The 139,801-nt window shown below is 56.6% G+C and overlaps 1 protein-coding gene, 1 long non-coding RNA gene and 1 pseudogene across 9 annotated transcripts in view; 2 read left to right on the forward strand and 1 right to left on the reverse strand.

The window, feature by feature from the left end:
* Positions 1-20,034: 20,034 nt before the first annotated feature.
* Positions 20,035-87,910, reverse strand: PAX7 (paired box 7). Its single transcript, XM_077896513.1, has 8 exons — positions 87,713-87,910; positions 84,876-85,111; positions 84,167-84,296; positions 83,141-83,269; positions 35,002-35,201; positions 28,746-28,911; positions 27,174-27,376; positions 20,035-20,175 (listed from the first exon to the last, which is right to left on the reverse strand). The coding sequence occupies exons 1-8, from the start codon at positions 87,795-87,797 to the stop codon at positions 20,035-20,037; spliced, it is 1,290 nt and encodes a 429-aa protein (XP_077752639.1). The 5' UTR covers positions 87,798-87,910.
* On the forward strand, positions 56,863-56,932 carry LOC144314990 (U6 spliceosomal RNA; annotated as a pseudogene).
* A 37,915-nt stretch (positions 87,911-125,825) lies between the features above and the next one.
* LOC144314834 (uncharacterized) overlaps positions 125,826-139,801 on the forward strand; it is a 21,795-nt gene continuing 7,819 nt past the window's right edge. For all 8 annotated transcript variants that reach the window (XR_013380684.1, XR_013380687.1, XR_013380691.1 and 5 more), the window contains exons 1-3: positions 125,826-125,912; positions 134,086-134,177; positions 134,914-134,947. This is a non-coding gene — a long non-coding RNA (uncharacterized LOC144314834). The remainder of the gene's footprint in view (positions 125,913-134,085; positions 134,178-134,913; positions 134,948-139,801) is intronic.

Raw genomic sequence — 139,801 nt, forward strand, 5'->3', positions numbered from 1 at the left:
GCCTGGACAGTCGCTGGCCGGGGTGAGTGAGGCTGGGGCCCCTTGTGGCTGGAGCATGGGCACAGCCCCTCCCACAGCCCCTCCCAGCCCCTTCCCTGGATGCTCCCAACACAATCCCCTCACCTTGGGGTCACCCTCCTGGGTCCTTTCACTCCCCCTCCCCCAGAGCCAGAATCAAGGGCACTAGGCCTGGGGCTGGGGGTGGGGAGGCTGGTCTTTGCCTCCACTGCAGCTGACAGGGCTTAGGAAGGACTTAATGGTGTGTCAGCCCCATGGACATGGCAAAGCCACAAGGGGATGAGTGTGTGAGAAGGGGAGAGTCTGGGCAGGCCTGACCCATGGGATCTACCAACCCACCCTCTTTCACGGGAGGGTCCATGTAGAGGTCCGAGTGGGGGTGGCAAGAGGGACCCCAGCAAGGGGGTGGTCTGTGAGGACGCCTGCCACTGTTGGGCCCCGTGTGTTGCTTTCTGGCTGTGCAGATGGGTTCTCCTGGGCCTAGGGAATTTGGTGTGTGTAGGTCTGTGGTCTGGGGAGGAGGGCAGGGGGAACTCAGGGCAAATTCAGGAATCTAGCACTTGCCAGGGGGTTAGGGGACTTGATTCTCTTCCCAATTGCCTCTCAGTTTCCCCATCTAGACTCCACTTTCCATCTAAATTAAGAAAATCATCACCCATCCCATATCCCCCACCCCAATCCCATAAACATTAACCTAAACATTAACCCTGGTCTCCCCTCGAAGGAGGTCTGGACCCCAAGATCAGACTCAGAGGCTCAGGGAAAATCCACAGGCCCGGTCCCCCTTCCTTCAGGAGGCTAATTGTCGGGGTGGGGAGACTCTCGGGAGGGTCGGTCCGCTCTGGAGAGACCCTGGTCTCATCCTTCCCTCCTGTGCACAGGCCAAGAGGCCGAGCTGCAAGAGACAAGGGAATGGGAGGGGAGGGAGGGGAAGGGGCTAGGAGGAGGAGGAGCACATTCGGGGATGGCCTGGGAGCTCTGCACAGAACACACTCACCCTGCAGGGCACAGACCCACCGAGAACTGCCACAAATCTGACCCCAGCTCTCAGGAATTATGGGTGGCGGGTGCCCGGGTGGCTCAGTCGGTTAAGCGTCTGCCTTTGGCTCAGGTGAAGCCTCACATGGGGCTCCCTGCTTAGTGGGGAGCCTGCTTCTCCCTGGGCCTCTTGTGCTCAGACCACTACCTACCTACCTACCTGTCCCAACTCCTCCCCCACTCCCCGCCTTACGCTTTGGGTCCCAGCTCCACCGAGTGAGCGATACAGTGTCTCCCGAAGACACCTGTCATTCATTCATTTCCGCACTCAACACATTTCACAGCCTGCAGCCATGTGCCAGGCTGCAGACAGGGCTGGACTGTGAGCCCTTCGAGGGCAGGAGGGCAACTGCGGCTCACCCAGCTTTGGCCGCCCCAGCACCGACACCGCGCCTGTTGCATACCACGAGCCCAGGAAAACCCGGTTGGATTCACGGACCTCACTTAACAAATCTTTAGTGAGCACCTGTTATGTGCCGACACTGAGCGGGGCACTGAGGGTGCAGCAGCGAGCACCAGCAACTCCGTGCCCGCCTGGAGCCAGCCCCTCGTGAAGGAGGCTGATGACAAACAAATACACAATATAATTTCAGATACCGAGAAGTGTTTGTAGCGGCGGATACACAAAGGGAATACGTCCCCAAGAGGTGACATCCAGCAAGAGCAAAAAGAGCCGGCGATGGGAGGATATCGCGGAAGAGCTTTGCAGGCAGAGGAGCCAGCCAGTGCAAAGGGCCTGGGGTGGGAACACACCCAGCAGGTTTAGGAAACAGCAAGAAGGTCAGTGTTGAGAGTGAAAATCCTGAGAGCTGCAAGACCTCCCGGAGTTCGTCAGAAGGGGCTCGTGTGGTGCCCGGTGGCTCGAGAGGCCTCAGATACAGCTCAGGCCCGGGGAGATTTTTCAGTAATGGGATTTGTTCAATGGGATTTGCCCTGGAACATCAAATCAAATCCACATCTGGGATAGGTGTGAATGGGGACGTGAGGAGGCTGCTTACTCTCTCCCGGAGTCCCTGGCGGCCTGCGGATCAAAGAGCTTCCATTTCATCCCACCCCGGCTCCAGGCACAGCAGTTTCCAAGCAAGTGGGATGGGACCCCGCTGAAGAGGGAGGTGGGCGCGCTCCCTCCTAGGGCCCATGGGTGATGATCACCCCTCTTATGCAGACAAGGAAACCGAGACACAGAGACATGGAAAGGCACAGTCGAGGTCACACAGCCAGGACGCGGCGGGGTTGGGATTCGAACCCACGTCTCCCTGACCCCAGCAGCCTGTGCTGGAGAGATGCTGGGGAGAGGGGCCAGGGGCAGCCCCGCGGCGGGGAGTCCCGCGGACCCAAGTGGCCCTCCATGGCCTCCGGTTGGCCCCTGCACCCCCGGGAGCCCCCTCCTCCGGCCGCAGAGGCAGGAAGCCTTGCCCAGGGTTAGGGGCCCAGCCCAAGAGTGTGGGGCCTGCAAACTTTTGAACTTGAGGAAGTCCCAGTCTGATGCGGTAATTCCCCGCCCCCCTCAAGAATGCTAAGGCCTCTCCCCCGGTGGGTTTTACTTTCTTCCCGGTGACCTTGCTTTGGCTAATGTATTACTTCTTGGTACGTTACCGTTACTAACTCAAAATCAATACCGACCTCCACATCTGTAAGGTTTTATCTGAAGGCAAATCTCCGGGCTGTCCGTCAGGCTGAGTGACAGCCGTCCCTTCCTCGGGCCCCCGCCCGCCCCCAGCCCCTTCCTCTCCCTGGGCTCTAAATCAGTCCCAGCCTCCACCAGACTAAATCAATAAGGGGCGGCCTCATCCCCCCTTCCGCCGCTGGGGGAGAGGCTGGCAGGTTTGGGGGGCGGGGGGCCGCGGGAGCCCCCGTGCCAGCCCTCCTTCCACATCCTCCGCTCGCCACCCCCTCCCCGGGACGCGGTGGCGCGCTCCCCTCCCTGAAAAGGAGGGGATGGGAAAAATGTAATTAATTCCCTCCGCTCCTGAGCTGGCCCCAGGGCCTGGGACCGAGGAGGCTGAGCGGTGGGATCTGCACCCTCTGTGATAACCGAGCGCGCTTCGGGAGCAAGGCTGCAATTAGGAGGGGATCGCCATCACCGGGGCTCCGTGGCGGGGTGGGGGGCGGCAGGCGGGGGCCGCGGAGGGACGGAGAGGAGACGAGGCAGGGCAGGGATCAAGCCCGGAGGGCCCCGGGGATGGGACCAGGGCTGGAAGGAGGCCCAGGACCACCTGGACCAGTGGACAGGTCAGGGAGCCCCAGCTCGCATGTCAGCAGGGGACCCCGAGGCCCCCGGAGGGACAGCACTTCCACCCCCGAGACTCACCCATTCAGGGCTTCCAGGGGCTTCTCTGCGGCGCCTCGCCTCGAGCCAGAGAATCAGCCCCTGCATCCAGGCTCCCCCCGGGGAGCTGTGACCCTGGGCCATCTCTTTAACCTTCTCTGCCTCAGCTTTCTCGTCTGTATAACGGGCCTGGCAACAACCGTAGCTCCCTATGGGGTCACTGTAAGAAATAAAGGAGTCGGAGCACGGTGAACGCGCCCACGGCCTGTTCTCAGCACATGCTCGCTGTCGCCCCTCCGCTCTCACCTGGAGGAGAAGGGACCTGGCCTGAGCTCGAAACCATCACCTGCGGGCAGACTGGAGGCCTGACTGTGCCTTTGTCCTCTCTTCTTCCCCGGGAGCCTGGCACACAGTGGGAGCTTTCTGAAGGGAGACTCCCTACCCCCACGCAGAAGCTGGGGCCCTGATGGCGAGTCTGTGACGCCTCCAGCGGAAACGGAGACCCCAAGGATGGCAGTGACTTGCACTCCGGGAGAGAGTCACCACCAGCTACCAGCAGGGTCGCCCATCCCTGGGCTTACTGTCGCTCCCTCCTGCCTTCAGCCTCGGGTTGGTGGCCTCCTAAAGGACAGGCTGGAATGGCGCACTGAGCACTTCTATCTCCCCGCCTCCAGCCGGGTTCCCCACCTCACTAGCTCATTCTCCTACTTCCTCAACAGGTGATGGGGGGCAGGATCGGAGACCAGCCTGTGCCCGCTGTCAGGGCGGAAGGCCAGGGCACAGATCGCCGGGGATGGGACACAATGCTGGGACTCCATGATCTACGTCTCTGTGGGCTGGGGATTACCTGGGGCAGCCTAGCTCACGGGGACGACGTGCCCTGGCCCCTCAAGGTCTGGGGCTGGGACCCCCTCGCTGTGTGCAGATGGAGCTCCCGGGGGCAGGCTGAGGGCAGGGGAGGAGAGACCTGGCTGCTCCACTGGGCTCTGCTCAGGCACCGCCTCCCCATTGGCATCCCCTGGGGAGTCATTCAAAATGCAGATGCCTGGGGCACCCGGGTGGCTCAGTTGGTTGAGCATCTGCCTTTGGCTCAGGGCATGATCAGGGGTTGGGGGATCAAGCCCTGCGTCGAGCACCCCAAAGGGAGTCTGCTTCTCCCTCTATCTATGTTCCTGCCTCTCTGTCTGTGTCTCTCAGGAATAAATAAATTAAATAACAATTTTTAAAAATTTAAAAATTTGGGGCAGCCCCGATGGCTTAGTAGTTTACCACTGCCTTCAGCCCAGAGCATGATCCTGGAGTCCCAGGATCGAGTCCCACATCAGGCTCCCTGCGTGGAGCCTGCTTCTCCCTCTGCCTGTGTCCCTGCCTCTCTCTCTGTGTGTCTCTCATGAATAAATAAATAAACTCTTAAAAAAAAATTTAAACATTTAAAAAATAAAATAAAATCCCAATGCCTGGGGCACCTGAGTGGCTCAGTCAGTTGAGCCACCTTCGGCTCAGGTCATGATCTTGGGGTCTTGGGATGGAGCCTCACGTTGTGCTTCGTGCTCAGCGGGGAGTCCGCTTCTCCCTCTGCCTCTGCTCCTCCCCCTGCTTGTGCTCACTTGCTCTCTCTCTCTCAAATACATAAATACAATCTTAAAAAATAAATAAATAAAATGCCAATGCCAGGGCCTCACACCCTGGGCCTCACACCCTGTGGATTCTGAGGGTCTGGGCATCAGGAGTGTTTGTAAAGCCTGCTCCCCCGAGGTGGTTCTAATGTGCAGCTGAGTTTGCAAGCCACGGCTTTCAAATCATCGTTGTTATTGCTCCACACTCATGCTAACGACCCCAAGTCCTCACCCACATGGATGAAGACGCGGGCGCGCACACACAAAACACACGGACACTCGTAGCGGCGGCACACAGCATTAGGGAGACGGGCCGACACGAGCACACAAAGACTGATACACACGATAAAGTGCGCGTACCCACACAGCTAGGCCACAGGCCATCGCGTGCCTCACAGACGCGCACACCCCGGTGAGCACACACACATGTTCACACGCACTGCAACCTCACAACCCCACAATCGCCAGCTCACTGATGGGAGCCCATGAGCCCCTGTTCACCCAGCTCCAGCCCCTAACGGACACCCAGACGCACATCACACAGACACACACCCCCGCCTGTCCCACTGCCTGTCCCCAGCTCCACACTGGGATTAGTGCAAGCGAGAAATCACCCACCCAGGCAGCCATGCACCACCCCCGCTCCCCCTCTCTCCTGCTCCTGCCGACTTGCTAAGAGGATCGGCCCCCTCCCCTCTCCCTGCCCCCTGTGGACAGCAGTAATGGGCTTCGGGTGCTGACTTTGAGCTTCCAAACAAGATTTCCTGCAGGTCTCCCCGGCCTCGCCCCCCTTCGCCTTCCATCCCTCTGCTTATGGCCCTCCTCCTCCCTCCCCTGTCCACATCTCAACCAGGAGAGCAAGCTCCCCTTCCTCCTCCACCCACCCCCTGACCCCAGCCTCTCTCAGACGCCACCACCAGCCTTCCGAGAATGCTCTCCTAAGCCTGGCTACTGCCATTTTCTTGCCCAGCACAGTGCCTTACAGTTTCCAAAGCATTTCCCCTCAAGCCTCAAACCTTTGCAGATGACGGACAGACTAAGGGGCTCCCCCAGAGTCACCTAAGGAATGAGCAGCATCAGTGGGGCAAGAACCCTCGACCCCTGGCTTCTAGTCCAATGTTCTTGGTCCTGCACCTGCCTGTGGTCTTCATTTACCATAGACAGCTCTGGGTCATTCTTAGGTTCATGCATGTGTGCATGTGTGTGTGTGCGTGTGTGTGTGTGTGCGTGCTGTGTGGGTGCACGTGGGAGTATCACAGGTGGGACTATTGCATGTGTGTGAGAGCACTATGTGTGCACACATGCATGTGCACATGAGAGTATCACGTGACAATATATGAACTTTGTGTGTGAGTCTTAGCATGTGTGTGCATGCAAGGACTGCACATGTGTATGGGTACGTGCCCTGTCTGCCCCTTTTGCTGGTCTCCCCATGGGTACCCCCTGGAACCGGGGGCCAGATGGTCACAGACTGCTATCGCTGACTGGGGGGACTCCCCAGCCCCAAACTCCTTCAGGCTATTGTTCCCTTCCACCAGGGGGTCCTACACAGCTGACCTGAAAAGACTCAGGACACAGGCTTTGCCTAAATACAGAGGGAGGCGGGGCGGGGAGGGGGCATCGAGGGCGGTAATCTCTGCGGAGAAAGGCTTCAGGTAAGAACTCCCAGCATGTGGACGAATACCCAGGAAGCCTAAGCTGCAAAACGCTGTTTATTCTTGGGCTTGGGCCTCACCCAGAGGATGCTATCAGCCCTGCTGTGGCTCTACCCACTGACCCTGACCCTGACCCTGACCCGGGGCTTGGCCAGGAGCTGCTAGGGGGCAGACTTCCCATCCTAGTCCCAGTGCCTGGAGATAGTAGGTGTGCAACTAATATTGGTTGAGTGAGTGAAGGAAGGAAGGAAGGAAGGAAGGAAGGAAGGAAGGAAGGAAGGAAGGAAGGAATTTATCTGTCATCCCCAGCACAGGGCCTGGCATAGAGTTGGGTGAATGAAAAGAAAAAATGGAGGGGTCTTGCGGCACACTCACACAGGGCCCTCAACTCACGGATTTCAGAGCCCCCTCCCCTTCCTGGGAGTCCTTGAGGCCTAGCTAAAGACTGTCTGAAAGTGGGGGGTGGGGGGGTTGGTGGACAAAATGACTCCCACTCATCGTGTAAGAAGTTATTTCTCTCTCTCCCTCTCACACACACACATATGCAAACACACACATGCACATTTCCAGTGTTTGCTCTGTGAGATGTCAATCTCCCAAATCTGGAACCATCTAGAATTATCTGGAAGCACTAGAGAGGGGCTGGCTTTGGCATCCCCTCCCTGGGCTCCCGGGTTAGATGTCCGCGCCAGGACGAGTCCAAGGACTCCCGGGCCCTGGCAGGGGCTGGCACTAGTGGGGTGCAGTGGGATTTGGGGACCATCTCCGATGGCGCGATAATGGATGGCGGAGGGGGATGAGAGCGACCGCTCTGAGCGGCGGCGGCGGGGCTGGAGAAGGAAGGGGCCGATCGCCGGGAAAGATATGACTATTTAAAGATAATGATTGCATAAATTTAATTAGCACACTTTCACGCGGCAAATGGCCGTTTTGTAATTAATGTATCTGGCCTTACTAAGCATGAAAGATCCCATCTCCTCCCCCTCCCCTCCTGCTCCCCCTCCTCTGAGGCCCCTAATGAAAGACAGAGAGCAAGTGACAGAAACAGTTTGTCAGTGGCTCCAGGTGTCAGGGGCCTAATTGGCTGAGCCGAGGGGAGGGAGGTGGTGGGAGGGCTGGGGAGGGGGGCGAGGGGCGCTTCCTGGACTCTTGGCCCAGGTTGGGAAAGGAGGAGGAGGGGAGGCCCCCCCACGTGGGGGGGATGCTCCCCGTTAGTAATTGCCGGAGACGAGGACGCAGATTGGCCGTGGCAGGGACTGAGTGGTGGCAGGGAGGCCTCGTTAGTACCTGGGCAGACAAGCTGGCACATATCACAATGCGTTAAGGGCTCCCAGCCGTGATAGCTCAGGCTCCGCTCCCCTCTCCACGGGGCCGAGTCCCTTGAGCAGAATGCATGAGTGGCCCCCCGGTTACTCTGAGAGGCTCAAAAGGAAAACTGATCACAGGTAAGCGCCCACTGTGTGCCAAGCACCTACTATGGGCAGGCAGCGCTGCCATTCGCCCCTCCCGGCCGCGGGCACAAGGATGCGTGTCTGCATCTTCCCGGGGGTGGCATGCACTTTGCCACCCGTAATGCCCGGCTGCAGCTGCGTGGCCACCGGGTAGATCCGTGTCTCGTAGCAGTGACGGCAGAGCCGCACGCAAGGCGTTTCTTGACAGCTTCTGATGAGATCAAGGACGGACCGGCAGCCAGTCGTCTCAGGTTCAGGGAAATAGGGGTATTGACTGTTCCGTGTCACTGGTCAGGAAACTGAGGCTCGGGGAAGCTAAATAATCCGCCCCAGTCTATACAGTCAGTAAGTGCTGGGCTGGGATCTGAACTCAGAAGGTATAATTCCGCAGGCCATTCTCCCCCTAGCACCTACCTAAGGGACCCCCGGCAGGGCCAGCGCGCTGCCTTTCCCGCCCCCGTGGTGCCTTCCCCTGCAGGCGGGCTCAGATGCTGGCCTGACTCCCTCGGAAAGCCTCTCTGTTGGGTGCGTCCAGCTGTCAACCGCTCCTGCACGGCCAGAGCTGCCCGGTTGTCCCAGAGGAGGCCCGGGTCTCAGAGTCGAGGGTGGTTCCTGCGGCCGGGCCCCTTACCTTGGCGCCGGGCCGCCCCGGGGCTGGGCGCGCACCCACCACTCTGACAGTGACCCTCCACCATCTCCGGCGGCCACCCTCTGCCAGCCTCAGCCTCAGCCACCAGCCCCGGCCCCGGCCCCTTTCCTCCGGGGAGGGCGGGGCACGGAGGCTTGGAGCCAGCCCAGGCCGGGTGGAGCAGGGCCCAGCCAGCCCTCTCCTGGACCAAATTCAATTTCAAAGCTTAATGAGTTTGCAGAGGAGCCGGGTGAGCTCGCTGACGCCGCTCCTTGCCGGCTGGGTGGTTCCCGGCCGGGCCACCGAGCGCGCAGCGGCCCGAGCCGAGAGAGCCCTGGGCTCCATCGACAGTGGCGGGGGCACTGAACGAGTGAAAAATGTCAGAGCAAATTGCTCTTGACAGCGTTAATATCTGCACCTCATAGCAATAATTACATGTAAATAAATAGCAAAATCACACTCAGCTGGAGGCAGCTTGGGGAGGACAGACCAGCTGGGGACCCGAATGCTCTGCTCCAGCCTTTTCTTTCCCTCTTAGAGTCTCTGCTCCCCCCTCACCCTCAGCCAGAGTCTTGCCGCAGCCCAGAACGGGGACCTCAAGCTGCCCGGCCGCTCATATTAAAAACGGAAGGGGAAAAAGAAAACATTTGGGTGCCCCCCGCCTTGTCCCCGCTTCTCATCCAGCTGTAGGGGAACGGCTGGAACGTGCAGCCTCCCTGCCTCTTCCTCTCCTCCCTCCCTAAGCATGTTGTTCCACCTGCGGGGCCTTTAGAGACGCTTGCCTCTGAAATCCACGTCTCTGCCCTGACCTCTATCCCGGGCACCCTGCTGGCCGCCTCCTGGCCTTGGCCTCCACGCGGCTGCCCCCATCCAGGTCCTCCTCCTGCCCTCTCTGCTCCTGTGAGCCTGTCACCCTCTCAGCCTCCCAGACCCCACACAGCCCCGTCATCTTCACCTCCCCGGCCGGTCCCGACACCCGCGCCGCCGCACCACATTGCACGCCCTGCAAAGTCACCAGCTGAACGGGGTGCAACTTCCCCAGTGGGTCAACCTGACGCGGTGCGGCCTGACGTCACCTGATGGTCAAACACGGCAGCACGGTGGTAAGAACACCAAGCGAGCGTGCGTGTCTGGGTTCCACGTCTGTGTCCCCACGGCCCCAAGGGAACACACTCGACCAGCAGCAGGGGTGCTTTGGAGAGAAGTTGAGAAGCCCGGTGGACAACCAGAGTCTCGCCTCTTGCTACACCACGTTTGGGGGCCTCCTGGTTTGCTGCTGGGCCTTTGTCTGCAAAAGTGAGGACCAGGTCCTCCCCGTGCGTGCATTCACAGTACTTAGCCACAGGCCTCTGGACGTGTTTGAGGGACCAGGAAGAGAAACACAAAGAAAGTGGAAGGGCTAGGAGGATGGGGAGGAAGGAAGGGAAGGGCGCAGGGCGGTGGGAGATGAGAGGTGGGAGGACGAAGCTGCTGCCCAGGCAGGTGATGCTCTTCAGATGAGCCCAGGTGTACTGCGGTGGCTGGATGTAATCCAAGGTTGCATTCCCACCCCCACCCCTCCTCCAGAGGGACCAGGGGCCTGTCCTCCAGGGACCCAGCCTCCGTCTCACTTCCTGTCTGCACCGCACCGAGTTCCCACGAGCTGCCCCAGGAGGAGGAGGGGGGGGGGTGGCCTCCAGCTACGTGGCTGCCCGGCCTGCCTTGCCTGCACAGGGCACGGAACGCAGGCTCCATTCTTCGCAAAACAAATACCTTCTCCAGAGCAGCCCCCCCCCCCGTCCCACACCGTCTTATTTAGTTCATCGACTAATCCACTTATCGAGGATAAAGCGCCTGTGAATCCCCATTTGATAAAAGCAGTCACAAAATTAGCAAAAATGTGCCCACGGCTCCGACGTACCAAACAAACAAGAGGCTGGGGACGGCTGCGGAGAGATGTTGTCTCTCCTGGGTCCCCGGGGCCCCGAGAGATGCGGGAAGAGATAGCAGCTCTTTCACTGGCGCCGCAGGCTGCGCAGGCGATGCCAGGGGTTATTCGGGGAAGGGGGCCGGGCAAGGTGGGGAAGGAGCTGGGATGGGGTCCTGGCTCCACCCGACACTGCGCGCGCCCCGCCGCCAGCCCGGGGCCCCAGCTCCCAGGACAGCCCGACTCCCTGCCCGCGTGCCTCGCACACCTCCAGACCTGACCACCCGGCATCCCGGCTACCGGGGTTCTCCAGGGCCCGCTCCGTGCCGGGCGGCGTTCCTAGCCTTGCGTGCGTAACTGCTTCGCTCCTCGCTACAGCCCTGTGACATCGGTCCCCCTGCCATCCCTGCTGTATAGATCACAAAACGGAGGCACAGAGAGGTCAAGGCACTTGCTCAGGGTCACACAGCGCGTAGCCCCTGCCCCCAGCTGGAGAGTTAATTATCGAAAACGCTCCCATTCGACCCTGGCCAATCCCAACTCAACCTGCGTCTCCAGCCATGGTCCCCAACCCCGGCTGACTGCAGTCCCCCTACCACCTGGCCCTGCCCCCCAACGGTTCACGGCCCCTTCCCTCCCACTGCACAGTCTTCAGGTTGCTGAAAGCCATACACCCGCTCGGCTCAGCCAGGTGGGGAACCTGGTGGCTCAGTCGGTTGGGCGTCTGCCTTCGGCTCAGGTGGTGATCCCGGGGTCCTGGGATCGAGGAGCCTGCTTTTCCCTCTCCCTCTGCCTGCTACCCCCCTTGCTTGTGCTCTCTCTCCGTCAAATAAATAAATAAAAGCCAACCAAACAAAAACCCCCAACCACCCAGCCAGGGTCAGCCTGCCCATCTGAGGGTGGCTTTGAGGAGGGGGTCTTTTCTCTGCTCTTAGGGGCTGGAGAAGGTCCAGGAACAGGGAGGAACTGGAGGGGATTCCGGAAGGCTCGGTCCCTGTGCTGCCCACCCGGCCACCAGCTCGGCCTGGGGGGGAGGGGCTGGTCTCAGGCCCAGGGGACATTAATCACAGGGAGCACCTGTCAGGGTGGCATCTGGAACTAAAGGGAAACACTCGTTAGAAGGGCAGGACTTCTCACCCCAGGCTCCCGGGGCTCTGAGACCAGCCACTGCCCCGCCAGGAGGCCAGGGCTGGGAGTGGGGCATCTGGGGTTCAGCCCAGGAAGCCCCCTTTGCTTGGGAAAAGGCCGTGCCACGGACACCTGGACCGCAGGAGGCGGGGGGAGGCACAGAGCGGCAGGCTCCGGCGGCCGGGGCTGAAGGCACCTTCCTGCACCAGGAGGAAGCCACGGGCACTGGGCATGCAGCTGGGAGGCGGCGGGCTGGATTCACGCTGTGGGGCTGCTGCGTCTCCCTCCAGCTTTGGGGGCGCCCTCCCATCCCAGCTCCCTATCCCCACCCCACCCCCTCCTGTAAGTTCGTGTCCCTGAGTCCCCATCACGCCTTGCTCCCTGGCCTCCTGTGTTTGCTCTTTGTCCCCCGTCCTTGTCCCTGTCCCTGCCTGCGCACCCCTCTGTGTGGCTCTGTCTCTCTTTCCTTCTCTCTCCTCCCGTTTGTCTCTCCCACTCTCTGGGTGTCTCTCTCTTGCTGTTTCTATCCCTCCATGCACTTCTCCCCCAGGCTCTCTCTACCTCCCCTACTTGTCTCCCTCTCTCCCCAGCCCCTGCTGCTCCCTTTCCCCGGGGTTGTCTACACCAGCATCTTAGAGAGGCTCTCTCAGCCTGTCCATGCACCTCCCTGCCTCTCTGCCCATCATCCCTGCATACCTCCAGCAGGAGGCGCCTCCCGAATCAACCCTGGAGTTTCTTGCGGGCCTGAGCCCTCCACGCCCCCCGGGTGCCAGGCTCACACCCTGGTCCAGCTGGCTGTCACCATAGCTCAGGACTGCCCCTGGCCAGAGGAACCCTCAGCCCACCTCCGCTGGCTCCCTGCTTCTCCTCTGGGCCTTTCCCCCAAGACCCCTCCCGTAGGCCTCCCTCTGCTGACCAGGGAGTCCACTGAGTCACTGCCGGGAGCTCGCGGGGATTCTGAGAGCTGGGCAGTCGGGGAGGGCCCTTCAGCCAGTGCCTCTCAAACGTTCCTGCACACGTGAATCCCCTGGGAATCTCAAGTCCAGACCAGACCCAGAGCAGCCAGCCAGGGTCTCGTCCCGCCTCTGCCTGTCCTGGCAGCCCGGCACGGAGGACAGTTTAATCCCTGCCGCCCGGCAGACCTGGGTTTCGGTTGGATGCCAACACCATCCCCTGCCGCTGCTCTTGAGCTTTGCCTTTCTGAGTTTGCAAGACGGCCATGGCGATTCCACACCCTCAGGACTCGGCGAAGATCAAATCATGGAACAGGGCAAAAGTGCCTCGTGGAACCCCAGGCTCTAAACAAATGGACGACGTCATTGCCACGCTTACGGACAGTATCTGTGCCGCTGAAAGCGCAACCCTGGTCCTGCTCCTTCTGGGGCCAAAGCAGGGCAGGACCCCAGTTGGGACAGCTGCTTCCTCCCTTGAGAGGGAGTGTGGGATCAGCTGGGGTCCAGGTCGGCACCGGGGGGGGGGGGTCAGGAAGGACAGGGGGGTTAGGGGAGCTCAGGGAGGAGCATAATCTGCGGTGGGGAAGGGAAGGCAGGCCCTGAGGGAGGCTCGGGGCATCACTTCTCAATTTCAGCCTGGATGTGCCCCTTTGTCTAAGACACTTGACAGGGGCCCTTCCAGGACCTTAATCCTCCGAGCCCGGAGGTCAGACCCACTGTCTGGAGAGAGGGTCGCGTGCGTGCTGAGCCCTCACGCTCTGCTGGTCCCCAAGAGGCCAGCAGGATGGAGGGACGGAGCTGGGCAGGGGTGGGTCTTCCTCACGCATCCCACCCGGGTCTCTTTTTCTGGTGCTCGATGCTTGAGAAGAGGTCCCAGGGCTCTGTGTCAAAGCAGGCATTGCCCCTGCCGTGGGAGCAGAGGCAGAGATGAAGGTAGAGGCCGTCCATCCGGCCACCGCCACACCCGCTCGTGCCCTGGGAAAAGCGCTGTTAATCCCTGAGCCCTTCTAGGCAGTGAAAAGTGTGCCATTGCGGGTGTCCTTCCTAGTAAAAGGAGACGCTGGGTTAACTCTTTCTAGGATGCCTCCTGCCTGGAACATTGCTGGAGAAGGGATCTCAGTTCAGGTCAAACAGACCCTACCCAAAAAATAATTAAAAAAAAAAAAAAAAAAAAAAAAACAGGCCCTGAGATCCCTTCCCAAAGAAAGGGGAGATCAGGGGGCTCTTGTGAGGCTGACGAGGTGAAAGCTCGCTAATCCAGTGCTTTGATAATCCAGGCTGCCTCGGACGGGGTCTTCTTTAAAATATGGATTCTCCTGGTCCCCCTGCAGACCCACAGCATCAGCCAGTCAGGGTGGAGCCTGCGAGTTAGATTTTTAACAGGCATTCCAGATCATTCAGATGCACAGGCTTAGGAATCACGGTCTCTACCAAATCGCCTGCACCGTGGAGAGAACCGGCTCTCCAACAGTCCCGGCAAACCCGGATTCTGCTGCTGCCCCCCCAGAAGCGGGGTGCTCCGTGCTTCACAAGACCACCCCTTCCATGCCAGCCTGGATGTGGACGTCCTGAGCTGAGTTCGGTCTCCCCACGACCACCCCCCTGCCACCAACAGGAATGTGCTGGCTCTCTCCGCCCCCAGGAGACAGCTCTGTGGAGGTTTCCGGTGGGACGGCGGAGGTTCCCTTTGGGCCTACTGTACAAAATCCGACCCCCTGAGCTCCCAAGTCGGACTGCAACTTGCCAGGGAACGTGGTTGGAAAGCACGGCTGGAGCAGGTGGTCGGTCCAGCTCAGCCAGGCCAGCCCTGAGAAAGGGGTTTCCCTTGGAGGAGGGTTCTGGGCTGGGGGGTCGTCACTGATACCCTCACACCCCATCCCTCTCCTTGTCAGGGGCACCCCCTCTTCTCTGGAGGCTTTTGGCTCCTGGTTTGCTTGCTTGCCTCTTGCAGAACTACCTGGGAGGAAGGTCCCTGAACGCAGGGAAGGGATGCTCGCGGTGTCCAAACGTGTCCATATTGGATCCCTACTATGGGCTAGGTTTGGTGGCAGAGACTACAGGCCACAGCATAACCTGGTCCTGGCTTTAGGGGGTGAGAGCAATATTCAGAAAGTTAGAATTCAGAGCCCAAACTGCTATGCTGGGAGGGGGTGTGGCCACCCAGCCGGTCAGGAAGGCTTCTTGGAGAAAGTGGCCTTCTGGGCGGAGACCAGAGAGATGGATGGGCTTGGCTGGGCCAAGAGAGGGTGGGTGAGCGAGTCCTAGGCGGAGGGACGGGCAAGGGCATTGGTGGAAGGGGACGGGATGGACAGAATGGATGCAAGGGGAGTGGGGGAGGAGCCCTGGCCCCTCCGAGGAAGGGAGGTCCTGCCTGGGCCTCTGTGTCCCCACCTTGTGCCCCTGAGTCACCGCCTCGCCTCCGTGTTCACCTGGACTGTCGGGTCGGGGCCGGGCGGGCGGCTGCGTTCGGGGGGCGACCAGGCTCGCGCTGCTCCCCGTCCTGGTCCCGGGCAGCGGGAATTAAGCAGGCCGCCGAGCCCAAGCGTCCTTATCTCGGGGAGACAGTTGTTGGGAATCACTTTGACTGAGTGGTTTTGTCTCCCCGCATTTTCCACTGTCAGGCGGCCTCGGGCCATGGATCAAAGGCGCGGCAGCGGCGTCAGCGGCGGCGGTGGCAGCGGAGCGGGGAGGGCCCCGCGCAGGATCGGCCAGCGATCCCCCCACCACTCCCCCACCCCCACCCCCACCCCAAGCCCCGGAACCGCGCCCAGCCCCCCACCCCTCCCGGAGCCCCTGGTCAGAGAGGGGGCGAGACATCAGGAAATGAGAGGAAGAGTGGAGAAGGATGAGAGATTAGGGGAAGGGAATGGGGCGCAGGGTTGGATTTGCAGAGAGAAGGAAGGAAAGGGGTCTGAGAACAGCCTTGGTACCTGTGGGGTGACAGATAAGGGGTGGGGAGACATGGGGTGCGGAGGGAGGAGCACAGGAAGGCAGAGAATTAGGAAGCTGAGGGAGGTGCCCAGAAGACATCCCAGGTTAATTTCCCATCAGTTGGGACCAAGGGAAAGTTCTGGGCTGAGTAGCAAGACACGGAGACAAGACTGGCTGGAGGATGAGGGAAGTGGGGGGCTTGGCTGGCTGGGCTGGGGTGCCAGGGAGTCTGTCCTCCCTCTAAAGAAAGCGCTGGGCTTCATCACTCACAAGGTAACAGGTGCCGAGTGGAAGTGACTGGCCCAGGCTGCATAGGAATGGGGGTGGCACTGAGGCCTGACCTTCCAAAGGTCACCCACAGTGCTTGGGGGGACGCTGGTCAAGATCTCAGATGCTCCCAGGAGCCCCAGGGGAGGAACGTCCTCCACTTGTTTCCTCCCCCATCAGCCAGTATCCTGCAGCCCAACTCCCTGGGGTGGCTCAGAGCACCTGTCCCCATTCCCAAAGGTGCTGGAGAAAAGTTCACAGCTGGGGAGAGGGCCAGGAGGGAGGAGGGGAATGCAAGGGTGGGGGGGGATCATTAATTCTGCAACAGGAGATCTGAGGTCTGGCCCTGCCTCAACTCACCACGTGGCCTTGGAGCTCCCATCTGCAAATAGCTACCCCGAAGTGTGCCAGATGCCAACATGCTTTACGTATCTCAACGCGCTCATTCCTCAGACCACTCTGTGAGATGGGAACCCTTGCTAGCTCCACTTGACGGCGGGGGAAGCTGAGGCAGAGCAGAACCTCTTTGGAATCACACAGATAGGAAGTGACGGTGCTAGAGATTGGGACCAGGTGCAGGGACCCCAGAGCCCACGTCCTGACACCCCCCCCCTGGCCTCTTAGGGCACTGGGATTAGCTGAGATCAAAGAGTCACATTGAGGGCCGTCAAAATCTCACCAGCAAGGGGAAAACAGGCCACTCTTCATGCCACGGGCTGGGTGAGAGCATGGTCTCTGGGGCCAGGCAGGCTGGGTTCAAGTCCGGGGCCTGCCACATGTTAGTGATTTATCTCAGGCAAACGATTTAAACTGCTTGGTCCCTCTGTCCCCCCCCATTTGTGAAGCCCTCCCCTCCCAAAGGAGACGGTGCAAAGATTAAATGAGCTGGTTCACATGACGGGCTTAGCATGGCATCTGGCCTGTGGTTAAGTGCTCCGAAAAAGAGAGCAATTATATTTTATGTAGTATTTGTCTAGTAACACAAGCACTTCTAATACACCGATCAAATGTGATAAATGCCCAGAGAAAGCACAACTAACCCACCATGCGTGAGCAAAGGCATCCCGGAAGGTGGCCAAGTCTTAAGGAATAAGCAGGAGTGGTTTTGAGAAGACGAGGTGCTGGAGAAGGAGTCCCGGCAGAGGGAGCAGCGGGCAAGACATCCCAGGGGCAGGGGAGAGCGTGACTCTCGGGGGACCCTCAAAGTCACCCTGCCTGTCCTGGTTGGGGTGCTATCCGGCCTCCCAGGTCCCGTCGCTGGCCATACCGGCGGCCTCCCTCCCGCTGGGGACCCCAGGGACTGGCCTGAGCTGCTCGGCACGTCTGCCCACTGTATTAATTGCTAATCTCCCTCATTTTCTTCCCCTCTCTCTGCCGGGACTATCTCATTCCAAGCCCCCGTGCTAATCAGAAAGAAGGACAAATCCGCTATCTGCATTCTTTCCCACCGAACCAGGCTGCTCTGGGAGGCTAAAGCCCTGGCCTGCTGGGAAGCCCAGAAGGCCCAGGCTGGGGCCCCATGAGGATGAGGAGGAGGTGCAGGACACAGAGGAGGGCCAGCCCCTGCCCTCAGATCTAGAGGCTGGGACTCACATGCCCGTACAAAGAATCCACAGAAATCACAGACTCTGAGCAGGACGGTTCCTTACTAACAAGTGGTCCATGTCTTTCGTGGCACAGATAGGGATACTGAGGCCCAGAGGGGAGGCATCTACCAAGGTCACACAGTGGGTGAGAAGCAGAGCCCGCAGGGAGCTCGGATCTCCTGAATTCCCCAATTGGCTAAGCCAGACCTCCAGTCCCAGAAAGGAAATGGCCAACGCAGAGGATGGACATCTCTCATTCAGTTTCTAAGGAGGGCAGGGAGGAGCAGAGAGGAGAAAGCTGTCACTTACTAAGCTCTTACTATATGCCCGGCATGGGGCTAGGTGTTTCCCACGAGCAAGGTCTCATTATTGCGCATACACACGGCCCCGTGTTCCTACAACCCACTAAGCCGGAGAAATGAATTCTGATCCCTCCCTGCAAGGTGAGTAGTAGCGGCCCCATCTTCTAGCTGAGGAAACCGAGGCTCAGAGAGCTCGTGTAACTTGCCTGTGGTCACACAGCAAGCAAGTAGAGAACCTGGTATCTGAACCCCGGGCTGTATGATCCTTCCCCTTGCCCACGCTGCATCTGCATCAGACACTGGGTTAGGACTCGCGGCAGGATTTGCTGCTGTCCGGTCAGCACCAGCTCCTACCCCTTCCCCGAGGGGTACTGTCTCCCCTGAAATGGACTTAGTTAGAGAGAGACAGCCGTGGACATGTCTTTTTTGAGCCTCCCTGTATGCTGCGTTAATCACAGGAGCTAGGGAAACAAACTTGAAGGGAGTCGTAGGTAATGACATCCAAGTACCAACCGAAAGGATCAGCTGCCTCAAAAGCCTTTTGGAAAGAAAGCGCAGCTGCGTGTAATCAGGGTGCACACGGCTGGGGGCTCACCAGCGGCGGCTGGAGGCCTACTACGTGCCAGACGCCGAGTTCTGACACCAAAATGAATCACCAGGCACTGGACACTGCTGCCTCGCCTGAGGCCCTACTGAAGAGCGTGGTCCCTGCCATCAGGTCGGTCCATGGGAGCATCCAGGCTCCCCTTCGCCACTTGGTAGTGCCAGGCCTCACTCTGCCCGTGGGAGGCTTGCACCCATACCTTCTCAAGGTGTAAAGCCCAGGTTGCTGTGCATGTTCCCATGGTGGGCAAAAAAGAGGCCCATAGCAGCTCTGAGAGTGGCCCCCGATGCACATCTCGTGTCCAGACTCAGAGACATGGACCTAAGATGCTATCTTTCCAGAATCCCACCTGGTCCTCTAAGAAAGGGCCAGGGTTACCCTCCTACATCGCCCTCGATGATTTAAAAAAAAAAAGACCCTACAGTCACCCTGGGGGGGGGCAGTTCATTGCTTATTACAGAAGCACTACACCCCCCCAAGTTCTTGGCAGTTCCATAGGGATGACCTGCCTCCCTCAACCACAGTCTAGAAAGTTCCTGATCCTAGCTCGCCTCCCCTGCCCCCATCCCCTCCACCCAGGAAAAAGGGGCGCGAAAGGCAGAGAAATAAACAGGGGTCTGTTTTCACAGGAGATGAGGCTCTGTCCAGGCCTCTCCCTGTGGACTGGAGCTGAGCCTCTGATTGACGTGAGCAGGTGGTTTTGTTTGGCGAGGAGCTGCCAGGGGGGAAATAACTCAGCTTTTCCCACTGAGGTAGGTTAACATGGACAAAGGCAGAGCTGGATGTGAGAGCAGGATCTTGGCAGGGTCTGTCCCTCCGGGGGCTGGCAGGGCTCAATGATGCCCAGGGCCCCACGGCCGGTTCTCTGAGCTTTATGGCTCATCCCTGTTCCAGGGCCGTTCTGGCTGGGAGTCAAGGGGAAAGGGCACTTGGGGTGTGAGGTCGCCTGATGAGCCGAGTGGACACCATCGGGGCTCCAAGGAGAGGCTTGTGGCACAGGGGTCTCTGGGAGAAACTGGGTATGGTGAAAACCAGTTGGGGAGGCCAGATGCTGCCAAATGGCATTTGGCTTCCAGGCCAAGAGAATGTGGCCAAAGACTCTGGCCCTTCTCACCCCTGAGCCCTGACCCCACGCCGTCACCATCGTTCATGGTGAGAAGTGGGTATGTGGGTGGGTGGGGTGAGTCAGCTCTTCCCTGATCCTGGGGAAAACCACTCGGGCTCAGAGCCACGTCCGTCCAATCTGAGCCAGTCACTCCTTCCACCCTTGCTCATCTTCCCCGGGGGCCCGAGGGAGGGGAGAGCGGAGACAGCCTTTCCTGTCTTTTCTGCAGAAAAGGGGGCTCCCTGCACCCAGCATCCTCTCTTCCCAGGACTGGGGTCAGGGGGACATACTGCACTGTCCTGGACTAGAAACCAGCTCAGACATTTTCCAACGAATGGAAGGGAGGGTAGGAGAGGGAGGAGGGAAGCGATGGAAGAGACGGGAAGGGAGTCAGGTAGAGTTGGAGGCCAGGGCCCAGATGTGGGGTTGGGGGGATGGGGTAAGGATAAGCGTTTATTAAGCATCTACTATGGACCAGGCACTTTAGTCAAATTCTCCCTTTGTCCTCACAGCACCCCCTGAGACGTAGGGACTATCACTCCCGTTTTTCAGATGACAAAGATGAGGCCCAGAGAGGTTAAGCAAGCTGCCCCAGAGCCACACAGCAACTCAGGAAACGGGAGAACCAGAGCTCCACCCCGGAGCTGCTTGTTGGCGATGGGCCGGCCGTGTAGTTTCTCTTGCCCTCCCCGCTTTCCTCCTGCTTGGGGGTGGGGGGCTGCAGGAGAGACCCCCGGGGAGAGAGCAAGCCTGGAAGGGATCCTGAGAAGGACGGGGGAAGGAAGCCGGAGGCAGAAGCGGCGCCCAGAAGGGAGGAGAAGGAAGGGCTGGGCGGGGCGCAGAGTCTTGCTCACTCGGCTGGGGGCTGGGGTTAAAGCCCCGTGTTCCTACAACCCACTAAGCCGGAGAAATGAATTCTGATCCCTCCAAAACCCAACCTTGGAAAATGTGCGAGAGAAGGGTCTCCTTTCAGGGGAGCAGGAAATCCTCCACACCTCCTCCCGATGCCCCGGTAATGCCAGGATGTCCCCAATCTGCTTTGAGGAATGGAGAGATTAAGAATAATAAAAAAATTGCAATAAAATACGTGTGAAGGAGGGGGTAATTGTGGACAAACGCAGCATTCAAATTCATTTTTCAGCTCTTTTACACACCATTTCAATCTTATTTTCTGCTTGTTAATGAGATCTTGTTGCCTGGGCTAGGCAAAACCTTCCAATATCGGGACGTAATTGCACATAATTTTCTCTCCTACCAGTGATTTGCATCAGTTTTTTAAAAATTCTGGGCTATTTAACACCCCACCATCCCCCTCCCCGTCTTCCTGCCTACAAATCTCCCACTCCCTCCTCCTTCCTCGTCCCTGGTCCAGCAAGACTCATTTTAAATGCTTATTATAAACGCAGTGTCGCCAATAAAGAGAAAAAAAAAAAAACACAAGAGGAAGTGAGAGGGGAGAGAAACACAGGCAGCTTCCAGGGCCCACCGCATGAGGGGCACAGCTCGGGTCCCCAGAGCCAGCGGACGCATCCCGCTGAGGGTCAGCGCGGGGCCGTGTTAGAGTCCTGCCTTTGCCGCTCAGCCTCTCCGTGGCCCGCAGCAGGTTACTGACCCTCTCTGAGCCCGCATCCCCAGGCCGAGGGGGTCTGCGGAGCTTGAGGGACTTCGTAGAGCCCACGTGCTCCCATGGGATGCGGCGCCCTGGAGGTATTCAGCTGGTGGAGGGTCTCCCCTTGCTGGCTTGGCTCCCCCGGGGCCCTCCAAGGATGCCGGGGGGGCAATCTGCTGTGGCGAAGCGATCGGGACACCCCGCTCGTAAAGAAATTGAAATAAAGCCTCGAGCTTTACTCCTGCCCGTTTTAGGAAGAAGGGAAAGCTGAGCATGTGATGATTCGGATCCTGACCCTGCCTATGCCCCGTGGCTGCAGACCTGAGCGTCACCAGCAAGGAGCACAGGACCCACCTGGGGGGGGGGGGGGCAGGGGGCAGATATGATGGAGCAGCGAGCACAGCGGGCTCTGGAGGCAGACCCTTCTAATCCTGGCTCTGCCACTTTCCAGAACCTACCACCGAGCCTGGCACAGGGTAGGCACATGGATGGGTGGATGGATGGATGAGCCTGGACAAGTCGGTCTCATCTGTAAAGTGAAGGTCACAATATATGACCAAGCCTCCGGGAGTGAAAGTGGCTACAGCACGTAGCTCCGCCCAGGCCCGCCTGCCAGAAGCATCTATTCCACATTAACTGTCACCGTAGTGCGGGCAGAAGAGGGAAAGGAGGAAAAAGCGTCAAGGAGCCCAAAAGGACAAAGAGGCTTGTTTCACTGTGTTCGCAGCCGTGTGAGTCGCCCCACACTTAGGGAGGACCCTTCGTTAGTTCAGCGTGGGGGGAAATCGTCACGATCCCTCTTCCAGGTTCCTCCCAGACAGGAGCACGGGACGCGATGAACATGGGACGTTACAAAGGAGTGACAGGAGCGGAGGTGGCGAGAAAGGAACACCCCCTTTCTGAGAGGCAGTGGCAGGAGCCCTTGGCTGGGGGTTTGGGGCTCTGGGGCCTGGTCCCGGCCCTGCCGCTAACCCGACTATGATTTAGGGCCGTATTCTCTCCCCCCGCCCCCCGCCACCCATCTGGGCCTCAGTTTCCACTTCCAACTCTGAGAGAATCTGCCTCTAAAAGGCCTGGGGGAAGAAGGAAGCTCAGGCCAAGGGCTGCCCACCCCGCCCCCCCATACCCATGAGGACCCTGAAGAAGCCCTGGCACAGGGCACCCTGCCCGAAACGACACAACCACCCTCCTCTCCTGGGTCTTTGCTGGGACTTTGGAGGGTGAGCAGCTGTGAGTGACTTTCTGAGCCTGTCTCCCCTCAAACTGGGAGCTCTCCAGCACAGCACTGGCTGCTATGGTCACCCCAGGGCATCTAAGGACAGTTTTTTCCGCTTCTGACTGTGAGCTCCCGAGGATGGGAGTGCACGGAGTCCTTCTTCTCTCGGACCAGGGGTCCCTCAGGGCAGGAGCTGTGTCTCCCCCATCAGACTGGGCAATGCCTAAGGGCAGGCATCCCAAGGGACCTGTGCATAGGTGTCCCCTCTGTAGCCCACTACCCTACCGGTGTGCCAGCATCATGTTACTCACTGCCATTCGGGCCACAGAAGCTTCCTGTTGCCCTAAGCTGTCCTGAGCTGTCTTCTAGAAGTGGTTTCCAAGGACCTCAGCCTAGGGGGTCTGCGGATCCTGGTTCCCAACATCTCGAGGGCAGTAACCGACCCTCGAACAACTTGGGTTTGGACTTCATGGATCCATTTAATATACTCTGCCCTGGATCCTGGCTCTCACACGACACATAGCTAGGGAGGGAGGGCCCACCCCACCCGGTGCCGGGCGCTCTAATGAACAAATACGGGACGGCGCGGGAAATGTATTTTCTCTTCCTTTTGCTTCTCTTGGTAACATTTTCTCTAGTTTGCTTCCATGTAAGAAGACAGGATAAAAGGAACAGAGCCTATAAACTAGGGACGCCTGGGTGGCTCAGGGGTTGAGCGTCTGCCTCTGGCCCAGGGCGTGATCCTGGAGTCCTGGGATCGAGTCCCGCATCGGGCTCCCTGAGGGACCCTGCTTCTCCCTCTGCCTGTGTCTCTGCCTCTCTGTGTCTCTCATGAATAAATAAATAAATCTTAAAAAAAAAAAAAAAGAACCTACAAAATAGGTGTCAGTGCGCTGTGTGTCTCCTCAGTAAGGCTTCAGGGCAACAGCAGGTTATTTGTGAAGTTTTTTCGTGGGGGTCAAAAATTATACATGGATTTTCAACAGTGGGGGGGGGGGAGTCGACACCCCTCATCCCCCCGTTGTCCAAGGGTCAACTGCACTGGTTTCCTTGCAGCTCTTCAGGAGGACCCCGTACACAAAGCTGGGGACGTCCGCGTGCTGAGAGCCTAGTCCCGGATCGCGGGCTTTGCAGGTGGTTGCAGGGCTGGGCTACGAGGAAACCAAGCCTCCTCGGTGTCTGAACCTCTCAGAAGGCCTCTGCGCGTGGGACTCAACTCTGCCCGTTGCCCACTAGCCTGAGGTCCTGGCCTCGGTCTTCTCATCCAAGACATGGGTTGAATGAGCTTCCCCCTCCGCCAAGCCAGAGGGGAGAGGATTTCTTCTCGCTGCCAGCCAGCCTCCCAAAAAGAGGGGGAGCGTGCACGATCCTGAGGCAGGAGGGCAGTGCCAGTTACGATCTCAGGCTCTAGCAAGGGGGGAGCCGAATCCTGGCTTTTGCTGCCCAAGTAGTGAGTGTACAGGAAACCCTCGGAACAGGGTCCGAGTCACGGGGGCTCGAAAGTCTAGCTGTCCTTGTCAAAGCGGTATTAGACACGTTGCACGAACTTGCTGGTTTTTCGTGTATTGCCTGTCTGTCCTGCTCCACGCCAGCTCCGCTAGGGCAGGGGCTTCATCCCTTGCGTTCACTGTGCCTAGCCCAGTGCCTGGCACACAGCAGGCACTCCATACATAACTGTTATGCCAGAGCCAGGGTCCAGGGCAGAGCTGAATAAATGGCTTTTCCGTGGGATTCTGCTAGGCATTCTCTCCGTGGAGTCTCTGAGGCTTGACAGCTCCCACTTCCCAGGCTGGGTCTGAGACCAGGACCTGGGTCAGGCCCTGGGAAGGGGCACTTCTCCAGGCAGCAGCAAACTGGCCAGTGTGATGAGCAGGTGCTCAGCAGAGCCCCAACTTCAGCCCCCAACAGAATCCTCCTGGGCTTTTGTAAGAACAAGGGCCAAGGCCAAGGCCAAGGGTGGCAGGGGTGGGGACCAGCAGTCCCGGGTGAGGGGATACGTGCCAGCCCCACAGGCCAGGTGGAAGCCCCATCCCAGACAGAGCCCACCCCATCCCTCTTGCCCAGGTGGGCTCTGGAGAACCTCCCTGCTGTCGGGGGGACAGGCCCTAGGAAGAGGATCTGTCCTGGTGGAGAAGGCCTCTCCCCACCCTTCCCGAGCCCACAGAGACGTGCCGAAGATGTGCAGTGGGGCTGCTCCGAGGGAGGACAGAGCATCCCGGGACTCACAAGCAGCAGGAACTTTTGTACAGACCCAGAAACGCCCCCTTGCTGCCTCCTTCCTCGGGGAAGCGTCAGAAGCTTAACCCCGGCAGTTCACATGGACAGAAGCACACCCAGCCTGCCCTCCGGTCCGCCCCGCGTGCAGCCCCCTCTCCCTGCCAGCAGCTGTTCACCTCCTGGTCCCCTCTGCCCCTGTCAGACCCTCCATCTGTCTTCGCACCTTTGGTGGGAACCTCTGGGCAAGTCTCCGGAGTTGGCCCAATCCATCATGTCCTCATAACCTCCCCGCCTGGAGCGTGGGGAGGAAGCCTCCCCAGGGCCTCAGGGAGGAGAGGTGAGGGTCCAGCTCCGGCAGGGAGAAGGTCGGGCTACTGGCCGCTCACAGCAAGGACTGGGTTCTTTCCTCCGCCCTCCCTCCCTGAGGCTTGTTCTGGGCCCAAACAGTGCATGGGGCATCCTCACTCTATCCCATCGCTGAGCCACGCTCCAGAAGCCGGGGGCCCCTTATTTGCTTGCCTCTCCTCTGCCCTGTGACAAAACTGCCCCTCTGTGGGGGAGGAACCTCAGCCCACGCTGAGTCAGTGGGCTGCGAGGAACCGTAGTCAGCGAGCCAGGTGCCGGCACTCTCGGCTCTGGTTCGGCCAATGTGTCCCGGGCCCCCATCCATGGAGCGAGAAGGCGGGCCCACACGATCTCGGCATCCCGCTTCAGATTTCCAAGTGCTGCTCCTCCAACCTGTTTCGTACCGTGAGGCCAGGCCTGGACCACATCCCCACGGCCACGGTCGTGGTCACCCAGCTCTGAGTTCCTGTCCTGTCTGTCTCCAGACTCTGGAAGGTTGGCTCAGCCAGTTTGTCCTCAGTACCAACGACATGGAAGCCGCGGCTTTGAACCCCAAAGAGGCTAACTAGGTTCCAGCGGGTCAACATTCTGCTCGGCAGGCTGCGTCACCCCTGCCCCATAACACGGGGCCCGAGAGGACTTGGAGCATCGCCGTTAGGAGCTCTGCGCTCAGCAGCTCCTGTTCCCTGGCCCTCAGCTCTGCCCCGGACCTGGCCTAAGTGCTTTATGCTCGTCCGCTCGTACCATCCTCAACAGCCCCATGAGATAGAAGCTGGTGTCATCCCCGTTTCACGGATGGGAAAAATCGAGGCAGAGAGACGGAAAGGGATCTTCCCCATAAATAAATGACGACACTAACATGCAGTTGGCTCTCAACCACGCTCCCTAACAGAGGTGAACAGCGATGAACCCAAACCACGCAGAGAACTGACATTCCTGGGAAGGTTTTAGAACAGGGTTTGGTGATTTTTTTTCTGTCAGGGCCAGACAGCAAATATTATTTGCCTCATGGGCCATGAGGTCTGTTTAGAAATCCCTCAGCTCTGGTGTTGTACCCCCCAGAGCTGCCATAAATATGTAAATAAATGGGCATGGCTGTGCATCAATAAAGCTTTATTGACAAAAACAGGAAGCTAAATGGATACGGGCCGGGGGTGGGGTGCTGTAGCTGACCTTCCCTTTAACTCTCTTTTTCCTTCAAGTAACAGGTTTCTCATACGAATTGTATTATCCTGGCAATGGAGGGGGGTGGTTGGCAAGAGGACCGATGTCTGTTTGGCCCCTATTTCGTGCCGGGCTCGGTGCTAAGGCTTCGGCCTGTCAGCGTGCTGAATTCAGAGAACACCCTTCCTAGGAGGTTAGCAACACCTAGTTTAATGGCTCTTTAGTTCGGCGATGGATAAACAGAGGCTCAGAGATGCTAACTTCCCAACGCCCTGTGCAGTGGAGCTGGGATTTGAACCCCCCACCCCACCCCCCAAGCCTCCACGTTTCCTGCTGAGCTACAGCTGTTCCGAGGAGCTTGCACCACGCATGTTCCCTCAGAAGGTGGGAGGCAGGGTGAAACCAGCTTTGGATTTAATTCTTTCCTCCCTGGATATTTAGAGTCTGCTGAAGCCATAGAAAGGAACCCTCAAAGTCACGAGGATCACCGAGCCCTGCTCCCCAAGCCCACCAGTCCCCACCAGTGGCCTCGGCTCTGTCTTTCTGAGTTGATCTAAGTGGGCGGGAGGGGCTCATGACTTCTAACAGCAGGGGCAGGAGGCGAGGGACCCCACCAGCAACCAATGGTGCAGGAGTCAAGGAGCTCCAAGACCCACGGGGAGCAGAGTTCCCAGCCTGGAACCTCAGCTGTGTTTCCCTCCGCCGGCGGGATGCGGTCCTGCCTTGCACTCAGAGGTCAGTCCCGGGGGAAAGGCAAGAGATGGAGCCCAGGATGGAACCCAGGCAGGAAGGACTCCCGGTTCTAGAACAAAGCCCGAACCACAGTCCGGATCCCGTGGGAAAGGGAACAAGGCTTCCCCCAACGCGCTGTCTGAAAATGCCTGGCTCTCCCGGCCCAAACAGCCCCGAGGTGGGTGGGGGGCCAGGTTCAGAAGCTCTGAGGGGGCACGTCTATAATGCAGTACGTGTTTCCAGAACAAACCCTTTCTCCATATCTGCCTGCTGGGTCACCCAGGCCCGCAGCCTGCTGAAGATAAACCCAGGGCATAGGACCCCAGATACTGACCAGCGAGGGTGGAAGGAGCACCCCCCTTCCCACTATAACTCTCTCAAGGTACCCGAGAGCCCGTGGCTTGCCGGACACCAGTCTGGTGAGGCCACCTACCTGGGGGGACAGGCCGTTGCTGACGGGGTTCATGTGGTTGGAGGACGCCGCCGGGTTCATGAAGCTGTCCGAGTAGCTGGAGAAGCTGTGGCGGGCTCCGTAGGCCGAGCTGGTGTCCGCGGCTGCGGCGGCCGCCGCCAGCCCCCCCTGGTGCATGGTGGACGGCGGGAGGGGCTGGGGCCGGTGCACCGTGCTGCCCCCGTCTGCGGAGAGACGCGGGAGAGGGCCTGAGCGGGTGGCCCCAGCCCAGATGGTGGGCATCAAGGGGCAGGGAAAGAGCCACCTGCTTGGAGAACGAGCCACGAGCCTCCTCCTCCCAGTTTCCATCCAGTGGAGGGAAGGGGGGCGACCAGCTACTCCCACTGCTCAGGACGGGACAAGCTGGCTTCTGGGCAGGACAGGCACTAGGGACCAGCCGAGTCTTGGCCAACAGCTAACCAACGTTCCACATAAGCTCGAGGCAACTGGGCACCAGTCATGTTGCTCTGCGTCTGGCACATAGTAGGTGCTCGATAAACGTCACCTGGACTCGAAGTCAGACCTTGCTGGGGACTCTCTTAATCTACCCAGGCCTGTCCCTGTGCCCAGCGTTTTGTGGCCACCAACCATTTGCCAGGGGCCTTTGCAAGTATAAGGGTATGAAGCAAGAATACGAGTCCCATTTTACAGACGAAGAAACCGAGGCTTGGTGGGGTCGGGGCACTGGTGCAAGGTGACAAGGCCAGTGAGTGGTGGGGCCAGCGTCTGAGCTGCTCTTCTGTTTCCAGCTGGGGGGCCGCTGTTCTGCTCTGTTAGGGTTCCTCCTCGCAGCCTTCTAGGCCATGCGACAATCATCCTCTATTTTTCATCAGAAATCATAGGGAGGGGGAAAAATCCTAGGGAGGGTCCCCTGGCTCTCTCCTCGGCTTCCAGAACTCCAGCCTGCCGGCCCTTATGGAGGAAGCAGGTGGAGGGGGACTTCATGAGTCAGATGTTAAGTAGTGGGACTGCTAATGTGTGCCGGGGGGTGGGGGCGGGAAGACAGAGGGAGGGAGGGAGGGCAGGATGGAGGGAAGGTCCAGCGAGGGAGGGGGGAAGCCTCGAATGTCACTTCTGCATGTGACTTTACAGCTTGAGAAGCCCCATCCAAAGGGCTGCTGTGCATCCTCAGGCTCCACGGCTCCCTTGACAGAAGCAAGAAATTCAAGGGCAGGACCTCATTTTTTTTTTTGTCTTAATGGTCCATCCATATGCAAAGAGACGAAGGGTCATTTAAAAAAAAAAAAAAGCCCTGGGACACCTGGGTTGGCTCAGTTGGTTGAGGTCTGACTTCAGCTCAGGTCACGATCTCCGGGTCCTGGGATCGAGTCCCGTGTTAAGCCCCACTTCAAACCCTACATAGGGTTTGGCGCTCTTCAGGGGAGTCTGGCCCTCCCTGTAGCCCCCCCACCCCCGTGCTCTCTCTCTCTCTCTTTCATATTAATAAATAAAACCTGTAAAAAATAGCCCTTATGATTCCTTCTTGGTGAAGGGAGGAATTGGGGTGGGGGAGACAGGGCGTGGCGAGGCGCCAGGACACGCCTGCGTACTCACCTTGGGAGATGGTGGTGGTGGGGTAGGTGGAGTCCGGCAGCTGGTAGGGGGGCAGCGTGGGCATGCCGGTGGGCGGGAAGCCCCCGGGCAGGAGGTGGTTGAAGGCCGCCAGCTGGTTGGCTCCTGCCTGCTTACGCCAACGGGCGCGGCGGTTGCTGAACCAGACCTGGGGGCGGGAGAGTGGAGAGGCTCAGCCGGGCCCGGGGCGGGGAGCTGAGGCACAGCGAGGACGGTCCCCGAGCCATCCCTCACCCTCCGACCAGCGGGCAGGGCACGTCCACGGGCGTGATCGCATCCTGTCCTCTCCACCGCCCCATCGGGGGGTTATTATTGTTGTCCCCATTTTACGGATGAGCAAACGGAGACGCGGAGACAGGGGCCGACTTGCCCAAGAGACAGGGTGAGTCCGGGTGCCTCTCGGTGCGGCGTCCTCTCCACGGCCGCTGCTCCTGCCCCCACGGGCGTCCTTGTTCTAACACACACTCGCCCTCACCTCCTCCAGGAAGCCCCGTGTCTGGAACCCGCCTGAGCGAGACCTACCCGCCAGACTCAGATGTGCCGGCTAGTTCACCGTGGGGCCAGAGGCCTGCCTCGCTCACCCGCCGGGGCCTTGATCAGAAAACCCACCTCACACGGACACAACAGGCATTGATTAAGCATCCGTGGAAAAAGAACCTAACACGTTCGAGTCTTCCTCTGCTCCAGGCCCTGTGCTAGTGCCCCACGTCTGTCCATAGGGAGACCCATGAGACCTGCCCTCCTCTTCCCATTTTACAGAAGGGGAAACCGAGACTCCCAGAGGTCAAATAATTTGCCCAAGGCTGCGCAGCTCGCTGTGACGAAGCTGAGGTTCAATCTTAAATCAGTCCGAGTTTCTAAAACCAGCTTGTCTGGATTTGCGATGAGTTCTGGGCCAGAAAAGGACCATGAGTGTGGGACCCTGGGGCTGCTTCAGGGGGGCCCTTTCCTACCTCTGGGCTTTGCACATGCTGTTCCTTCCAACCCACACACTCTTCCCGCAGCCAATTCCTCAACCAGCGGGCTCAGCTGCAATGCCTCCTCCTCTCTGATTCCCTAATCACTGCATCTAAGGCAAGTTCAGGCAGGTGGGGCCTCCTCTCCGGGGGCCTCCGGCTTCCCCATGAGCCTCCACACACATGCAATTAATTTATGCATTTGTTTCTTGGCGATGCTTTTGTCTCCCCCTCAGGCTCCAGGCCCCTTGGGTGGAGGCCATGCGTTCCTTGCTCTCTGCTTATGGCTCCCTAGGTGCTCACAGAATGCTTGTTGAATGAATGAATGAATGAATGAATGAATGAATGAATGAATGAACAAGGGAATGCAGAGATGCCTCTGGGGGGTCTTCCCCAGAGCTGGTGCTACTCGGCTCAGCTGGGAGCCCCCCACCGCGGTGGGATGAAGACCTCGACCTCTCCTGGCGCGGGATCCCCGGACATCCCCCCTCCCAACCTGTAGCCCATGCCTGCAGACCCGGGGAGAGCAGTCTCAGCTGGGTGGTGGTGGGGGGTGCTCATGTGCCCCTTTTGTTTTCCAGATCCTTCTGCAGGAGGGAAGCTATGTTTAGCTCTCCGAGCCAGATGACCACAGCAGCTGGCTCAGATGCGTTCAGGACGCGCAGAGAAAGGAGATGAGGCCAATCAGGAGTGAAACTGGCTCTGGATAGAAATGAAGGTCTCGGCTTCTCCGCACTCCCCGGGGCACTGAGGGCCTCCCCCGGGGGGTCCTGGTGGGGTGGATGCCCCCATCAGACCGAGGGTCTTCTGAACTGGTGAGGAGTGGGCAGTGTTTCCTCGCTCTCTGCTCCTGGGGGACAGTGAGGGGGTGGGGGGCTCATGCGTGTTTCTGTTCAGTGTTTCCCAGATGGTGGGCCTCCTACCAGCCCACGCCAGAGGGACATCCCGGGCGGCAGTGACGCAGACACGAAAGAGCCCTGACCCACTTTACCTGTCCCCAGGCCTCTGGGTGTGTGGAGGACAAGGTCGGGGCTTGGTGCTAACGCATCCTGGGTGCTGGCTAACACCTGCTAAGCTCCCTTCTAGCACAGAGAGGAGTCCTGTGGGGGGTGTTCTCCCGCCGGACTTCGGTCCTCCCCGGCGGGTGTGCGTGTTTCCAGCTGCCTTCCTTACGTGACTTATGTTAAAACATACTGATTTTATTTTAAAAGAAAATAACACCGGGACGCCTGGGTGGCTCAGTGGTTGAGCATCTGCCTTTAGCTCAGGTTGTGATCCCGGGGCCCCGGCATCGGGTCCCGCATCAGGCTAACCGCAGGGAGCCTGCTTCTCCCTCTGTGTCTCTGCCTCTCTCTCTCTCTTTGTGTCTCTCATGAATAAATAAATAAAATCTTAAAAAAAATAGTAAATAATGCTACGGGTAATAGGCATATGCAGCAATGATCTTGAAGTGGGTGTGGGACCCCCGCTCCCACGCGGCACCCTGCGCCTCGCTGTTCTTTATGCGTGGGTCACCCTTCCCTCGAATCAAGAATACTAAAGGCAGGTGAAAAGGGTCCTCCCCTGCCATCCTTCCTCGTCTTTTCCTTCTCCTTCCCTCCTTCCTTATGTCCCGCCTTCTCATCTCACGCCTCTGCCGGGACTCTGCTCGGTGCCAAGCCAGATGCTAAGGATAAGAGAGCTGGACAGAATAGTCGTAGCCCGCAAGCTGCCCCCTGCTTGGGCACACGGCCGGCAAGGCCAGGGACCGCCGCTTCCCTGTGTGGTAAGCTCAGGGGACATACAGGTTCCAGGAGGAGGTCCGAGGACGGGCTTCCACTTCACCTCTCAGAATCCGGGAGGACTTCCTGGAGGACAGGACATGCCCTTTGTGCTGTCAATCCTCTTGCCTCCTCCTCCTTTCTTGTCCTGCTTGCCCAGGGAAGTCTCCATCGCATCCCAGCAGGCACCTCCCTCCTCCCCTGGCTAAGAGGGGGGATGCTGGAGCCGGACAGCCTGGGCTTGAATCCTGCCTCTAACTCCTAGCTGAGATGGGCAAATTCCGTCATCCCCTCCATGTGTTTATTTCTTTGTTGCCTGATAACGGCTTCCCCCTCCTGCAGTCCCAGATCTCAAATGAGTTAATGCCGGCAACATCTACGCGTGTCATTCCGCTGGAAAGCAGCTGATGGCTGCGCTGAAAGAGCTCTTAGCCAGCATCCGGCACAAGCTGCCCATTCCCAGGTAGGGGATGGGGGCTCCGGGGCGGGGGGTCGGGACAGGGGTAGCCCCAGCACCCACCCAGAAGCCCTGATCGGGGCTGCATCCTTTGAGAGCAGAGGGGGAGCACCCTGGGAGCTGGGTAGGAGCACTACACTCATCATCTCCTGTTATGGAAAGATTCGGTCTCGGGTGTTAATCAGTGAGTCCTGCTGGTGCTTCCTAAATGGGGTCCCAGGCAGGGTGGCTTCTGCTTCTGGAGGAGAACACAGAGGCTCGGAGATCCTGGCACTTGGGACACAGTGGATTCGTTTACCTCCAAGGAAGATGTACGGTTGGCCCCTAATTGTTTAACAGGGAAGATGCTTCCAGAGAAAGTTCTCGGTCCCCAGGCATGTGTCCTCCTGCCTGACCCCCATCCCCATGTTTCCTGGTGGCTTGCTGCCAGCTGAGACAGGGGTGTCTCCCCCCACCCCCAGACATCAGCGATGCCAAGTAACACCCCGTGGGCTTCAAAAGCGGGGCTGGAGCAGAGCCAGAGGGAGGTAACGCGTTTGAGTTAGCAGAGCCTCGCCTGGCATGTTTACCTGTTTGCCTCGTTCTCTGGGCTGCCAGCTCTGTGGCAGCGGGGATTTCTGTCCCCCGAGTCCCCAGCACCTAGAACAGCACCTGGCACCCAGCAGGTGCTCCTAAGTGAGTGCCGGGTGGATGAACTGGGCGTTTCCAGGGCAGCCAGAGAGGCCACCCGTCAAGAACGGGTGGAGTTCAACATGAATGTACCCCACTGACGGCGCTTCTGTGTGCCGGGCTCTTCCTGACTTGGAGGGTGTGTGTTTTCACATGTAAGCATTCAGCCCCTAGAACAGGAAGGGCTATTGCCGTCACCTCTGCTCTGCAGACGCGAGAACTAAGGCCAGGAACTGAGCCGAGCCCGCTTGGAAACGCTCCACTTTTCCCACCATCTCGCGGGGCCACTGAGGTGACACGTCCCAGGACTGCAAAATCCATAATCCAAACACCACAGACCCTTAGAAACAGATCCAAGACCCCCAAACCATAGAATCTGGGCAGCACTCGGGAGGCTCTGAGTTCCCGGCCCTACTCTCCACAGCAGGAGCCCCCTCACCAGGGTTTCTGATCGCCTGGACAGTGTACTTTGGCTTGAATGCTGCTGGTAACGGGGATCTCATCACCTCAAAAGGCAGTTCTGATTGTTAATAGATAAGGATCCTAGAACTTTAAGGAGCCTTAGGGATCATTTAGATCCTTGTCTTTACTTATAGATGGGAAATGAGGTCTCGGGGGGGAAACTGATCTGTGGAAGGTGATACAGCTGATCAGAGACCAATGGACACCCCAGCCTGTGGCTCCCAGTCCCACCTTCTGGAGCCTCTTAGCTGCATCCTCCAAAATCTCTTCTCCAGGCCAAATGTTCTATCATTCCTGTCTTGATTGGTTGTTGTTGGTGGGGTTTTTTTGGTCAACCTTTGTTCATTCTTTAAAAATTCAACATATCCCGGCCCCTCCTCTACTGGGATCAAGCTAAGTTCTCAGGCTAAGGTTGGGAAGACTCACTGCCCACAGGATGATAGAGGAGTCAGCATGTGCAAGAGCTCTGCCCCGGCCCCCTCGCTATGGGTTTCCCCAGGCTCTAGCTGCGCCCCCTGTTCCCAGCCCCCCTCCCTCCTTGGACCTTGAGTGACACCTGTTTCTGGGTCCCCTGGGCCAGTAAAAGCACTGCCCTGACAGCCAGGAAATTTTACAAGGAGCGGTCAGGCTTCAAGGTGGTGGGAAGCAGCCGCGGCCGCCAGACGTGGGAATGAGAAAGCACCCAGGAATGTGCCCAGGAGAACAGCTGCAGGAGGATCAGAGCCGGGGGAGGGAGGCCCGGAGCCCAGGGCAGGCTCAGATGTCAGCCTGGAGAGGAGGGGAGGGAATGAGATGAGCTGGCTGCTGCCGCCTGCCCCCGTCCCCTGGGGTCTCCCTCAAAGGCAGCCAAGGACCCCCCACTCCAGGGGTTGGGGGTGGGGAGGGTGGAGGGAGGTGCCCCGGCTCCTGGAGCACTTACGCGCCAACTTGCTTCTAGAACTTTCCCTACTGCTTTCAGATCCCAGGCTCTGAGTCAACTTCTTCCTTCCCCACGGGAAGAACTTGGGCTTTGGCATCGGCCAGGCCGAGTTCCGGGCCCAGTTCAGCCCCAGCTGAGCTCTGTGCCCCTGGACTTGTCGCTCCCCTGAGGCTGTTCCTGCACCTGTGGCCCACCTGTGGGCGCCTTCCTCACGGTCTGAGGTTCCACTAGGTCACGTGTGAGGTGGGAACAAAGCGGGCGCCCAGCAAAGGCTGGTTCCCCTCATCTGGGAGGCCTCAGGGAGCAGTTTAGGGCGGCCCCTCCTACAGACCCGCCTCGCTCGCTTACGGAGACGACAGGCCAGGAATGGGTTCCCACAGGAGCTATGCGTCACGACCCTGGGCCTCCCTCCTGCACCTGGCATGGGAGGCTGCTGGCCAGGGTGCAGGTGAGGGGCAGGCCATGCCCAGGCAGGCTCTGCTCCCTCTCCACCCTCTCTTCCCCCAGCCCCGCCGATGGGGACCCACACAGTTGAGGGCGTGGGGAGGGGTTCGGGTCTGCACACCCTCCCTCTGATGCTCCTAACCCCCCCGGGACGTGCCGGCTCCGTGTGCTCGCATGCTGCCTGCAACGGGAAACTCTTTACCCGTCTTAAGAAGCTGGGCCCTTCAGCAATCTTCCTCCTAATCACTTCCTCCCCTCATCAGAGAGTCAGAGACGTTCACGCTTCCTGAACCCTGTCTTCTGGAGGAGGGATGAGTGCGATCCAGCAGGCCCCACTGCACATCCTGGCTTCCCTGGGCCGTCCGCCACTTGCTCAGCCCCTCAACCCACGCTTGCCGCCCACTTACTCTGCATCAAGTGTCAGTGGCATTACTGCCTCCAAGGTCCCTGGACCACCTGCCGCAGAACCCGCTGGGGGCCCGCTGAGCCCTGGGATGCCGGCCACCCCCACCTCCTCGGTTCCCCCCTCTTCACCATGCCCGCGGTGCAAACCCCCAGGAGGCCGCCTCACCTGGACCCGCGCCTCGGTCAGCTTGGTTCTCTGAGCCAGCTCCTCGCGGGTGTAGATGTCCGGGTAGTGAGTCCTCTCGAAGGCCTTCTCCAGCTCTTCCAGCTGCTCGGCCGTGAAGGTGGTCCGGCTACGGCGCTGCTTGCGCTTCAGAGGGAGGTCGGGTTCCGACTCCACGTCCGAGCCCTCGTCCAGCCGGTTCCCTGCAGCCAGCGAGAGGGAAGGACAGGGTGGGGGGGCTAGTGAGACGGAGAGGTGCTTGGCGCCCACCTTCTGACCCACCGCTGCGTTGACAATCAGATCCCTCTTGAACACAAGGAGACAGTGTGCTTCCCACAGCACTGTTTACCAGACTGACGGGTGGGAAGCAACCTCCATGCCCAGCCTTAGGGGATTGGTCAAATACTTTCCAGCATGACCTTTTTTTTTTTTCAATCCCCTATAGGTGGGTATTTAGATTAGCTCCACTGGCACGGAAGAATGTCCAGGACATAGGACTCAGAGTAGTTTCATGATGAAATCCATTCGCTGAAATTTTCTAGGACTATATTCTCCAAAATCAGAGAGTTCTGCTGTGCATGAACTCCTCCACACACCTAACTTTAAGAAAAAGGCAAGGTTTGAACCAGTGCGCAAAGATCAATCCCACTTTTGGGGAAAGCATGCATGACACACTATGGAACACTATACTCGAAAGATTAACCAACATTAACCTTCGCGGTGACAGAGCTTTCGTTTTTTTTTTTTTTCTTTATGTTTGTTTGTACTTAGTAGTTTTTTTTTTTAATTTTTATTTATTTATTGATAGTCACACAGAGAGAGAGAGAGAGGCAGAGACATAGGCAGAGGGAGAAGCAGGCTCCATGTACCGGGAACCCGACGTGGGATTCGATTCCGGGTCTCCAGGATCGCGCCCCGGGCCAAAGGCAGGCGCTAAACCACTGCGCCACCCAGGGATCCCTACTTAGTAGTTTTTAAATGACCATTTAGACAGCAATGCTATAGCATTCGGGGAAAATATCGCAAAAACTAAATAAATCAGGAAGGCCGGAAGAAAGGGAGAGAGGGAAAAGCGGGTATGTGCCTGTGCTCAGGGCTGGCAGTCAGGAAGCTTCCATTCCAGACCGGGCTCCACCCCTAAATGCCCCAGACCCATGACGCTAGGAAGGCTACCTTCCCTCCTTGGGCCTCAGTTTCCTTGTTTATAACATGAAAGTTTTGGACTATGTGACTTCTACACACAGGGCCTTGCTGGGATGTTTCGGGATCTCTGAGGAACCTTCCAGGCTGGAAGAGGAGACTTTACCTGACTACCTTGGTTGTGGCCATGGTCTCTACGTGATGGTCCTTACTAATTTCCACTCTGGAGTCTGGGGGTGGATGAAGGCCACTGCTTCCTGTGTGGAAAGGGCCCAGTTGTCTGGAGCCAGCTTACTTCTCAGCCCGGGATGGGGCTAGCAGGCCAGGTCCAGGCCAGGGGGGTCTGCAGGAAGGGCTTGCTCAAGCTCCTTGGCATCAGAGATGAAGACACCCTGGGGACTGAACTGGCTTCCTGGCCCCACTGATTCTGTGCCTCTTACCCGTCTTGGTCCAGCAGAGGGAATGCTAGCAAGGAGTGGCCTAGCCAGGACTCTGGAGCTGCACCCTCCGTGGCCCCTGGGGGACTGTGGGTAGCTCAGAGGAGGGCCAAGGAAGGGGAAGGGAAAGAAGAAGCAGGCCGTCAGAGATTATCTTCCACTCCTGCTTCCTTCCTCTTTCCTCTTTGCCTTCAAGCTCTCTCCCCCTCCCCTCCCACCTCCATCTTTGCAATTCCTGGAAGCACTTCTATGTTTTGTCATTCATTGGTCCACCAGAGCATCAAGAGAGCACCTGCTGGGTGCTGCCCCCCTCCTGCCCTGCCCGGGCTGGGTACACTGTGCTCACAACACGGTCCGAGTCAAGCTGGAAGGGCCTCAGACATCATGTGATCACACTACAGCCGGGAGAAACTGAGTCACACAGAAGCAATGTGAACTGCCCAAAGTCTCCCAGAAGTACCCACATCTGCAGCCTGTCCCCACCCCTGTTCTTCAACTGCTTTAAGTGTCTGTTATACAAATAGGTCTAGGCCTCTGCCACAAGGGACAACCTCCTCCTCCCTCCCTAAAATACCTAATACGGACTCTTAGGTGTTACGTGTTCTGGGCCGGGGGCAGAGCACGTGCCGAGGCCTGGCACAGCAAAGGGCATGATGGGCAACGTGGTCATGGGGCCGTGTCCACAGCGGGACGTCATCCGGTCTGGAGGAACGCCCCTCTGCCCCGGTCCCCTTCCCTCCATCCCATCTCGGCCTTTGGGTGGTCATCCCTGCTATTTCCTGGCCATGGCCAGGTCGTCCCTGGTTGTGACGCCGCATGACAAGGGAACCAATGGCAAGCGAACGTTCCCTTCATTGTCTACACCGTTCCCTAAAGGCAGAGACCTGAGGTCAGATCCGACCCCCTCCTCTCCCGTTTCCCGGCTGCCCAGCTTCCTGTCATTGAGGGGAGGCCAGGCTGGCACAGCTGGCGCCCTTGGGGCACCTTCCCCAGCACATCTGGGGCTCAAAGCCAAAAACGACTAGCCCCAAGGATTCAATCCTGAAATTCACTGCGGTCCGCAGAGGAGCCTGGGGGGGGGGGGTCACGTGGGCAGAGTGGACACGGAGCACGCTCATTAGACAGAGGATTTGGGGTGGGTGCTGGGAGAGCAGCCACTTTGCCCCCATGCAGCTGTGAGATGGAAAGGTCCCAAAAAGGGGTGGGACAGGGCCAGTGCAGGGGTGCGGTGGCCCCAACACAGAGGGATAGGGCGAGGGACCCTCTCTCTGGGTTCCTGGGTCCTGTCTCTGCTCAGGGATGTGGGGAGTCCAATACAGAGCAAGGATAAAACAGCCCCCCCTCCAACCGTATGAGGGGAAAACAGCCTCTGTCTTAGGAAGCTCCCAATCTGATGGAGGAGGTATCGCGCCTCTTCTGGGAATTTCCCGGTCTGATGGAGGAAACCTCGCTTCCGGAGGAGTTGGGGCCGGGTCAGAACACCGACAGCTGCAGGACTCACAGCGCCTCAGAGCGCCCTGAACACAGAACAGGATGAGGGACAGCAAGGGGGACGGGAGCTGCCGGGTTTGTCGAAGCTTAAGAGTGGGCAGGATGGAGGTGTGCGCAGGCCGAGTCCAGCCCAGGCCGGGTTGACGGAAGTGGATAGATTATCACCGGGGAGCCTCTTTTCCAGCCTCTACCTCAGCCTCCACCCCTCCTTCCCAGCCTGCGGGTTCTCACAGCCGCTGACCCCGGAAGCCTTGGCTACGCGGTGAGGCCCCAACACCGTCAGCCCTGCCCGTGTGCGCAGACTCACCCCGTCACCCCCCAGGTTCCCTGGCCAGCTCTTGGCATCATCCTTAAATGACCAAGCCAGGCTGCCTCGCACCGCCGTGCCTTTGACCGTGAGCTTCCTCTGCTCGGAGCACCGCACCCCCTTCGCTGGGCTCCCTCTGCTCATCCAGCAGAACCCAGTTCATGGGGGGGCCTCCCCTCCCCAGCAAGGCTTCCTGAGCACACCCACACTGGTCTCCGTGCCCCTATTTGGGCCCTCAGAGCTCCTCAGGGGAACCCAACCTGCCTATTTCTGGGTCTCTTGGTCCCCATTGGGCTGGGAGATCCCTGGATGGAACAGGCACTGTGCCCAGCACACAGCAGGTGCTCAGCAAAGGCTTCTTGGATGCATAGGGCTTGACAGAACAATTACAAAGTTCCTCCTGAACCCCGACACGCAGCAACAGTCATCACCCTATGCACGTGCACCGCACCCTACAGTTTGCAAGCTCTGTCCCCAGTCTACCACAGTCTCTCCCAATAACGCTGACGGGCGAGCAGGCAATATCAGCCCCATTTTACAGATGATCGGTGGAGTCCCGGGGGCAGCGAGGCTGGGAAGCAAACCCAGGACTCAGGACTCACAGCCCAGGGAGAGTCACCTTTGCCCCGGAGTAGTTCCAGATGGTGAAGCATTCCATTTCCGAGCATGAAAACCGAGGTGGCTCGTTCTCCATCCCCGCCCCCCAACCTTCCCAGCTCTCCTTTTGGCCAGAGGAAGACCCTGGAAATGGGATGGGCCTACCAACTTCTCAGAAGGCAGGAGGCAGCTGGCCAGCTGCAGATCCCTGTCATCCTGGATCTGAGGAAGCCAGCGGTGGCCTTGAGGTTTGGGGTCGGTCTCCCAGCTGCCCGACCACCCAGCGACACCCTCCCACCCCACCCCAGCCCCACGCTCCCCTCCCTGCTGCCTCCTAACCCAGTCTTTATTACAGTTTAACATAGGCCCCGCGCGAGCTGCGGCAGAGAAACGAATCACATAATAGTTGATATGCGTTTTAATCAAGTAATTCGGGCAGAGCCGAGAGCTGGCGAGTGTGGACCTGGCGTCCCTGAATACCAAACAGGCCTGGGCGCAGGGCTCGGAAAATGGAAAAGTCATTTACAGCTCAGCTGGGGGCCGGGCGGGCTGGGGCCCAGGCGGGAGCCCCTCCCGGCCCCTCCGCAGAACCGCTCAGCTGTAACCAGCGCGCGGTGCGCAAGGCTGGGGATGCCCGTGGGAGCCCGGCCCCACACAAGGGCTGGCAACCCGGGTCCCAGGCTCAGGCCCGGCTGGGGCTGGGGGTGGCGGAGAGGTGGGGTTCGGATGGACCCATGTGAAAGCTCCCTGGAAGCCAGCTCCTCCTGTCCACCTCCTCTGCCTGCCCTCCTCTTGGGTGCCCATCTCAGCACGGCCTGGCGCTCAGCCCTTACAGCCTCGTCCTCTCTCTTCATGCCCCCTCCATGCCACCAGGCCAGCACCAGAGCCGGGAGATTCAGAATCCCCATTGGCTCTGAACCCACCCTATAGCCCAACCCCCTCTCAACTCATCCTGCCTCAGTTTGCCCTCTCCTCTCTCCCTGGACTCCAGCAACCATCTCCTGCTCCAGCAACCACCGGCCTTTGCATAGGCTGTGCCCTCGGCCTGGAGCACCCTCCCCGTGCCCGCCTTGGCCTGAGTTTGCAGCTGTCCAGGCCAAAGTCGAACAGGGCGTCTACAGGCACAGGCCTCTGATGCAGTTTGCCTGGATTCTGTGGATTCCATGCATGTAAAACATGGACAATATTAGGCATCCCCCCACCCCACCCCCACCGCCCATCTTCCTTGCTTTCCCTTTTTTTCCCACACCACGTATCACAATCAGATGGGTTAACTATTCTGCTTTATTGCCCCCTCCCCCCAGCCAACCATCATCCTGGCCATCTGCGGCGCTCCACGACGATGGGTGGTTTCATCTTTTTTGTTCACTGATAAATCTCCAATGTTTGGCACAGAGTGGATGCCCGAATATCTGTCGAATGAACGAATGAGTGAACGAATGAGTAAACAAGAGGCTAGACTAAGGCACACGTATCAGCGTCACAGACAGTGCTCGGTAAACGTGAGCTTCCACGGGTCCTCGCCCTTCCTGATCAGCTTGGGATCACTCCTCCAGGAGGCCTCCCGAGGCTGCCGCCCTCGCTCCAGCTCTGGGGTGCCCACCTCTGTGCTCTCAGAGGGCTGGGGCTCAGCCACACCGTCCACACCTGGTTCACGTCAGTCCTGCTTTCTGGGAGGCCTCCCACTCCACACCCCAGGCGATTTCTCAGCCACTGAGTCAACAGGCCCAACTTCATTCTCCCGAATCAAGGATGGGAAGGAGCAAGGAGGGTGTCTTTAGAAAATGGGGCGGGATCTCACTTTATCACAACCTAAACCCGACAAAACTCTCCTTTCTCCAGGAAGTCCCCCCTCCATCCCCACCAGGTGGCCTTTTTTTTTTGTAACCTTGAAACTGCAGGTACATAATGTGCGTTACAAAATGTGGGCCCCCCTCCACCCAGTGGGGTGTTCTCAGATCCCAGCTTCTCTGCTAATGGCCTAGTACCGTCCTCAGGGGCTAGAGGGCACTCTGCATACACCCTGCTAGGAAGGGGCACCCTGGGAAGGAGGAGGTAGTACTGTCTGGGCCGGTACTGTGTAGTTGCACCGGAATTCAGAGCCACGCTGTCTCGCGACGGAACCGGAGCTGTTCTGCACGGATCTGTGTGAACCTAAGCACGAGCCCCACGTGGGAGAGAAGGGAGGGTTCGCAGAGGGCTGGGACCGTCCGGGTGCAGGGAATCCCAGACTAAGGTTTCCCTGCCTGAGCAAGAGCTGGAAACTGAAGACGTCAAGAGGGTCATTCCAACTTGGTCTCTTTAACCCGCTGGCCTCATACACAGAAAACCCGGAGTTCCGGAAGAGGGGACCGCAGCTGCAGGTGGGGGGGAGGGGAGGTGGCTTGGGGGCAGGAGGAGCTCGGCTCACCAGCCCCTTTCACACCCTTCCTGCGGCTTTAAGACAATCCTGAAAATAATCATCAGTTTTTTTTGTTTTTTTTTTTTACTTCTTCGTTGGACGATTTCAGCCACTTACTCATCGACCTCGTGTAAGGACAGGAAGAGCGATGCTTGGTGCTGGGGCGACAGCAGAGCTTGCTACGTCAGCGCCCGAAGGAAGCCTGCCACCGTCGGGTCCCATCTTATGGCACGTGGCCCAGGTGGCCAGGGGCAGGTGCGGGGAGGGAAGCCGTGGGGTCAGATGGACCTGGGCTTCGAGTCTGCATTTGCTCCCAATAAGCTATAGATGCTGCGTGGCGTGGTTCAACATTTGAGCCTCATTCCCGTCATTTCTAAAATGGGATTTGGAGGTGGGGGTGGGCGGAGGGGGTCTGGGGTCCCCGGCTCAGCGGCTCTCCTCCAGACCCAGTCTCTCCTCTCATTCATACAGCCTGGCAGGGGGAGGAGCTGGCCCTCCAGGCTCACGCCCTGAGCTGCCATGTGACCCTGAGCATGTCACCTGCCCTCCTGGGCTCCCCATTCCCCCACCCCCCCCTGGGAATAAGAGCTCCGGGCGCCTCCTCAGGGCGCCGCGTGGCTGCAGGATGGGAACCTCAAGAAACATCAGATGGTGCCTCTGATGCAGTGATCACAGCCTGCTCCCCACACTCTCTCGGGAAATTTACTCCCCTCCTCTGGGTCGCAGAGTCTACATCTGCAAAACGAGGAAAGGAATAATAGAGCCATTACGGACGAAGATTAAATGAATTGCTACAAGACAAGGGTTTCTAACAGTGCCAGGCATACAGTAAGTGCTCAATATACGCGAGCTATTATCATTATTGCTGCTGGGGTTTTTAAAATTAATTTATTTTTTTAAAGATTTTATTTATTTATTCATGAGAGACACACAGAGAAGAGGCAGAAACACAGGCAGAGGGAGGAGCAGGTTCCCTCTGGGGAGGCCAACATGGGACTCGATCCCGGGACACCAGGATCACGCCCTGGGCTGAAGGCAGGTGCTAAACCACTGAGCCACCCAGGCGTCCCACTGCTGGGGTTTTTTAAGAATTTTATTTTGAAGTCATCTCTGTCCCCGACTGGGGCCCGAACTCACAACCCCAAGATCAAGAGTCGCACGCTCTACCGCCTGAGCCAGCCAGGCGCCCCTCCTTCTGCAGTTAATATTGGGGGTGGCATACGGCGAGAACTCATCCTTCCTCTGCACCCCTCCTCCAGAGGCAAGCACAAAGGAATGAATGCTTGTGTGAATGAATGATTCAATGAATGGTGACCGCTTTGGCATCCTTAATTATTTATCCCAGGGCCAGTGCTTGGCACAGACCTGGGCGGGCCCCCACCCTCCTGCTCCCAGGGCTGGGGGGTGGCGGGGGACACGACATCCCAGAGCTCAGGTAAGGCACCTGCTGGCGCACAAGAGCTCACCAGCCCCAAGGACCAAAGAGGGAGCCAGGCCCTCAGGAAGCGGGGCCTGGGAAGGCCTGGCTCGAGGCCTCGAGGTCAGCGAAGGGGAACCAGCAGCTGGGGCGCCAGCGGCCAGATGAAGCTGCCCTGCGTGGCGGCGAGGAAGCAGCAGGCTGGCCACCCGTCGGCGCCCCACAAAGCCACTGTGAAAGGGCCAGACGCCTGAGAAGCCAAGCCTGCCCGACCGACCGACCGACCGACCGGCTGTCCCCGCCACCGCCTCACGCCTCCTCCCTGCTGGAACTCGGGGAGCCACAGGGGTTCAGCCAGTTGCAAAGTCATCCAAGGAGGCAGAGGCGGAAAAGGGCTCAGCCCCCCGGGCTGCTGCTTCCATCCGTCCTGCCTCCGTCCGTCCATCAAACCCCCTGCCTCTGGACTCGGCCCCGAGGAAGGGCCGCAGCCTGGGGCTCGCTGGACCCTCGGACCCTGAACACGGGGCTCTGTGGCCTCACCAAGTCTCCTACGGCAGGACTGGGCATGAAGGCGGCAGGGGAATAAACCTCAAGGTGGCTGATGTGTCCTGGCCGCACCCCGTGCCTTTCCTGCAGTGACTCAGAGTCCCACAGCAGCCCCGTCCTACAGGCACACGGGGGACACTAACTCCACGGTCCAATGACAGGTAAAGCCGGGCAGCTGGCCCTGGAGGCCTACAGGAGCCTGGCGTCCGAGGTCCCTGCGCTGGCCCAGGACCTCGCTGCAGCCTGGGGTGACGGCCTCCCTCACCTGGTTCCTAGTTCGCCATCCTGCAGAGCTGCACCCAGAGCCCAGTGCCACCACGAGGCCCTCCCTGAATCCCGGGGCATCCGCCACCCGCGCCACCCGGCCAGCACTTGGCATCGACCGACTCCTGCTGGGGACCGACGGTTAACGTTTAATCCATATGCTCTGTTTGCCAAATACACCCGATCCTCCGGCTTGTAAGAGCTTTCTCTGAACTTCTTGTGTGTGAGGACTGGGTGTCCCCTCCATCGAACTGAGGACACCCTGGCAGAGACAGAGGTTGTGCCTTCCTGATAAGACTGGACAATCTTGAGGGTGGAAACTCATTTCTCTATTACAGCTGGGTATCACCCTGCCCTGGTAATGGCGCTGTGGTTCCTATCATTCTAGAATGTTCTTTTTTTTTAAAGATTTTATTTATTTATTCATGAGAGACACAGAGAGAGAGAGAGGCAGAGACATAGGCAGAGGGAGAAGCAGGCTCCATGTGGGGAGCCCGATGCAGGACTCGATCCCAGGACCCCCGGGATCATGCCCTGAGCTGAAGGCAGATGCTCAACCGCTGAGCCATCCGGGTGCTCCCACTCTAGAATGTTCTTAATGACAGTCGTTGGTAGGAATTGCAGCCATCGGTTTAACAAAGAAACCCTGCACTTTGTCATCACAGACACAGTAAGAATGACTCAGGCTTCCCCAGAGCCACAGATTCTGTCTCAGGACTCTGTGCTGAGTCATTTCTATCCATCCAACTTCCAACCATCCCCACCTCCACTTTCTTTAAATAGGGCCTCCCAGAAAGCTCCAACACCCAATGTCACGTTCCACGTCAGGGAGCACAGAGGAGCGTGTGCCCAACAGGTATTCATTAAACACCTACTGGATGCCCCACAGCCCCACACTGAGCAAAGCTCCCGCAACGAATGCCCACCACTAGGGAAACCAGCAGGTATCTCAGAATCCTGCCTTTAGACCGAGGACCACTCCCTTAAAAGTGGGCAGAGGTGCAGGCTGAGCCCACAACATGAATGTGAAGGTCGAGCAGGATCGCTGGAAAGGCAAGCCAGGCCTCCCCCGACACCGGGGCGAGTGGCGTTAATGGAGGCCAGCCTCCCTCCTTGGAAGCTAAAAGCTCGGGACGCCCGGATAGTTCAGAGGTTGAGTGTCTGCCTTTGGCTCAGGTCCTGATCCCAGAATCCGGAATCGAGTCCCACATCAGGCTCCCTGCATGGAGCCTGCTTCTCCCTCTGCCTATGTCTCTGCCTCTGTCTCTGTGTCTCCCATGAATAAATAAATAAATAAAATGTTTTTTAAAAAAAAAAAGAATCTAAAAGCTCTACCTGGGAAGCCCACCTAATGGAACAGGCTTCCCCTCTGTAGACCAACACCAAAGCCATCAACTGGAGTGACTTCCCCACCTACTGCTGCCTCCAGAACTCCAGATTAAAATGCAAATACTCACTGCAGAAGTGCCCCCTACACTGGCTACAGACACCCATTCCCCAGACCCCCCACCCCGCCAGATGAGGCAACTGTCACCTCGCCCAGAGGCGGGTCCCCAGGGGGGCTGGCTGGAACGACCAGGGGCTCTGGACGACAACCCTGAAGCTTGCTCCTGACTTTGCCTCCAACTTGCTGTATGACCTTTGGCACACGTCTTAATTCCTTCCTGAGCATCATTTTCTCTATCCTCCTGGATCTTTAGGAACAACCCTGAGAAGGCGGCCTGGGCTATATCTGATTTATTCACCACTTCACACTCCCAGAGTTTAGTACCATTCCTGGCACACAATAGGGCTTTCAATAAATGCCTGTTGCTGGATAAATAGTGATCGATTGATGAAGCCAAGGAGGAGCTCCAGAAGGGACTGGGGTTCTAAGTTGGGGGTGCAGGGCGGGCTTCAAGACCCCCTGAAATCATCTGATTCTCGTAGGGACAGGGAAGGACAGATTTCACGACCATCATCCGCTTCTCAGTGGTCCCCAGGCCCTTCTTCTTCTCTTAGGGGACAGGGGTAGGGAAGAAGGCTTATGTCTCCCCACCCCTCCCCGCCTCTCCCTAGGCCAGTCCTGGGCCCCTCGTGTCTCGGGCTGGGCTGGTCGCTGGGCAGCCGGAGGCCTTTCATGGTGCATTCTCGGCCGCCCCTCCCCGCCCTCTCTCCCCAGCAACCCCACCCTGTCATGCTCCCATCAATCTGCCGCAACCGGGCCTCTCCAGCTGGCCTGGCCGGGCTGTTCCCAGGCAGAGCAGGTCCACAGTGGAAGGTGGTGGAAAAATGTGGACAAATTTCTGATTTGCAACACTCTGGGAAAGAGTTTATTGCCATTGTTTGAGGACGAATGTATAAATAAAGCAAGGCGAAGATTGCAGGGGGAGGCCGATGAAAGGCAGAAAACGAGAAATTTTATGGCCATAAGGAGCGTACTCTAATGGTGATTTTTGAGGCACTGGACCATGGTAGTTACTTAGCCAAATGATCGCTGTGAAGCTGGGCAAGGCGGCTTATTTCTTAATTACTGTTACGTATTATGTCAGGCAGATGCCCCAACCCTGGAAAACTTGGTCCTGAAGCAGCCACCGGCTCCGAGTCAGGTCCCCGGGGCCAGGATGCTGGCCAGCCGGTGGGAGGGCCATCACCTGCACCCACTGATTGCAGGGGGCCCCCCGGGGCCTGCCGCCCTCCCTCCTGGCCCGGGCTCCTGCCCCCCAGGTGTGAATCCAATCACCCCACACACAGGTGTTGGGCTTGTGCAGGTTCTGAGCTACCCACGGCTGAGACTGCACAGAACAAAACAGACGCGATGTCTGGCTTCCAAAGATATTCATGGAAAGCAGCTAGGGGCTCATCTGGGCCTCCTCACTGTGGGTCTCTGTGCAGGATGACTCGGGTCAGGACGGGGTGGGGGGAGGCAGGCTGGGTGGTCAGAAGAGCACCGGTGTGGGGAGGATGGGGTGGCTGTGACCCGCTGTGCCCCCTGCTACCCAGCCTCTGTTTCTTCACCTGTAAGAAAAGGGGGCGGGACTACATCATCCCCCTTTGGGTCGGGATTCCAAGATGCTGGGACTCTCTTGCTCTCACAGCCAGCGAGGTTGATTTGACAGGCACCTGCCCTGTGGAACACTTTTCTCTTATGGGTTCACCGCTGCCAAGTAAGGCAGTAACAGAAGGAAGAAGGGGGTTACGGCTTACTGAGGGCGTCCTGTGCGCCAGGAGGAGCTCAGCGTGCATGATGTCCTCTCATGGAATCCCTCCCAGTCACCTCAGGGGCCAGTGCTCCTCGGGAGACGCTCAGAAAGGAGGGGAGACTTTCTCAGATGCTGAGCGGTGAAGCTTCCATTCAACCCAGGTAGGTCCCAAAAGTCACCAAATACATTTCAGGTAAATCGAGCCACGTCCCTAGCACCTTCTGGACCAGCGTCAGGGCATCAGAATCCCCTGGAGGGCACCTTGAAACACAGGTCCCGGGGTGGGGGGTAGGGGAGCTTCTGATTGGGGAGATGGAGCCAAGAGGGTGCATTTCCAGGTCGGCAGGTGGTGCTGATGCTGCGGGAGGGCCGGGAGCGGGACGGGAGGCGCCACACTTTGAGAACCACAGTTCTGCCGAAATTCGGAGAAAAACAGCGACAGCAGCCACAAAGAGCATGCTGCTCTGGGGAAAGGGAGAACCATACAGGGCTTCTTACCTCTCCTCGGAACGGAGGGACTGAAAGACAGTGGCAAGCCCTCAGCTCCCACCCGCGGACCCCAAACCGGACCTGTGCTTCCCCCTGGGGTTGGCGGGGAGGAGACTCAGCCCAAAGTGGCCCCAGCCAGGGAGCAAGCTTGGCAGGTGAACTTCCTTCTCTGTAGCCCTGTTTCTGCCACTTGCCACGGTGTCTGGGTCATCAGATCCTTTTTCTTTTTTTATTCTTTTTCTAAAGATTATTTATTTATGTATTTAAAAGGAGAGAGCGCGAGCATGAGTGGGCAGAGAGGCAGCAGGAGAGGGAGAAGCAGACGCCCCTCTGAGCAGGGAGCCCACGTGGGGTTCGATCCCAGGACCCTGAGATCACAACCTGAGCTGAAGGCAGATGCTTAACTGACTGAGCCACCCGGGCACCCCTGGGTCATCGGATTCTTGGCAGACCACAGCCCAGGATGCCTGAAGCCCTCACCAGGACCCAGCCTGTCCCACCCCACCCCAGCCTCCAGACCTACCTCTCTCCACCCCTTCTCTCCACCCTGGCTCCCTACCTAGGTCCTCTTTCCCTTCCTCCATCGTCCTTCCCTCCACGCTCACCAATCAGACTCTGTTACCCCATATTAACAAAGAGTTGTCACCGTATCAGGAGGCTGACCTTTCCAAGGCTGACGTCAGGGACCGCACCTGACACCTGCTTCCTCTGTGACCCATCTTCCCGTCTCCTAGCTTGAATTATTTGGAGGGGCAATGTTTCTGTTGCAGGAGAATGATGACTTTTTTTTTCTTCTTTTATCTGGTTTGTTCATCATTTTTATTCCCAATGCCCAGAAGAGGGCTTGGCTCACGGGAAGAGCTCAACACATGTTTGTCCAATGAATGAATGAATGAATGAATGAGTGGCCTCTTTCTATATGCCCAGATCAGTGCAAGAACTTGGAACGTTTCCGCAGACGCCTGGGACAGTTTGCTCTTCAAGCCAACGTGACTGTTGGTGAGGATGTTAGGATCATCCCGCACAACCACCTCATTACAGATGTATTTATGCGACGCCAGACACCTGGCCCCACGCTGAGAGCCCCAGCTAACCAGCTGAACGGCTCCAAGAGGTCCGGGGGATTGACGCTCTGTAAACCAACACACAGGGACTCCGCTGAATTCTCCCTTCTGCATCCAGATGTTTGGTCCACTCAGAGGTGGCCCAGAAGCAAATGTGGGGTCTTAATGAAAGCTTCGGAATCGCCTCCACTGGGGTGATCCCTCAGCCCGCCCGGACTGCCAGGATCTCACCGCTAACAGTCAGACGGCTTTGGAAGTGGGTTGCTCAGAGGGAGCCCGTTTTTAAGGGAGTTAAAATCCAATTTGATCCTGCTGCTTACGCCTTTTCTAGTTTGATGTGTTTTTGATAAAAAAAAATTTTTTTTTTGATCAATAAAAATAAAATCTGTTACTCGCACCCTGGGGCAAATTATTGCTCCGGGCCCCGTTTGCTGAATCTTGATAGAATAAATAATGTTATTTTTCCAAAATGTGGCCAGCCATAGGTTAGTTACGTTAAACCAGCGTAGAGGGTGGGTGCGGGGGGATCTGAAAACACACTGGTTCTCAGAGGGCAAAAATCAGGCCTCGAGGGGGAGAGGGATTGGGCTCCCCAGTCCTAAAGAACAAGCGGTCCTCCCCTCAGAGATGAAACAGTGATGCTCTTACCTGCTGCCAGGTACTGTGCGTGGCATGCGTAACAGGCGTCACCCCGCAACACTCAGACCTGGCGGGGGCACGGATATTGGAGCAGTTCCAAGGAGAAGACCCCGGGAAAGGCAGTGGTTTACCCAAGGTCACACAGTTGCCCGTGGCCGTGCCAGGACTGGGACTCAGGTCTGTCGGGACGCTGAGCCTGAGTGCAGACCCCCTGCCACCCTCCCTCTCGCCCTTCCCTTCCACCCGGGTGCCATACTGTGCTGACTCCAAATAGCCCCGATCCAGGCAGCTGGAAAGGCCACCACCCTCTGGCCTGGGGCTGCAGGTGGTGGGAGACGACGTGGCATCTGAGATCCGGAGAAATATCATGGGAAGCTGCTGGGTCCTGCGTTTTGGGGAATTAACGTGGAAGGACACACATCCCACTGTTCTAGCCATGGTCCTATTGTGTGCGTGCATGTGCTTATGATTCCGGGCAATTTTGCTTTCTGTTATGTATTTCCAACACCAGCATCGACAACAAAATATGACCTTTTAGTAAAAGAAGCTTATGTGTCCCGCAAGAGGACGGAGAAGAGGGGGACCGCTTGGCGGCCTCACAGGCTGCATGCCAGTCCTGTGTGATACCAGCCGGGGGGACCCAGGGATTAGATTCAGAGGCTCATGGGGATCCCTGGGTGGCTCAGCGGTTTAGCGTCTGCCTTCAGCCGACGGTGTCATCCTGGAGACCTGGGATCGAGTCCCGCATCGGGCTCCCTGCATGGAGCCTGCTTCTTCCTCTGCCTGTGTCTCTGCCTCTCTCTCTCTGTGTCTCTCATGGATAAATAAATAAAATCTTAAAAAAAAAAAAAAAAGATTCAGAGGCTCAGAAATTCTGAGTCAGGGGAATTCTCAAGCGCGCCTGGGAATGAGGAGGTGGGGAGGCTGGTAACCTCCCTGGCTGCCGAAGGAGAGAAATAAGCCAACCCTGAGCACCCAGGGTCTGCGGAGGCCAGCTCATATGTCCCCTCGTTCCACCCCGATGACTCGACCCTTAAGGACTTGTATCCTGCTCGTTCTAACAGAAGCTCACGTTAAGCCACCAACTCAAAGACATAAAGCGGAGCCGAGCTGCAGGATTCGAATCCACGCCAGCGGAGCCTCCCGCAATTCGGGGAGGGGCAACGCCTCCCCGGAGCCCGGTGTTTACCCTCCCAGCCCCCTTGCACGCAGCCACAGGGGCCCCCCAGCCCAACCTCCAGCTTCCATCGCTCTCAGGCTCGGCCGCCTGCCCGCTAATTAGATTCCCCTGGAAATAAGAGTGCATTGTACAGTCCCGCTAAAGGCAAACTGATTTCACAATTTCTTTTCTTTCCTTCTCTTAATAACTCGCAATGTCTCAAGGAGGTTTTACTTACAGCCTGCACACTGGAAAATTATTCTGTCTCTCATGCACTCATTTTTCTCTTAAGGAAAATTGAAAACTGGATTTCTCCTCCATCACCAGCCCCTCTCTCTTAGCCTATCTTGTGCCCAGACTATTCTAGTCCTTGGCCCCTCTATACCTTGCAAGCAAGCCCCCCCGCCCCCCACCGCCTTCCTGCCCCACAGCCTGGAAAGGCTGGCAGCCCCCACTGATCTTGGGAACAGTGAGGCGTCTTTCAAAAGTTTAGAGAGGGGCCGGAGGGAGGGAGGGAGGCGTGCGGTGGGGGGCAAAGCGGGCAAAGCGGTCCGCTCCGCTGTGGGATGCATTTGCCTCCGGAGAACTGGACTGGGTCCAGCACTTTTGAGGTAGGCGCTGGGTGAGTGAGGGGCCTTTATTGGTCCCATCGGGTTCCCGTTAAGTGTCAGGGAGTAAATTACAAACAAATGGGTCCCATTTCCATTTCTGAAGGCATCTCCCGCCCTGCCTTCACCCTCCACCTTTGTGGGTACATCCCCTACAGCGGTGCCTGATGGGAAGGGGAGCCAGGTGGATGGTGGCACACAGGTGTGGGTTGGGGTCCGCACAGCCTGCAGTCCCGGCCGGCCGGCTGGCACCCGCTCCCCACAACCCCGGGGGCCAGACTGGCAAGTGACGTGTGATAGATGGACAGATGCACGGAGAGACGGACACCCCGGGCGACTGCGGATCTGGGCTACACATCAGCAGGTTTCATGAATTAGGGTTTGAGAGCCCCCCCCCTCAAGGGGAAGCAAGGGGGGGAGGGGGTGCTTGCTGGAGAATGAGGCCTGGGTGGGGGCTGGGCACAGGGTGCTACCAGAAAGGCCACAGCCGTGGGCTGGAGCCAGGGAGGGATGCCGAAGGTCCCTGAGCCTGGCACCCGGGACGTGGGGGGCAGAACGGGACCACGAGCAGGGTCCACCGCCAGCCTCTGCCCACTTCCTGGCATCTGCTGCCCCTGCTCCCACAATGGGAGCTGGAAGCAGGAGAAGGATCCAGCCACACCCATGCAAACAACTGATCTCATGGTAACTGGGACCTTTCGCGGGGCACCAAGGCCTGCGCGGTTATGGTCTCATGGATCCCGGCCTTAGCGCCACCACTTCATGGAAAAGGGCCCTGGAAGGCAGAGAAGCCATCACCGGTGGTCACTACAGGTCACAGGAAGCGCTCGCCACCGTGCAGGGCACCGCAGAGGGTTTTGTGCAGATTAGTGTCCTCAAGGGCTGCAACAACGTCACACTATTATTCCCCTTACAGGTAAAGAAACCAAGGCTCAGAGAGGCAGAGAGTGTGGGGCGCATCTCCGGTCTGGGGCAGGCACTGGCTTCCCCAGCCAGGATGGCTTCTCTGGATGGACTGGGTCTCTAACGTTTGAGACCTCCTCTCTGTGTCAGGGGAGTCCAGAGGTTCAAGCTAGAAGCAGCCTAGGGGGTAACTCAGTCCCCTCTCATTGTCGTACAGATGAGCCCAAAGAGGGTGTGTACTTGCCAGAGGCCACACAGCAGGTCAGTGGAAGGGCTCATCCTGCTGTGGCTCAGAAACCCGCAGACACTCTCAGGGTATGTCCGCAAAGGGTGCAGGGGTGGCCCACAGCAGGCCTCCCCAGGCAGGAACGCCCTGATTGCCGCCGGTAACTTGGTGCTAAAGCCTGGGGCCACTGAGTCAGGACAGGCCCTGGAGCCCTAAGGATGCTCTGGCTTCCCCCAGGCCTGCCCTGTCAGGCTGGAAGCAATGCCAGGGGCTGCCACCCCCGGGCTGAGGGTGCTCCAGACCCGGGAGGAGGACCAAGGAGAAGGCACAGTAAAGCCAAGTGCTGGGAAAGGAGTCGTATCCTGCCAGGCTGAGGATCCAGAAACATCATTCCCTTGTTGCTGGAGCGCTGGGGACCTAGAAGCCCTGGGGATCTGAATCCTGGGCAGCCTCGAGCTGGTCACTCAGGCTCTCTGCGCCCTAGCTTCTAGGAGGCAGGTGGGTGCTCAGGCAAAGCCAGCGTCTGAGGAAGGGCAGGCAAAAGAGACACCCCTGTCCTTCGGCCCCTGCTCCCTCCCAAGGGCCCCAAGGAAAACCCGACACAACTGTATCCCGTGGGCCCTGACATGTCGCAGGAAGAAACCTGAGGACGACGGGCCTGGCCTGGGAAGGGACCCCACTAAGGCTGAGTCACTGTTTGCTGAAGGTTACCTAACATGCGCCCAGACAAGAACCAGCCAGGGTCCTCCTGCGGGGCCTCCCGACACACCAGCCTGCCCAAAACCAGGACAAAGGCAACCCTCCTTCTGGGGGAAAGACGTGCCAATCCAGGAATCAGCCAGGTCCGGGGGAGAGCCTATGTAAATGCATGCAAAATACCTGGCTCGGAGCACGGGCCGTGAATGGAAACCATTATTACTTTAACAAGCATTTAATGAGCACCTACTAGGTACCAGGTGCTTTCTCACTCACGGTCGCCCTTCTGTCTGCCTTCCTGCTCTGTGAGGGGGTTCGGGTGGCCCCAGGTGCCCGCAGGTGAGGACAGGGGAGCCAGGAGGGTGTGGCTCAGGCATCCCCAGGGCTGGAACCCCCACGGCTCTGACTCTGGACGAGGGGTTCCCAGCCTGGGCTGCTCACTGGAATCACGGAATATGGTCTGGGGTGCAGCCCGAGCAGCGGGATCTTTAAAAGCTCCCGCGTGCGAGTCTCACGTGCGAGGAGGCTGAGAGCCACCGCTCTGGGCCCCTGGATTTTGCTCTGGATTTGCCCATCTGCTGTTCAGCTCCAGAGGCAGCGCGGCTCAGAGAGGGTGTGGGAGGAAGAATCATGGAGATCTTGGGGCTGGGGGGGCGAGAAGTAGGACCTGGGGAGGCGGCCAGTGTCCCATTGGCCCTGGCTGGGGCAAAGAGAAAAGACTGGAGCCTCCCCCAAACCCTGATGCTTCTTGGGCCGGTGCAAGGGCAGGACAGGGGTCCCAGACAGAGCTGACAGGTGGGTGGCAGCTCCTGGGAAAGTGCTGGGGGCTCGGGAGGGGGCTCCTTCCACCATTCCACTGCCTCTGCCAGCCACATTCTCAGAGCAAATGCCAACACCCCCCCACCCCGCCACCCCCGACTAATCTCCCTCCTCACCCCGAGGACCTCACGACTTGTGGAGCCTACAGGTGTGCATTTCCTTAAATCTAAACTCAAACCCCTCCGACTGCAGCCTCCGGAAGCCATCTGCTCGAGCTTGTCTGTCTTGTGCTCCCTTGTCGTGCGAGGCTCTGGCTTCTTGGGACGAGGTCTCCCTTTGAGGGGCTGCTGCAATGTCAGGGCTGTGTGCAGCGCAGACGGAAGCATCCTTCCTTGCCTGCGGCTCCCTCAAGGATGTAGGCAAAGCCCAGCCACGGCACAGACTGGCTGACCCCAAAGAACCCCTGCCCCCTTGAGCGTAGCACTGGAGTCAAGCTCCCAGATGCCCCCACCCTAGTACCACCACCACCACCACCACCACCACCACCAAGCAATCTGAATTTTTCCCCAGGTGAGTTGGAGGGGAAATTCAATCCTGTTTCCTTTTCTCCAAACGTGCCAAAAGCTTGTTTGCTCTGAGAGGCCCTTGAGGCCTTGGCTTCCCTGGTTTCAAATAATTGACTTTCAAAGCCTGTCTTCAGGTGGCACGCTGCCATGTAGCACCTGGGCGAGGGGCTGAACCCCCGAGGACTTTGCCAGGGAATGAATGGGGAGGTGCCTGGGCTCTGTGATTGGCCAGCCGCCGTCCACGGTCACCTCTAGGCCCACCAACCCCTTCCCCCACCCCGAAGCCTATCCCCTAGTCGCTGGCTGGCATCGCATCAGGGGCTGAGATGGGGAAGGCAGGCCCCCGGTGCCCCCTCCCCCCGGCAGCTATTAGAGAGGATGAGGTACATGCAGGTGTGTTCACCTGTGCCACTAGCCCTTGTGGGGCTTGAGGCGGAGAATGTGCCAGCTCCTACCCAACAGCTTCTTCTCTGGAGAGCCCAGGAGGTTCCCACAGGCCAGAGCACCCAGGGTCTCCCCTAGACCACAACTGGGCCACTCTGCACGGGCAGGGGCAGGGAGAGGCTTGAGGTGCAGAGTTGGGATGAGTTTAAGGGGCACAGTCTTGTTCCTCTGTGTTGGCCAGAGGCAATGAAGGCCACATGCTAGAGTGTTGTCAAGGCTACTGTGGTTGAGAGTCGGGTCATTGTCAACCTCTCTAGGACTGCTCTGACAAAAAAACCCAAAAAGCTGCCCACATTTCTTTTTTTTTTTTAATTTTTATGTATTTATGATAGTCACAGAGAGAGAGAGAGAGGCAGAGACACAGGCAGAGGGAGAAGCAGGCTCCATGCACCGGGAGCCCGACGTGGGATTCGATCCTGGGTCTCCAGGATTGCGCCCTGGGCCAAAGGCAGGCGCCAAACCGCTGCGCCACCCAGGGATCCCAGCTGCCCACATTTCTTAAGCACTTAAGGTAACTGGCTGTATGCTAAGCTGTGTGGACGTGCGTTATGTCATCCCAAGGGCATGGCCACTCTATATGGATCCCCTGCACCTGAGGAAGCTGAGGCCCAGGACACAGAGCAGAGTCAGGATGGGCGTTGGGGTCTAGTTGCCTCTGGGACCTGGGAGCTGCCTCTGGGACCTGGGAGCTGACCTGAGGACCTGGGAGTGGACTCTGGGACCTGAGAGCTGATTTGAGGACCCGGGAGGTGACTCTGGGACCTGGGAGCAGACTCTGGGACCTGCAAACTGACCCTGGGACCTGCGAACTGACCCTGGGACCTGGGAGCTGACTCTGGGACCTGGGAGTAGACTCTGGGACCTGGGAGCAGACTCTGGGAACTTTGAGCTGACTCTGGGACCTCCAAGCTGACTCTAGGACCTGAGAGCTTAGCTCCCATCCCATGCTGCCATATTTAGAATCACTAGGAGCTCTAGAGGGTGGTGTCTCTGTCTGGGCCTTATTAGATGTTCCCTGTGAAAGGGAATGCATTGTCCTATTTCCACTCAGGATCTGGGGTTCACCTATCGTGTGTCCAGGGGACAGCCTGTGTCGGGGAAAGGAGTGTCACCCAGAGGTGTCACCTTCCGCATCTGTAAAATGGGGGCATCAAACCAGATAGTCCCAAGCTCTCCCCTCCTCCACGTGTGACACTCATCACTTACTGCGTGACTCTGAGCTGCTGGTGTCACCCTTTGGGCCTCAACTTCCCCATGTATAGACCAGGGGCGACAAGGCTACTGCAGAGAGGGTTGTAAGGATCGAAGTCTTGGGAGAGCTCTGTGAGCTGTGGAGCGCTGGCCAAACAGGAGGGCTGTGCTAACTCCGTAAATGGACTTCCAGCAGGGCCTCCTCGCCCTGGCCCCTGGGAGCAGCTCCTCCCTCCAGCCCTCACCGCCCCACCCCCAGGCCACCAGCTCCCCATGTGTTATGCCTCCTGGTCTCCTCCAGGTTCAGAAGACAACAGTCGGGAAGGAAAAACCCAGATGTGGCTACAGGCAGCGCGGGGGCCACAGGAGAGGTCACCACTGCCTCAGAGGAATAAGATCGTCTTTCCAGCAAGAGGGAATCTGTCCAGGCCCTGCCACTAATTAGCTGTGTGACCTTGAGCAAGTCACTTAACCTTTCTGGGGCCTCTGCCCCTCCATCTGTGAAAGTGAGAGGGTCAGACTAGATGCTTCCAGAGCTGACATATGAGGAGGCTCTGATGTAGGAGAAGCTTTTTTTTTTTTTTTCTACTCCAAATCCTAAGCTTAGTACAGCGATCTGGGGGCGACTGTGAGTTTCAAGATCCCACATCAGGAAAGAGAACTAGAGCCCTGACACCTTCCTTCCTTCCTTCCTTCCTTCCTTCCTTCCTTCCTTCCTTCCTTCCTTCCAAGATTTTATTTATTTAATTGAGAGAGAGAGAGAGAGCTCACAAGCAGGAGGAGGGGCAGAGGGAGAAGGAGAAGCAGGCTCCCTGCTCAGCCTGGATGCCGGGCTCAATCCGGGGACCCCAGGATCCTAACCCAAGCCCAAGGCAGACGCCTCACCGACTGAGCCCCCCATGTGCCCTGGCCACCCCACATTCTTAATGCCAGCAGGTGCAGTGTGGGCTTACTAAGCCTCCCTGTCTCTCTGTTCTCTCTCCAGGGTTGGGGGGAGGGAAGGAGGGTAGTAAGGACCCATCCTGGACGAACTGGTCACAGCTGACCTTTGCTTCCAGCTCATGTCAAAGCCACCTCCTTGCTCCCATCAGGAGAGCTATGTCAGGGCAACGTCAGTGCTGCTAATTTTTCGCCTCGGAGCCCGGCTGCTGTTCTTAATCTGGAGTCTGTCCGTTGAACGTGGCAGCGGCGGCAGCAGCGCTTGTATTTTAGGATGGGGCCAACCCCTCCACACACACCAGAATATTCCAGAGGACTTAGACTCAGAAAACTCCAATTCAAAGTCCAGCTCAGCAACTTAGCGAGAGGCCTGAAGGGACCATTCCAACCCTCGGAGACGTGCTCGCTTCGGCAGCACATATACTAAAATTGGAACGATACAGAGAAGATTAGCATGGCCCCTGCCCAACCCTCGGAGACTCAGTCTCACCCCCTATACAACAGGGGCGGCAGCAGCTCCCAGGGGTAACAGGTGAAGGGGGCAGGCACCTCTGCCCTCCCCCGTCAGGTCGACAGCGACTAGAGCAGTCGGCCAAAGTCCTCCCAAAGTCCTCGTGGGTGAGGCAGCAGGAAGAGGCGGCCCCTTGCACCAGCCTCAGGAGACGATGCCCCCGATGTGTTGTTAACCACTGACGTCCAGCACGGTGCGTGTTGCAAAGCCCATTTTGCCAAGACAAACACATGTGGGCCTGCGCACATTTCCCCGCGGAGAAATATCTAGGCGATCAGATTCCCAAATTATTCACAATATTTAACTCTGGGCTCGGGGGGGTCGGGGCGCGGGGGGAGCGTGGAAGGGGGAGGATGACAAACTTTTCACTTTCTACATCCTTCTAGCACTTGACACTTTTTTTTCTCCCCCCACACCAAGCGTGCCGTCCTCAAATAATAAAGAACCAATAAAACATTTTTGAGCGTTGGAAAGCAGCTTTTTTTTTTTTTTTTCCTAATTCCAAGCAGAAGCCTGACCTGAAGCTGCAGCTGCTCTCACGGGGCAAGAGCGTGAACGACGGCGCGAAGGAAGGAACGAGTGAAGGAAAGAGGGAACAAAGGAGCGGAGGCCAGGCCTTGACAAAGGTTACCTAGCGTTATCACACCACTGAGCCTCGCTCGGCGCGTCTCCCGAGGTGGCGGGGCAGGGGTCAGCATCCTCGGGCCCCTCTCGAAGACAAGATCACCGAAGCTCAGAGAGGAGGCGAGGCGTGACTTGGCCAGGGCCCCGGCCACATGCTGCACAAGGGCTCGCTTTGGCCTTTGGGAAGGGAGGCCCCCGTCTCCCACAGCCCCCCCACCCCCACCCCTCCAGTTCGGGGTCCTCCCCAGCCTGCTAGAAGCTCGTGGAAGAGAGGCTGCTGCTCCCCGGGCCCCTGAGTGCCCGGCCCCGTCCCTGGCCCCAAGCGCCAACCCCCGCGGTCCGGCCCCGGAGCAGACCTCGGAGGGCCAGGCCGTGCTCAACCCAGGACCAAAAAATAAATAAGGCTGTTCCCCGGGCTCTAGGAAGGCTGGCTTCCACCCCCTCCTTGGAAACGTTCTTTGATTTCAAAACAGGCTGGAGTGTAAAACCAATAAAGCTTCCTGGGCCCATAAACAAACAGGCAGCCGCTTCACCTCCCTCCTCCCGGTGCCCTCCGCCCACCCCCTGCCACTCGGAGGCGCGGGCAGAGGGCAGGGCTGAGAGCCATTGTCCCGGGTAATTAATTGCGGTAATAAGGAGCCGCACAAAGCTTCAAAGGCCAGGCCGGGCCACGGGAGCCGGAGCCCGGGGTCCTGTGCTGCAGCCAGCAGCCAGCCTGGGCTCCTCCTCGGCTCCCCCGGGCTCCCCCTGGCACCCGCACCCAACCTCTGAGGACCTACTGTGTGCGGATGCAGCACCGGCCGCTTGGCCTCTTCCCCCTCTGAGAGTTGGGGGTCGTTTGCTGCGCCCCCCCCCCCCCCCCCGCCAGACGAGGAGACCGAGGCTCAGAGAGGGTGTCTCTTGCCTGAGGGTACAGAGCAGGGAAAGAGCCACGGTGACCCGGGATCCAGCCGACGTGGGCTCCCAGAAGTTCTGGAAGGAGAGCCGCCGGGACAGTTACCCTTCTTGGGTCTCTGGGCAGGTGTGGGGGGCGGGGCGGGGGGCAAGGGGGGCAGGTGGGAGCAGAGATCAGAAAGTTTCTAGAAAGACACGGGAAATGTGAATTTGAAGAAATGAAGGCAAATGCATCTGGATCTCGTGAACCCCGAAGTGGGGATCTCCCACAGCGCCTGGGTCCCTCCCCGAGGACCTCTCACACAGTACAGGGGACTGTGTGTCTCCCGGTCTGTCTCCCCCAGGAAACAACAGGGGGGTCCCCGAGGGCAGGCACGTTCCCGAACTGCTGTCCACCTCTGTCCAGCGCCTGGCGTTTACTCGGTGCCCAAAACAGACAGGATGATCCTCTGACAACAGGGTCCATCCTTGATCGACCCCTAGTCTGGGCCCCCAGGCGATCACATTTTTCCTGTCATCCTTCCCCTCTGGCTCTGCTGAGCCCCTACGATGCCCCAGGCCCCCAGAGAGCCGCTCCTGCTCCCGGGGAGTCACCCACATTTGTCACCAGAGCCTTACAAAAACCCTATAGGGACGGTAGTTCTGGCTCCATTTTACAGGTGAGTAAACAAGGCCAGAGGGAGGAAAGGCATTCTTATGGGGGGGGGGGGGTCGGCTACCCCTTCTCCCCCACCCCTTCCACCTCCCGATGGTCCTCCTGCCCGACCCTCTCCTCGCCCATGTGCTCACAGGCCCCACCTCGGGCCCCCTTCTGGTTTTTCGTTCAGGATTCCTGAGCCTAAGGAGCCCGGCTTGTTTATAGCCCTGCCTGCCCGGTTGCCTTGGTCCCAGCTCAGGTCAACTCTCTGGGGCTAGTAGGGGCTTTTGAACGTGCTAAATGCGGGTTACAGGGGTCAGGGGTCACAGCCCTTCCTTGGGGGAAGTTCGACTTGAATCATCCATGAAATGGCAACTCTTATCTGCGGGGAGGGAGGAGAGGCAGATTTCTTACATAAGGATGATTCTTAACCTCCCCGCCTCCCCTCGCCGAGCCTCACGCACCCCTGCCCCACTGCTCCCCCCACCCCATGCTCCACACTCACCACCACCCCCCCCACCCCTGCCCCAAACAACCTCCCTGCCCCGCGGGGCCTCCCTCCCTCCCCGCCCCCCTTCAGTCTCTCTGGATAGATTCCGCATCTGGATTTCCCGTTTCCTTCCCTCTAATTCTGTCCTTAAGCCAGAAGAAAATAAGGGGGTCTGGGGGATGAGCAGAGTAAAAACGAAGGGAGGAATGTAGCACGTGCTGGAGGCACATGTTGTTGCGAGCAGATCTGGATTTGGATGGTGTCACTTCCGTGTCCCAGGCCCGAGATTTGGACCATGTCACTTCTGTGTCCCAGGCCCGAGGATGAGTCTGCAGACACCAGCCGGCCAGCAAGTGGCAGATGCAGGCCCGGAACTCGGTTAGTCCAAAGCAAAGGGCCAAGCTCCTTCCCCTGACAGACTCCCCCAAGCTCCAGCCACAGAGGACACCCCCCCTAACCCAGCACAAAGTACAGATGCCCAACAGGCTTCTCCGAGGGAATGCCTCCTAGCACCGGGCACCCCGTGCTCTTCAAGGTCCTTCTGCGGCCCTCTCCCTGCCCACCCACCCCATCACAGAGCTGGCATGAGGCTGAGATGCCCCCTGGGTGGTGAAAGAGCTGAGCCTACAGGGCCCGTCCCTGCATGCCGGAGAACAGGATGACCAACCACCCAGTTTGCCCAGGACCGAGGGTCTCCGGGGACATGGGACTGTAAGCGCTAAAACCAGGACAGGCCCAGGCAGGCTGGGACAGTAGGTCGCCCCACAGGGGAAGGATGTTGATAGGGGGACCGATACCAGGCCACCAGAAACTGCCTAAGCCCCCTTCCCTTTCTCTCCATCCCTGTCCCCAGGGAAAAACCACGGCGGAGGATGGGTGCATGCACCTTCCCGGGCTCTGCTAGGAGGCGAGCTGTTCAGGAGGTGAAGGTACATGGTGCCCCGACTCTAACCATGATCACTAGGGATGCTCCCTTGGAACCCAAATTAAGACAGGTGTGATGTCGGGGGAGAAGGAGGAGAGGCAGGGGAAAGGGAGGTGAGGGAGAGGGTAGACCTCAACCCTCACAGAGGCCTGGCTGTCCTTCCTCCCTCCAACAGCTCATGTGTCTCAGGAAAGTTCTAGATTTAGGGAGCACTTAGCGGGCACCAGGTCCTGGCCTTCCCCATGGTGCAGGCACTGGGTAGAGAGCCCTCCAAGGACATTCGAATCTGGCACGCGCATAGGAGCAGAGAGCCAGCCTCACTAGGACAGCGAATCTCAGTGCACACACGTGCATATTCACACGTGCACGTGTACATGCACACACGCATGTTCACACGTGCTCACACGCACTCCCCATCCCAGTTAGAGGGACCAGGGCTTATTGGAGCCGCAGAGTCTTCTCCTTCGGCCGTGATGGACAGGAAAGGACTCTCCCAGGGACACTTCATGTCCCAGCATCCCTCAGATGGCTCTCAGCCTCGCCCGCCTGGCACGCTGGGGTCCCGGCCTCTCTGGGACAACCTCTGTCTGGGGGACCCAGATCTCCCCTGAGCCCCCTGGGCTCCGGCCAGTCGGTCCTTGAGCCACGAGATGGATAACTGGGGCTGATGTAGGGTTTTGGTTTCAACCTGTTCTGAATATGGGGCGGCGGGGGGCTCAAGAGTCAGTAGGCTCGTGGTCCCCCCCAACTCATCCTGAGAAAGACCAGCCCGTCCCACCCACTGCTCTATTGTAACTTGGGAAAAAACAGCTACGTTGCTGTAAAAGCCCACGTGAGCCAGGACACACGTAAAGTCAAGTCCTCCTCCAGGGGCGCCTGGGGGGCTCAGTGGTTGAGCATCTGCTTTTGGTTCAGGGCGTGATCCCTGGGTCCTGGGATCGAGTCCTGCAACAGGCTCCCCACGGGGAACCTGCTTCTCCCTCTGCCTGCTCTGCCTCTCTCTCAGTGTCTCTCATGAATAAATAAATAAAATCTTAAAAAGAGAAAAAAAAGGTCATGCTCTAGCCAGGGGGGGACATGGCGAGTATCCGGGAAGGGTGCTTCTTACCACAAGACAGACGGCCAGAGCCGATGAAGGTGGAGGGGGGGCTTGAGAACCCCATTCTCTGCTCTTCTCCAGAAATACCCACCCCGGGGTCCCTCAAAGACACAGCAGGCTGCGCTCACAACATATGGCTGGAGGGCCGCTGGGCCAGGGGGCGGGGCAGGGCTGGGGGGGAGGGGGCAAGGAGGAGGAGGAGGAGGAGGAGGAGGAAGGGTGTATTTAGGGAAAAAAAGAAAAACCCACACAAAACCACAGAATTCCAGCCGATTATTCTGGCTGCAGATGTACATTAATGCAGGAGGAGTGGGGGACGGAGCTCGGGCTGGGGACAGAGAAACAGCTCGAAGTCCCTTTTTAACAAGCCCTTGTCTGGCTTGATCTTGTCACTCTAAAGAGGGCCATTGAGAGGTATTCATGCGTCGGCCCTGGAGGGACAAAAGGACCAGTATATATACTGACTGCTCAGTTGCCTGCGGGCCTTGGGGCTTTTGTCTAACTCTCCCTTAATAAAACTTTTGGGAAGAGTTCATCAATCCACTTCAATAGCTGATGTTCTCATTTTCAGGGAGAGAAGAAAAGTAGCAGAAGGCCGGCGTGTTTTTTTTTTTTTTCTTCTTTTTTTTCCCTTTTTTTTTTTTTTTTAAGGAGGCATTCTCAATAAGAAGGTGAATGGAGGAGAGAAACAGAGAAAGCCTGGAGACACCCCACTTTAAAGCAAAAAGAACACATCGCAACTGCAGCCACAAATCCTAAATGGGAGCCCAGACAAAACCGCTATTCATCGGGGGGCCCCCCGGAGCCGGCCTCCGGCCGTCGAGGGTCTCTGGGCCCGCCCGAGCCGGGTCCCCTTGGCAGAGGTGCGGAAGGCTCAGTTCACAGCTGTAGGGAGCCGCGGAGAAGGAATTTCTTAGAAGCAAAGTGTGTCTTATGAGCGGCCGCAGGGAGCCCGCCCTCCAGCTTCTGTTTTAGATCTGGGGTCACTGGTTGCATTCCCATTGCGTGTTTTTTTTTTTTATATAAAGTGGGACTTTTTTTTTTTTAATTGAGGGCAGGGGTGGGTGCGGTTTTTCCTTCTGCCTCTGAGGCCATGGGGACCTCACCCTCAGGTGTAAGGGCAGAGGGGGGGTGGCGGCTGGCATCCTCTCCTGGAAGCTGACCTGCCCCCCAGCTTTGCTTGGGGTTGTAAGAAAGTACTCGCATGGTCCTCACCAAAGGAGTGAGCTCTAGACATGCCCCCCGCATCCCATGCTGCTTGAAACTGGGGGGGGGCGGACAAGGAAGGCAGGGTATAGGGTATCTGCTCACATTCCTACAGTGCTGGACGCCTCTCAGGCTCTGGTTCCCTACGTGTGACGTCCGTTCTCAGCCCAAGCCCATGTCCTGACACACGTTTTACTCATCTTCCTTTTATTTATTTATTTATTTATTTATTCATGAGAGACACAGAGAGAGAGAGAGAGAGAGAGAGAGAGAGAGGCAGAGACACAGGCAGACGGAGAAGCAGGCTCCATGCAGGGAGCCCGACGCAGGACTCGATCCCGGGTCCAGGATCAGGCCCTGGGCCGAAGGCGACGCTAAACCGCTGAGCCACCCGGGCTGCCCTTTACTCCTCTTCCTTGGGGGAGACTGAGCCTCAGAGAAATGAACCCTGACCCAGAGTCCCAAAGCGGGAAGCTGAGGTCCAGACCCGAATCTTAGCAACTCCAAATGTCAGAGTTCCCAACCGAGCTGCCTCTCACATCGGAAGGTATTATTAATAGTAATCGCTAAAAATATTACCAACGCCGCCAACAGGAACCGCTAGCAGTGGCCGTGGCTCTTAAGAATGTGCCAGGCATCGGTACCGGCGCTTTACACACATTATTTTCCCAGCTGCCCAGAGAGGCGGGTCCAATTAAAGATCCCCATGTTACGGGACGGGGAGACTGAGGCACAGGGGACACGGGACCGGCCCACGTCAGAGGGGCAGGAGGGAAAGGGCAGATTCCACCTGGAGGCTGACTCTGGAAGTGTCCCTCCACCCCCACCCTGTTCCACCTCCGATGAAAGGCAGATGCCGGAGGAAGGAAGTAGATGAATGAAGGAATCGGGACTTCTGCCCCGGCCAAGCCTCAGAGGTGGGTCTCCCAGGGCCTGGTTCAGCTTTGCAGTGCATGCTCCCAGACACACACACACACACACACACACACACACCCTCTGCAAGAATCCCCAGTGGCTCTAGTTCAATGTTTTACAGGCCTAATGAGTGTTGACAAGTTTAATGAGTTTGTTTTAAAGAGGGGAGGGGGAACCTGGTCAATTTGAGATTTCCGAGTCAAATGAATTAGTGGAGACCGCCAGACTTCAGCTGACAGGTCTGGAAACCCTCCCGCCGACAGCAGCCTTGGGCCACGGACCCTGGCTCCCCTCAATGGGAGCCGGGCCCCACGCCAGACACTGGGGGGCTCCGGGGGCCTCTGAGCGGCCCTCGGGTGCCTGGGTCCCAGCCGAAGCCCATCTCTCATCCTGCAGCCCCCTTCCCTGCCAGCCCACCCCTGCCGGCCCCCCCTTCTGCTGGACTCTCCTCCCCCACTGGGTCCCCAATGAGAAATTTGATTCAAACCCAGTTTGGCACTTGTTTGCATATTGATTGCGTGGTAATTAAGTGGCTTCATCTGCGGAGGGGACGCGCCACCTGCATTTCTAAGCTTCCCAGGCCTGGGCTGGGACCGGCCGCAGCCCTTGTTTCTGACCGTGGAAACTGGAATCCAGGGAGACCAGCTTCTGGCCGCAGGAAGGGAGTAGGTCGTCTTTGTTTAAAAGAGTATTTATTTTTTTGCCGAGAGATGAACTGGAAAGGAGCTTGCAGAAACCCGAGCAGAAACCCGAGCAGCTCCGGAGGAAATAACAGTCAAAATTAAATAATAAAAATTCTGCCAAAAATAAAGGGAGACACATAGGCACTTCTGGCCTAGGAGCTCGGGGCTCGGTAGGGATGTTCAAAGCAAGATGAGCCCTCCCCCTTGACCGGCCCCTCCTGAGCCACCCAGGAGGGGTGACCTGAGTCCTGGACCCAGAGCAGGAGAGGCCCAGCTCAAACTCCTTCCGCCTCTTTCTCTGGTCCTGATCTTGGGAACTCTGGGCCCAAGAGTCGCCTGCTCTATAAAATGGGATTAGCAAGACCTGTGGTATTGGCGGGACTCCAGGGCTTACGGGGGGGGGGGGGGGGGGGGGGAATGTGCCCCTCACACGGCGCATCGTCCATGGTCCCGAGGGGGCTTCCCAGAGCTGCAGCCCCAGCTGACCGGGAGCGTGATCTCTTCATCTCTAGTTATTGCAGCTTTGCAAGCAGCCCACCCAAGGCCGTCTGGTAGCCGGGGAACAGGGCAACCCATTTCTCCCTTGCCGCTCCCCCGGAGGACGTGGGTGAAGGAAAAAGCCACCGCATCCCTGTGCAATGTTGGTTTTCCTTGTTTTGTTTTGTTGTCTGCGTTCAGCATGGAGTTGGAGGCGACCCATCTCGGGCTGGGTCACAGTGTCTGGGTGCAATTCCAGCCAGTCCCCCTTCCTGCTCCATTCTCTCTCTCTCTCTCTCTCTCTCTCTCTCTCTACTACTTGTGGGCTATTTCTCCCGGGGAGGGGGCACCGCCTCCCTCTGTTTCCCCCACCCTCTGGTCCAGCGCAGTGCACTTTTGTGAGAAGTGTTGTCTCCGGGGAGAGTTTCTTTGCAGACTCTGTCTTCCCTTTCCAGCTGGGAGCACGGAGCTGGGGTGGGCCGGGGGGTCACTCCGAGTCAAGTGGCCAGACCCTGTGAACCGCCTCTCTGGACGGGGCTGTCGTGCCTCTCTGGCTACTTCTTCACTTCCTAGATCTCACCATTGTTCAGGGCTGCAGCCAGCTGCAGTGTTAATCTTTGACGTATTTGCAATCCCAAGAAAGAAAGGCCCCGGAGCAACAGGGCTGGGCTGGGGGCCCTGGGGAAGAGGCAGAGGCTGAGACACCAGAACGAGGAGGGGGACGCGCATGTGACCAGCAGGGTCTGTCCGTCTGCAGGCTCACCCTGGCGTTTGAAACCTTTTGTTGTCACTTAAACCTTTCCTGGGGAGCAGGGGAAAGAGGCTGGACTCGGAAGGCAGACCCCGCCCTGGGTTCCCTTCCTGGCTCAGCCACTTACTGGCTGGTGACTTCTGGCAGACTCGACTCGACTCCCCTGGGCCTCAGTGGTTTCATATCAGCAAAGCGGGGGCAGATGCATTTAGAGCGCAGGCAAGCACGCTGACCCGCACCGGTGCATGGCCCACCGGAGGCAGCCCCACGAGCACACATACTCCTGACTCTCCAGTGACAGCCCCGGGGGCCATCCACCCCACGGCACCAAGGGACACATGCCCCACACACCCCTGAGCATGTTCACACCCAGCTGTCACACTTCACGTCACAGGAACATACCCACATGCATCAACAAGTGACAACAAAGCCCCCCACCCAATCTAACCAGGACCCACTCTCTTCCTTCCTGACTTCCAATCTATGGTCCATCAGCAGCCACGCGTACCCAGTACAGGGGCAAGGACAAAATACACGCAAGAACACTCCCTCAACAGAGCCCCAAGGTCTACCTTCCAACACACTCCCAAGGCAGGCCAACTGGGATTCCTCAGCTCATAATCCCCACCGCAAGTCATGAAAGAAAACACACCAGCAAGCCCTCCTGCTGAATCTTTGGTTAATGACAAGCCCTTTGCTCCAGACGTAGGGAGGCCACTTCCCAGGAACACGAGACCCTGTGAATCTGAGCAGGGCATCCCAGAGTCAGAGGCCTGCCAAAGAGCTGCTGTGTCCTGGCAGGAAGAGTTTGCGGTGCCTGGATTCAGTGCCTGGTTGTGCTACTTGACGGTGTGACTCTGGGGGGACTGAGCAAACCTCTCTGAATTCTGCTTTCATCTGCAAAATTGGGATACTAGATCCCTGTGGGGCAGGGCTGGGGTGGGGGTGGAGAGTCTGGTGACAGGAAGTGGATAGAGCACCTGGCACTGCTCCTGGACCCGTAGCAGGAGGTGGGCAGGTTGAGAACACAGGCTTCCAATGAGACATACCCGCCCGTCTGTGCTCAGAGGGCCTAGGCACTTCCTTGTGCCTCAGTTTCTGTATCTGTAAATCCAGCCCTTGGGAGGAGTTCATGGATTCGTGAAAATGCTTAACCCAATGCTTGGCACTCAGTCAGCTGTCACGGGGCTATGCTCCTGAGCAGTAGATGTTAGTGAATGGCTGCCACTGCCCTACCACCCAGATCTCAGCTCATATATCACCTCCTTGGGGCGGGGCTCCGTGATAACCCATCACTTCCCCAGGGGGCCACTTTCTATGGTGACTCCGGGTTACAAATCCTTGTCCAGCCTCTGTATTCCCTGATCCCTGTACCTGCTCACTGTCTCCCTGCCCACCCCTCACCCCCGGCCGGGGCATCAGCTCCACGAGCCCAGGGCCTTGTGCATTTCCAGGCTGCACTTCTGGCCCCTAGAACAGTGCCTGGCACACAGTAGGTGCTCAGGACGTTGTTGCTATGAGAATAAAATGATAGGCCTAGCCCCGCCTTCCTGGGGCACTAGGGAGGGAGGGGAGGAAGAATGATGGTGGAGGCTGCAGCTGGAAGGGGCCTCTTCTCCTCCCATCCCTGCACCAAGGGTCACACACCCACCTTGGGAATGTGATTCCCAGCTGTTGGCCCAGCCTTTCTCCACTTCGGGGCCTGGGATTCTCTGTCTGCCTCCCGCCAAGGGGCCCGTGAGCCTTGATGGGTTTACCTGGGTGTTAATCCCCCAACAATCCCCCTGGCCTGACCAGACAGCCAGCCTCTATTCTTGTCCTGGGTCTAATTAAGTGCCTGAAATGCCACTTCCCCTTTGGAGGTGAGGCAGGTAAAGCCCAGCCTGCTGCTTTGAAGCAGAGGAGGCCGGAAGCCCAGGCAGGTGCACAAGGGGAAGGAGGAGGGGCCGTGGGGGGGAGTGGGGGGATTGGGAGCTTCTGCTGCCCCTCCTCAAAGAGGCCAAACACCTGCAAATCTCCTACTTCGAGATGCTTAACCTTTTGGGGGCCCTGAGCCCTGGAGACCCAAGAAAGTTAAGGATCCCCCCACGGAGGGAAATGCACGTGTACCTACACATAGCTGCAACCGGGATTTAACTCTAGGGTCTCACCGCTACCCCGGAAGCCTCTACAGTCCCAGCGGCAGTCGCTACGATGCCACTTTAATTTTAACTGTCCCCGCCTATACCTAGATGCACGGCGGGATGCATAGCTACAGATACAGATCTAGATACATGAAGCCAGACCAACTCTACATGCTCATCTCTGGGGAAGGAGAAAGAGTCTCCTTTTTTTTATTTTTTAATCTACTTTTTTTTTTATAATTTGAAATTTCACAAGTACAAATGGCTTCTATGATAAATCTTTATGAGAAAATACGCTTATTTTAGAGCCCCTGATAAAACAATCTGCATTTGACTTGTTTTTTGTTTTTTTTTTTTTTTGATAAAGATTTTATGTATTTACTTGTGAGAGAGTGAGCAAGAGAGAACACGAGCAGGGTCAGAGGGAGAGGGAGAAGCAGACTCCCGACCTGCGGCCCGATCCCAGGACCCGAGCTAAAGGCTTAACTGACTGAGCCACCCAGGTGCCTGTGACTTGGGAAATTCTGATCTTAGAAACCTCTACGGGTCCTCTGTTCCATACAGACCGCTTTTAGGCCCTTCATCTCCTTTAGATCACGCGTTCCCTAGGTGCCAGCCACCTTTCCTGTGTTTCAACTCCTGTGCTCTTCTTGTGGTTTGTATCTGCAGTGGATGGGTGAAAACACACGCCAAGGCTCAGAGAGGTGAGCAGTGTGCCCAGGGGACCCGCAGCGGGGACTGATCATGAGTCCGGTGCTGTTTGTGTTGCCACGGCTGCCTTTGGATGTAGGGGCTGGGGCCCAGAGCCCAGATGAAAGGGAGTGTCTGCGAGGCTGTGCCCATGGTGATGTTGTGGGCAGGAGTCTGGCACAGCAGGACAGGCAAGGGTCTTGCCCTGACAGCCCCCTTGATCCTGCCCTTGCCGGTCAGACCTTCAGCAGGGGTAGGTGACAATAATAAAAGGCGAGGGACCCAGAGACTTGGGAAGAATGGTCCCTTCATGGCGCCTGCTTTAACACTCTGGAGACCCGCTCCCTGTTCTGACTGTTCCCACTTTCTGTGCAACGAGGAGCAAGTTTCTTCCTCTCTCTGGGCCTCAGTTTCTCCATCTGTAAAACAGGGTGTTGCAGTGGACCAGTGACTCTCAACTGGGGTGGCCATCAGAAGGACCAGGACCGCTCACCCAAAAAGCTGCTCCCTTCCCATGTCCCACATCAAGAAAGTGCCCACGTGTGCACGCTTTGCAGAAGCACCAGGATGACTCTGGGGCACACCCTTCGGCCACCCTGGCTCATGGATCTTTCCGTCTATGGAAGGATCTGCATTGAATCCTCCTTCCAGGACCATGCCAGGATGGCACTGCAATCCAGCTGCACCACCAGTACCCCCTGGTGAAGCACAGAGAGGGTAACTGCCCTCCCCCCCACCTCAGTTACACAGCAAGCTGGGTAAGGACTCGAAAGGTAGACCCCAGTGTCTGGAGACCAGCTATGCCTGTTCTCCCAAAGAGACCTCCTAGCCAGGAGAGAAAGTTCCCTAATGAAGGGAATAGAGGAGGAGGGGAATCATTTGTCACCAGATAAGCAATATCAGCTTATCTCTGAAGACCAATAACCACAGCCCCGGGCTCTGATTCCAGGCGTAACAGAGCTCCTCTTGCCCTCCCCCTCCTCCAGAGGAGCCTCCGCTGGACTAGTCCCTGCTCCTCCCTGGGACAAAGCCCTGCCTCACCAGAGTTCCCTCCGTCAATGGGGAACAGGCTGGGTTTTGACTTCCTCCCCTTCCAGAGAGGATCAGAGCCCCAAGGATCCTCTCCTGCTACATCAGCCCAGAAGCTCCTGCTCGGAAACCCAAGGCTCCGTGGAACTCACTTTGAAAACCACTAGACGGATCGGGCCTTGCCACTGTTCAGAGGGGCAAGGACTAGAGAAATTCAGTGGCTCGTTCAGGGGTACGCAGCAGTTAGCACCAAAGCCCGGTCTCTCCATGGGGACCATCCACACGGGGTCTGAAGCTCACCCCTAACCCCATCCAGCCCTTTCTTTCCCTCTGGCCTTGATCTTTCCTTGCTTGCTCCCAGGACTCTCCCTAGAAGATGGCCAAGTCTGTGACATCTGTCAAGTCTCAAGATCCCAGCAGGTGCTCCTGGTGCTGGGAGTGTGGGTGGTAGCAGCGGGTGTTGGCTGGAGCCACAGTCCCTCCCAGCCCGTCCCCACCCGTCCAGGTTGTGGATCTAGGGTTCCTGAAGGATGGGGGCAGCGGGGAGGGGGGGTGCGCGGAGGCAGACGGCACATGAAGAGCAGCTGGACTTGTGCCCTTCAGGCCTCTGAGGGCAAAGGTCTCAGGGTCTTAGAGAAGCTACTAAGAGAAAATCTCCTTCTCCCTACTTCCTTGAGTGAATGTCTCTGAGCCTCAGTTTCCCCCCTCTGTGAAATGGAACTTAAAAAAGAAAAAGGAGCATGCCTCACGAGAAGAAGGGTGACAGAGCGCAGGGATGGATAAAAGTGCCAGATTTCCCATGCCCTCACCCCGCGCCTTCTGAGCTCCTGGAAGCTAGACTTCAACCAGCTTATTGTGCTTTTCTTCTTCTTTTTAAAATTTTATTTATTTGAAAGTGAGAGAGCGAGCTCCAGGGAGTGCATAAGCATGGGGAGCGGCAGGCAGAGGGAGAGGGAGAAGCTGAGCAAGGAGCCCGATGTAGGTCCCTGGGATCCTGACCTGAGCTGAAGGCAGACCCTTAACCTACTGAGCCACCCAGGCGCCCCTTATTTTGCTCTTCTATAGGTGCAGCAAACCAGAGTTACTCCCCTCCCCCTTGGGCTCACTCATACCACACTGTCTGGACCTCAGCTTTTCCATCTGTAAAATGACAAGATGAGCTCTAAGGCCTCGCCCATCGGGAGCTCGGCCTGGAGTCTGCTAATGCCAAGGTGACTCCAAGTGTCCTAGGAGCCGGCCACAGGCTCAGCAACCCATGACATCTGGTCAGGGGGTCTTGGAACAGTGCCCCCTTCCAGCTCCTCCCTCTCCTCCAACCTCTCCCAAACATCCTCTGCCCTCCCCTTCCCCTGTACCTCTCTCCTGCTCCCCTCACAACACTAACTCCTAGTTGCCCTCCCCACAGCCTCCATCCATCCAGGACCTTCTCTGGGCACTGTCCATCACTGAAGTCCCTTCCTTAGCTCCCCGACCGTGCTTGGAACAAGTCCTAACTTCTTAACTCAGCCTGGAGGAGCCCACCACCTGGGCCCCAGGAGTAGGACCCCCCAGGGCCGCTGCCTGCAGGAAGCAGGGCTTGAGCGACAACTGTGGGATGAATGCATGAAGAGCCAACGTGCCTCCAAAGCACTTCCAAGTCTTTCTAGTTAGTGCCTAGATCGAACCCTATTTCAAGGGAATGGGGGAATGGAGGAATGGGGTGGGGTGTGCAGCTACATTTGGGGAGGGGATGTGACTGGGGGACTGTGTCTCATACCCTGTCCTGCCTCCTCTACACCTGGAGGAAGTCTCTGTCACCTCCTGCAGTCGCCAGATAGGGCTCACCCTGACTGTCCCCACCCTGCCCAGCAAAGCCAGGGGGGACAGAGCTCCCCAGGGGAGGAATGACCCTCCACACATCCAACCGTGGCTGCTGGGTCCCAAGAACTGGCTCTGTTTTGTTTCTGCCTTCCTCCACTGGCCTTCTGTTGAATGAGGTGCCGCCCCGCAGGGCCCACTCCTTTCTCTTGGATCCGAGGGATGCCATTCACAGGCGCCTGGCTCAGCACCTGCCTCCAGCCCAGCCCAGCCCAGCCCAAATGTGGTGATTACTTATAGATTTATAGCCCTTATTATTTCTCAAGTACAGAGGAGCAGCCTTGGCGGAGAGGACAAGGTGGAAGGGACCAGAGAGTACCCTTTACCCAGCCTCCTAATTTCCCCTCCAGTTTATGTAATTACATCACCCGCTCTTCCCAAGGCACTTTGCGGGGCGGGAGCATCCGGGCACCTGTTTTTGTAGCCGGAGGCACTTTACTGAAAGTCACCCAGGTCTTTCAGGCTATGCAGAGGGCTTGTCTTTCTCCTTCATCCCCCTCCTCCCCGCAGCAGCCCCAACTCAGGCACCTCTTCCAGAGCATCCCTGGGCAGTGGCCTCTGCCCACTAGACGTCCCTGCTCGGGGACCCACCTGCTCCCCAGGTTCACAGAGGAGGAAGGGGCTGCCTGGGAGCCAGAGCCTGGTGCCCAGGCCACCGCCAGGTGCCCAGCGACCCAGACCCCGCACATGCCCCCACTCCACCCCAAGAAGGCCACCGACGCCCTCTCAGCCCCGCACCCGGAGCCCTCTGCCGCCAGCTTCCCTCGCCCTGCAGCCCGGGTTTTGTTGTGGGTTTTTGTGGGTTTTGTTGTGGGGTTTTGTGCGTCCTGTTTTGTTCCGTCTCCCCGCCCCTTCCAGCACAGGGCGCCCCTCCACGCCCCTCCCCCTGCCGCTCCCCACCCCCCACCCCTCCCTCTCCTCCCCCTGCCTGTCACCTCCCCTCCCTCCCTCCCCATCCCCTCTCGTCCTCCCCATCCCCTCCACCCCCCTCCTCCTCCTCCCCATCCCCTCCCCTCCCCATCCCCACCCCTCCCCTCCCCCCGGAGCCCCCAGCGTGCCCGCTCTTGACTTCATCCACTAAGTCAATAGCCCGGGCGCGGGCGGCCCGCTCCCCCCGACCCCCCCCTGCGCCCCGCGCCGCCCCCGGTTTTCTTCTTGGGATAATGGGGGCTCTTTGTGGCCTAATCAGCCTCCTGAGGGGCCGGGAGGCCGGGAGCGCTTCCCCCGCGGCCGTCGGTGAAAATGAAAGCGGGATTAGGCCGGGCCTCGGCCCACACCATAGTAAAGCGCCACCAGGCATTCGCCCCTTCAAAGCCCCTTTCGGGGGTTTGGTTACTTTATTTCTAAAGTTGTTTGTATTTCTAAAGTGGCCATTGAGGCGCGAGCCGGGACTGCGCCCAGGGAGGGGGGTGCAGCCCGGGGAGGGGAAACTCCGGGAGACTCCCTCCCCGCCTCCTCCGACCCGCTGACCAGTTTCCAAGGAAGCTTTCCCGGCCCCTGTTTCCTCCTGCCCCAGGAGGTGGCCGCGGCGGGGCTGTCACCCCACTGATCAGATGGGGAAACTGAGGCCCGGGCCCCGGGAGCCACCGAGGTGCGGCTCTGGGGCAGAAGATGCGCTCCCTGCATTGCACGCCTACCTACCACGCAGCCCGGAGGAGAAAAGGTGTTTTTGTTTGTTTGTTTTTAGCAGGAGGAGGCGAACGTGCAAAGGCAGCTCTGAGCCACCAGCACGGGCCACAGGTCTAGGTGTCACCTGTACCCACCGTCCAAGGGGGAATCCTACCCTGAGCACCATTCGACTCCCCAGGGAGGAAAGTTCCCCCTCCCCCTATTTATTAAAGGAAGTTCCAGAGCCTCTTTGCGTAGGGTTCACTCCCAGCACCTCCAATAAATCTCAGAAATGCGAGCGCGATAATTCAGAATCTTCCCCCATTACCAACGATGGGAGAGGGCGGGCGCGTGCAGGCAGCCAGAGGGACCATGACAGAGGAAGGGGTCTAGACCCGGCCACAGGGGGCAAAAAGCAGTAGATGAAAGCAGAGGGGCATCTCCTAGCTGCGCCCTTTCTCGCACACACATACATTGGAATTTCTTTTTTCCTACCGGACTTTTGATTCTCTGAGGAGTGCATCTGAGCTCAAGAAGTCCAGGTAAGGAGAAAGAAATGGCAAGGATGAGGAGCTGGGGGGGGGGGGTGGAGGGGGTGGACAGGGGGTGGACAGGGGGTGGGAGGGGTTCATGCAAAATCAGGCTGGAAAGTTCCAGGTTCCTCCTTCTGCCGCTGGACCAGCAGTGGGAGTTGGTTCTGTGGTTATGAGTCCCGGAGATAGAAGCTCTTTTGCAGGCTTCCACTGGGAATGAGAGAATCCTAGAAGATTCCCTAGCGCTCCCCCTGACCTCTACCAACCCCAAAGTTGTTGCTCTGGAGACGACCTCTGATTCTGATTCTTGAGCAACCCAGATAAATCCGGTGTGGACTGTAGGACAAGTTTCCAGGGAACCCAAGGGCTTGATCCCAGACACACAATCTCCACGCAAAAGTGTACACAACGCATCACCCAAACACAGGACACCCCACAAAGCTTCCCTGAATGTTGCCTTGTTTCCACCTTCCCCAGTCGCCTGGAAACCCACAACTGTAATTCAAACCAGGAGTGGCCCCTCTCCACCTGTTACTCCATAGAGGCTGGCGACCTGGGGAGGGACCTGCGGAAAGGCAGCCACCACCTCAACTGGGGCTCTACTGGCTCTGGGCCCCATGGAAAAGACCCCAGAAAAGTTCAGGGTGGAGTCTTCCAAGCTTCTTCTTGGGCCTACGCCCCACCCCTTTTTCTGTCCCGTCCTAGGGTCTGTTTGATCTTGTGCAGCGGCAGACAAAGAGCAGCGTGAAGGGGAGAGGAGGCCAGCGGCCACTCCATCCTCTTCCTCTCAACTCGAACCCAGGGCGCTTTCAGGCCCTGTCGGGTGCCTGTGACTCCGGATGCAGGGCGGGGGCCGCCTGCCAAATCCAGCTCTTCCCCCCCCCAATGTATCCTGCCGCTGCGCGCCCACGCAGACCCTCACGGACACACCGAGGCAGCACTCACAAACACCGGGACACACCGGCAGCCCGGGCAAGAGGGCAGCTAAACACTCACAGAAACACAGAAACACATGCACTGAGGCAGGTCTGTTCATCGGAGGCTGGTTTATTTTCTGTCTCAACCACCCGGCTCAAAACCCTCTGAGGGCAGGGACCTTCTTGATGTCTCAGGTACTTCTGGGCATTTAACACAATGCCTGGCACATAGTAGGTGCGCAACAAAATCCTACAGACTGAAGAAATTCACCCTCGGAAACAATTTTTTTATATTTATTCCTCTTTTTTTTTTTTTTGGTGGGACAGACGAAAGGGCAGCACAGCATTTGTCCTTATTTCATCCTCAAAAAGGACCCTTCCAACAAATGAATGGGGATGGGGGTGCTCTGCTGCCTCTGTTTTGGAAAGAGTGGAAGCAGCAAGGGCCAGATAGGGGGCAGGCTTTCGGCCTCAAAGTGCATGCCCCCCCATTCCCTCTCCTCATCCTGAGCTCTTGGGGTCCTGCTCCCAGAATGAGCTGCTCCCAGGAGAATAGGAAGGTCACCAGGAAACTCGCATAAGTGAGGTTCCTAATGGGGTGTGGCCTCTAGAGGCTCAGAGACCCTTTTATACTGTCGGCAAAATTCTGGCTGTATGAATTTGTGTGATTGGCCAGTTTCTCCGGTTTTATCCAGTTCTCCAAGGGGTTTAAGGTCTCCCCCAAAGGACAAGAATCATTGATTCAGTCCAGGTCCCTGGCTTTCGTGGGAGAAAAACGGAGACCCAGAGTTGGGGGTGGGATGGACACTAGAATCCTTCCTTCCCAGGCCCACCACCCGGCACTCTGCCCCTCCCCATTCCCCCTGCCTAGCGCAGCTGGCTTCAGATGGAGACAGGGCATGCCTCAGGAGGAGGGAACCTGTGGGTGTGAAGTGGGCCCAGAGCAGCGCCAAACCCTCGCCTCTCCAGGCTTGTACCCTCACCTTTACTCACCCTCCATTCTGCAGCGTGGGAAGCCAGGGAATGGGGACGCTGGCCTGCACCCCATCCCTTCCCAAAGCTGCGAACTTGGAGGGGTTGCTGCCAAAACCCGGAAGGCAGTGGCCTGCTCTCCAGCACTGAAACCCCCACAGGCCTGTTTATTTAGCGGCGCTCCGAATAAGGGGTCCCCGCCGCCCCCCTCCACCCTCCGATCCCAGGCCCGACCGGGCTGGGCCCTCGGGCCGGCCCCTTCCGAGCGCCCGGGGTCGGAGCGCGGAGCCCAGGCCCCCGCCTCGGGGTCGGCCTCCCTCCCGCTCCGCCGGCCCGACTCGCTCGCCTCTAATTAAGCGGCGGGATCGCAGCGAGCCGCCGGGCCGCGCTGTAATATGATGAACTGCCTTTGTGCCAGTGTCACCGAAAGCGCTTCTGATAAGGGGAAGCCGCGGAGGATCAAAAGGACGACAGCGGCTCGCCCGCCTCCCGCCGCCGCCGGCTCTGCGCGCTCGCCCTCTCCGCCGCGCTCTCCCGCGGGCTGTCTCCAGGTCCCGCCGCTTCTCCTCAGCGGCCCGTCCCAGGCCAGCCCGTCGGTGACTCTGCGTCCCTTTGTCTTTCTCGGCGCCTCCCTCGGCCCCTCCGCATTTCTCAGCGTCCTCACACGCTCTGGGCAGGTTCTCCTGGCCCGCGCTCCTGTCCCTCACTCTCCAGTTTTCTAGCGGACGGTGTTCTCTCCCCCGCACCCTGCCCCGTTGCTGTCCTCCTCCTTGCTGACTCTCTCTCATGCCACCCCTGTGGTTCTGCGGCCCCTTCCCGGTGTGGCCATCCCTCGGTCTCCGGCTGGGCTCAGGCCCAGCGCACAGCCAGGGCCCAGCCACCAAATCTTGCACCGTTGGCTGACCCGCGGGCTCAGGGCAACCAGATGGATCCTTCCTCAGCAGCGAGCTTGCTGGAAACCCACACTCACTCTGCTGCCCCACACAGGGCCAGGCACGGGTGCCCCAGGTGCCCTGGAATGCCCTGGGGGCTTCCTCGCAGCACGACTTGGAGCTCACACCACTTCCCCTCATCCCTACCGAAGCTGCAGCCGGGAAGCCTTTCTTCTCCCCGGGGGCTGAAGCTCCAAGTGCAGCCGACCCCCCTCCGGCATCCCCTTCCCTACACCCCTTCCTTTGGCCCCCACCTCCCCTTTGCCCTCGACCCTTTCTCTTCCTCCTCCACGCCCCTCCCCTTCGAGGGCTCCCGGTCCCCTCTGTGCTCTCTGCGGACTCCTTCCCTGCCTGGCCTCTGCCTACCCTGCTTCCCCGCTCCCTTCCCCCCACCCCGCCCCCACCCCCACCCCACTTTGTTTGAAGTTTTGGAGAGATCTATCTACTAATGGCGAAGTTTCCCCCTTAGGTCACCGTTCTGCCTTGATTCGATTTGGGAAGGCAAGTTCCCTCCCTCCCCCTGCCCGACCCCAGCCGGGGCCAATCGCTCCAGAGCAGGTCAGAAAGCGCTGACCCCACTTCCACCTTTTCCTCTTTCAGCCAGAGTTGGGGGGAGGGGGGGAAAAAGAAGGAAGGCGTAGGACAGCCAAAACCGAGGGGGACAGCCCAACCTTCCAATCCCCTCTTATCCCCATCCCCAACTGGGTTTCCTAATTACCTCATTAGTCTGGGGTGGGGAGAGGGAGAGGAGCTATTTTTTCTGGAATTCCTGGAATGTGCCCCCCCCCATCTTAGTCATGGCCTTCAAGGACCAGAGCCCCTGGAGCATCTCCCCCTTGGGGTTTCTCTTCCGTGCCCCCCCTCACCGGGCACTTCGGAGTCTCCTCTGTGGTGTGAGCCCTGTCTGGCTTTAGGTGAGCCGCCAGGGGCCAGAGCCGGGGCTCCTGCACGCTTCCTATTTCTATAGGTGCCCATTAGGAAGGAAGCCCTCATCAACTTTGCGGGATGATGGCAACGGGGAACTCCAAAGAGAGGCAACCTGGAAGGAAATCTCCTTTGCTCAGCCCTCTCTCCCTATGTAAAAACATATACGTTTTTATATAATATTACGTATATAAAATGTAGTGTGTGACAACTATCATTTTCTTTAAAAAAAAAAAAAAAGCCCAAATAATCACCTTACTGCTTTAAGGCTACTGTTATATGTGCTTTTAAATCCTTCCATGTAAATTCCACTGAAAAATTTGGAAAGCTGTGAAAGGGGAGGGGGCGGTGGGGGTGGGGGGAGGTTAATCCGGGTTTAACGGAGCGATGCCGTCTTAGGACCAGGGTTAGCCTGATTGCCTTATCTCTTCCCAACATTTGAGACGCCCATATTTCACCCAGCCAAATAGCTCGGAGAACAGCGCAGATGGCTGCCGTGGTCGCGCCTCAGGAAAATGTGTTATTAATATCTAAATAACTTCCCAATACTGTCTGGTAAATCTCCCCTCCACCATTCCAAATGATGAATTCGTTTGAAGTCTTCCCCCAGCCTCATCTTTTCAACGTCCCTCTCTCCTCTCTCTCTCTCTCCTCTCTTCTTCTTAGCCAGGCTTATTTCAAACTGGTAAATATCTAATTCCTTTCACGGCTGTGCCGCGCACACGAGTCTTTTAGGTACAAACGCCTCGAAACAGCCGGTGTGTGGCGGTGCGTGCCCGGAGGTGAACATAAAACCCGCATGCCTTCGCGGCGGGGGGGGGGGACTCCCACCCCGTTTGGAAACGCGTTCTGGAGACCGGAGCTGCGCGGCAAGCGCGCGATCTGGGGAGCCGAGCCCTTCCCCTGCACGCCCTGGGCACCCTGTCCCGGTCTCCCGTGGAGTCCCAAAGGCACCCCCCACCCCTCCCCGCCTGCTCCGAGGACACGCAGCTCTTGGGCGGCTCCTGGGCCCCCCTACCGCACCCCCAGCCCTCCAAAGGCTTCCCTCGCTCTCCGGGGCGGATAATTAGCCTCCGCTCGCCTGTTCTCCCTTGTTTCAAGTTTGTTTGCTAAATGTCTTCTATTAGATTATGTTCGTTCATTCCCCCTCCAACCTTATCTCCTTCTGTCTCTACTCTCCTTGCCCGTCACACTCGATTTAGGCACGAGTTTATCTGGCAAACAGTTTGCCGACTTTGTTTATTTACCGCGGGTTCCGGGGCTGCGAGCGAGCGAGCGAGCGCCAGTGTTTGCCTTTGTAATACTTATCTCATTGTTGTTCTCTCCCTCCTTCCCCTCTCTCTTCTTCGGTTGGGGGGGCACGGAGGGAAGAAAGGGGGAGCCTTGTCGGCCCAGTGTGGGCTCGCCCCCATCCCCCCACCACCCGGGCGCGGCGGGGCCCTCGCCCCCTCCCTCTCTCTCCCCCTCTGGTCTCCCTGCACATCCACCACTGAGCGCAGCCTAAAGCCGGGGAATTGCCTGACACCCTCCCATCTTCCTCCGAGCCCCCATTATGCGAAGCTGATCCTACTCTGAACAGCCTCAAATCCCGCCTGGACTCTGTTTGATTAGATTGCCAACCCGGGGTAATCCTTTGATTTGGTGGAGTGTCAATTACCTTTCTCTAAACACACATTTACAGAGGAGGGAACTTGTTGGTTTAAATCAATGCAGATTGTTTCTTGATAAATGGACTATCTTCGTCCCCTCCCTCGCTCCCTCTTCCCAGGCCCCTCTCTCGCTGCGCCTCCTCCCCTTCCCTCTGCCGCTCTCGCCTATCCGGTAAACAATGCCCCTTCCAGGTGTGAAGCCGGGGGAAAAAAAAAAAACGGTGTGGGCTGAGGGGAGCCGGTGCCCCCCTTCCCCTATTCATGCGCTCCCCCGGAGCCTAATTAAATTTGGCAGGTCCTTGTACACACAATCAAAACAGCTTCCTCCAGTGTAGCAAACCACCGAAAACCGCATTAGCAGCTAGCGGCGCTGCCAAATTAAATTGTTTCCCACCTCCTTTTACAAGTGTCTAAAACCGACACTTCGGGCTCTCCCCTCCTTTCCGAGCCTTCTCCGTCTTCTCCCACTCCACACCTGTAAGTTTGCCGCTTTAAAGACAAATTCAGGAAAAATGCAAAGAAACACACACACACACACACAGACACACACACACACCCCACCTTCGGCCCCCACCTCAGAGGATCTTTCATACCAGGGAAGTCGGCAAATTCTCAGACTTGGACAACGGGGCACTTTTTCCCTCCCCATAGAGGAAATGCACGATCTTCCTCTTCTTTTAAATCTTGCGGCCCCCCTCCCTATTTCATGTTAATTGTGACCTCACGTAGGTGTTGTACCCTAGAGACCCAGGTGGAACCCCGATGTGGTCCGTTTCAGCGTAAGTTTGCACATTGTCAGATGCAGGAGGCTTTGGTGTCCTTATTGTTGATTGCTGTTGTTATTGCCTTTTTTTTTTTTTGCTTATTTTTTTTTACACTCCCGTAGCTCCCACAGAGGAATGGTTTGACTTTTTGCAACCCCCTATCAAATCTCCCACCAGAGACTCCCTGAGCTCCAGCTAGGAAAATCTTTCTCTCTCCTATCCCTCCTCAAATCCTTTCCCGGTTGGGTCTCTGGCCTGTCTCTCCCTTGATCCTCGGAGAAGGGGTGAGGAGAAGAGAGTCCAAGTGGATGAGGGCAAGGAACTGTCCATTTCCCTCTCCAGGTGAGCAGAGCACGGCTGGAGCCCCTATCCGCCGTGGTCTGAAATTCTCACAACCAACAATCCTAATAACTCAGTCTTAACAAGGATAAGAGAAAAAAAAATATGAACAGCCTCATGAATATCAGCCCAAGGGGAGCAGGAGTGAGCTGTTCAGAGATGAAAGTGCACAGAAATAAAAGCTCAATTTAATCTGCTTTAAAACCCTTCAACTTAACGTTTGTGCTTCAAACTCTGAGAGTGAGGACTGATTGGGGATAAATAGTTTCTTACCATGCCTGGGAGCTATAACACCCTTCTGCAACACAGTTTCCTATTCAGCAGCCCCAGTTTTCATTACCAGCTCTAATAAGTCTTAACATTATTAAATGCCAAGCGGACGATAGGGAAAAACGGACTCAGGGAGGGATCTCTCTTTAGCGCTTAAAGAGGAGAGCTCTTAAACCCCTTCTTCGAAGGCTCCCCGCCATGAGAGGGGCAACCCCCGGGAGAAAGCATTTGTGGAGAGCAAGAAATCAAAACAAAGTTTGTGGGTGTGCACCCCCCTCCCCGCCCCGTCCCCCGCTCTGTCCTTGGAGGCATCTCTGCCTCGCCCCACCTGGCCGACTTGGGTGGAGGTTAGGAGGTCTTTTCACCTTTAACTTGGCCATGAAACTGATGGCTGGGGCCCAGGGAGAGAGAGGAGAGGTTCCAGCTGGGTGGTTCACTGGGATGCCCGCCTCCTGGCCCTGGGATTCAGGGGGCTGACATGATTTGTCCCCAGAGGGACAGGCAACCCTCTCTCATCCCCACTGTCCTGCCCGTTCACACGCACGTAGGGTGCCCCTGCACACCCACACAGGACCCCACTCGCACAGAATGCGACCCACGGCACAGTGATCCCAAGGCCCTTGGGCAAACAGCCACCCGGAGAGTCACATATGCTTACACAGCCATCCAGCTCACAGTCTCAGCGCCGGACGTGCCCACTGTCACCCCCAAACTGCTAGGCTCTGTGGATCCCAGACCCACGGATTCCATTTCGTCTCTGCAGCTCTTCTCCAGACTCCTGTGCTCTCTGCCTCCCCATCTGGAACCGCCAGGCTCCTCACAAACCCTTGGAGATTTGGAGCTTCCTGGTTCTGCTGCAGGGAAATCCTCTCTGCAGCGAAGTGGCCCGTGAGCCGGTTTCGCAAGCCCTGACCAACGCCAGAAGCACCCGAACTCCCTGGGGCCCAAGGGATCCCCAAAATGCACTTTCTAGCCTCTTCCTCGTTTCTCCTTCTTTCTCAGAAGACGCACACACACACACACACCCCTAAAGTCTCTCCAAATAAAACCAAACCTCCTCCTGCCTCTCCCGGAGACTTCTCAGAAACCCTGTCTGCTGTGTGGTATTTCACCGGCAAAGATCATTTCAAGTTCAAAGTGCCCCACCAAGTCCAACCAAGTCCCTTTCTGAAACGAACTGAAGTAAGGAGTGGGCCCCCCCCCCACGCACACACAGGGGTCCCAGGGCTCTGGCTGCCTCGGCCCAGCCGGGGGCTCCCAAGCTGCACCGGCGCTTCCCCCTGCAGACCCGAGGCTCGGCGACAGCCCCGGCACAGCGGGGTGCCAGGCACCGCTCGCTCCCTTTCTTCCCTCTCCCTTTTGTCCCCGGCGGGACCGGGCTCCACTCGGGGCCCTGAATGTCAATAGCCCGCCCCTTCCCCAGCTCTAGGCCGCTCTCAAAGGGGCTGCCCCTGCCCCTCCTCCCACCTTCCCCCTCCACCGGGCCTGTGGGGGCTGGGCCTCCCCGGGTGTTGTCTTTGGAAGCGGGCTTTGTCTGTGAAGTTCATCTTCAAGGTTGGGAGAGAGTACAGACAACTGCAGAGGGACCCGGGCCTGGAGTTCACGGGAGGCCAGGAGTGGGGTATCTCGAGAAACCTCTGGAAAGAAATTCAAGCAAAATGTGCTAACAAGTTTCCAGGTCTCGGCACTCCCTCACTTTTTCCAAAGCTACCGCCGTGCAGGTTTGCGTGACCGCTGTCCCTCCTGTCTGCCTGCTGCCTCCCCGCAGGCCAGCCCGTTTGTGGGCTCGCTTCTTCTTCCCAGCCCCTCTTTGTGACTCTGGGCCTTCAATTTCTATTTTTCTCCCCCCCCCCAACTAAGTTAGGACACATTCACCAAGTCTCAAAAAGAACTACTAGGGGAGGGGGTAATGAGGAAGACTCCCTTCTCCCGAAACTTCCCCCGTCAATAAACAAAAGCAGGTTCCCCTTTCCAGGGCGGGCGGGCGGGTGGGCGGGCGGGCGTGCAGGCGCATGAAAGATAAATGCCTTCCCTAGCAGACCAGGAGAGAAACGGGGCGCAAGGCTCGGCCTCCAGCAGCCTGGCAGCCGCTAGAAGTGGGCCGAGTGTGGGTACAGTCGGAATCTTTCTCCCCGCCCGAGATCCTCCCATCCCGGGCCTCTGGGAACTTGGCCTCAACTGCTGGCCCCGCCAGAGGCAAGTGCCTGACTGGTGCGCCCGACTGCACCCACTCGGTACCATCTCCGCTTGAGCCCTGGCAACCCGGGGCTGAGGGTGAGGCGGCGGCCCACGCGGCCCTTGCTAATTTTTATTGATTGCAGCGGTCAGTCAACTGTCAGGCAGGGTTTCAAGGGACCGTTTAGAGAGCGTGTGCGGGTCTGGTTAACAAATTCATTTAGGGAGCCGCGGGCCGGCTCCTCCTTCCTCGCCCCCCCGCCCCTTGTCCAAGTGTCCTATAAATAATAGATCCACACCGGGACCAGCCAAGACTCCAGCCCCGCAGGACACACGCCCCTGACGGCTCAGCCAGACCCTGCGCGAAGGGCTTGCGCACTCAGCGGCGCGCAGTGCACCAACCTGCAACCGGCTCCCCCGGGACGTGGAGGCTGTCTGCGCCCCGGCTCGGCAAGCTCTGCCCCGGGTTCCGGGGCGCACGGAGGAGGCGCTCTATCGCAAACCCGGAGGGGCTCCTGGCTGCCCCCCCGGGGGCGGTGGGGGGAGCACTACGAGTCCCCCCACCCCCTGCAAAAGTGCCACCGCCAGCCTTGGACGGCGGAAGCGAACCACCGGCCCGCGCGCTCCCGCGGGGATGCATAGCTCGGCAGTGGCGCCCTCCCCCGCCACCGGAGGTTCCCTACCTTTGTCGCCCAGGATGCCATCGATGCTGTGCTTGGCTTTCTTCTCGCCGTCCTCCTCCTTCTTGTCCGCTTCGTCCTCCTCCTCTTTCTTCCCGAACTTGATTCTGAGCACGCGGCTAATCGAACTCACTAAACCTCAGAAATTCAAAGGCAAAAGAGCAAGTATAAGTTGTTGGGGCAGCGGAGCCCGGCCACCTGGGCCCGGGGAAGAGAGCCACGCAGTCCCTCCCCCCCAGCACACTGACACCCCCCCCCCCCGCCCCATTTAAGCATTTACATCCAGGTACAGTCCTCACTAGGGAGGCCGACTCACCTGGGGCACTCTGACAGCAGCATTCCTATACTCCTCCATGCACACACTTGTGCCTTACACCGTCACCTCCCCTAGATGCACCCACACCCACACCTTTCCAGAGGCCCTCCAGCCCCTGTGGCTGTCCCCTCTACACCCAGGTGTGCCTCCCCGCCCCGTACGCCAGGAGGCCCATGCACACGTGCACACGTGCACGTCCACCCCAGGCCGCTTTCTGTCTCATAGGCCTCCACATTTGGGACCCACTGCTGGCTGGTGCCACTAACAGAAAAAATAATGACTTGGGGAAAGGGATCCAGGGGGGTCACGGAGATCAACCCTCCTAGGACGCACCCATCTCTCTAGGGCCACTTTTCTGAGAATGCACCAAGGGAGCTCCGGTTATCACTCAGCCTTATCAGATAACTTTTTGCTCCTTCTGTCCCTCCTTCCTTCTCTCCCTCCTTTCTCCACTCTTTCTCCTCTTTCTTAACTTTCTCTCTTCTCTTTCCTTCTTCCCTCCCTCCATCTTCCTTTCGGTTTTGATTCCCTCCTTTGCCCTAACTCTCCTGACACTCCTGCTCCCTTTCCTCCCGACTTTCCTTGGAGCTCCCCATTCTTCATCCCCTCCGGTCCCCTCGGGCCTCCAGCCCCCCACCCCGCACAGCGGCACAACCGGAGCCCCAAGTCCCAGCCAGACTCTGCTGCGTTGGCCGGCTCAGCTGCCTTCTCACCTGAGGGCACGGTGCTGCGGTCACAGTGTCCGTCCTTCAGCAGCCTGTCTCGGATCTCCCAGCTGAACATGCCTGGGTTTTCCCTCTTGTATTCCTCGATCTTTTTCTCTACATCCGGAGTCGCCACCTGCTTCAGAGGTGGAGGTGGGAGAGCAGGAGTGGAAAGATGGGGTAGGGGGAGGGAGACACTTTTAATATCAAACTCCCAAGAGCCCCGGGCCAGGCTGGTGGCTCTGGTTCCCATGTCCCCCCCACCACCCCCTTCGAGATTGGCTTTACTCTTTCATAAAACCTGGTTAATTCCTGGCTCCCAGGAAGGCAGCTGGGTGCATAGGGTAGTGACAGGTAATAAGATAGGACCTAGTTAGGACTCTTGGGACTCCCTCCCTCACTATTTCAGGCAAGACAGGGAAGACTTTCCCTGGTCTGGGATGATGCTGGGGGCTCAGAACAGATGTAGCAACAGCCCAGGGATGACTCATTGGCTTCAGAGTCCTGGACAACCTGGAAACTCAGCTACTCTAGCCCCTAGAAATCTAAATAATTAGGAGAACATCTATGGGTGAGGACACTCTCCTCTTGTACTTTCCACAGGGAGCATATAGACAGCCCAGTGGTACTGGATGACACAGGGTAGTGAGAGGGGCCACAGCCAGGATCCCCCAACCCTGAGAAGGCCGACTTCGAGCTCTGCAGCAAAGACACTCACTCTGGGCTTGCTGCCGCCAATGGCCCCAGGCCGGATGGACCCCGTCTCCTGGTAGCGGCAGAGAATCTTGGAGACACAGCCGTGGGAGACACGTAGCTGGCGGGAGATGACACAGGGCCGGATGCCGTGGTGGGCCATCTCTACTATCTTGTGGCGGATGTGGTTAGGCAGGGGTCGCCCGTTGATGAAGACCCCACCGAGCTGATTGACCCGGCCTTGGCCAAGTGGCGTGGACACTGGAGAAGGGAGGGGAGGAAGGAGAGAGGCACAGGGTGAGGATGGGGAGGAGACACTGAGCACACCCCTTGACTCCAGTTGTGTTTGAGCCCCAAGACTCCCAACAGGGGGTCTCCGAATTCCCCACATTTGGAGCTGCGGCAGTTCAGAGGTCAGGGGAAACACCGTCATAAAGCTGAGAGAGGGTTCTGGAAGGATGGAGAGAGGAGTCAGGTTGGCTGCCACAGCTACCCAGATGCTCTGTGCCCCCATTCCTGTCACTCTATGGGGAAGGAAGACACACCTGGGAGGATCTGGTGCTTCTGAGAACGGGAGGGAGAGGGCAAGAGGCTGATGGAGTCTTGGAGTCTGTGGGACCAGCGGCTCTGTCCCCCAGGATGTAGGTCTGCTAGCCTCTTAGAGAGGCCAATGGGGGGCGAGATGTGGCCCCTCTGGTCAGTTCCATACCCTAAGTGGTCGAGACTGATCCATTTTGCGGGGGGGGGGGGGCGGCTAGAAAAGGCTGGTCAATTCCCAGTATTCACAGCCCTGGCCTGGGCAGCAGAACTGTCCTGCTTATAACTGAACAGCCCAGGCGCTGGTGACAAGATGCTGTTGGTCGCTGCCTCTGGAGTCACCTGGCTGTCCCTTGAGGGACCTCCCTTGCTTCCAGCCCCCCTTCAAGTTCTAATTTCGTTTTGGGGCAATTCTGGGAGGCGCTCCGGGGTCGGGGAGCTTCCATAGCAAATACCTATTTGGCTTCAGAAATCCACGATCTGTCCCCGCAGGCTCTGTGAGGGTGGCACACAGATGGGTCACCGTCTCCCAGGGTGGGCGACTTTGGGAACCAGGGAGAGAGGCACCCCTGCCGCAAGCTGGGGAGGGGAGAGCTCCCAAGAAGCCTTAATGCAAAGTCTACACAATTTCCTCACAGAAGGTTGGGGGGGACACCCGGTACACTAATCCGGCCTCCATCCCCCCAATTTGGGGACCAGGCGGCTGCGGAGATGTGCCAGATTAGAACGATTTCACAGCCGCCCGAGTGGAGGGAGCTGCCGGGATAATTGGAAGGGAGGAGGCGAGAAGGGGCTCGGCTGGCCGAGCTGTTCCTACCTCCTCCTCCCTCGCGCTCCGGGTCCCCCCCACCTCTCTTTGTAAAAGTAGGTGTCTGAAGCCACCCTCGGATTTAATCAGAAATCGTGCGTCGCCAAGTCAGAGTCACTCGGTCTCCGTGGCGGGATATGCCATTAGCGCTGGAGAGCTCTCGAGCGCCCAACTTTATATTCAAGAGCCTCTTTAGCGACCGGCGCTCGGCTCTCCTCAGTATTCTCCGTCATGTTGGGCAAATATTGTTCTAATCCTCTGCGCGTCCTCGGCCGCCTGTTTTACTTGCATTCGCTACAGGAGAGTGCTACGGCAAATCCCCGGGCTTGGGCGCTCTCCCGCCTGCGTGGCTGCTCGCGCGCACTTGATCACGGAGCCACTCTCCTCGCCTCCGTCTAATTCAGGGACCCGCGTCGCCTGGCTGCCAGAGGCACCCCTCCCTCCCCAGGCCGCAGGCCGCCTGCCCATCCATTCCCTCCCGCCTTCTCTCCCCTTCCTCAGGCACGGGGGGCTCATACAATTCCAAGAAGAGTGATTTAAAAAAAAAAAAAAAAAGGAAAGTGGCACCCATCTCCCACTCTATCTTTAGGACACCCTGGGCTAACCTACGCCCAGAGCCCAGAAAGCCGGTGATCCCTCGGTTGACAGGTTGAAGGCCTTCCATTAGTTTAAAAACAAAACAAAACAAAAATGCAGGAGAGGGTCTGGGCAGGGCGCTCCCACCCTTTCCCCCAGCCCAGGGACCCGGTCCGCGGCCAGTCCTCCCGGCGGAGCCCGGTGCTGGATATTTGCGGAGGACCCGTTACAGAATTAACACTCTCCCCTTGTCTGCCCATCCGGAGCGTCTCTCCGGGGAGAGTTCCAGAGTTCCCAGGCCCAAGTGAAAAGTTTTTTTTTTTTGGTGGTGGGGGGGGGGGACGTGGGGTGGGAGGGAGAAAATCGTTGCTATTTATTTATTTCAAATCAGTTTGTTTCCAAACCAAAAGGCAGGAGTTTCTGACTGGTGCGTTGGAAGAAAGGGACAGCCTTCCTAGTTCAGACAGATGAACTATCACACACGGCCGGGATTTCGAAATAAAAGGGATCGGAGGACCCTACCGGGAGCGGAAAAAGGAATAGTGCAAGAACGAGAGCTGGGGAACGCGGAGAGCCGGGAAGGCCACCTGGGGGAAAGTGTCTGAAAATAGGGAACGAGCTGAAATTGGCTCCGACTTGAAATTTCCGAGGGGCCGAGGTGCGCGGGGAGGAGGGGAGGCTCGGCCCGAGCCCTGGGGAGCCCTGGGGAGCCCGGGGGAGCCCGGGGTGGCCCGTCCCGGGGAGCCGCGCAAAAGCGGGGCAAGAGTGGGTCGCGGAAAGTTCCAGCGCCCGGATGGGAGCCAGAAGAGAAGGGACCCTGGGTCCCCGGCGCGGCCCCTGCCCCTGGCGCTGCGGGGACCCGGGGCTCCCAGCGGGGGCGCGGGGGCGCGGGGGCGCGGGGGCGCGGGGGCGCGGGGGCGCGGCCCGCCGGGCGCTCTTACCTTCCAGGGGGAACCCCGTGCGGGGGTAGTTCTGCCCCGGAGCCGGCCGCATCATCCTCGGGACCGTGCCGGGAAGGGCCGCCATGCTCGCGCACGCCGGGGACGGGTCCAGAGTCGGCCAAAATCGCTCCCGTGCGCTCCCTCTCACCCCCGCCGCTCTCTCCTCCTCGCCTGCTTCTTCCACTTCTTTTTTTAACCTCTCCCCCCCTCCTCCCCGGCACACACGCGCCCTACCCCCGCCCCCCCACCCCCGGCGGCCGCCGGGCGCGTCCAGAAGCTGGGGAGGGGGGCGAGGTGGGGGCGGAGGTTGGGGTGGGTGGGTGGGTGGGTGGGGAGGGAAGGTGGTGACAAGGAAGTTCAAGCAAACAAACGCGGCCACCCCAAGTCCGCCCCTGCGCGCTCCTTGGGGCCAGAAGTTGTGCGGGCGGATGCGCCGGGCGCCACCGGGAGGCACCGGGAGGCGAGGCCGGGAGGGGAGGCCGGGAGGCACCGGGAGGCGAGGCTGGGCGCCACCGGGAGGCACCGGGAGGCACCGGGAGGCACCGGGAGGCGAGGCCGGGCAGCAGCGGGAGGCACCGGGACGGGAGGCCGGGAGGAGAGGCCGAGAGCCACCGGGAGGCACCGGGAGGGGAGGCCGGGCCGCAGCGGGAGGCACCGGGAGGGGAGGCCGGGAGGGGAAGCCGAGAGCCACCGGGAGGCACCGGGAGGGGAGGTCGGGAGGTACCGGGACGCACCGGGAGGCACCGGGAGGCACCGGGAGGGGAGGCCGGGAGGCACCGGGAGGCACCGGGAGGCACCGGGAGGGGAGGCCGGGAGGCACCGCGAGGCACCGGGAAGCACCGGGAGGGGAGGCCGGGCGGCCGAGCAGGGCTGGGGGGTGGTCGCGGCCGGAGCAGGGCCCCCGCTTGGGCTGCCAGCCGCGCGCTCCGGGCCAAAGTTTCTGCGCCGAGAGGCCGCCGCCTGGCTCCTCTCCCGTATTTATTTATATATTTCTCCTCGCGCTCGCTGCTCGCGCTCCCTCCCCGCACCCCTCCCCACGCCTCCCTCCGGGCCGCGCTCGCGCCTCCCCGGCGCACCGGCCTGCGCCCCCCGCCCGCCCCCCGCGAGGCTTGGGGAGGGAGGGAGGAGGTGGCGGTCCAGTTTCGGGGCTTGCGGGCAGGCGACAGGGGGGTCCCGGGGTCGGGAGGAGAGGAGGGGAAGCGAGGGCGCGAGTGATCCGCTGGGTAAGTTGTGCAAAAGTGCTCAACTGGAGTCCGGGGAGGTGGGGGGGGGGGGAGGCAGCCCACGAGATCTGATAGGTTCCGACTTTTCTTTTATTCATGAGGAGGGAAGAGGGCCAGGGCGGAAGGAGCGGGGACCAATACCCGAAAAGAAATCGCCAACGAATATTTTGTTCTCTCTCTCTCTCTCTTTTCTAATCCACCCCCCCCCCCGCTCGACCTCGTTTTTTGGGGGAGAATTTGAACCGCCCCGTTAAGTCATAGGGAGCGAGGCCCAGGGCTGGGGGAGGGCGCAGGAGGGGAGGGGGCCAACTTTGTGCAAGTGTCTTCTTTTGACGAATGGCCCAGATCTGCCGAGTGCCCGGCCCCTGGTCGCCGGCCGCCCCTCTCTGCAGTCCCGGCTGCTGGGGAATGTCTGCCTCCGGTCGGTGCCTCCTCTGGATTCTCGCCTTTTCTCTGGCCTCCCCGGGTCAGAGTCCGCTGGTCGCACGTCTCCTTCATGTCCCTCGCACACTCTGACATCTCTGCCAGCGGGGCCCGCAGAGATGGGCCTCGGGTGACTTCAAGGGAAAGGTTTATGACTTTCTCTGTGAAATAATGTCTGAGCCGCAGCGTCCGGGTCTTGCCCAGCCTCCTGCCGCCCTGAGAAGCCCCGAGTGCTTAGAAACCCGGGTGTGCCAAATGTTAGGGACTATCGCTTCTCCCCTCCTCTTCCTCTTCCCCTCACCCATCTCTCCAGCCGGGTTTAAACTCATCTTCCTCTTCAGGCTCCCTGACCACCACCCAGAACCCCTTTCCAGCAGGCAGTACACTGCCCTGAGGCTGACAGCAAGTGGGTGCCCTGGGAGGGAGGCGGGTGGACACTTCGTTCCACCTTGAGCCCATCAGTTCTGAGCTCCTCTGCTCAGAATTTAGGGGCGGCGGCGGTCGGGGGGTGTCTCATTGAAAGGGTCAGAAGTGGGGGGTAGTGATCAGAGGTCCGGCAACTCTGCGCTCTCCCCTGCCCCAGACGCCCCTGCCCCGGGACATGAGTCCTGGGGGCGAAACGCCCTCCCAGCGGGGCAGGACGCCAGGACAGCAGGCCTTTTGTCTCCCCCGGGAAAGAGTGTCTCCGGCCCAGTGCTGGAGGCAAAATACAATAAAATAAACCCAGCCCTCCAACTCGGCCCCCACCCCGCAGCCCGCCCCCTGCCCGCCCTCTCCGGGTCCTGGGGTCAGCCTCGTCTTGGCCTGGGGGGCACTCCTCGGGCTGGCCCTAGTGTGCCCCCTTCCCCTCCCCTTTTCCTCACCTGTGACCTTTGCCCCTCTCAGCATGTGACCGACTCCCTCCTCTCCCCTCACTCCCAGCCGGAGGGGCTCCTCAGGCTCTTGGAGGGGAGGCCCTCTGGAAATGGGGGCCAATGGGAAAGCAAGTTAAACCCACACCCTCCGGTGGCTTCAAAAGTGGGGAGGGCCACGTCGCTTTGGAATTAGACACGGGACACCAGGGTGCCTTGCCCAGGGCAGGGTGCCAGGCAGCCTGAGTTGTAGGGGCCCTACAAGTTTTCCTGGGTCCCTTTATTCATTGGAGGTGCTACCCCACTGTATCCACAGGCCCTGAGAGAGGGACAGGGAGATGAAGTTTGAAGCCACAGTGTGTGTGTCTGGGAGAATGAGTTAGATTTGGGGCCCTTTACATCTTGTCTTGCTAGAGGGTCTGGCCTGCCTTGACCTCCAGAGGTGGCTATGGATTTTATGTTTATGTATGAATATACACATGTACACCTACAGATAGGCACACAATACACACACGTATACCCATATATGTTACAAGATGTTGTACATTCATTCATCGGTAATTTCCGTCCTGGCTTGGAGGGATTTAAGGCACCGATTCTCTGTATTTGTGGGTGGACCTGGGAGCATCTGTGCCTGTGTCTGGGTGAAGGTGGGTTTGTGGGAGGTCTTCTGTGGGCCAGTCTGAGTAGCTATGGGTTTCTAAGGAAGGGTCTGTGTCTGTGTTTATGTTTTGGGGTCGCTTCCATGCTGCCTTGGGCAACTCTCAGCGCCACCATTGGAAGGTGTGAATGTGTGTTTGGGTCAGTTCCCAACCAGGAAAGAGCTCTGGGGACACTCAGACCCTCCCCCATTGACGTTGTTGTGATTCCCGAGCTGAGTGAGGTGAGTGTAGAGCCAGACCCCTCCATTCAGGGTTCCGCTGGTGCCTGGGAATATTGAGCCCCAGGTGTCTGGGGGGGAGGCACCTAGCCCCTTGGCCTGGTCCTCACTGCCTGCTGCCTGTGTCCTGCAGAGGATGGAGCAGCAGGTCCAGCCACCAGGGAGCCCCCCCTGACCCCTTGCTGGAGGCACCAAGCCTGAGCTTTCCAAGCTTGGGGATTCCGTGGGCTCCCGCGGGGCAGGCAGAGGTGGAGGGAGGGGGGTGTCTGTCGGAATGAGCGTGGCCGTTCTCGCCTGTTGGAGACCAATTTCACAAATGATTTTTGCAACAATTAAGAAGTGTGGCAGGGTGAAATGGCGATTTCACATCCAGCGGGGGTAAAGGGAGGTTCACCTGGGAACTGGGGCGGCTGCGGCCCAGCCAGAGGTGGGGGGAACTTCTTTCCCTCTCTTCTCAGCTCCCCTGGCTAAGCCCCTTGCCCCCGTCCACTCCCCACATAGACATCCATCAACTCCCAGGACCTCCAGCCGCTGTGGAAGCGCTGAGGGGCTCTGTCTGCATTGTGTGTGTCGTGGGCTGGACTTGGCCTGGAAAGTTTCCCTTCAGCCCCTCTCCCTACCCCCCCCCCTGCTTCTTCCTCCCTCCCTCTTCTTCTCTCAGCCTGGTCTGCCTGTCTCTGTGGGTCTCTGTCTCTTATGCATATGCATGTGCACACGCATGGACACACACACATTTCTGTCTCCTGAGCTCCTCTCTTTTTTATCCCCCCCTTTGCTCCATGCTTTTCTGACTTCTCCCCTGTGATCTTCCTCTCTGCACTGCCGCCCCCCCCCCCCCCCCCCCGCCCTTCATGGAGTCCTGGAATATGTAGGAGCCTCCGTTGTGCACCAGGCTATAGCTCAGACCTGTTTCCCACGAAAGCCCTTCCTTTGGCCCAGATGGGGTTGGGCAAAGATCTTCCAGAAGGGTCTCTCCTCTGCTTTGCATCCACCTGGGGCTATCTCTTGAAGGAGCATCCTCAGGCCCAGCCCAGCTGGATTCTAGTACCCCCTCCCTCTAGAAATTACTCCCGTCCTCCTGCTCTCTGGCTTGGGTGACTGTCCCCTAGGTCCACCTCTCCCTGTCTGCTCTGAGATCCTTGTCTGTCTCCCCACCCTCTGTCCCACCACTCCGCCTTTTCTAGGGCAACAGCGCTGCTCATAGGAATTCTTCTTCTCAAGTTCCCCTGAATGAATGAACCCTCCAAATGGGAAAGAGAGACTTGGTGGTGGTGGGGGGGCGGCATTGAAGGATCAGGAGCAAAGACCCCAGGTTGACACCAGCTGGGGCAGGTGGCCTTTCTCGGGCTGTTCTCGCCCCAGCCTGTGAATTGATGATGGGTCTAGGGGGTGAGAGACTTAGGGCCACAACTGGGGCTTCCTTTTCCCTGCTCCCAGGGACTGGGGTCCCTTCCCCCAGCCCATGGGACAGGACACTCTTTTTATTTTAGATCCCTGTGCGATGAGCACTTTGTGAAAGCGATTACCCAATGCATTTTCCTTTAAAGGGTGATAAATCCACCTTGAAAACCAGGAGTTTTAATTTCGGCGGGCTCTTTTGCGTTTTCAGAGGCTCTGGCCAAAGACGTCAACAAATGGAATGATTCAGTCTTCAAATGTTTGATAATGAGCGAGGAGGGGGTGGGCGTGGGGGTGGGGAGAGAAATGGAATATCCATGAACAAAGGACCTTCTGGAGGCTCCAGTCAGTTCGGGTTGGGAGGCTGGAATTCCTCAGAGCCGCCTGCGCAGGGGCACCCTTGAAAAAGAACACCTTTCGCCCACGCCCCCAGTCCTCTATTAGGATTTCTCTCCTAACGAGTCCCAGTCTTGGAAGAGCGGCCTTGAAATATCGGTCCAAAACCAGAATAGGAAGGAGAGGGAAACTGGGACATTTTCTGGCTTGACATTTCTGTTTTCCTCAGAAAAATAAAACAGTCCTGAAATAGAACGCATTCGATTCCAGTTCCCAAGGTAAATAACAACAATAATAGTAATAGGCTTTTCCCAGGCCCACCTTTAAATAGGATGTCCCTGAGCCTCTTTCTGCCCTTCCTCCTGCTTCTTCTACCCTCCTCCGCTCCCCTCTCTTCCTCTTCTCTTTGCTTCTTCCTCCTCTTGTCTTCTTCCTCCTCCTACTCTTGACCCTCTGGGCTCCCCTTTCTTGCCAGCTGCTTTCTACGGGCTTTCAGAAATGCAATCAAGGCCATCTTTACAGTGTGTTCCCTAATATCTGTAGGAACCTTCCCCTCTGCCCAGCCATCCCCGTCTCCTTTTCACTCCTGGTGTGGGAGTGAGAGGAGGCTGCTTCCACTCTAGGGGCCTGAAGGGGATGGAGGGGAGAACGATGTGACCATGTGCGTGAGTGTTCACACAGCCGTATGTGAGGCTCAGGGCACGTGTGTGCTCGTGTCAGAGTGCAGAGGAGCATATGTGAGTATGCCTGTGCATGGACGTGTGCGTGTACGCAGGTGTGCACACCAGAGTGCCCTGCGTACCTGCAGATAGGAGGAGCTGGAGGTGTGTGTGCAACCGAGGAATGTGAGTTTCCTGGAACCCTCAGAGAGCCTGAGGACGGAAGTCTCCTCCCAGGCTCCCAGCTGCCTGAACAAAAGACCAAGTGTCCGATGGATGGCGCTGGGCTGCCTTCTCTGGCGCCTTTAGATCACTACTCCAAGATCAATTTGTACCGAGTCCAGCGTTAATGGGTTGTAGACTGCGCCCTTGCACAATTACCTTATCACAGCCGAGCATCTATGGAACCGGCAAAGCATTTTCATTGAACAAATCAAAGGGGGGTGGTGGCGCCCAGCTCCGGCTGGCCTGGAGCTCCTGGCTGCGCACAAGTTCCAGGGAAGCCCACAAGCCCAGACTAACTTTCCCTCCAGGCCCCCAGGCTTTTGGGGGGTGGGGTGGGATGGGAATGAGGACAAAAGAATCAAAGACTGCCTGGTCCCCACCTCCCGATGGCTAAGGGGAGGCCGATGGAATTGGGCTCCTCCTTCCTGGTCTCCTGGGGAACCGCCCTCCTCTACTGAGGCCTACTCCCTAGGAAGGGGTCTTTCCCCTCCTAGGACAAGACCTCTTCTTTGGTTCTTGTATTCGCAATTGAAGCCTGAAGATGCTCTGTGAATCTTCATTGGGTGAAGGACTGAATGAACGAATGATTCTAGCACAAGCAGGGTATCTGGACTTGGGAAAAGCGGGGAGACCTGGGCTTGAATCTTGTGAGGCTGGTGATCTGCAGTGATATGGAACCTCTGGCGTGGCCTCTGTGGCTAAGATCTCCTGGAGCCCTGGGAGGAAGGGTGGGGGGTGACCAGCCATGGCAGCAGGGTGAAAGGTGCTCCGATGGAACCCAAACACGGCTGATGTGCAGAGAGCTGGGTGAGCCTCGGTCCGCAGTGGGCGCTCAGTGCTCTTGCTCGCTGGCTCCCTGGCTTCCCGCTCCCTCTGCAGTCAGCACTGGGGACCTGCCTGCATTCCTCTCTGCAGACATTTCTAGGGCTGAGCTCCGTGTCTGGAAGAACACAGAGGGTGCTGGATAAAGAGCTAAGTTGAATGATCATATTACCTTGTGCTCTTGAGCACCAACATTCATAACTAACATTTTTGAATGCCTACCCTGTGCCAGGCATTGAACAGCAGGCCTGTTTAATCTCGAAGCCCGCATGTGTGGTGGAATCGGCATCTCTGTTCTACGGAGGCGGAAACTGGACTCGGGGACGTCCAAGGTCAAACCAAGACTGGTCCAAGGTGGCAGGCAAGGGATTTTAACTTCGGTTTCCTTGGCTCCAAAGTCTGCTCTCTTTCTTGCTCCCCTGGAGTCGCTTGCTGCCTCAGTTTCCCCTTTTATAAACCAGGTGGTCCACAGCAGAGAGCACAGAGACTGGCGCATGACAGGTGCTCAGAGATGCTATGGAATGAATGAATGAATGAATGAATGAAGCTGAAACATTCTAATGACCGTAGGATTGGATGTCCTGCCTCCTCGGGAGTCTGTGGGGGTGGGGATGGGGGACTGCAGTACTGGAGAATGCTGGCTCTGTAAGGGAGACTTTGAAATGACCTTGGCCAAGGGCTTTTCTGCTCAGGAGCTCACTTCCCTCCTGCGGGCTCTGGGGGAGGCCAGAAGGGCTTTTGCCTGCCTAGAAAGTGCCCACTCTGAGGGAGCAGGTGGCCAGGCTGGGGGTACCCAGGAGCCCCTGGCAGGTGCCAGGTCTTCATTGAAATGTATAGGTAGAAGGGAGGGTGCGCTGCATATTTGTCTAGGTGAATTAAAAGCACAATCCCCATTTCCCAGAGGGAGCAGTTGGTTCATATTTATACATTTAGTCTTACAGGTGTAAAATAGGTTTCCTTTATGCTTATATAATAATTTTTCATTTGAATTTCAAGGCTTTATTCCCTTCTTTGGATTCAAGTCTTCCACCTGAACCCGATTCTCTCCATAACCATTAATTCCTTCATCATAAAAATGAATTCCATCTAATTCTCTATAGTGGCAGTTAGAGCAGATCAAAAAAGTGCCTTTGCAAAGCGCCCCCCCCGCCCCCCCCCCCCCCCCCCCCCCCGCTTCTGCCATTGTAGTTTTCAGCTGGCCTGTTCTCCCCACCCCCTACCAGTGCTGAGTTTCAAAACCAGGGCTGGGAGCAGAAAAACTTATTTCTGTGGCGCAGAAGGGTGTGCGTGTGTGCTCGCACGCGCGTGTGCATGGGTGTGCTGTAGAAAATGCTCCCCGGTTTCAGAAAAACAGACACAGTATCAATATTAATGGTGACTCGGTACTTATGAGCCAGACACCTGCTGGCACTTTGCATACAGTCTCTGATTGAGGGCCGGTGCACGTCCATGAGGTAGACACCAGTAACTTCATAATATAGATGAGAAGCCAAAAGTCCATAAATGTGAAATAAATTGCCCGAGGTCACACAGCTAGGAGTTGGGAGGGCTTAAGGTTTTTTTTTTTTTTTAAACTTATTAAATATTTCACACAGGCATTATAGCAGGATAGGTCCTTTGAGACACAGTTGACACTGTGACACACCCGTCCCCTGTAGCATTCCCTTTCTTTTCATCCAGAAGACACCACAGTCACGAATTTGGCACATTTCACTTCTATACATGCTGTCGTAGGCTGAATCATGCCTCCCGAGACACTGGGTCCTAGTGTCTGGAGAGCCTGTAAATATTACCTCACAAGGTAATAGGATCTTTGCAAATGGGATCAAGTGAAGGATCATGAGATGGAGAGATGATCCCGGATTATCTGGGTGGCCCGAAATGCCATGACACATGTCTTTAATAAGAGAGGAGAAGAGGGGAGATTTGACACAGAGGAGGAGAAGGTGCTGTGGTTGCAGAGGCAGAGGTTGGAGGGATGTGGCCATAAGCCGAGGAATGCCGGCAGCGGCCAGAAGCTGGAAGGAGGAACGGATTGTCCATAGAGCCTCTGGCAAGAGCATGTCCTGGGACATCTTGGTTTTAGCCAAGTGTTAGAGTGTATTTATTTATTTATATATATTTAAAGATTTTATTTATTTATTCTTGAGAGACACAGAGAGAGAGGCAGAGACACAGGCAGAGGGAGCAGCAGGCTCCCTGCGGGGAGCCCGATGTGAGACTTGATCCCCGGACCCCGGGATCACGCCCTGAGCCGAGGGCAGAGGCTCAACTGCTGAGCTACCCAGGCATCCCCGGTAGTGTGGGTTTAAAGGCAGGGGGAAAAAAAGGATCTAATTAGCCGGGCAGATAGAGCTGGGGCTTGCTGGGTCTCCTTTCGCCCTGCTGCATGCTCTGCGGCACTTGCGCTCCCTGCGTTCCCAGGTACAGGGACTTTCTGAACACGGATTTGCCATGTGTGGGGGCTCATGGGAATGGCAGGGGGAGGTGTGGGGACCTGGTTCCAGGTGAACTCAGGATTCTGTGTGGTTGAATGTGGCAGCATGATTGTGAGCGTGGGCAAGGGGCTGGTGATCCTCCTGTAGGTGTCCCAGGCTTTGGATGATTGCTACAAGCTGATACAAGTGGACAAGAAAGTACAAGTTGATACAAAGTCAACTTTTTTGGACATTTTGACAGGTTATGGAATTTTCATGTCATTTTTAAAAACTGGATTTTCAGGGCCCTTGGGGGGGAGGGCTCAGCAGTTGAGCATCTGCCTTTGGCCTAGGTTGTGATCCTGGGGTCCTGGGATTGGGTCCCACGTCAGGCTCCCCGCAGGGAGCCTGCTTCTCCCTCTGCCTGTGTCTCTGCCTCTCTGTGTGTCTCTCATGAATACATAAATTAAAACCATCTTTTAAAAACAGTCTTTACAAACTCGATTCTCCCTTCCGTATTGTGCGGTACACGGGCAGGCTATTGCCATCCCCAGAAGAAGGAAAATGGGAATTAGGGTGGTGAAGTGGTTTTCCTGCTGTCCCAGAGCAAGCAGGTGGTGCCACATGAGTTAAACCCAGGTGGGTCCAGTGAGGGGGGCTCTATCACAGGGCACAGGCTTTGAAACCCTCCCTTTCTTTCCTCACAAGTTGGGCTTCCTAGGCCAAGGGACTCTACCTCTACTGAACTTCTGTTTCCCCATTTAGGAAATGGGCACAGTAGCACTCAGCTTGTGAGGAATGCTGGAGAGATCGCCCTTAGCAGGGCTCAGGAAGGAGCAGTTTTTATGGCTTATCCTGGGTTGGTGTTATTTTTCTTCTTGAGGTCCTGGGCTATAACCTGCATTCTTCCAGAAATTATCAGGGAAATTTAGGAAAGCAAGCAGCCAAACCAGTTGGCTGGCATCAGCGGTTATCACCAGGGGGCGTGATTTATTCCTTTTTGGGGGTCACTGGGGCGTGATGACCTGTGACCTGGGCTGCCAGCAGGGGTAGGAGCCCAGCAGATTTGGGGTTGTCTAGGACTTCTGGACAGACCTGATAGACCACTTCCCAATTGAGTTTTTCATTATGTAGGGGGCAGTAAATCAAAGGGACTGCCCCAGGCTACAAACTTAAAAGGGCCTCAGGCTGATGGAATGGGGCTAGGAGGATACCGATGGGGACACAGTGGGGCACCTCTGGTTGGTTAACTAGTGGATCCGAGGGGGAACAAAGTGACACACAAGGAAAAAAGCCCACCCAAAATAAAACTGAGAAGCAAATGACAGTTTGGAGAAAATACTTACAATACTTCAATGTCTTTGCTATATAAAGAGCTCTTGCAAATCAATAAGGATGATGCACCATCTTTAGGCCAAAGGACATGGATAGACAATTTATTAAAGATACACATCTTTAATACACGAGGGCTAAAAGCATATGAAAAATTGTCCATCTTACCAGATACCTAAGCAAAGTAAATTAAGACAACGAGGTGCCATGCTTGCTCACCCATTAAAGTGGCATTTGTGAGGGGAAAGGCGATACCATCCAGGGTTGCTGAGGGTTCTGGGTGCTGGGACTCTCATATACTGTTTGTGGTGGAGTAAACTGGTGCCAGCTTTCTGAAGGGCGACTTGCCAAGTATGTTTTAAAAGCTCTAGAAATGTTTAGAACCATCCTTGGGGTATCACTTTGTACTTCTGGGAACTTAGCACGCACATCTGCAAAGAAATAAGTATGTTCATCACAATATTTTTTTATAACAAGGAAAATTGGGGGAAAAAAATCCCAAACAATATAGTATTGACAAATATGAAACCTGCATATAATGGAATCCTCTAGAACCATCATACGGACACATAGTAAGAGGTGACACTTGCGTAATGTTTCTTTTACTCTGTGCTAGCAACCGTCTTAGCTCATTTGATCCACACAACGACGGTTTGAGATCTGTACTAATATTATCACCTCTATTGTATTGGCTAAGAAAGTGAGCCACTGAGAGGTCCAGTAGCTTGTCCTTGGCTCCCTACTTGGTAAGTGGCACATAGGGTGTGAGCTCAGGCAATCTAGCTGCAAGTCTATATAGTTTTTAAAAAATTATTTTATTTTAGTTCTTAAAAAAGATTTTATTTATTTATTCATGAGACGCACACAGAGAGAGGCAGAGACACAGGCAGAGGGAGAAGCAGGTTCCCTACAGGGAGTCCCAGTGTAGGACTCGATCCCAGGACCCCAGGATCACACCCTGAGCCAAAAGCAGATGCTCAACCACTGAGCCACCCAGGCATTCCTAATTATTTTTTTATTATTTATTTATTTAAAAGATTTTATTTATTTATTCATTCATGAGAGACACAGGCAGAGGGAGAAGCAGGCTCCATGCAGGGAGCCTGATGTGGGACTCGATCCCAGGACTCCAGGATCATGCCCTGGGCCAAAGGCAGGCGCTCAACCACTGAGCCACCCAGGGATCCCATATTTTTTTTTTTTATTTTTTTTTTTTTTTAGAGAGAGAGAGAGAATGGGAGTAGGGAGAAGGGCAGAGGGAGAGAGAGAGAGAATCTTAAGCAGGCTCCACGCTCAGCATGGGGCTCAATCTCATGACCATGAGATCATGACCTGAGCTGAAATCAAGAGTCAGATGCTTGAGCCACCCGGGCGCCACTAGGGTCTGTGTTCTTAATTGAGTGAACAGATGATTCTGGGCAGAGGAAGGTGCATCTTGAATGACCTGCAGGAGGACATTTTTCTGTCTCTGCCGAATGCTGTGCTGGGTAGAAGTTGCAGTGAACTATACTACATGTCAGAATTTTTAATCATCTGGCTAAATGTTCATGAAAATTGAGTGAAAAAAAAATAGGAGGCTTCCAAAACAGCACGATCCTACTTAAAAACACAAAATGATACATATGTGTAGAAAAATAACCCCAGGGGCACCTGGGTGGCTCAGTGGTTGAGCGCCTGCCTTTGGCTCAGGGCATGATCCTGGGGCCATGGGATCGAGTCCCGCATCAGGCTCCCTGCAGGGAGCCTGCTTCTCCCTGTGCTTGTGTCTCTGTCTCTCTTTCTGTGTCTCATGAATAAATAAATACAATCTTAAAAAAAAATAATAACCCCAGAAGACTATAGCCAAGTGCTGAGTGCTGCTATGGGGTAAGATTATGGGTGATAACTGATTTTCTTCTGTTTGCCTCCAGGCATTTTCTACATGTTGTCTAAGGAGGATTATACCTTTAAAAAAGTGAAGGCTTCCACATGGAAGATATTACAATGAAAAGAAACAGACTTTGGGGCCCTGTTCGTGCCTCAGCACCTAATTACCCCCCAACCCAACATCAGGGCAGAGAAATGAGTCTCCTGGGTCACTCTCGAGGTTCCTCTAGACCCTGTGCCATCCGTCTCTTTCTTTCCACTTGGGCAATGGGCAGGCGCTGGTGTGAGTTGCCTCCACCCGACAGCCCAGGGCACCAGGAAGCCCACAGTGGGCAGCGCCGGGCTGTGTGGGCCCCAGCCAGGCACCGATGAGCACCGATGGAGTCTGTGCCCTTGGGTGCCAGTCACCTCTGTCCGGCTTTGGGTCTCGCGCCTGACCACCACGTTATCCTGCCCCCAGATGAATAAAGTTGGTTTTTAAATTTTTTTTCTTTTTCACCCTTTTGTCTGGGCCGTGCAAATAGTCTTGATGGCTCGGAGCCTGGATTCTTAGGGTGGTCACTGGACCAGCCGCAGGGGCATCACGGGGAAGTTGCCCCGCAATGCGACTGCTCAGACCCCACACCAGACCCGCTGCATCTGGGTGGGTGGGGGGCAGCCATCTGTGCTTAAACAAGCCTTCCAGATGACTCTGAGGCACGCTAACGTGGGAGTCACCAGATCAGAGGATTGTCGTGCAGGTTTAGAGCGTTCGAGGGTGTGAGAGCCGTTTCTCATTTTCTCAGACGCCCCCAAAGTGACTGGCTCTGCTAAACTCGTTTTTTGAAATCCTGGAGACAGGCTCTGGAAAATGAGTTCGTCTTCTCCATTCCCCACTCCCTCCCCTCCCTCAGAACGCTGCTGACAGCTGATTAATGGGGAATGACTCTCCAAAGATTTCTTTACATATATTAGGTTAGGAAAGGCTTTGAAAACTTTGTGGCAATTGTGTCTGCAAAGACTCCCTCCATTGGCTCTCCTCGGGGATGGAGAAGTGGTATTTGTCTCCTTTTAATTTAGACAATGACTTCTATTCTTGTACCTCTCTGGGCAGTGCTGGACCGGGAGCCAGGGGGCCTGGGTACCCACTTGGGCTCCAGCACAGATTCCTTGTATGACCTTGGGCAAGTCCCTTCCCCTCTGGGTCTCAGTGTGCTTCTCTGTTTAATTATGGGGTCAGATGGTCCTTACATTTGCTTCCGTGATTTGAAACCTGGAAATTTTCTTCCGTCTTGAATTTCCAGAGAAAGTTCATGGAAGTGTGTCTCACATATTGATTAATTTTAGGGAAGGAACCCACGGAGTTGTAAAGAGTATGTGTACATGTGTGCACGTGTGTGTGTCTGCACCCAACACCACAGGAAGGAAGGTGCATATTGATAAAAAGAATAGGTTTTAGTTTTCTTTATTCCTCGAAAGACATGTTCACAGAAAAGTGTTGACTGAGACCAGGTTGCTGTGAATTGCAAAATATGGGCCGTTCAAACGTGCTCATTATCAAGTCAAACATATTTTCAAGTGCTCACGGACACCAATGTTTTACCGTAAAGCTGAGAATCTGCATTAAAGCAGAGCTCTCTTGGAAAGAGCTGTGTGTGTGTGTGTGTGTGTGTGTGTGTGTGTGTGTGTGGATTCTTTAAAGACCCTTTAGAAGCAAATTTTTTTGCTTCTAAGCAGAAGGAAATCATAAAGGGTGGGGATGGGGGAAGGCAGTGAGGGATCCTTCTGAACCAGGCCTCCCACTTTGTGTACCAAGCTTTGGACACCCTCCAAATCTGGGGGTGGGAGTGCAGGGGTGTGGGGGCCTAAGCCAGTTGCCCCTGGCTGCAAGTGGCTGGTGCCACCTATTTATCCCTATTATGATCAGTTTCTGTGCGTGCCATGACGTATAAGAGGTTGGGGAGTGAGCACCTCCATTTTCTCAGGGAGTCCCATCGAGGGTCTGGAAGGAAAAGGGCATCTGACCTGGTCTCCTGCAGCTGGCTAGCATCTGCTGACCGACAGCTGGGTTATGATGCCCGCCGGTCCACAGCTGGCTGGTGCCCACGCAGTCTCACCTCGTACTGGGCGTCTCAGGTACCAGCTCTAGGCCTGGGCATTGCCGCCCCGCTCTAGGCCAGAGCAAGGGATCACCATGGCCAGCAGCCCTATTGGCTCCCCAGCCCCACACTCCGTTCGGAATCCATTACCCCTGGTCCTATATAGATACCAGTGGTAATTCCCAAGACACGGAGCCAGTCATCTTAATCTCCAACCCCGCAGACGCTCTTGGGTTTCGATCCTCCGATTTCCCAGCTAGGCGATATTGGGTGAATCCATTTACCTTGCAGTGCCTTCATCTCTTCATCTGTGTGATGAGGGTTATTAACAATGCTTACCTTTCAGGGTAAGCTGACGGATTAAATGAGATAATGTGTGAAAAGCACTTAGCACGGTGGCTGACAATCGGTAGTTTGCCGATGAAGGATTACTCTTTAGATTCTTTTTTTTTTTTTTTAAGATTTCATTTATCCATTCATAGAGACACAGAGAGAGAGAGAGGGAGACACAGGCAGAAGGAGAAGCAGACTCCACGCAGGGAACCCGACGTGGGACTCGATCCAGGGTCCCCAGGATCACACCCCGGGCTGCAGGTGGCGCTAAACCGCTGCACCACTGGGGCTGCCCAACTCTTTAGATTCTTCACCAATATTTACGGAACCAGATCAAGCTGCTGTGTAACCAGAGGGGCGATGTGGACACAAAAAATGTGAAGCCAGTGGGATGCCTGGGTGGCTCAGTTGGTTAAGTGTCTGCCTTTGGCTCAGGTCATGACCTCAGGGTCTTGGGAGGGAGCTCTGCATCCTGCTCAGAGGGGAGTCTGCTTCTCCCTCTCCCTGTGCCCTGCCTCCTGCTTGTACGCGCGCGCGCTCTCTCTCTCTCTCTCAAATGAATAAGTAAAATATTTAAAAAAAAAGAGAGAGAAACCATTCAAAAGAGCTTGGGCCCTGCATCCAGGGATCTGAGTTCAAATCCCGAGTCTCCATTTTCCAGCTGTGTGACTTTGGGTTGCTGTTTCCTCATGCATAAGGTTGACACTGATTCAGAGGGTTGTCCGGGTAGGCGAATAATCAGACCCAAGTGGCCTAAATACAAGGTTAAAGTCACAGATAGGATTAGGGCCCTGCGGACTTGCTTGTTGGAGCCTCCGAGGAGGCTTGCCCTTCAAATGACTTGCCCAAGGACACACAGCCAGTTAAGTGGCAGAGGCAGGAGTGGAGGGAAAAGTCAGGGAGCACCGTCCAATCTTAGATCTAAGAGGATGCTCCCCACCTTCTCTGAGAAAGAAGCCCATCACAGGTAGAACGAGGAGATGGAGAAAAGGGGAGAGGGGAGAGGGGAGAGGGGAGGCTGTGTGTCCCCCAGAGCCCCACTGCCTCTCTCTCTGGCTGGGTTTCTCTATCACTCTGTGCCGAGGCTGCATCTTTGGGAGGTGGCCAGGAGCAGCCCGCAGCCCAGAAGCTTCTTTGCCTGTGATCTGGATTTCCCCCACTGCAGCTGCCAGTGACAGCCAGAGAGCAAAGACCGAGTTTAGACCATGTGCAAGCTGGAAGCCATTTCAAAGGGAAGGCTGGTCCTTGATATTCCCTGCAAACGTTTGGAAAAAAAGAAGGAAAGAAAGAAAAGTTTTTGGATTATAAAAGCAACACTCGTTCTTTGCAGAGTATATAGAAGGAAGTCAAGGCTGCCCATCACGGAATATTCCTTGCATTTTCATCTATTTGCTTCGAGTGGTTCTTCTGTACCTACATTTGCAATAATACTGTGGGTTCGAGGGCGGTTTTACTCAAATTTGTGTGAAAATATATCTTTGTGTCCTTAGTGTTTTGTTTGCTTGCTTGCAGGCCGCAGACCTAAGAGCGACATAACATGCCATTGTGTGGACAGAGTGCAGTTTCCTTAGGACTCTCATTTGAGACTTGGGGTTTGCTTTTCCCTTGCCCAGGATAAATAATGCTGGGATGAGTCTCCGGCACACTTGTGGAAGAAAAGTCCCCCCGCCCCCATCAACCCCAGGGAGGAGTGAAGCCCGGTGGGCTCCCTGAGCCCTTTCTCCCATGGCTTGGAGTGGGACCAAAGCTCACTTGCCTTTGGTGAGCTCCAAATGCCCTGAGGCCAGACCCTTCAAAGAAAGGACTTTCCCTCTTCTATTAATTGGGCAATTTGGAAACCCAGGCTTGAGTAAAAATATTATTTTTCCCCAGTCATTCTCAAATTGCTTATTCACCAAGTTAAAGCAGCCAGTCAAAGCGAGGGAAAAGAAAACAAAACCCCAAACTTCGAACCAGCTGTGCCGTGTTGTGTAGACAAAATAACCCTTTGACAGACCGATCAGATCACCTTTTTTGACCTGTTGATTCTCCACAACGTTAGCGAGACTCAGCTGTTCCAGTGGTCTGGGTTTTGTTTATTTCTTCTTCTTCTTTTTGTTTTGTTTTGTTTTTGGTTGGTCTGTTGGGCAAACAATATCCCAATATTAGAGATGAAATGAAAAGAAGAAAAAGATGCTCGCACACTCCCAGCCCAGAAGAGTCATACTGGTTTCACCCATCCTCCCTCCCTCCCTCCCTCTCTCCTTCCCCCCTTCCCCCTTTTTAAATGTTCTTTCATTTATCTTTATACATTTAAAAAAATTGTGGTGGGGGTGCCTGGGTGGCTCAGTTGGTTAAGCATCTGCTTTAGTTCTTGGGGTCATGATCTCAGGGTCCTGGGATTGAGCCCCCGAGACAGGCTCCCTGCTCAGCGGAGAGCCTGCTTCTCTTTCCCCCTCTGCCTGCCGCTCCCCCTGCTTGCGCTCTCTCTCTGTCAATAAATTTATAAATTTATAAATAAATTTATCTGCCAATAAATAAATAAAAAATAATAAATAATAAATAAATTATAGTAAAAGTCACATACATGAAATATACCATGTTTGACCATCTTACACTGTACAGCACAGTGGCATGTGCACCCAACACCACATACTTCCAGCGCATTCTTGCCTGTCCAAAAGGAGAGCCGCACCCATCGGCAACCACTCCCCATTCCCGCCCCTGACCCCAACCCCAGGCAACCACTAATGTACCTCCTGTGTCTTTAGATCCACCTATCCTGAGTCTTTAGGTCCTACAAATGGACTCCAACAATATGTTTCCTTGGGTGTCGGACTTCTTTCACTCGGCATGATGTTTTCTTGGTTCATCCACGTTGTAGCATGACTCAGTTCTTCGCACCTTTTTGTGGCTGAATAACGTTCCACCGTTGGGTTGTACCACTTCTGCTGTGTTGAGTTCAGGGCTCCATCAGGCACCTGGTGCAGCCGAGGGCAGGGGCTGCTGGGGTGATGGGACGGGCTGACAGTGGGCACTGAGCACCAAGAGTGCCAACCATCTGGGTAACTTAGCCTGTGTAGACCACAGAAGTAATCAAGTTGGCTTCTGGATGAGGATACGGAGTGGGTCATCCGCACTGGTTGGGAATGTTAGGTTTCCCATCTTTAAGAAGGAAATAGTGTCATTTTTGAAAGAGTTGCCATAGGGATTCATTGGTTAATGTGCTAAGGCTTATTAGTCTTCCCTATCAGAGGCGCATCAATAGGATTCACTTAGTTGCTGCCATTTCGTTTAATTCACATGAAAGTCCCAGTTTCGTTTACTCACAGAGACACTTGGCTGAGCCTGTTTCCTCTCTCACCTGCCGTTTATGGCTGTTGAGAGGATGGTATAACTTATAAAAGAAACTGCAAGCCATAAAAGTCTTTTAAAAAATCACTTAAAAAAAAAAACCCAACAGGGACAAGCTTTGGTTCGGTTTATATGCCCACTTCCTATAACAATAAAACGTGGTTAAAATGAGACAAAAAAATCTATAAGCCTATTTCAGTAAAGTTGAAAGAAGATATAGAATAATTAAAGATGGGAGTGGGGATAAGAGTTAAATCAGAAACCTCGTCCCAGAGAAGCTGTGGCAGTTGAACATAAAATTTTGCAATGAGGGCAGCCTGGGTGGCTCAGCGGTTTAGTGCCACCTTCGGCCCAGGGCGTGATCCTGGAGACCTGGGATTGAGTCCCACGTCGGGCTCCCTGCATGGAGCCTGCTTCACCCTCTGCTTGTGTCTCTGCCTCTCTCTGTGTCTCTCATGAATAAATAAATAAAATCTTTAAAAAAAAATTTTTGCTCTGAGCTTCCTAGTGGCCAAGGCAAAAAGGGAAAGCAAACTGGGTTTGAGCAATCTGATGCAGGGTCTCTCAACCTGGGTACCATTGACATGTTGGGCTAATTCTTTGCTGTGGAGCGCTGTCCGTGCACCGTAAGGTGTTTAGCCTGCCCGGAGTCACCTGCCTTCCACCCAGCTATGACGAAGATATCTCCAGGGAAGCCTGGGTGGCTCAGTCAGTGGAGTGTCCGACTGTTGATTTCAGCTCAGGCCATGATCTCAAGGTTTCAGGATAGGGCCCACATTGGGCTCTCCACTCAGTGCAATCTTCTTGAGATTCTCTCTCTCCCTCTGCCCCTCCTCTTTACTCTCTCTCTCTTTCTTTCTCTAAAACTAAAAATTAGAAAGAAATACTAAATGTTTCCAGACATTGTCAAATGTCCACCGGGGGGTGAAAATTGTCCCATGGTTGAGAACCGATGACCTAATATAAGGACACAGACCTTGACATGGGATCTTCAGATAAAGGACTGGACCACGTGACAACCGGGGCCTTCGGGATCAGGTCTCAAAATCCCAAAGGTAAATCTTAACCTTATGATGTGCTCAGTTCACGAAGACATTGGCCCCAGCCCCAATGACTTCCAAAATTGATGATCCTCTTCTCCAGGTGACACCATCTGTTCCCCCCACTCACTCCCTTTTCCTTTGGTCGCACACATTTGCCGGATGCTGGGCCAGCTGAGCCCTTCACGTGCACCTCATGGGACCCCTGGATTGTATCTTCGCATGTCACTATCACCTGCATTTTACAGGCGTGGAGACTGCACCTTAGATAGTTGAGCAGTGTCCTAATGATACTACTACAAGTGGCAGGAGGGTCTCTCTCTCTCTCTTTGTCTCTCATGAATAAATAAATAAAACCTTTAGAAAAATGGGGATCCCTGGGTGGCTCAGTGGTTTAGCGCCTGCCTTTGGCCCAGGGCTTAATCCTGAAGACCCAGGATCAAGTCCCCATCAGGCTCCCTGCATAGAGCCTGCCTCTCCCTCTGCCTGTGTCTCTGCCTCTCTCTGTCTCCCTCTGTCTCTGTCTCTGTCTCTCTCTCTTGTCTCTCATGAATAAATAAATAAAATCTTTAAAAAAAAAAGGTGGCAGGAGGGGACATTTGGTCCCTCTAACTGCTAGAGCAGTGGATCTCAAGTTGGGGATGATTTTTGTCCCCCAGAGAATCCTAGGCACTACCTGGAAATACTCGTGGGGTTTTCCACGGCTGGGGTGGGGTGGGGAGCTCCTGGCATCTGTAGTGGGCAGAGGCCTAGTTTGCTGCTAAACAGCCCACAGAGCACAGGATGGCTCCAGCCCACAATTGTCCGTGCACCGTGTCAATGCTGAGGCCGAGAAGTCCTGCCCTGGGGTGGGGGCCCGGGAGAGGGAAGGGGGTCCGTGGAAGGGGAGGAGCCCCCAGGGGTAGGGGTCCTGGCAGGAAAGGAAAGACGGCGAGTGCCATCATACGGTCTGTGGCAGGTGCGGCCTCTACTACCAGGGCTCGGTGGCCCAGCCCACCTCCTAGAATAAAGACCCGGACCTGGATTTTCCCCATTTCAGCCGGGCCCTGCCCAGACGAGAATTGCCACAGTACGGGAGCTCCTGGGATTCCAGACACATTTCTTTATTTTTAGTTGATGAGGAAAAGTTGGAAGACGAATGTATAATCCGAGGACTGGGGAACTGTCCGAGGTGGTTGGTATGGAGGCACCGAGGGGAGCTGGAGCAGGTGGGACGGGGGTCCGGGCACCGCCACTAACCTGCTAACCTGCCCGGTGCTGGCGAGGCTTCCTCGGCCTCCCCTCCTGGGGCCTGGCCCCACACTGCCCCATGGGGATAATAGTCCTGGCCACGCTGTCACTGGGAGGACTCCGCGAGGTCGCGTGCGCGGCAGCTGGCGCATTAGTGCTTGTTTGTTGTCGTCATTGTGATGAGCAGAATCCGGGACATCCCTAGAGGTGACCGGGCCCAACCCCTGGGCTGACAGATGGGGAAAGCGAGGCCCCGAGAGGCGGCCGCCCGAGCAGCGTCCCCAGCCAACGCGGGTTTGCGCCGGGCCCTCTGCTGGCCCAGCGCTGGCTCTGGGGCCCATCCCGGCGGACAGAGCAGGAACTGCCCCCGGAGATCGGAGATCGGAGCCGGGATGTGGAAAGGTCTTCTCCAGGCCTTCCCTCCCTGAACCAATTTGTAATTAATGGCTTGTGGCCAGTTTCTCCCCGCCTCTCGAGCAGACCTGTAAAACCTGTATGAGAAGCGGTGAGGGCCGGGCAGCTGGCTGAGCGGCCAGCCTCTCTGTTCGGGCCCCTTTGTCCCTGGGCTTCTGCGGGAGGGGGTTGGGTGGGTGACCTCCCCAGCCCGGCCCTCCCCGCCTCTGGGCCCTATCCTGCCGCTGGTAAATCCTCTCGTCTGGGCTGTAATTTGTGACCGGTGCTGAGCCCATCGTGGGCTGTGGTGCCCTGCTGGGGGTGGGGGGGGCGCTGGGGTTCCCAGTGGCTCTCTGAAGAATCCGGGTGGGGGTGCTCCGTGGGGGTGCTGGGGGGTGGCGGCCGGAGGAACGAGGGCGGCTGTGGGTGCCAGGCCCCGCCGGGGCGCCTCCCCCTCTTCCCCGAGGCCCCGTGGGCGATGCCACCGAAGCCGGAGTTCCGGGACTTGGGGCGTCTCTGCCACAGCTGCTGACTTTGGCAAAAAAGAAATCCTCCTACTTAATACACTCTCCTTCCAGAGAGTCGGGTGGGTGGGGGTTGAAGTCGGCTGTGGAGAGGGAAGACAATCTCGTTACTAATGCACCATAAAGTACAATAAATATTCTGCTGACAGACTCCGAACCCAGGAAACAATTCCAAAACCCTACAAAAATAATAATAATAAAGAAAAGGAGCCCAAAGCTTCCTGAAGCTTCTTTCTCCTTTGGTAAAATTTTATTGAGATGAGAAGTGAAGTCACGCTTCCTCCCTGGCCCCCCAACCCCCATCAACTTGTCTTTTGGGTCAGGATCTTCCTCCTGCATGCACACTCCTCTCCGATGTGACACCTTGGCGGTCGGTGCACCCGGCAAGTGGGAAGGGACTCGGTGCCCCGGTCCCGAGCCCTCCTGATGGAGTGGGGCCTCCTTGGAGCCCCCGAGAGAAATACCTTCCAGCCCCTTCCTTCTCTGCACCCCACAAGCATGCCTAGCTTCAAAACCACCTCCATTTTTTCATTAAATCTGAGAGTCACAGGGAGGGAATGACCTGGCTACTTCAATTAATTTTTTTTCCCCCGTTCAAATCGTCAGGTTCAATTTCCTTTGGAGGAGGTAGTATCTTGGAGGGGGAGGGGGTTTGAAAACCAAGGGCTGCATTTGAATGTTTGGTCTTGATAGGAGATAGGGACCAGCATGGAAAATCATCTTTATCACCCCAATATGGAAGGTAAAGCGTGTGGCCTGGGCCGGCATACCAAACGGCCTGCGAGCCCTTATCATAATCCCAGGAGCAGCCCCCCCCACTCCGTCACCTCTGCTATTCCAGGCAAGTGTCAGACGTCTTCCCGGCTGTAGGGAGCCAGATAGCACCGAGCTGGGCCGGCGCAGCGGGCATAATAAGAAGTGGAAATTGCTCCCAAGGAAAGTTTCCAAGGAATTAACTTCTGATGGGTGGGGGAGGCAGGGTAGGGGTGGGGGGCGCGGGAGGAGGAAGATGGGGAGCCCAGCAAAGACAAGGAGATTGCTGGTAGCATCTGAGAAAGGAGGGGGCTGCCTTGGATTTCTCCAGAAGGGATGTGCGGCTCTGCCTGGGAAGGGCTGGTGGCCCACGGGCACCCGCGGGGCAGCGGGGCTTTTGAGACCCCGGAGACCCCCAGCTGCCCGAGAGAGGGGATCTGAGTTCTCTCTCTGGCCGCCAATTGTGCCAGACGGGCTGTGCCCCGTGTCTGTCCCAGAAATCCTGCGGCTTTGGGCCGGACGGAGCTTTGGCCCCCTGCCTTTGCCGGTTCTCCCGAGAGTGGTCTCCACCCCATCGGGGCCTCTCTCAGGCTGCTGTGAAGTGCGGGCCTCCCAGGCCTGAGGGAGGGCTCCTGGGCCTGCGAGCTGCCTTCCAGCCCGTAGGTATAAATATCCATGCCTGGCGCCCCTCCAAGCACGGGGTACCCAGCGCAGCGCAGGAAGGCGGCCGGGCCTGCAAGGTCGAGGCGAGCGGCATAAGCCTTCCTGTGCAGTCGCGCAAGGACAGGGCGAGCGAGGAGCACTGGAAGGAATAGGAGGTCAGGTGGCTCCGGGCGCCCTACGCGGTGTAGCCCCGTGCCTCAAATCCTTCCCTGTAAAGCGGGGTAGAAACCACCGCATCTCCCAGGAATTGAGTCAGATACGAAGGGAAGGGATAGCACTCCGCGCAGCCTGGTGGGTAGTAAATGCTCAGTAAAGCTTTGTTCAGGCTGGGGGCGACTGGGGGGCTCGGCGGTTGAGGGTCTGCCTTGGGCTCAGGTCATGATCCGGGGGTCCCGGGATCGAGTCCCGCATCAGGATCCCTGCGGGGAGCCTGCTTCTGTCTCTGCCTGTGTCTCTGCCTCTCTGTGTGTCTCTCATAAATAAATAAATAAATAAATAAATAAATAAATAAATAAATAAATAAATCAATCTTTTAAAAAAAGGCTTTGTTCGGGGTCTATTACTAGGGTGGAGCTGGGTCCCTTGGATTTGGATTTTTTTTTTAAGATTTTATTTTAAGGCGGCCCTAAACCGCTGAGCCACCCGGGCTGCCCATGCCCCTTGGATTTGAAGCCTGGCACTCCTGATTCCCGGCTCTGGGAACTTGGGCAACGATCTGGCCTCAGTTTCTGCATCTGTAGACCGGGGATGATTAGAGTAGCTTCGTTAGGGAGCTCTGGTGAGGACCGGATGTGCTGCTATGGCAGCTACTCCACCCGGGGTGTTAAGGGGGTGCTACTCTTATCAAAGGGTCTGAATCCCATGGGACTGGGTGCTCCTGGGAGGGGAGTGGGGTGGTGGGAAGCTCAGTGTTTGGCCGAGACAGAAGGCAGGGAAGGAGCCTGGGCTGGGAGCTAGATCCCTGGCTTGCTTGCTCCCTGGGTGACACCCATGCAGGGCTCCCCTGTCCCTGCAGGTAAGAGCCATAGGGCCGCACGGGGGTGGAGGGGCAGGTGTGGTGCATTACTGGTCTGTTGATTGGCAGGGACCCTTGGGACACTAATGAGAAAAGATACCCAGAGAGGGTGTGTGAACTTCCTGAGAGCACACAGCAAGCGGGAAGGTCTCGGGCTCCCAGCCAGTGGCACCTGCCTGGCCCAGCCTGGTCCTCACAAGGGCGTGTGGACCGGGTGGCAGGGAAAGGACGGCTCTTTGGTTATGGCTTCAGGGGAGCCTGAGTGATCATCCCGGAGTAATTGGGTGCTAATACTATTATGCCTCCCATTTCATACTTCCCACGTCCCCAGGGCTCTCTCCGAGGATCTCAAAGCCCTTTACATGACAATGCCGCCATTAACTCATAAATCCTCCCCGGCCTGCTGGGAGGAGAGGTGGGTGGTATGATGGAGATGCTGAGGAATTAACCTCAATTATTTCCTCTGATTCAGACTTCACAGAGTTGTCAGGTTGGCTCTGGGGTTTGTGAGGCCCCGTTAGTGCTTGCGGGGTGGAGGCCAAGAGGCTGGGAGGCGGCTGGTGGGGTCTGGGGGCAGAGCTCCGTTGTCTCCAGCTGACCCGGGTGTCCACTCTCACTTCGTGGCTTGCAGGACAGCCCTGGGGGTTCGGGAGCGATATTTCCATTTTAGAGCAGGAGAGGCTCAGAGAGGCGCCGGGACTCGGGGAAGGTCACACAGCCAGGAAGGAGCAGGGCTGGAGCTTGACCCCAGTGGCTGCTCTGTCATCAGTCCAGGGCGGTCCCAGAGGGGAGCCGGGGTGGTGGTGGTGGTGGGGGGCCTGGGGCTACGGGATGGGGCATCTGTCTCCTTACCCAGATGCTGGGTGACTCAGGACTGTGGCTCCCTGAGCGGGATCCCCTGAGCTGATGCTTCAGGGTCGGGGTCAAGGTCTTAGGTTTAGTGATCGCCTCCAGATTTGAAGGGGTTGCCTTGCCCCCCACTGTTGGAGCCACACGGGGCCCCTGAGAGAACTGGGTAAGGGATGAGGTGGGGCAAACCCAGGTGTGCCTTCATTCATTCCCACCAAGTAGGACAGGCTCCGGAGCCGGGCTGCCTGGGTTCAAAACCCACTTCCTCTGCCGTCTTGGGCAACTTCTCTCCACGCATCAAGGGTCCTCGTCTGTAAGAGGGGCCGCCAGCGGCATCGCCGTCTGGTGTTGCTCATTCATTTGGTTCACCTCCTCCGAGCCCGCTCTGCTTTCCAGCCTGGGCTACAGCAGGCGGGACGGTTGGCTGCAGAGCCTGTCTGACCTGGCCGGGGAGGCAGATAACCCACATCAGGTAAATCTAGGACCACCAGGGGATGGATGAGCGGGCTCCTGGGGGTGAGATGGGGTTGTGGGGATTAGCCCAGATAATCCACAGAGATGGCTTCATGTGGGGCTCGCAGGACACTGTTTATTTAGCATCAGAGGGGACTTTGATGTGCTGGGCACTCTGCTGGGGCCTGGGGACGTGTGACACACACAGCTGGGCGGGCGCGGGGCTTGGTCAGGGTGGCCAGCGGAGCCCGTCTGCCCACCAGCAGTGAGGCAGAAGCAGCGTCCCCGGTGGTGGACTGGTCAGCCTTCCGACCCCCTGCCCTGGAAGGAGGGACTGGAAGCCCCTACCAGCGCCCAGAGCCTGGGCCCCTGGAGGCTCAGTGTTGGGGGGGGTGATGATGTGTCTGAAGCAGCAGTTCCTTAGGCCAGGGCTGCAGGGAAGGAGGAACTGGCTCCCATTTCACAGATGCGGAAACTGAGGCCCAGAGGAGGGATTCAGGAGTTGATGGGTTCTTTTTTTAACAAATATTTTATTTATTTATTTGACATACAGAGAGAGAGAGAGAGAGCACAAGCAGGGGGAGGGCAGAGGGAGAGGGAGAGGCAGGCTCCCTGTGAAGCAGGGAGCCCAACGTGGGACTCGATCCAGGACCCTGAGGTTACGCTCCGAGCTGAAGGCAGATGCTTAACTGACTGAGCCACCGGGACGCCCAGGAATTGGTGGATCCTGACGCCACCGGCGGCCCGAGCGCCGAGGCCAGAAGTGCAGAGTCTTCGGAGGAGACATTTGCCTCCCTCCTTGCACAACCCCAGAGAGCTGGGGGCAGTTAGAAATGGCCGGGCTTCACGGCTCCGTGGAAAATCGACATTTCCCGTGTGTTTGTTCAATGTGTGTTCGTCGCAGGGCCCAGGATTGTGGGTGAGTGTGGCTTGTGCTGAGACCCACAGATTCTGGGATCCCGTCGCCCCCACCCATTCTAGCCCTAAGGGACGGTGGGGAGATGGGGAGTGGGATGTGCCCCCTAGAGGGTGGCCAGATTTAGCAAATAAAAATGCAGGGCACCCACTTAAGTTTGAATTTCAGGGTAACAATACATACGTTTTTTAGCATGAATGTGTCCTAAACTTCGTCCCGCATTTTATCTGCCGTCCTCGCTGTGGTAGCTGCTCTGGGCCTTGGTTTCTTGACTGTCCAAGAAACTTATTCTTATAACAGAGATTAGGAAGGAGATGATCCCTGGAATCTCTTATACCTAAAGACGGGGTGATGAGCCAGGGATGCCTTGGGGCGCACGTGACCTGTCCCTTCCCTGGGTCTCCTCTAAGGCTCTCCTCTCCGGCCCCAGGCCTTGCGCTGTGGGTGGGGCGGGGGTGAGCCAGGCTGCGGAGTCGGGTGGACTTGCCTCCCTCGGACTCCTGCTCTGCGGCCTCTGAGCGGAGTCGCTTTGGGCCAACCCTCAGTTTTGTCTCTGTGTAATGGGTACGGTCACCCAGCCTGAGCCACAGGGTTGCCGGGAAGCTCAGGTGCCGTGGTCAGTGGGAGACACGCTTGTATTTTAACCAGAGGTGTTGGCAATGAATGAGCCTGCGGGTGAGATGTGAGCTACGTGTGCGGCGGGCAGGGGGTGTCCAACTCCCCGTGCGGTGCTAACTCGCTTGGGATTTCCTCCAAAGAAGGGTGCCGGCCGTTTATGGAGTGGGAGCGCTGGAAAACCTTTGGGGACCACTACTCCAGTGTCCTCTTCTGCCTGGAAAGCCAGGTCCAGAGATGCCATGCGGCTACCCCAAGGCCACACAGTGAGTTCCTAGCTGACAGGGGTCGAAAGCCAGGTGTCCCGAATCCCCGTCCTTACGGGCTTTCCCCTCCACAACGCTACGGCTTGGAATTTCATTTACGTGTATCTTCCTGGGGGCAGAAGTTCATTCTGTACAGAGCACAACAGTGTGGAGGGGAAATGGTGAAGGGTCTCGGGGGTGAGAAACAGAATGTGCGCAGCGACAGATGCAAACAGAGGACGTGTGGGGGGATGTGTGACCCTGGCTCTTCTGACCTTGGGGATTAGTAGATTCCCCACTTCCGAAAGGGGGACCCTGAGAAAAGCATTTATGGTTGGCTCAGGCATCCTGCCCTAAGGTCCTTGGATCTGCCCCAAGCTTTGCTGTGTCTTCCCCAACCTGGGCCTGGGTTGGGAGGAGTCTTCTCCTTGGGACTCAGGACCACTCAGGCCATCGGTCTCATCTTCTAGAGGCCATTTGCATATACTTAGCACCTGGGAACCCGAGTGTAGATGTGAGGCCGTCGGGGCTGTGTCTGTTCACGATGCACCTATGCAGGTATCTCTCTGCTGTTGCTCCGTCTACTTCTCTGTCTCCTGGTCCTTCTCTGCGATTCCTGGTCTTCATCTCTCTGGTGGCGTCTGTCTTTGTCTCTGCCTTTTTCTCTCTCCCTCTCTTCCCTCTCGCCTCTCAGCCTTCTCCCCTTCCCATCCCTCCCTCTTCCCGTCCCCTCCTTCCCTCCTTCCTTTTCACTGCTGAGTCTGTTTATCCCTGAACCACTTTTCCTGCAGGGAGATGCTGGAAAGCCCTGGCTTCAAACCAGTGCGATCCTAATCTTCCCAGCAGACTGCCTGAAATGTAATTTATGAGCAAGGCCCTCCCGGCTTCTCCATCCTGCAGCCTGGGCAGGACACGCAGCCATGGGAGGAGCTGGGGGGGAGCAGGAGTGGGGCTGGGGCTGGCCTCACTGGGTCAGCTCACCTCTGCTCTGTCTGCCTGTCAACTTCACTTCCGGGTCCATGGAACACAGTTGCCTCTGGAGCAGCAAAAGATCACTTCCTTCTGTGGGCTGTGCAAGGCCGGACCCAGTGGAGGCCATGGGATTAGGCCAAGACATTCATGCACACGCTCATTCATGCATGCATGTGTTCATTCATTCATGCACACTTTCATTCATGTTTCCTGAGCACCTTCTAGGTGCCCCGCTCCCCTGCCAGGAGCTGAGGATACCATTTGGAACACAAAGAGAGCTAACAGTGTAGTGAAGGAGAGAGATGTAATCTAAAGTGACTTAAGATCTTCTTTTAGGGACACCTGGCTGGCTCTGTTGGTGGAGCAGGGGACTTGATCTCGGGGTTTGAGCTCAAGCCCCACATTGGGGGTAGAGATTACTTAAAAATAAATCAGTGAAATTTTCTTTTTTTTTTTTAAGATTTATTTATTTATTCATGAGAGACAGAGACAGAGAGAGAGAGAGAGAGAGAGAGAGAAGCAGAGACACAGGCAGAGGGAGAAGCAGGCTCCCTGCAGGAAGCCCAAGGCGGGACTCGATCCGGGGTCTCCAGGATCACGCCCCGAATCAAAGGCAGATGCTCAACCGCTGAGCCGCTGAGCCACCCAGGCATCCCAAGATCTTTTAGATCTGGTGCTAAAGGAAGGTACCTGGTGCCTTATAACATGGGAACTTGACTTAGTCTATGGGGGGACCCAGTACAGGGAGCCAGTCCCTCTTTTATTTTTGAGTAATAATTATTCAATAATTACTCAATAATTACTCAGGTATCTCAGGTATCTAGTCAATAATTATTTGAGTAACAAATAATAATACCATTAACTGAATGCTTATAAAGAGAGGCAGTTACAAACAATCCTTTCTCCTGTGCCACCACTTTTGATCCTATTTTTACCCTAGGTGGGGTGACTTTACATACCCCTCCACCAGCTGACGTGACGGGGTGCTGGTGGCCCCAGGAGAGCCCCCAAGGAGTACGCTACTGTCAACTCGCAGGGCTGTGTGTGCACTGGCTGCATGCGCCTTCCCTGAACCAGCCAGGCAAAGGCAACGTCCACCCCCACCGCCCCCTCCGCGGCTCTCCCCGCCACTGCTCCAGATCCAGGGAGGAGTGGAAAGATCAGAGAGGAGGCGCTGGGCTCTGCCGTTGGAAGATTTGGGGGCAGCCTCACCCCACTCTTAGGTCCCTGTTCCCACCTGTAAAACGGACCGCTTGGTCCCAAAGGGGCGAGCTTATGGAATTTGCTGGGAGGGTCGCACAAGGCAATTGATACGCAAGGTGCTTATCGTTTCAGAAGCCCCTGGAGCAAGTGCCACAGGGACTGCAGTCATCCCCATCAGGGAGGGACCCCAAGGAGCCGAGGGGCCGGGGGTGCCAGGGCTCCTGTCTCCTTGGGCGGAGAGGACCCCTCCCAGCGCCCGCTGCCTTCTCGGCGGACCAATGCTGCCACCTAGTGCTCATCTCGCCCCTTCTCTGCCCGAGCTTGGTTCCCAGTTACCCTCCAAGCTCCCAGGGCTCAGGGCTCCCGCCTCTGGTCTCTGGAGGGCAAATACTGCAGTGGGGGGACGAAGGGAGAGAGGATATAAGGTCCCTGCTCTTAGGTAGATGCCTGGTCCTCAGGCCCCTTGCCTCCTGCCGTTGGATTTGGCCCGGCCGCGGAGGCCTGAGGCTCCCCTGCATCCGCTGGGCCTCCGCTGCTGAACGCCTGCCTGCTCAAAGGCACTCGTGGGAGTCTGACCCTGTTTCCACTTCCTTTCTTCCTACAGCCTATTGTTTACCTAGCTTCAGAGTGATCTTCCCAAAAGTAAGTTAGATTAAGTCACTACTCGCCTCAAAATCCTACAGCAGCTCCCACTCCACTTAGGGTAAAACCCAAACCAGTGTCATGGCCCTTGACGACCGACCTCTCAGACCTCAGCTGTCGCTTGCACGCTCCACTCCAGCCACGCTGACAGGCCGGCCTCTTTGTCATTCATTAAACCCTCCTGCTTCTCCTGCCCCAGGGCCTTTGCATTTGCTGTTCCCTCTGCATGGTATGCTCTTCCCCATGTGGCCTGTCCCCTCATGTTATTCAGCTCTCTGCTTAGATATCACTTGCTCAGAGAAGCCTGCCCTAACTAAACTAGTGACCTCCGTGATTTTCTTTCCTCTTTCCTACTTTTCTTTCTCCCCAGGACTCACCATACATTATAAACTTGTATATTTATGTGGGACAGTGGGAGAAGAGATAGCTTCTACCTTCAGAAGTTTTCTGGTCTGACGGGGGAGACCTCGGGCCCTCTAAGAATTTCCAGTCTGATGGGGGTGGGGGGACACAGCTTCTGCCCTAGGAGATCTCCTACTCAGGCAGGTGCCCCTGGGGGTACCCTGTTGGAGGTGGGAGCTGTAAACCCCGTTTCGTGGCAGCTGGAGTGTAGCTCACAGGGAGGGCGGCTGCTGGGATGACTCCACAGAATGCTGATGTGAGCTTGTCAGCATGAGACAGCAGTTCTCAGGTTTCCCCTACTGGGTATCACACGAGAGGTGATCTGAAGGTCCCCACAAACACCATCTTTGGCAAAACTAGAATTCAGAAAACACAGACTCAAACATAACCTACAGTGGTTGTCCCGAGCAGCTACAGTTCGTGTCAAGGCTCTGGGGGGAGCAAGGTCACAGAACTACGCAAGATTGTTCAACCACCGGAGGCCTCAGAAGACGTGAGTGGAAACAGACTTCCTGCCAGCAACGGGCTCACATCTCAAGGACTCGGATCCCACAGGAGCAGAAGGAGTCACATACATATAATCAGACCAGGAGAACCTGACTCTTCCCCGGTCTGTAGTACAAAGGGACCAGGAGAGCAGCCATGGGAAGGTGTTGTAGGACAGGAGAGCCTGCCACGGGGTCTCGTTGAGGAAAGACAGAGGGACAGGGATTTTTACATGGAGCTGAGCTGCCCTTTAGGTATGACGGTGCCCTCGCCACGGCTGGCAGAGAACTGGGGTGCGCTGACTGCTGTTGGGTTTGGAATGGAGGTGGGTGGAGGGACAGAGAGAGGTGTCTTGACAATGTCCATGACAGTTGTCTTGGTGATGTTGGAGCCAATGCTTCAGGAGCGCCTGGCTGGCTCAGTCAGTGGAGTGTGCGACTCTTGGTCCTGGGGTCGTGAGTTCGAGCCCCACTTTAGACGTAGAGCTCACTTAAAACAAAACAAAACAAAACAAAAGCAATCTGCCTTTGGCTCAGGTCGTGATCCCGGGGCCCTGGGATCAAGTCCCACATCGAGCTCCCTGCATGGAGCCCGCTTCTCCCTCTGCCTGTGTCTCTGCCTCTCTCTCTCTGAGTCTCTCATGAATACATAAATAAAATATTAAAAAAGAAAAAAAACCCCAAAACTGATGCATCCAAGAAGAGGTGTCGGGATGGGACAGAGAAGAAGGTTTGCTGAGCACCTCATCCGTAGTGGCTGGGGATCGAAGAACATCGTTCAACGTTGACAAATCAAAAAAGAAGTCTAAAGCCATGGAATAGAACGCAGGAAATCACTGATTAAGGAAACGTTCGTGCCTAAAACTGGGATGGTGGGGTAGGAAACAAGAAGAAACATACTCGTTTTCTCATTTCCTGAGACGTGGTGGGTCAAGAATATCATACTAAGTTATAATGACAAACAAAAGTGTAAAACTCCTCGTAGAGTGGAAGGATCACATATAAAAGCAAAGAGAGCAAACTGCATTAACAGAGATTCAAAAAAACCCCCCAAACTCCAGGGGATCCTTGGGTGGTTCAGCATTTAGCACTGCCTTCGGTCCAGGGCGTGATCCTGGGGTCCTGGGATCAAGTCCTGCATCGGGCTCCCTGCATGGGGCCTGCTTCTCCCTCTGCCTGTGTCTCTGCATCTCTCATGAATAAATAAATAAAATCTTTTTTTAAAGATTTTATTTATTTATTTATTTATTTATTTATTTATTTATTTATTTATTTATTTATGATAGACACAGAGAGAGAGAGAGGCAGAGACAGGCAGACGGAGAAGCAGGCTCCATGCCGGGATCCTGGGTCCCCAGGATCGTGCCCTGGGCCAAAGGCAGGTGCCAAACCGCTAAGCCACCCAGGGATCCCCAAATAAAATCTTTTTTAAAAAACTCCATAAAAACGGAAAAGAATACGTTGAATAATAGGACAGAACATAGATGTTAGAAATGTCAGTATGTATACGTGGGTGTATTTGCCTGTAGAAGAAAAGCAGTCAGATTGGATTCCCAAACCAAACACAACTCCGCGCCCTGTGGAAGGACAAGCCGTAACCCAGGTGATTCAGAAAGTCAAAGGAGTTGAAAATCAAAGCTGACCAGAGGTATCGTAGGCAAATGCAAATAGAAATCACGCTGTGTCGTATCAGACGATGTGGATAGAGTTCAGTCCAAAAAAGTATTTCACGAGACAAAGAACGGCTTTCTGGAGTCTTACGAGCATGTCAGCCACGTGGAGGGGGCGGGAGGGATGGAGGGCGGGTCCTGGGTGACAAAGTAGGCGTGTCCGTGACGGAACAGTTACATGAAATACACGGAGAATCACACCTTGCTTCTCTTTCCTTACTACGTGGGCGATGAAAGACAGAGAATGTTCGCAGCACGATGAACCACTCATCGGCTGGGACAGTGAAGACCGTGTCACATATCGGTACCCCTCTTCCGGTGGCAATTCCTTTTTTTTTTTTTTTAATTTTTTAAAAACATTTTATTTATTTATTCATAGAGACACAGCTAGAGAGAGAGAGGCAGAGACATGGGGAGAAGCAGGCTCCATGCAGGGAGCCTGACGTGGGACTCGATTCCGGGTCTCCAGGATCATGCCCTGGGCTGCAGGCAGCGCTAAACCTCTGCACCACCGGGGCTGTCCTGGTGGCAAGTCCTATATTGTTTTTTTTTTTTTTAATTTTTATTTATTTATGATAGTCACACACAGAGAGAGAGAGGGGCAGAGACACAGGCAGAGACACAGGCAGAGGGAGAAGCAGGCTCCATGCACCGGGAGCCTGACGTGGGATTCGATCCCGGGTCTCCAGGATCGCGCCCTGGGCCAAAGGCAGGCGCTAAACCGCTGCGCCACCCAGGGATCCCAAGTCCTATATTGTTGAGGATGAAACATCCAACTCGTAACAAAAAGGCCCCAATACATGCTGACTTAGAGGACAGAGTCTACCCGCCTCGCCTGTAGACCTTGTGAGGTGAGCTGCTTCGTTGGTGGGGCCTTTCTGGAAGCCAGATCCTGGTCAGCCTGCAGCACCCCCCCCCCGTCCCCCCCCCGTCCCCCCCCCCCCCCCGTCCCCATAGAGCATTGCCATTGTTTGCACGGTTGACCTGGGGGCTTGTGGGTTCCCGAGAGAGAGAGAGAGAGAGAGAGAGAGAGAGAGAGAGAGAGAGAGAGGAGGGGGAGGGAGTGGAGGAGACACTCTGTGAACACGGAAGGGCGCATGGACTTCCACCAAGGGCCATCGGTGAGCGCTCGGCATCCCATGCCCTAATCTACTTGCAAGGGAGGCTGGGGGATGTCATCCCGCCATGTGCCTAGGAGGATGGGAAGAACAGATGTGAGTGGACAGCTGGTAGGGTGGAAACGAGTACCCGTGCTTTAGAAACTATTTGGAAGTGTCTGCCAAAGTCCACACGCACATACCCCACGACCCAGCCGGGCCAGTCCCAGGAGGGCCCAACGGAAATGACTTCGTATTTGCACCAAAAGCCATGGGCTGGAATGTTCATAGCAGCACGATCCCTACTGGCCCTAAACTGGAAGCCACCCAAATCTCCATCAGAAGCAGGCCGCTTGTGCACATTGTAACACAGTCATGCGGTGACACACTGTACGGTAATGAACACGAACCAAGTACTGACACGCGGAACGGCGTGAATGCCTCCCACCAGCCCGGTGTGGGGTGAAAGGAGCCAGATACCAAAGAGCACGTACGTACTGTGTGTGATTTAAATCACAGTGTTTGAAACCTGGAGATGCTCACGATGGCTGAAGGGGGCAAAGGAGCTCCTTTGGGGAGGGAGGGTGTGGAGGACGGAGCCCGTGGGGGCTTCTGAGCACAGGGCATTTTTTCTGCTTCTCAATCTGGGTGGCAATGGTTCGCTTTGAGAAAAGTCATCGAGCAGCACCCTTAATGATTCGTGACTTTTCTGAGTACATGTTCTATTTCAGTAAGTATTTTAATTAACAAAATTACTAAAAGACCAAAAAAGATTTGTACAAGTGGAAAGATACATCGTGTTTCAGGAAGGGGAATCAACCCCATGAAATTTTAATTCCCTCTCAGCTAATTGGTAAACACGCTTTGATTCTGGGGAAAATATCAACAGTTTTTGCTGAACTAGGTATGCTTATTCTGAAGTTCCTATGAAACATTAACCAGTAGGCATAGCAAGGAAAACTCTAGGAAAAAAAGACAGTACTTATAGAAAGGACCAGCCATATGATGAAGCTTTGATCATCAAAATGATGTGGGTTTTTTCTTTTTAAAGATTTTATTTATTTATTTGTGAGAGAAACAGAGAGAGAGAGGCAGAGACACAGGCAGAGGGAGAAGCAGTTTCCCTGAGGGGAGCCCGATGTGGGACTCGATCTCGGGACCCCAGGGATCACGCCCTGAGCTGAAGGCAGACACTCAACCACTGAGCAATCCAGGCGTCCCGAAGTGATGTGGTTTTGACTCATGAATTCTCAAATGGACCAATGAACAAAAATGAAAAAACCAGGAAGAGACCTAAATTCAGATAGGCATTTAGTGTTTGATAGAGTCACCCTCCCGAACCAGTGAAGAAGAGCTGAATTATTCAACAAACGGTGTGGGACAACTGGAGAGTCATCAGCTGGGGAAAAAAAAAAAAATCTGGATTCCGACTCTATACTAAAACAAATGACACAGGAACGTGAAGATAAAGTCATAAATGCTTTAGAAACAAACATGGAAGGATTCCTTTATGACTTTCAAGTGCAGAGACTTTCTAATTATAACTCAAAAATCTAGAAGCCATTAAACAGATTGATTCATTTACTTATGTAAAAATGAGGTTAAAAAGGGCCACCTGGGTGGCTCAATCGGTTGGGCATCTGCCTTTGGCTCAGGTCATGATCCCGGGGTCCTGGGATCGAGCCCAGCATCAGGCTCCCTGCTCAGTGGAGACTCTGCTTTTCCCTCTCCCTCTGCACCTCCCTCTCTGCTCATGCTCTCTCTCTCTCCCTCAAATAAATAGATAAATAAATAATCTTAAAAAAAAAAGAGAGAGAGAGAGAGAGAGAGCACCTGGTGACTTAGCTGGTTAGGCATCAGACTCTTGATTTTGGCTTAGGTCATGAGCTTGGGGTCATGAGACCGAGCCCTGCATCAGGCTCACGTGCTGGGCTGGGGGTGGAAACTGCTTAGGATTCTTTCTCTCTCTCCTTCTGCCCCCAATATAAATAAATAAATAAATAAATAAATAAATAAATAAATAAATAAATAAATATTTTTAAAAACTTTAAAATATTCTTCATGCTGAAAATGAATCCCATGTGAGCAAAGTCAAAGGTAAATGACCAACAGCGATTAAGTATCTGTGCTTCCTCTCAGAAGCAAAGGGCTAATCACCCTCCAGAAGAGCCTATAAAAGTTGACGAAAAAGTCAAACAAGTCAGGGATCCCTGGGTGGCTCTGCGGTTCGGCACCTGCCTTCGGCCCAGGGCGTGGTCCTGGAATATCAGGATCGAGTCCCGCATCGGGCTTCCTGCATGGAGCCTGCTTCTCCCTCTGCCTGTGTCTCTGCCTCTCTCTCTCTCTCTGTGTCTCCCATGAATAAATAAATAAAATTAAAAAAAAGAAAGTCAAACAAGTCCACGTGACAATCGGCCAAAGGTACGGACAGTGCACACCAAAGAAAGTCCAAAGACGACTTCTTATGAGTAGTTCATCTCGCTCGCCATAAGATCAATGCCACCACTTGCCCTCAGTGGCCACGATCCGAAGGTAAGACGACGGCTTCTGCTGGTGACTCTGGGAGAGACAGACCCTCCCCTCCCTTGCTGGCGGGATCACGTCTAAGAGTGTCTGGGCCCTGGGACTGCGGAGGGCAGCTTGGTGATGCCCGTCAAAATTTCAAGATTTCTGTCTGACCCAGCAATTCCCTGCACACACCTGCAATGCTTGCTCACCTTCGCCTTGTTTCTAACAGCAAATGCTTGGAAACAGCCATGCCCGGCAACAAGAGACCGACTCATCCACGCAGTGGAATGCCACCATCAGGAGAGAAAAATGAGGAGGAAAGACCGTGCTTTCAATATTTTCCGTTTTGTGTCAAAAGGGGGATGGCCAAGAATCTCTGTTCTTATTTGTGTGGGTACGCAGAAGAAATGCTCCATGAGGGGACGCCTGGGTGGCTCAGCGGTCGAGCATCTGCCTTCGGCCCAGGGTGTGATCCTGGGGTCCCGGGATCGAGTCCCCCATCGGGCTCCCTGCATGGGGCCTGCTTCTCCCTCTGCCTGTGTCTCTGCCTCTCTCTCTGTGTGTCTCTCATGAATAACTAGATAAAATCTTAAAAAAAAAAAAAAAAAGAAATGCTCCATGAGAACAGTGCTCACCTGCAGGGAAGGGGTGTTGAGAAGGGGCAGATGAGGGACAGGGAGCCAGGGAGAACTTTATACAATATGCATTTATTTTTATGTCTTTTGGTTTTTGAAGCATGTGAAGGTGTTAGCGATTCAAAAAATTAAAATGAAATGAGGTCTACAATGAAACTGCCAAGGACGCACATTATGCTTCATACGCTAGTCTCTGTTCTCAAACGCACCCTCTCCGACATGTTTAAAAAAACCCAAACCCTGAGAGGGCTTTTGGTCTGGCTCAGCTACTGTTTTCCCACACGTTGGAAACCTCCACTGATTCCAAGGATCCTTCTAGAATTAGCCAGAGGTCTGGCTGTGGTCAGTTCCGGCTGCGGCTTCTCCTTTCCCTCCCACATTCCCTCCTTTCGCCCCGTCAGACCTCCCCCTGTCTCCTTGCCCTGCCTGGATCCCCAGGACGCTGCCCTTTATTTCAGATCCTGTGGGGTGTGCACACTTCATACCGGCACCTGCCTGGGTCACCTGCCTCACTACCGGCTGCCCATTGAGGATGCTGACACATTCACGTGGGCTGGGGATGCTGGCAGGGGGCGGGGAAGATGCCCTCTGGTTCTCTTCGGGTATGAACCAGGACGCCTGTAACTGCTGACCCACGGCTGGCCACCTTTGTGGCCCACGTGGGTTGGCCAGCTTTAGGGAGAAGGCCACACTTCAGAGGGCAGAGAGCAGAGATGGAAAGAAACCAGTTTCTTGGTCATACCCCGAGTTGCTGCTAGATCAAACCTTGCCTGACCACATCCAACCCCAGGCTGCACAGTTTTTTGTGAGCCAATGGATTCTTCGTGGTTTAAATCAGATTGAGTTGAGTTTCCCAAAAGCGTCCTCGGTGTCTGACATTATCGCTCCCATTTACAGCCAGAGAATGGACGATAGGACCACCTGTGCCTGCTGGTCACCCAAGGGGGCCTGCACCAGGCTGGCGCCCTGCTCCGGGCCGTGGGGTGTTTTACGGCCTGGCCTAACCCCGTAGGCTGCGCTTCCCCACTGTGCTGAGTCCAGAAACAGCCGTGGTGCGGTGGATTTCTGCCCAAAGGGGTTGCACTGATTAACCCGTGAGCCCTGCTCTGAAGTCCCAGGCTTCATGGTGGAGGTTGGGGGGTTACATGGGGCCTGGTGAGTCCCTGAGGATCTCTAAGTACCCTCCCCCCCCCACCTCAGAACTTTCTGGTTCTGGGGCATCTCTCTGTAGCTCTGGGCTATTTTTTTTTTTTAAACAGCATTCTTGGGATATCACCGACACACAGTAAACTACACATATTTAAAGTGTATCATTTGGTCAATTCTGATATATGTGGACGTCGTTGAGATCATCATCAAAATCATATTCATCATGCCTAAAAGTTTCCTTGTGTCCCTTTGTCCCCCTCGTGCTCCAACCATCTCCTGGCAACCACTGATCTGTTCCCATCACTGGAGATGAGCTTGAGTTTCCTACATTTCACATAAACGGGACAGATACGGTACGTGCTCATTTTGTCCAGCTGCCCTCCGTGGCATAATTGTTGGGAAATTCATCCACCTTCTCGTGTGCAACAATGGTTTGTTCCTTTTTGTTGCTGATTACCCCTTGTTGCCACGAGATGGGCCGCATCCCATCATGCCTCTCTTCCATTCACCTGGAGACGGGGATGTGGGTTGTCCCTGGTTTGGGGCTGGTCAAACAAAGCTCAAGGTACATGCGCGCCCAAGCGTGTGCGTGTGTGTGTGTGTGTGTGTGGACATTGGCTTTCGTTTCTCCTGGGTAAATACCCAGGAACGGAGCAGCTGGGTCATGTGGTAGGTGTAAATTTAACTTTAGAGAAACCGCCAGGCAGGAGGGGAGGCTGGGACCTGGGTGTGAAGGGACCTGGGTGTGAAGGCGGGCACGGGATGGAGTGAGCACTGGGCATTACACGCAACTGATGAATGATCACTGGACTCTACCTCTGAAGGGAATAATACACTATATGTTAATTGATTGAATTTAAATAGAATAAATAAAATCAAGAAGAAGAAAGAAAGAAAGAAAGAAAGAAAGAAAGAAAGAAAGAAAGAAAGGGAGAGAGAAAGAGAAGGAAAGAGGCGAGCGTCTACTAAGTGGCTGTTCCCTTCTGCGCTCCCAGCAGTGCAGGAAGGTGCCGGGCCCTCCTCCTCCAGGAAGGCCTCCCCAGCCCTGGGTATGCTCATGCTTTTTTTATTTTATTTTATTTTATTTTATTTTATTTTATTTTATTTTTTTATTTTATTTTATTTTATTTTATTTTTTTATTTTATTTTATTTTATTTTATTTTATTTTATTTTATTTTATTTTATTTTATTTTATTTTATTTTATTTATTTATGAGAGACACAGAGAGAGGCAGAGACACAGGCAGAGGGAGAAGCAGGCTCCCCGCGGGAAGCCCGATGTGGGACTCGATCCTAGGACTCCAGGATCACGCCCTGGGCCAAAGGCAGCCGCTTAACCGCTGAGCCACCCGGGCTGCCCATGCTCAGGCTTTTTAATTGTGCTCGTTCACACAGGCGTCCGGGGCCAACTCTCCGTGGTTTCCATGGGTGTTTCTCTAATGACCAAAGAGTTGCGCCCCTTTCCAGGGGCTTGTTTGCCGAGGATTATCTTCTTCGGCGCTGACGTGTCTGCTTTCATCTTGGGCCCATGTTGGGAATTTGATTCTATGCTGCTTTTCACCCCGACGGATGGCCCCTGCAGGACTGAGACTTCCCCAGCGGCGCGGCCACTTCGGTCCCCGCGGCCACCACCCTTCCACGTTGCCCTCGCCCGCCCACCCCACGCCCACCCCCGCCGCGGGTCAGTCGGGCCGAAGAGGGTTGCTCTCTGCGCTCCTCATGTCCCTTCCGCCGCTCTCATCTCGGATGCTACGACCTGGCCTCACGTTCTGGCTCTGCCTCTCGGACACTATATATCTCTGCGACATTGAACTGGCTGCTGCCCCCGCTCCGTGCGTCTAGTGCTGCTGGGAACACAGACAGGCTACGCTGGGTCATTCCTTGCAAACTTCCCGGCCTTTGCCCCTTATAAGCTGTGACCTTGGGCAACTTACTTGACCTCTCTGTGCGCGTTCACTTCTTCATCTCGACGTGGGGCTGATGCTATGGGTCACCTGGCTCACAGGGTTGCCGCGGGGACCCCGTGAAGCGAAGAGAGCCGCCACGTAGTAAGTGCTCAGTAACACTCAGCTCCTCCCTGGCCGTCTAAGACTGGCCCTCAATGGCTCCGCTACCCACCTTTGCACGATTGCCAGCTCATTCCCAGATTGAGCAAAAAAAAAAATTTTTTTTTAAGATTTTATTTATTTATTCATGAGAGACAGAGAGAGAGGTGGAGACACAGGCAGAGGGAGAAGCAGGCTCCGTGCAGGGAGCCCGATGAGGACTTGATCCCGGGTCTCCAGGATCACACCCTGGGCCAAAGGCAGACGCCCAACCGCTGTGCCACCCAGGCGTCCCAGATTGAGCAAAATTTGGGTCAGGGTATTCCTCCTCGAGATGCTCCCCTTGTGCTTTGGGCCAATCCACAGCTTCCCTTGTTCCACATACAGTGTAATGTTCACCTCCCCCACGGAGCCAGCCGTGATGAACCCTAAACGCTTGCCCAACCTGAGCTCACGAGGCCCAGACTCCCACTTCTCGGGCATTTGTTTGACTTGGTCTATTTGTAGCTTTGGTTTAAAGCAGTTATCATGTCGGTGTCCTGCCTCCTTCGAGGCTGCCGCTAGCAAATGCTGAAACTTGGTTTCTTGCATCTAACTGGGGATCCGTGAAGGTAGAGGCTTGGTCCTTCCCATCCGACTGGGGCCTCTCACAGGCAAAGGGCCCTGCCAGCCTCCTCGGCCCTGGCCAGTTCCCAGTGTTGGCCACAGGGTTTGCATACTCAGCTCCTGATGGCATTTCTTAGAGCTTGTGCTGCACCAATGCCCTGGGGCCCCTGAGGAGACCCCAGCCGGGACCGTACTCATGTCCTGGCTCTGCCCTTGGCCAGAGAAGCTCAGCGCAGCTGCCTCAGGACTCCCAAAGGGGCCTCGCCCGAGCCTGGGAGTGAAGGCAGCTTTGACAGGAGGCCATGGAGATGGCAATGGAATGCTTTCCGATGCCAGGAACAAACCCTGTATTGACTGGAGGCCAGAAGAACGAGACCTTTCAGAAAGAGCAAATGTTCTCCCCAGAGCCTCTGAATGGGTCAATACGTCTCTGAGAGGCAGGTCTGCACAGGTGGCCAGGGAAGCAGCGATGGGCTTTTCCAAAACCCCAAAACTCCCAAAACCTGGGGCCCCTACTCAGGTCCCCATGGACCTGGCCGCATGGGGGGTGGGCAGCATCCTGGGCCCCTGCCTCTTTTCTTTTTTTTAAAAAAATATTTATTTATTCATGAGAGACACACAGAGAGAGGCAGAGACACAGGCAGAGGGAGAAGCAGGCTCCATGCGGGGAGCCCGACACCGGACTCAATCCTCCGGGATCATGACCTAAGCTGGAGGCAGATGCTCAACCGCTGAGCCACCCAGGCGCCCATACTGCGCACACTTTTTATTTTACAGATGGAAAGACTGAGGCTCAGAGAGCGGCATTGCCCTGCCCCCATGTGCTCAGCAAGTCAAGCACGGCTCCCCGGTCTCCCGATCGGAGCTCCACAGCAGTAAGGGTTGGGGGACAGTGTGTGTTGGGGGGTAGCCTGCCACAGGAAGAGCACATAGCCTCCGGGGCCAGGTGCCAGTCCTGGCTTGGCCGCACCATGTGATTGTGGGGAAATAACCTGACATCTATAAACTTGTTTCTGTCATTGGAAATGAGGGGTCCGTAGAACCAAACCACAGGGGACAGGGATGAGAAGGAAAGAGACCCAATGCCCTGGCGGTGCACATCCTCTCTGGTTGTGTGGCCAGCTACAGGGCTGCCAGAGAACACGAGGTGGCGCCAAGACCCCACCTGTCACAGGTATGGGCTGAATCTTGTCTTCTCAAGCCCCAGAGGCCTGTGCCCCTCGGGAAGCCACTCCAGGGAAGGGGGCCCCACTGCCTGCCCCCCACCGGGGTCACCTGGGGCGGGAGCACAACCTTACCAGACCCGGGGGCTGCTGGGGGTGGGACCGGCCCAGCCACCTGTCCTCCCGCATTGCATCCATCCCTTTATTGTCTCTCCGCCCGGTCCTGGATGGGGAGTTCCGTGCTTGGGAGTGGGAGGGAGCCCGGGAGGGATGAGCAGCCCAGACCTGGTGGGAGGGGAAGCCGGGGTGTAAGGCTGTGGTCTGCAGTTGGAAACGCGGGAGGGTGAAGTCTGGCTCTGCCACTTACCGGCTGTGTGACCCTGGGCCAGTCCCTTAACCTTCCTGGGCCTCGCTTTCCTCACCTGTAAGTCGTGGGGGGGAAAAGAATACAGTGGACCTCCCATAAAATCGCCAGGCCCAGGGGCTTGGCCCATGTCTGATGGAGAGAAAGTGCTCAGGGATGTCTGGGTGCCCGGGGAGCACTGGCCCGATGGATGGGTGGGGGGTGTTGCTGAAGGCAAAGCGCGCAGTGGGGCACCGGCTGGATTTTGGTCCCGACCTTGGGCCGTCCCTATAACGAGTGTGCCACGGGTACGCCTGGGTGGCTCAGTGGTGGAGCATCTGCCTTCTGCTCAGGTCATGATCCCGGGGTCATGAGATCGAGTCCCGCATCAGGCTCCCCGATTCTCCCTCTGCCTCTCTCTGTGTCTCTCATGGATAAATAAATAAATAAATCTTACAAAACAAACCTGAGTGTGCAGGGTCGTGCCAGGGCCGGGTAACATCTGGTGGCCTATGGCTGCATCCCCGAGTTGTGCCCTGCAGTGCTCCTTCTCTATCCGTGCAGTGGGGCTGGGGACCAGCTGCAGCTCCGTGGGCCGAGGGAGGGACACCCAGAGAGGTCACTGCTCTGACCTTGAGTGCATCCTCCATCAGCATCAGTGTCACACGGAGGCTGTGCTGGCAACCTTAGGGGGCACTGTGATGCTCCCGGGTGGCCCCGGGCACCTGGTGGGTGCCCCCCGGTGTGGATTTCCCTCCCTGGTTCCCTGGTTCTTCCCCCAAGGGGCTTCCTTGGGGTGGGGGGGCCCTGAGGCAGGGGTGGGGAGTGTGGGTGCGGCCATGGGCTGACCCCTGGGTGGGGCGGGGGTGGGTGACCGAGAGGGAGGAGGCTCAGGCCCCCCCGCCCCCCGCAGCCTGTTGCCTCTTCCCCCAGGAAGGCCCATTCATCCTCAGCTAAAGGAGGCAGGGATGTGTGGCCGTGACCACGGCGTTTTTATGAGTTTATAAACTGCTGAGGACATGGCTGCTCTGAGCTCTGGGCCATTAATGGGCCATCAATTCATGCTCCAGCTCGCTTTATGGGGTGCTGGGCAGCCAGGTGTCGGCCCCCTTAACTACCCTCTGCCCGAGGCCCCGTGCTCAGCGCCCGGGCGTCTGGCCACCAGCAGCGCCCTCGCCACGTGGCTACCCTGGGCCATCCCGGCCCCGAGTGAGTGTGGATGCTCCGCCTGCGGCCTCAGTGAAGCCACTCTCACGCGGAAACAATCGGGCCCACCTCTCAGAGGTGCAGTGACGCTGGTATACAGCCGTGTCCAACCCGCTTTCCAAACATCCGCAGGGTCTGGCCACCTCTCCCCGCCTCCATGGGGACCGCCCGGGTCTCTCCCACCGTCCTCGGCCGGCCGCCTGCATTGCTGGTGTCTCTGCTTCTCCCCTACGGGTCTACTCCCCACACAGCAGCCAGAAGGAGCTTTTTAAAAATGTGAGTCACATCCTGGTCTGGCTCCGCACAATACCCTGCAGTGGTCCCACCATGTAGCCAAAATCCTTACGAGGTCCTGTGTCCTGCGGCTTCCTCCCTGTTCCAAACACTCTGGCTTTCTTTTTTTTTTTTTCCTCTTCTGGAACATGGCAACTCCTTCCTGCCTCAGGACCTTTGCACGGGTCACACCTTCTCCATATAGCTGCTTTGCTCATCCTCCCACCTCTGCTAAGTCTTCGCTAAATGTCACCTTTCAATAAGGCCCACCTTAACCACTTTATTAAAAATGGAAATTCTCAAAAAAAAAAAAAAACAACCCAAGAAAAAAAGGGATGCCTGGGTGGCTCAGTCCGTTGAGCGTCTGCCTTTGGCTCAGGTCACAGTCTTGGGGACCTGGGATCGAGCCCTGCTCAGCAGGGAGCCTGCTTCTCCCTCTCCCTCTGTCCCTCCCCTGCTCGTGCTTTCTCTCTAATAAATAAAATCCTAAAAAAATATTGGAGATTCTTCCAACAATATCTGTCCTTTTTCGCCATTTGGTTTTCCTTTTTTCCATAGCACTTACCACCTACTATATAATGTACTTATCTATTACCATTCTTACTTGATTATTATTTGTTATATTGTTAACTATGACTTTCATTTTCTTCTTTGAAAATCAGCTCCACAAGGCCTGGGATCTTCGTTTTTGCCATTGTTCTCTCCCAAGTGCTCAGCAAACTGCCCGGCACGTAGTAGGCACTCAAGAAGCACGTGCTCAATGCACACCCGGGACGTCCCTCGCGCTGTGCCTGAGACACAGTGGTAGCAGTTGTCATTTTGAATCTTGGGAGATGAAATAATTTTGAGTGAAGCGTGGAGCCCGATTCTCTGAAGTCGTGTGTGCTCACGATGACAGGTGCCTATGGAGGTGGCCATCAGGCTGAGGTGTGGTGACGGTCAGAAGCCACTTCCCAGGGATCAGAGGACAGGTCCATTTCCCGGTGATCCCTGAATGACGGGCCGTCCCTTCTCTGCTGCCTGGAAGCAGCTCAGAACTGGGAACGGAGGGGAAGCAAGGTCCGGAGAGTTGGGGAGGTTCGTCTGCGGCGGAGGGCATGGTACCCAGCCTATCAGCCGTGGAGCTGGAGGGCAGGCCCCCTGAGTGCGCGGAGTCCTGAGGCCAGCCCCACTGTTCAGTCCACTCCAGACCCAGCCTGGAATGCCGGGGCCCAGGGGTGAAGAGGAGGTGCCTTGGAAGGGGCTGCGCACACTTGGGGATCTATCTGCTATATGGGGCGCAGAAAGGCTGGGTGACTTGCCTATACTCACATGCCTGGGAATCAGAGGGGTCTGCTTTGGTCTAGGCATGTCTGATTCTTTCTTTCTTTCTTTCTTTCTTTCTTTCTTTCTTTCTTTCTTTCTTTCTTTCTTTCTTTCTTTCTTTTTTCTTTCTTTCTTTCTTTCTTTCTTTCTTTCTTTCTTTCTTTCTTTCTTTCTTTCTTTCTTTCTTTCTTTCTTTCTTTCTTTCTTTCTTTCTTTCTTTCTTTCTTTCTTTCTTTTTTTTTAAAGATTTTATTTATTCATGGAAGGGGAGGTGGGTGGGGGATGGGGTGGCCAGGTGATGGGCACTGAGGGGGGCACTTGATGGGATGAGCACTGGGTGTTATACTATATGTTGGCAAATTAAACTCCAATAAAAAATACCAAAAAAATAAAGATTTTTTTAATTTATTTGAGAGAGAGAGAGAGAGAGAGAGAGAGAACATGAGCAGCGGGAGGGGAACAGGGAGAGGGAGAAGCAGACTCCCCGTTGAGCAGGGAGCATGACGTGGGGCTCGATCCCAGGACCCCGAGACCTGAGCTGAAGGCAGACGCTTCACTGACTGAGCTGCCCTGGCAACTCGGCTTGTCGGATTGTTGAGGTTGTTCTTACCTGCTTGTTGGTATAAGTGTGGGAACCAGCAAAGTACACGGCCTCTGGGGCGTTCCTGAAATACGTGTGAAGGACCCACAATTGGACAATGTGGGCTGGTCACATGTGGCTTCATTTTTGTCCAGGGCCTGCCAGGGAGACAGGTGGGGCCAAGGGGCCAAAGGCACCATCCTGAGGCCCGTGGGCTCTGGGCAGCTCAGATGTGGGAAAGGAAGCCCAGGAACAAAAAGCCTGACTTCTGTTCCCAGCTGTTCAGGGAGCTTTGCTCAGAAGTGACGTACGCATTGGGTGAAGCCTGACACACCTGTGCTGGCCCTTGTGAAGGGAGCTAGAGAGAGCGAGGACAGCCCTGTGCATCCATCCCCTCCGCCGAGCACCCACTCACTTCAAGGCACATTTTTTTTTTCTGGCTGTGAGAGGTCCTGCCAGTTTTCTGGGGACACACAGCACCATGTTGCTGCCAGTAGTAATTATGATGATAGTGATGGTGATGCTGACAATGATAACGATGAAGATCATAGCGAAGATACTGATGGTGATTATGATGATGAGGAGTATGGGGATGATGCTGGAGATGATGGTGATGACGATGGAGGTGATGATGATGATGGAGGTGATGGTGATGGTGAGGGAGATGATGGAGATTGTGGTGATGGGGAGGATGATGATGTGGGCGGTGATGGTGATTGATGATGGAGATGGTGATGGAGATGATGGTGATGGAGAGGATGATGGTGGGGATGATGGTGATGGTGAGGGAGATGATGGAGATACTGATGGAAATGATGATGGTGAGGGAGATGATGATGAAGATGATGCTGGTGATGATGATGGCTCTTGCATTTTGTGCTTGATATGTGAATTCGAATCCTGGCTCTTTTTTTTTTTTTTTTTTTAACCAAATGAGGACGTTGCATAAGTTACTTCTCTCTCCACATCTTGGTTTCCTTATTTTGAACTGGGAGTATGGATTTGGGAAGCCTCCTTCTCCATCTCTAAAATCGAGCACCTCAGATGGCTGCCACGGGGTTTAATAAGATGATGTGTACCGAGAGCTGCGCACCTGGCCTGACTCTGGGGAGATGCTCAGGCCCTGTCAGTTATCAGTGGGTTCTGGGTACTCAGTGCTTTGCACACACCATCCCATTTAATCCTACCCCTATTCTGGGCATTGTTACTCCATGCAGAAACTGAAGCTATGGGAGGTCAAGTGACGAGCCCAAGGTCACACCGCTGCTAAGGGTGAAGCTGTTCTGGTCATCTATTTCTGCGTAACAAGGTAACGAAATGTAGTGGCTTAAATTAACGATCATCATTTGTTATCTCTCGTGATTGTGGGCTGGCTGGGCACGGTCAGGTGGTTCCGCTCCACACGGCCCCGCCCCGGGTGGCCAGCGCTCAGTGGGTGGCAGCTACGCTGGGGAGGGAGTGGTCAAGACGCTCACTCGCACGGCGGCCATCGGTGCTGGATTTTGGCTGAGGACGAGCCGGGCTGTCTGCTGGAACGCCTTGGTTTTCCTCCCCGTGGCCTCTTTGCCAGGTAACGTGGCGGCTCCATCCAAGGAGTGTCCTAGGGGGTAAAGGCAAAGCTGCACGTCTCTTACTACCCAGCCTGGAGGCACACACGGGGTTACTTGCGCTGCAGTCTATTGGTCGAGTCCAGGATGCCTAGTCGAGGGGAGGGAAACAGACACCCCCTGGGTAGCAGGGGTGCCAAGGGTTTGCTGTCATTTATAATCCACCCCAAGCGGGGGCACCTGAGTGGCTCAGTCGGTTAAGCATCTGCTTTCAGCTCAGGTCATGATCTTGGGGTCCTGGGCTCGAGCCCCATGTCAGGCTCCCTGCTCTGCGAGGAACCTGCTTCTCCCTCTCAAATAAATAAATAAATAAATAAATAAATAAATAAATAAATATTTTAAAAAATAAAAAAACCCACAAACAATCCACTCCAGCCAGGACTGGAGTCCTATGGTCTCCTGTCCCCCACACTGACTGGCTTCCCTTCTCCCCACCAGGATCTCTTTCTTTCTGGAGTGGGAGCGATAAGAGGTAAGGCCACGGCTCTATCTTTCCCTGTCACGCTCTTGCCCCTCCAGGCCCCCCCACTTCCCTATATTCTTCCCTTGGCCCTGGACCAGCCATCACCAGGCGGGGAATCTGAGCGGGAGACGCAAGCCAGTGTGAGCACCAGGGGGCAGCAGAGCCAAAGGCCTGGGCGCAGCTGGGGCTGGGGCACCGGGCACCCGTCCCGCGGCTGACCCTGGGTGTGCAGGACGCGCACCCCCAGCCACGCTTGCAGAGCTGCTTGCTGGGTGCTGCTCTCCCCTTCTATGGGGTGTCCTCAGTGTCTGCAAGGGCAGGTCAAGGGGGTGCTAGTGCCTCTGTGTGACCTTGGGTGAGACGCCCCTCCCCAGGCCTCAGTTTCCCCATTTGTGCCAGGAGGTGGTAGGTTGATTAGCTTCTGACCTGTATTAGTCTCGGAGGCTGCTGAGAGAAGGCAGGGAGGTGACCCTCCCTGCGAGGGCCGCTTGGAACCTCCCAACAAGCTCCCTCGGGCCCCTGGGAGCCGTGGCCCTGCAGAGCAGAGGCCCTCCACGGCCAGCCAGGCCTGGGAAAGCCTCGTGGCCCCGTGGCAGGTCGGAGGCCCCGATGCAAGCAGAGGGCTCTCTCGTCTCCCCTTCCCTTGGCCCAGAGACCCCTCGCACTCTCTGAGGAGACCCCAGGCCTTCTGCAGGGAGGGCAGGCCGCTCTCTCCCAAAGGAGGTCTCTACCGGGGAGGATCGAGCCAAATGATGTCAGGCCCACGTCCCATTAGGGCTTCAGATTTCAGAAAAGATTCTTTCTTTCTTTGTTTCTTTCTTTCTTTTTTCTTTCTTTCTTTCTTTCTTTCTTTCTTTCTTTCTTTTCTTTTCTTTCTTTTCTTTCTTTTTAAATGATTTTATTTATTTATTCATGAGACACGGAGAGAGAGGCAGAGACACAAGCAGAGGGAGAAGCAGGCTTCATGCAGGGAGCCCAATGCAGGACTCGATCCCAGGACCCCGGGATCATGTTCTGAGCTGAAGGTAGATGCTCCACCACTGAGCCACCCAGGTGTTCCAGGAAAGATTCTTTTTAAGGAAGGAAAAAGGAGGTGGGGAGTGGGCAGGGAGAGTTGACACAGCCTGATAGTCTGGGAACCTGTTCTGGCCCTCCCTGTAGGTTTAGGGCCTCGTACTTCTGTCCGTCGTGACCCTCGCTACACGGCCTCGTGGTTCTGTTGGGTGAGGGAGCGTCCGGGGGTACAGTCCAGGTTCTCTCTGTACCCCCAGGGCACGGCTCGGGCCTCAAGGGGGGCTGATCACGGGGACCAGCACTCACGTAGGTGCCAGGTGGGGCTGCACGTTGCTCCCCGTCTTAAGTCCCTCTCCCCCAGCAACCCTCTCGGACAGGTCCATTGCTGTCCCATTCCCAGCAAGGTGGACTGAGGCCCGGAGAGCTAGACAAATCGCTGAGGGGTGTGAGGTCGTGGGGAACAAGAGACCAGGTGGACATGAGCAGACGAGGAGGGCAGGGGAGGCGGGGGTGAGTGGGCAGCGCGTGCTGGGGTGAGGTGGCCAGGCTTGACGGCGGACGCATCTGTCCCGATCACTTGGTCACTTGCTAGTTCTTGCCTCAGGCAAGTTATTTAACCTGTTTTGTCACCTGTAAAATGGGCGCCCGGACCTCTCTCGCTTCAGGTTGTGTCAGGACCGAATGGGATGATGCAGGTGAAGCCTGGTGCCGGCGTGAGAACTCGGACACTCTTCGCTGGATCGGGGCCCTCATGCTGGCTCTGCTCCCGTCACAGCTCCACTGTGGCCTTGGGGTTCTCTGCAGAACGGGAGGGGTGGGGCCTGAGCCGGCAGGATGGGGGGCGCCACCCCAAGGGCCTCAGCCCCTAGGAGCCGACTTGGGGGGCAGGGCCCTGCCCCTGACTCCCCCGGGGGACCCCCTGCCACCCCCAGCCGCCTCCCGGGGGAACCAGTGTGCAGCAGAGCTTCCAAAGGCCGTGTCCCAGGCTCCCCCAGAGGCTCCCCCAGAGGCCGGGACGCTGTGATCCTGGCCTTGCCATTTGCACACAAAGTCCAGACTGCTGGGCCTGAGGGCTGGCCTGGCACCGAGCGACACCGGCACGGGGCCTGCATGCCCGATTCTGGGTTCAGAGCCCCTTCCCCTGAGCTTCCGTTGAAAGAACCTCTAGGTCCCCCGCCGAGGGACTCTCTCATTCGGGGAATGTCTATTCAGTGTCTCCCCCAAGGCAGGTGCGGGTGTGACCCTTGGTTGGGCCCTGCTGTCACAGAACTTATGTGCTGGGCCGGGGTGGGGGTTACCCAGTCATCCGATCTCTCAGGAAGGCAGCCTCAGGTGCAGGGTGTGCTCTCAGCCTCTCACCAGAGATGCCCGACGGTGGGGCCCTCCTGTCCCCATTGGACAGATGGAGAAACTGAGGCCCAGTGGGGCGGTGGGGAGAAATGACTTGTCCCAAATCACGCAGCTGGAGATCAGAGGTGCTGGGATTCCGCTCTGGCCCGGCCCTCTCCTGAATGTGGAGAGTCTGCCCTTGATGCAGCGGGGACCCTGGTGACTGCAGGAGGCCGGGGCGTGACAGTGCTGAGGTGGCATGGGGATGCCCAAGAGCTACTCCGTCTCGGGGTACCAGATTGGGTGGTGGGCCAGGCGTTATCTGTCGCCAGTTCTCCGCGAATCCCAGTGATGGGGGCGCGGGGAGACCCCAGCTATCTTATGGATAAGGAAACCAAGGTCCCCCTGGCCTGCTGGGGTCTCAGGGCCAGCCAGTGACAGAGGTGCCCTCACGTGGGCGGCCTGGGGTGCCTTCCCTCCACGACCCCAACCCTGCACCCCTGTGAGAGCTGCTCCCCACTTGGACCTCTCCCACCGCCCACCTTGCTGGTTGGACCTCGGGACGGGGACATCGAGAAGCAACTCAGGACACTTCAAGTCACTCTCACAAGCACGAGCCACTTGCCCAGAACCGTTGTCTTTCAAGGTTCAGAGAGAAATAAAAATAGATGGGAGATGGGGAGAGTCATCATCCCCTTCCTCTGTCATTCCCACGGCTGGCTTCGCTGAGCTCCTAATCCGTCATGCTGTCACCAGGATGTGGCGGTGGCCGGCTGTTTGGGGCGCCTGTCCCCGGCCACACGCAGGTCGTGAAAGTGATGGGGACCGGCTCCCACCTTGACCAGAAGTGTGTGGGGGTGGCGTCCAGGAGGGGGTCCTACCTGGGAGGATGCTTTCTAGAAGCATCCAGTACCTGGGAAGCTTCGCGCCTGCGCATCAACAGCCGCCCAGAGGCACTGGGGCTTGTGCTCGGGCGCTCCCTCACACGCTCACGCATTCGTTCGCTCTTCAGAGGCTCGGGGACGCGTCAGCTCAGTAGGGATGACGGGCCAGCCTCACTGGCCTTACCAAGATTACAGGGCTGTCCGGGAACACGAAGTCAGGGACTTAATACACCCAAGTCCCTCGCAACCGTGTCTGGCCGCTTCCGGAAGATTTGTTAGGAACGTCCTCATCCTCATCCCTCCCGCACAACCGCTGTGATGGATCAAGTTTTATGTGTTGGTTGGTACATGTGGTTCTTTCTTTTTTTTTTTTTTTTTGCAAAAAAATTGCATGACTGCTTCCCGCCCACGTAGGTTTTTAATTTCGGTAAACATTTTATTATAAGAGGAATAATGTACCTACAGGAAGGTGCATGGATCTGAGGCGTGCAGCTTGAAGACTTTTCCTGGAGGGGGACTCACCTAAATGACCAGCCCTGGGTTGAGCAGCTGAGCAGCCCCTCCCAGGATGCATGTGTTAGTTTTTTTTTTTTTAATATTTTATTTATTTATTCATAGAGACACACAGAGAGAGAGAGAGAGAGACAGAGACGCAGGCAGAGGGAGAAGCAGGCTCCATGCAGGGAGCCCGACGTGGGACTCGATCCAGGGTCTCCAGGATCACGCCCTGGGCTGCAGGCGGCGCTAAACCGCTGCGCCACCCGGGCTGCCCTTTTTTTTTTTTTTTTTTTAAGATTTTATTTATTGCGTGTGTTAGTTTTAATAGATCTCTCTTGCTGACTCTCACCTTGGTCTCCTGGCGCCGAGTGTGCAAGGTGCCGTGTGTTCAGAGGCCACTTCCCAGCCGTGGGGCGCCCCGCTGTGCGCATCGGCCACGGCCGCCTCCCTGCTTGCTGTCCACCTGCTTTGATTCCTCAGTGGATCCGGCTGGTCCCGACACCCGGCCCTCTGCACCTGCCGTCGCCTGACCTTTCCGCGTCTCACTCCTTTCCTTGGACAACCGCCTGTCCCCGTCTTTCCGATCCCCTCCTGCTCCTCCCGTCACCCTGCTGTGTGTCCTCCCTTACTGGCGCTGTCGCTGTCGTAGGATGAAGTCACCTCGATTAGCCACCTCTCCCTGCTTTACCCTCCGTCCCCTTCGCCTGGACGTTTTCGGAAGGTGGGGTCTGTGGCTTCCCCTTCACCATTGCACCCCACCGCCCTGGGCAGGGCCCGGCACGCTGTCGGGGCTCAGTAAATACGTGCCGAAGCGAGAGAACCGTGCACGGCGAGCTGCCCTGTCGGCGCCCCGGCTCCGGCGGGCCCAGGCTGTCGCTAACGCGGCCCTCCGTGGATCTTTGCCTTCACCCGCCTCGCAGGCTCCCCGAGGCCTGAGCCAGGACAGCGTTCAGCTCCTGCTGCATCCGTCCCCAGATCGGCGGACCTGCCTTACAGGTGTTTGGCTAACCTTGTTTCGAACCAGACACGCCGGAGAGAAATGCATTTTAAAACCACGTGCGACTTAAAGAGAATTTAATCTGCATGTCTGGGATTCATTAACACGTAGATCATCAAATTAGGGTTTGCTCACAGCTGT

The sequence above is a fragment of the Canis aureus genome, chromosome 5 (assembly GCF_053574225.1).
Source record: "Canis aureus isolate CA01 chromosome 5, VMU_Caureus_v.1.0, whole genome shotgun sequence".
Lineage (NCBI taxonomy): Eukaryota > Metazoa > Chordata > Mammalia > Carnivora > Canidae > Canis > Canis aureus.

Coding starts and splice junctions, on each gene's coding strand:
- PAX7 (XM_077896513.1), bottom strand. CDS start 87,797: ATGGCGGCCCTTCCCGGCACGGTCCCGAGGATGATGCGGCCGGCTCCG. Junction 84,297..84,875: donor TTGGCGGCAGCAAGCCCAGA/GTGAGTGTCTTT, acceptor CCACCTCTGAAG/CAGGTGGCGACTCCGGATGT. Junction 83,270..84,166: donor CCGCAGCACCGTGCCCTCAG/GTGAGAAGGCAG, acceptor TCTGAGGTTTAG/TGAGTTCGATTAGCCGCGTG.